The sequence below is a fragment of the Lagenorhynchus albirostris genome, chromosome 5 (genome assembly GCF_949774975.1).
Source record: "Lagenorhynchus albirostris chromosome 5, mLagAlb1.1, whole genome shotgun sequence".
NCBI classification, from domain to species: domain Eukaryota; kingdom Metazoa; phylum Chordata; class Mammalia; order Artiodactyla; family Delphinidae; genus Lagenorhynchus; species Lagenorhynchus albirostris.
In genome coordinates, this window is record NC_083099.1 from 110,300,662 (window position 1) to 110,444,840 (window position 144,179).

The window sequence follows — 144,179 nt, forward strand, 5'->3', positions numbered from 1 at the left end:
TCTGTATATCTTCTTTGGAGAAATGTCTACTTAAGTCTTCTGCCCATTTTTGGATTGGGTTGTTTGTTTTTTTGATATTGAGCTGCATGAGCTGCTTGTATATTTTGGACATTAATCCTTTGTCAGTTGCTTTGTTTGCAAATATTTTCTCACATTCTGAGGGTTGGCTTTTCATTCTGTTTATGGTTTCCTTTGTTGTGCAAAAGCTTTTAAGTCTCATTAGGTCCCATTTGTTTATTTATGTTTTTATTGCCATTTCTCTAGGAGGGGTCAAATAGGATCTTGTGATTTATGACATAGAGTGTTCTGCCTATGTTCTACTGCAAGACTTTTGTAGTGTCTGGCCTATATTTAGGTCTTTAATCCATTCTGAGTTTATTTTTGTGTATGGTGTGAGGAAGTGTTCTAATTTCATTCTCTTACATGTAGCTGTCGAGTTTTCCCAGCATCACTTACTGAAGAAACTGTCTTTTCTCCACTGTATACTCTTGCCCCCTTTATCAAAATAAGATTCCATATGTGCGTGGGTTTATCTCTGGGCTTTCTATCCTGTTCCATTGATATATATATATATATATATATATATATAAAATCTGTTTCTGTGCCAATACCAAACTGTCTTGATTATTGTAGCTTTGTAGTATAGTCTGAAGTCTGGGAGCCTGATTCCTCCAGCTCCATTTTTCTTTCTCAAGATTGCTTTGGGTATTCAGGGTCTTTTGTGTTTCTATACAAATTGTGCAATTTTTTGTTCTACGTCTGTGAAAAATTCCATCAGTAGTTTGATAGGGATTGCACTGAATCTATAGATTGCTTTGGGTAGTATAGTCATTTTCACAATGTTGATTCTTCCAATCCAAGAACATGGTATATCTCTCCATCTGTTTGTATCATCTTTAATTTCTTTCATCTCTGTCTTATAGTTTTCTGCATACAGGTCTTTTGTCTCCTTAGGTAGGTTTATTCCTAGGTATTTTATTATTTTTGTTGCAATGGTAAATGGGAGTGTTTCCTTAATTTCTCTTTCAGATTTTTCATCATTATTGTATAGGAATGCAAGGGATTTCTGTGCATTAATTTTGTATCATGCTACTCTACCAAATTTGTTGATTAGCTCTAGTAGTTTTCTGGTAGCATCTTTAGGATTCTCTATGTATAGTATCATGTCATCTGCAAACAGTGACAGCTTTACTTCGTCTTTTCTAATTTGGATTCCTTTTATTTATTTTTCATCTCTGATTGCTGTGGCTATAACTTCCAAAACTATGTTGAATAACAGTGGTGAGAGTGGACAATCTTTTCTTGTTCCTGATCTTAGAGGAAATGGTTTCAGTTTTTCACCATTGAGAATGATGTTGGCTGTGGGTTTGTCATATATGGCTTTATATTGAGGTAGGTTCCATCTATGACTACTTTCTGGAGAGATTTTATCATAAATCAGTGCTGAATTTTGTCAAAAGCTTTTTCTGCATCTATTGAGATGATCATATGCTTTTTCTCCTTCAATTTGTTAATATGGTGTATCACATTGATTGATTTGCATATATTGAAGAATCATTGCATTCCTGGGATAAACCCCACTTGATCATGGTGTATGATCCTTTTCATGTGCCGTTGTATTCTGTTTTCTAGTATTTCGTTGAGGATTTTTGCATCTATGTTCATCAGAGATATTGACCTGTAGTTTTCTTTTTTTGTAACATCTTTGTCTGGTTTTGGTATCATGGTGATGGTGGCCTTGCAGAATGAATTTGGGAGGGTTCCTCCCTCTGCTATATTTTGGAAGAATTTGAGAAGGATAGGGGTTAGCTCTTCTCTAAATGTTTGATAGAATTCACCTATGAAGCCACCTGGTCCTGGGCTTTTGTTTGTTGGATGATTTTTAATCACAATTTCAGTTTCAGTGCTTGTTATTAGTCTGTTTATATTTTCTACTTCTTCCTGGTTCAGTCTCAGAAGGTTGTGCTTTTCTAAGAATTTGTCCATTTCTTCCAGGTTGTCCATTTTATTGGCATAGAGTTGCTTGCAGTAATTTCTCATGATCCTTTGTATTTCTGCAGTGTCAGTTGTTACTTCTCCTTTTTCATTTCTAATTCTGTTGATTTGAGTCTTCTCCCCTTTTTTCTTGATGAGTCTGGCTAATGGTTTATCAATTTTGTTTATCTTCTTGAAGAACCAGCTTTTAGTTTTATTGATCTTTTCTATTGTTTCCTTCATTTCTTTTTCATTTATTTCTGATCTGCTCTTTATGATTTCTTTCCTTCTGCTCACTCTGGGGGGTTTTGTTCTTCTTTCTCGAATTGCTTTAGGTGTAAGATTAGGTTGCTTATTTGAGACTTTTCTTGTTTCTTGAGGTATGATTGTATTGTTATAAACTTCCCTCTTAGAACAGCTTTTGCTGCATCCTATTGGCTTTAGGTCATCGTGTTTTCATTGTCATTTGTTTCTAGGTATTTTTTTTATTTCTTCAGTGATCTCTTGGTTATTTAGTAGTGTATTGTTTAGTCTCCATGTGTTTGTAGTTTTTATAGTTTTTTCCTGTAACTGATATCTAGGCTCATAACGTTGAGGTCAGAAATGATACGTGATATGACTTCAATTTTCTTAAATTTACCAAGCCTTGATTTGTGACCCAAGATATGATGTATCCTGGAGAATGTTCCATGAGCACTTAAGAAGAAAGTGTATTCTGTTGTTTTTGGATGGAATGTCCTATAAATATCAATTAAGTCTATCTTGTTTAATGTGTCATTTAAAGCTTGTGTTTCCTTATTTATTTTCACTTTGGATGATCTGTCCATTGGTGAAAGTGGGGTGTTAAAGTCCCTGAATCAAGATGGCATTCTAGGAGGATGTGGAATTCTCATGTCCTCACAACTAGTGCACCTACCAGTCACCAGCGGGGGACCACGGACACCTATAGGGATGGGAAGAACCCCCAGTGACCGAGTAGGATGTGGGGTGTGGGGGGACTGAATGGGGAGGAGAAGTGAAAGCAGGATGGGACTGGCACCCCTGAATGGTGGCTGGGGGAAAGGAAGGATCCCAAGCCCAAGGGAGAAACTGAAGAACAACTGGGAGAACAGAGGATCAAAAGTGAGCACGGCCAGGTTTCTCTTGACCACTTGGGCCCCCAGAAGCCTGCTGAGATCCCGGGCTTGATCCTCTGCCCACCAAGATACCCTCAAGATGCACAGGTCCTGAGGGAGTGGGAGGGAGGGAAGGGGGAGCAAAAGTAAAGGCTGGACCTCTGGGACTGGCACCCGTGAGGGGTGGCTGGGGGAGGGGAAGAGTTCCTACACCCACCGGCACCCACCCATAGTTAGGGGTCCAGCGGGGACAGGGGAGACCCTGGGGGAGATGGTGGGGGAGGGGTGCAAAGGAACGGATGGGAATGGGGACACTGCTTTCCCTGTCCACTTAGGTACCGGGAAGCCTGTTGGGCTCCCAGGCCTAATCCTCTGCCCTTGGAGCCACCTTGCTGGGCGGAGCCCAAACACCACAGCTACACCCCCACACAGAGCCCTACCTGTACACTAGGAGACCCCTTCAACAATCTGGGCCTAAATCCCACCCACACACACTCACTCAGGGCCCTACCTCCAAACTCTGGAACGCCGCACTCCAGAGGCCCTCCTTTTGACATGTTGCTTCTCCCCTTCCACGCAGGTCCTAAGCAGAGGTCCTGCCCCAGGCTTGAATGTCACCCCACCTGGGCCTCGCCCCCAGGGCCTTTTCCGGCTACATGGGTCCTGAGCCTAGGCCCCACCCCAATGTCAAACGTCACACACCCCCCCACACACACTTGCCTAGGTCCTGCCCCACCCCAAACCCTGCCCCTGCCTAAGTTCCACCCCCGCCTAAACTCCAGCCCAAAACCAAGGCTTTTTTTTTTTCCTCTTTTAGATTGGGGTTCTGTTTTACCTTGTTGATTCATTGTTCTTGATTCTTTTATTTTTTAGTTTTCCTAGTAAATCTTTTAATTTTCTAAGTTTATTTTATTCTTTATAATTTGTTACTGTTCTCTCCTTTTAGCTTGTTTTCCCCCACCCACCCCCCCTTTTTTTTTCTTTTTTCTGTTTTGGTGTTATTTTACTTTGTTGCGGTTATTTCAACTATAGTTTTATTTTTCCTAATATATTTTTTGTTTTTCTAACTTTATTTTGTTTTTTATTCTTTGACATTATACTGCTCCTTTTTTCTTTCTTTCTTCTTTTTTTTTTTTTACTATGCCATGAAGCTTGCAGCATCTTAGTTCCCACGCCAGAGGTCAGGCCCAAGCTGCTGCGGTGGGAGCTCCAACCACAGTGATGAAAGGGAAAAACCTACAACCAAGACTACTCTACCTGGCAAGGATCTCATCCACATTCAATGGACAAATTAAATCCTTTACAGATAAGCAAAAGTTAAGAGAATTCAGCATCTCCAAACCAGCTTTACAACAAATGCTAAAGGAACTTCTCTAGGCAGGAAACACAAGACAAGGAAAAGACCTACAAAAACAAACCCAAAACAATTAAGAAAATGGTGATAGGAACTTACATATCGATAATTACCTTAAATGTAAGTGGATTAAATGCTCCAACCAAAAGACATAGACTAGCTGAATGGATATAAAAATAAGACCCATACATATGCTGTCTGCAAGAGACCCACTTCATACCTAGGGACACAAACAGACTGAAAGTGAGGGGATGGAAAAAGATATTCCATGCAAATGGAAATCAAAAGAAAGCTGGAGTAGCAATTCTCATATCAGACAAAATAGACTTTATAATAAAGACTATTACAAGAGAAAAAGAAGGACACTACATAATGATCATGGGATCAATCCAAGAAGAAGATATAACAATTATAAATATTTATGCATGCAACACAGGAGCACCTCAATACATAAGGCAAATGCTAACAGCCATAAAAGGGGATATCCAGGATATCTTAATATGACTAATTATAAGAAATAGTTTTTTGATACACAGTCTGAATAAGAGGCATGTTTTCCTTCACTGTATCTGAAATGAGATTTAAATGTATGAGCAGTCCAACAAGGCTAATTTTCAAGTTGTTACATGTTTGTACCCTAAATTTGAAACGGATTATCAAATAAGAGCAGTTTTATATTCCCCTTTAGATTTCAGCATTTTTTTCTCTTCCCTTAGCTTCTTCCCTGTTCTGCTTCTTCTCAGACCATTTTTGACATTAAAAAAAAATTATAACTTCAGGGAGTTTACAATCTAGTTGGAAACAACAATACAAGACAGGAATCTGAAAACATACTTTATGCTATAGGGATTAAGAAAAGATCAAAATGTAGCAAAATAATTAAGGATAATTTTAAGACTGAATTATCCTTATACAATTATATTGAACACTGAAGTGTTGCAAGGCAGACAAATATATAGAAGACTGAAAAATCCAGTTGGATGGAAAACAACAGTGCATACAGGAAAAATCATTTTGTTTTTCTGGAGCCAATACTTTGCACTGTGATGTAAGGACTCCTAGGATTATATTAGTAGTATAGAACCAGAATACTAAGGACTATGAAAAATACTTCAAAGAATTGGAGACCAGTTATCAAAACTTTTAAAATTGCTGACTGTCTCAATACAAAATGTTTACACATTCACTAAATACATAAATATTTTCATTTATATAAAATTATTATATTAATTGATATAAATATTTTTTCATAAGACACTGTATAATGTGCATTATATATATATACACATTTAGAAATTAAAATTATCACATACAGAGGAGCTAAGTAACATTTTAAAATGTAAAGCTATACACAATGCTACCATTAGCTAAAATTCCATTTACACTTAGGGAAACTTTTACACTTAGGGAAACACCCTCCTGAGAATTGCTATTTGGGGGCTGAATTCTTGTCAGATAGCACTGTCTTTTTAAAATGTATATTAACTTAACAACATACTTGCTGAATTCATAAATAGTGTTAAGTGTAACATTAGGTCTGCTCATTTCTTGTTTAACTCTGCTGATTCAATATGCTACCCAGAGGAATCATTTTAGACAACATCAGCACTTTATGGTGATAATTTCATTGGTAATATATATTTAAAACCCTGGACACAGTTAAATTATAATACATAGAAATGCACTTAAAGCAAACAGAAGAGTGGAAGTATCACTGTCAACCCTTCTGTGTGGTAAAACCTCAACCATTCCTCAGGATGCCTTTGATACCTTGTGTGACACATACAACAGCATTGATATTTATGTAACTTATTAATAAAGAATAATTATAGATTTTAAGTCAAAATGTTGACATAAAGATAAATTCTCATGTTTCCTTTACACATTAATGAAGGTAGACTGGGTAACCAGGATTTAATGCTTAGAAATTTAACATGAAACTTTAGAAGGAAACAATATAAGACCTGTAGGTGACTATGGCTTCAGACAACAGAGAGTAACTGTAAGAAATTTATAAGGAGATAGAGTGTCCCTGTTAAAAATTGTCTTGTATAATTTGATAGAAAAGTGCTCAGAAAAAAGAAAATCTGAGTGAGGAAGTGTGGTTGACTATTGATTCCTGCCTGACAATGCTTTGCTTTGCCCCATTTTCTCCTGATCATTTATTTTCACTAAGGTTGCTGATATTACCTTGGCTTCCTCCAGTTTTGAAAGGAATGTTGAATCTCATTTATAATTTTAGCCTGGAATCTCCAATTTAAAGTCATATTCATTCAAGACATAAATTATAGAAAAAATAAATAAAATTGTATCACCCACAAAGACAAAAAGATTGGAAGGTGATTCAGATGCAGAAAACAACGTTTGGGCTATGTCAAGCGACTTTGGATATGGGGTAAGTTGGCAAAACAGCTTGGATTCTTCTCCAGAGTTAAAAACAAAATTTTGATGAAATGTAGGGAAGGGGAAAGACATGATTCAGGTTTTAGCCTAATTAATTTAGACCAATTAAATTAGACAAAATTTAGAGAAGAAACAAAAAGAGGCTTCAGAGGAGACAGACATTGATGAGATACCTAAACATGTAGCAGAGGTAGACAAAGAAGAAAAGGGGAAAATGAATATGAAAAGGAGAAAGACAAACTCTAAATTTACAACCATATCTAGGACCAGGCTAAGAATGGGGTCTTGAACGTGTTTGATATGTGTGTTCAATTGAAATGGCAAACAATTCTTTGCTTTTACTCCCATCAGTAGACGAGATCTAATTCCTCTCTGCTTGATGACTCAGTTTACCAATAAAATTTGGCAGAAGTGATGTTCTGGGCTTGCTAATACTAAGTCAAAAGAAGATTTGCATGTTCTACCTGGCTCTCATAGCACACTCACTACTGGAATCCATCTGTAATGTTGAAATGACCATGAAGTCTCAAGGAGAGACTCACATAGAGAGAACGAAACCTCCAACCAAAAGCCCCAGCTGAGCTCAAAACAGACAGCCAACATCAACTTGGCAGTCATATCACTAAGCACACATGCGAATAGGTCCTCCAGCCCAACTGAGCCACTCTAACTTATGCTATAGAAGGCAGAGATCTTACAAGCCATATTTTTGTTCAGTTCTTAACCCCTAGCACACTGACACATATAGAAAATATTTAATGGATATTTGTTGAATGAATGAATGAACAAATGCACTGTTATGCTCAAAAGCATACTTCACTGACCAGTAGGTTTTTAAAAATTAGGTGTAGGTTATCACTCGCAAGTCTCAGAAGGAGTTTCTCACCTTCAAGCAGTCTCACATATTGGGTAAGTTTCACTTTATTTTGGCACATCCACCATGATATGGCCATTTTGATGGCGTGGCCATTGAGAAACAGAATGTAAAAACCTCCAGGCAAAACTGTTTTTATTTATATTTGGTGATAGTCTCCACTCGTCAATCAGAATTGGCACTCTGGTGGAAACTAATTAACCAACTTGACCTAGATTCCAGAATATACTCTTAGGAAAAACCATCTTTAATGTACTTTATGAATCTTGAGGATGTGAATCAAGTTGTGGCTCTAACACTCCTCACCCCATTTTTATTAGATGTTGAAAAAAGAAATTAAAATATATCACAAATTATATTTTTTTTTAAAAAAGTGGTTGAATAAATCTATTTTCTCCTGAAAATTAGATCTTTTTTAATATAAGTTTAGACTTCTACAACTGATATTTGATCCTAGGCATCAAATTTTTCAGTCTGATGTAAACATTTGTTTTTAAAGTGTACATTTAAAAAACTTTAAAATGTTAAAACCAGATTTTATTCTATCAAATATTATCTTTGTTCATACCTGTGGAGGCACTTCATGAAGTCAGATATAGCTAGGAAATGTGAAACAAAATACATAATTTTCCAATGTTTAATACCGCAGAGAATGAAATATTATTCAAACATACAAATGTCCTTCTGTGGATGATGACTACTGCAGTAAGGATAGGGTTTCACAACTTAAAATTTGGTTTTTATTTTAAAATGCTTTGTAAAACTAAAAAGTACAGAGTAATTTAACATAGACATGTAGTATCTCCAAAAAAGACAGAGTGTAGATAATACTCATGCCTATTTTAGCCTCCTTTTATGCCTTTTCTCCATTCTACATGCTGCTACAACCAATTAATTCAAAGTTCTCTGCAGATGGCAGTGTTTTTCAAAGTGTAGTTTATGAAGTTCTCTTGGCCTATGAAACAAATACAGTAGCAAATGTTACTTATACTACTACTAACAATGATAATATATTTTTAGCCTCATAATAATATTTTGAATATAGAATAAATAATAGAATCATATTACCTGCGAGTGTGCCTTCATGACACTTTTGTTTCACTGTATATGTTGGTATGTGCTGATCTCACGTGTACTATAAATAAATATACTTGAGTAAGTAATACCGAAGAAAATTTGAAAGCCATTGTATGAAGAGTGATAGCAAGTTGAATTGGATATTCTGCCTGTTGTTAGAATTAGAATTTGTGCCAAAGCCAAGAGTTCACTAAAGAGAAGCCAGCTGATATTCTCTCCCAAGTTTCTTGTTCTTAGAGAGGAAAGTTATTGCCACTTATTCTTAAGCATGATTTAGTCTATTTCTGTACTTCAGATATTTAAAGAGACTATTTTCAGTGTTGCTTTGAAATTAAGTGACTCACAACTTCAATCCCATAATCTTTAGACTAGTTATGAAGCTCTTGGAAGTATAATCATGCTTCAGATATTTTCACCTCCATTAAGATTGAAGTTACCCAGTAGAAAAATCCCCAGAGCCCACGAGGGAAGAAGAGGCAAGTAGGTCATCCCAGCTCCTAGTCAAGTCTTCCAGAATAGTTTAGCTGGTTCAACATGCCTTTTATGATAAAGGCACGGAATTAAAGAACAAAGTCAGTAATGAGAAATGTCACATGAATTGTATGGAAAGGAGTTTATAAGAAAACAGAAGATAATAAATTTCGATAAACTCAATTTAGGCTATTAAATAGACGTAGACACTGAAATGCATTTCAAAATGAAAAATAGAGGTAAGCTTTGATGAAAATATGATAAGCTCTGGCCTTGAAGAGGTTCCATGAGTCCACAATCACTCACTTATTTTTTTACTCAACAAATATTAAAGGAGAATATAATGATGAAAATTCTAACTTTAAGGAAGTTTTATAAAAAATTTGATAGAAATATGAGCCAAGTGCATGTAATCCCCATAAAGCCTTGCTACCTGCAGTCAAGTCTGAGTTTCACGTAAAATTCAAAGAAATGCCAACCAGTTCAAAATCTAATAAGGATTTGAAAGGCATTATATTTACTGTTCCTTAAAAAATGCAAATATAACTTATTATAAAATCCATTATGCAATTTATTATAGGTTATAAAAACTTATCTACCATATGTTCAAGTTTTTCTTTCTATAAAGTCTCTAAAACTTTTCCCCAAACTAAGCACATACTGATTCTCTCTTCTCTGTTCATCTCATCTTTAGGTCTATTAACTGATCTTCTGACTGAGATTGCCTGTACTTACCTATTTAAACCTATCAAACCTATAAATATTCATACATATTTTCTGTCCCATGTAAAAGTAAAGAAAATATTGATACAATATGGAAAATATAATGGGAAAATGATACTAATAGAAAAAAAGAGCACTGAAAAAAAATAATGTTGAGAGAGAGAAGATTCATTCAGTGCCAGAGGCATTAATGCAAGTTGTTGGTAAAATTCAAAATGGATTATTTCCAATGAATACTTTCAAATGTTGGGTATAAACTTTAGTGAGGTAAAATATTTGGATTTGTAAGAATAGGGAGGTATTGTTACATCGTAAATTGCATGAGACTGCAAAGAGTGAGAGTTTTGTTGATGAAGAGACAAGTTTTAAGGAAGATTCCTGGGAAACAACTCTATTAAGTGGATAAGACAAAAGAATGAGCCAGATAACAGATGGCAAGAGGAAAAGAAGACTGAATAATTCTGTGTCAGGTAATAAACAAGTTTAGAAAATAACAGATGCCACAAAGAGATCAAGAAGTTCAATTATATACAGAGCTATCTGATATATACTATGAGACTATTCTTGTGCTGTGGGTAAAATTTCCTTTGAAAAATATAAAAAATAATGTCAGAAAATTGTTCACTTTTTCAAACATATTAACAATTTTGCCTATTTTTGAGAAAAATGATTGTAGGATATAAACTGTCTGCTAAGACTAAAATAAAAATTACAATATAGCAATACCATACTCTATGAACGTACTTAGGGAATTTTTTGTTTGCTTATTTGATATTTTTTGTTTTTTAAAATTAAGATGAGCTATCAAAGAATGAAAGATGTAAAATTACTCCTAAATAAATGTGCTTAGAAAATAATATGAACAACAGTTTCTTTGACTCAAAATTATGTTAGTGAATATATCCTGGAAAAGAATTAATGGAGATATAGGAATTACTGTCTTGTTTTGCTTTAAGTAAGCATAATATAATTCAGTATCCCATTTTATATCAAATAATAATTGACAAAGATCATCAATTACCTGAGTCTGTCCCCTTTTTTCTACTTTTACTTCATATGGATTAATGAATACTAGAAATTGATAAAACACTGTATGTTATTTAAAATATAGCTTTTTACTTATTCTAATATGTAAATGTATTCTAATTTAAGCAACAAAGTAATTTTTATCTAAGAATATTACTTCTCTGACTTAAAATCAGTGACTCCTTCAGGTTATCAGATGGATTTATAGAAAATAAACATAGCTGAGCAACTCTCATGTGGTATCTAACAGTTAAGGAATGCAAATGACATTTGTTGGATTTCATTCACCACAGTGAGGCAAATTATAAAGCCAGGTAAGAGTGAGAAATAAGGAATACTTTCCCCTAATCTAAGTAAACATAAGAACATAAGCTAGGAACATAAGCTAGGAACCTACTGCCGAAAACTTAAATTTCTTATTTTTCTTGTCTGTCTTCAGGCTTGATTAGCTGAGCTGCTCTGAGTCAATTTTAAGATTAATCCAGGTAGTGTTGATCTGACCAGCTGACTGAAAAATATCTGCCCTTGGTAAACAAAGGGACCAGGAATTAGAAAGTGAAAATTTCACTACTATGGGTCAGGCAATTTAAACATGTTCTACAATAACTCCTAATATGTTAAAAAAATATTATATTACCTTATGTGCTGTGTGTTATTTGCACTTACAGAAAGTTAGCCTTTGTGATTAAATGAAGTTTTATTGGAAAAATGGTTACATGAATGCATTCTCACAGTTTATTCACCCTTCTTTTGAAGAATGTCATCTTTCAATTTTTTCTTTTTATGTTATTAGTTTTTGAGCTTCTTCTTTTTCACTTTAGCTCAATTTTATCTAACACTTTGGTTTTGCCTCAGTGAGATTCAAACTTTTCAAGTTTATACCTGTCTTAACATGTTAACCTTATAAAGCCTCTGTATCCATCTATTCCTCTAGAGATCAGATTGTCAATTATAGTTGCAATTTACAATGCATCTACTTTTTAAAAACTTCTACTAGCACCAGTAAGTTATACTCCAGTAATTACTCTACTTCACTTTTTTCCATGTTATTTTCCCTAATTACTTAACTGGAATCCAAATGATTAAGATAACTATGTTCAAAAATCAATAGTTTGAAATCATTTTTAACCCCACTGAAGTATAATGATTTTAGGAAGATTCTGTAGTTATTCTTAAAAAGTAGTATATAAACCTGTCTGGTGCATTCCATATATCTCGAGTGAGTCTAGATTTAAACCTGAGGTGGCATAACAGACAACTAATTTTATTGAAACTTGCTAACAAAGAATCCAATGTCTAGGTAACCAGAAAATGATTTGATTTTTGTTTTCAGTCTAATCCCCAATATTCTTATTTTACCAATCTTCCCTTCAGCATTCTACTACTTTCAAAGTTACTTGTTATAGGATGTCTTTTCTTTTGCTTCATAAGCAAAGTAATTTAAACAAAAAAAGAAGTATTCAACTGCTCTCAAACTAATGCATTATCTTTCTGCATAACAGGATTGAAACTGTGACTTTAGAAAAAGGACTTGAGAAATAATAGCTAAAAGACAATTGTCACATTCGACACTTACACCAAAAGGCCCAAAACTTTTACTCTCTTAGATGAGGGGAAATAATGTACAAAAATAGCATCGGTTCTTAAAAATTGATTCATTCACCCGTTCAATAAATTGTTGTTAAGCATTTCCAAATATTCTAACAAATAAATGGACAATCACATGCTGAGAAAAGTGTTCAAAAGGAAGTGATAATAGTTTCACAAAACATTACTTTAAAATCTTGATTCATTTTAGGAGGGGAGAATAGGAAAGCTGTCTCTAAAAAGCAATAATTGTGCTGGATTTGGGGAGTGAACTTATTATCTCAGCAAAGTTATCCCAATTACATTTCCTTACACAAAACTCTTTTTAAAGAATTTATAACACCATACCAGTAAGGAAGGTTTAAAAAATAGGGTAATATATTACCCAGGACTCTCTCAGCTGCAGGTATGAAAACACAGTTCTCATGATGCTAAAAGAAGCAACAGTATGTTCATAGTTGAGATCCAGCTATTGAATCCAATTGTCAAGATTAACGCCCTGGTTCCTCTTGTGAAATCCTGGACTAGTTACTGTGGTAGACACAGTGATATACACCCAGATCCCCCTTCAGTGAGGGACTTGATGCCATGTCTGTGGAAAGTGCCCTGGCAGAAGCCTTCAACTGTTAGTCCCTCCAATAATTACCTCAAGTGAAGAGATCCACCTTTTCTAAAGTCCCACCCTCTTCCCGAGATGAGGCAAATCTAAGAACTGATGAATTGGTCTATAAAGAACCAATCTCTTGCCCCAACGGCATATCATTGAAGTAGAGTTACAGACCCAGAGCTCCCAGAGACAATTCCAAGACTGTCTTTAGGTCTGCACTACAGCTCAACTTCTCTCTCTACCCACTTGTACTTGCTTCCCTTCCCTTTCACAGGTATTGGTCTCAAGAGCAGTCCTTAATAAACACCCTGAATGCTAAACTCCATACAAGGGTCTGTTTCCTGGGAAATGTCATCTGTGACACCTATACTCTCTGACCTCTGTTTTCCCATCTATAAAAAGAGAATAAGAGAACCTTTCTCCCTGGATTTTTATGAAACTTCATTGAGGACATTCATAGAAGGTACTTAGTCTGATTATTTATATATAGTAAATAGTCTATACATTTTATTTATGATGATGATGATTATGATGATTGGGGAAGAGAAACTGGGATGTACAGGTATGGTTGAATTCAGGATTCCAAATGATGTCATTATCTTCTATCACTTTCTTGCTCTCTCCAATTTATTTATTTATTTTTTAATGAGCAACCATATTTTCTCAGCTTCATGTGTTTTCCTCATTTGTTCTAACTACAAACCAGCACTATCTATGTGGTAGAAAGAGGCCAGACATGAACTGAATGACAGAATAAATATTTTCTTTTCCTCCTCTTCAGGAGGGATGTACTTTGATTTTATGCTTGGTCTGGGTCATGTAATGTTACTTATTACCCTGTAACTTTTACCAACACTCCAGATAAAATCTACCTGAAATACTGACAGTGGTCAAATTTTTTCTGAAAGTTAAAGCTTTTGTCCTTTTTGAAATGTTCATCTTCTAGGAAGAGCTAATTCTTTACATACTTTAATAGATGAATGAAACTTTTTTCTTTTTCTCAGATCCTTTCCTGAGAGTAGACACTGACAAAGAGAATAAAACAGAGAGAAATGAAGGGTACCATAGGGGAGGGCTGGAAAAAAGGGGAAGAAAAAAGAACTAAGAAGCTAACACTCCTAAAGATACATGTTCTCTACTTTATAATACAGAATTGGGCCAGTGTTACATCAGTGTCAAATATAAATATTTGTGAAAAAATGTGTTCTTCCTTGATGGTGACATCAAAATTGATATTACTATTATAAAGTACAGTAACACTTAACCTATTCAGAAGATGTTTATCTATCTGTTGGCTATTTGGAAAACAAACAGTGAAATAATAAAATGGAAAAAATATACATAAAAATATTAATACCTTTTTCCTCTTCACAGTCACAAAGTAAGGACACTGGAGGAGAAGGGAAATATTACAAGAGAACTCAAGAACCCTGAACTGACTTTCATCAATTCAAGGATCCAGAGGAGACTGCTCCCTTGCTGAAGGATATGCAATTCCTACAGATGCTGTCAGACCCAAGGAAGATGAAAACATAATCTCTGGACAGAGGAACTTGAATTTGTCTTTCAAAAATAAAAAATCCTAACTTACAAAATATTTTTATCTTGGACTATGGTAGTTTGGCTTTCTACCTGAGTAAATCATGTAATTTAGCTTGCCTGGCAGAATAGGGCAGCCTCAGGTTAAAAAGAAAAGTCTTTATTCCATTCACACTTTTGTCTGAGCACCTAAATCTCTTCAGTTAGTTTTTGTGTTTGCCTCTTGACCCAACTTTCTGTCTACCTAGACAGACAAGTCTGTATTTTTTTCCTTTTTTAATTTATTTTTTAATTTAATTATAAAAACTATTAAACATAATTAGGACTCCAGAAGAAAATGATTAAAATAATTATAATCCAACCATTCTACTGTAACTCTTCCTATCATTTTAATATATTTCCTAGTCATTTTTTTCTCCAATGCATATTCTTGTTGTCACTGAATGATATTTTGTATCCTGCGTTTTCTACTTAACATCTTATAATACGCATTTACTTGTGTATTTACCAAGGCTTCATAACTAATTTCTAATGGTTGCAATTATTCCAAACAAATTTTTTATTTTCCTAATTCCCCACTATTAGACAGTTTGATATTTTCCAATATTCACAATTGTAATTAATACTTACCTGGCAAATTTTTTTACACACACAAGTTTTTCTATGTTTTGTATTATTTCTTCTTTAGAATAAAGGTCTAATAAGATATTGTTGAATAAAGTTAAGAGCCTTTTCAAATTTGACAGTGAACTGGATGAGAAAAAACTGTGTATGTTTAAATGTTTCAAGCATCAGGGTAACATTTCTTTTTAAGGTGAAAGCGCAGTGGTCAGAGATACTGCCCCACATGCTCAGACATTGCTTGCCATCCGTCTGCCTGCAAACTATGCTCCTTTCTTTGGAAGTTTATCTCTTACAGTCTTAGGACATCCTCCCCTCAATCTGATACTGATCTTCTCTGGGGCACTTGGTTTCCTTGGGCAAAGAGCCAAGCCTCAGCTTCCTTCAATGCTACACACTTCACTGAAAGCTTAGAAAAAAACACAACTAAATTCCAATAAAGATATTTTTAAATGTCACACTAAATATGACTTCCTTTAGAGTCCAAAGGCCCAATTCCTCCTACAGAATTTTCCACAGATTTGCAGTTTCTTACTAAGCTTCTGTCTTGTTTCACTGCAGTAGAGGAAAGACAATCACATCTGGCCAGCATTCCCATTCACAGGGAGGAAGGCCCTGGGCATCAATTCCTCCTGTCTCTCCAAGGTTTAGAGAGAGACAACTCTTCACCCTTCACACCAATGTAGTCCTACCCTCCAAATACTAATCTTCTGCTAGAGAATTAGCTTTGGACACCAAGATGATAATCAGGAGACAGTAAACACCACCTCCAGCCTCAAGAGTATGGTTACAAAAGGACAAGGATTTAACTTCCAAAGTATACAAATAGCTCATACAACTCAGCAACAAAAAAACAGACAACCCAATTGAAAAATGGGCAGAAGACCTAAATAGACAGTTCTCCAAAGAAGACATACAGATGACACATGAAAAGATGTTCAACATTGTGAATGATTAGAGAAATGCAAACCAAAACACCACCTCAGCCAGTCAGAATGGCCATCAATAAAAAAATCTACAAATAACAAATGCTGGAGAGGGTGTGGAGAAAAGGGAGCCCTCCTACACTGTTAGTGGGAATGTAAACTCATGCAGCCACTATGGAAAACTGTATGGAGGTTCTTCAAAAAACTAAAAATAGAGTTGCTATATGATCCAGCAATCCCACTCCTAGGCATATACCCTGACAAAACTATAATTCAAAAAGATGCATGCACCCCTGTGTTCATAGCAGCACTATTCACAATAGCCAAGACATGGAAACAACTAAAATGTCTGTCAACAGATGATTGGATAAAGATGTGGCACATACATACAATGGAATACTACTCAGCCATAAAAAAAGAATGAAATAATGCCATTTGCAGCAACATGAATGGACTTAGAGATTATCATATTAAGTAAAATAAGTCAGAAAGACAAATACCATATGATATCACTTATATGTGGAATCTAAAATATGACACAAATGAACTTATCTATGAAATAGAAACTTTCTCACAGACATAGAGAACAGACTTGTGGTTGCCAAGTTGTAGGTGGGAAGGGATGGACTGGGAATTTGGGATTAGCAGATGCAAACTATTATATATAGAATAGATAAACAAAATGGTCTTACTGTATAGCACAGGGAAATATATTCAATATCCTGGAATAAGCCATAATGGAAAATAATATGAAAAAGAGTGTATATATATGCAAAATGGAATCAATTTGCTGTACAGCAGAAATTAATAAAACATTGTTAATCAACTATACTTCAAAAAATAAAATTTTTTAGAAAACAGAGTACAGTTAGAAAATGAAATAAAAAACCCAGTCTAATTTCAAGGTATTTGCAAAGGTCTAAGTTATTGGGTATGAAGTAACTCCACAGATAGGACTTAACAGTATAATCCATATTGCACAGCATAAAGGTTTTTTCTGCTTCTATTTGGTTTCTCCAGGCTTTAGGTGGAGGGACAGTATGGCTCTATATGTCTTCTGCCAGCCTCTCCTTGTGATGGCTCAAGTAAGAGCACACAGAACACTGAATAGACATGTGTTCGTATATAATCATGGCACTTGTGGAAAGGAGAGGTGTGACTCCATATTTTAAGACACAAATATATACCAGGAACATAATTTATGGAGGGAAGATTACTTAAAAAATACAACTAATTATATTACTAAACAGAATTTTTTAAGAAGATTCTTTGCTAAGTTTTAGATGCACTTAATTTAAATGATCACTCAAAGGCTTTTTCAAAGAAGAGAGAGACAATTAGCTCCAAAGTTAAATTTAAAAACCCACTCATAGAAAGCAGAAGCTGCTTGCAACTTTTTTTTTTTAATTTTTATTGGAGTATAGCTGATTTACAATGTTGTGTTAGTTTCAGGTGTACAGCAAAGTGGCAACTTTATTTTCTTTCATATATTTACTGCTATTCCTGAACATGTTTAAGATAATAATAATACCAACCACAACAACAACAACAATGAAGATATCCTGCTATATTGGGACGCTTCCATACCGATATCTAAGAAACTTGAAATTTCAAAATGAAAAGCTGTCTGGAAGTATTAAATAGAGGTGATGAAAGCTGCAAAAATTTGAATGAAGAGTGCTGAAGATTTCAATATATTAGAATGTTTTAAAAGGTGACTCACTTATTTGAGGATGAATTGGGTTAAATACAATTCTTAGGCTTTGGGGTAGGCTGTGGCTGTCAATGAAAAATTTAAGGCAAGTAAAAATGACTTACACCCACCAACTCTTTGCTGTCAAATTATAAATAGAACACACTTTAGACCAAACTTTGCCACAATTATTTTTACCATACAAACACTTGTTAAACAATATTAACAAGAAAGTACATAACATAATATATCTTATTCTTTAAAACAAATGAAGTCAGCTTTTGGTCATTTTAGTTGTTTTGGACACTACATTGCATAAAAGGTTTATTTAAATCTTACCAGCCAACGCTCTGGAAGTAGGACTCTGTTACATTTATAGTTGACATTAGGCAACCAGCATCTTCAATATTCTCAGCCAAACAAATTTATTTGGGAAAGTAGTTTAGAATATCATCCTTAAAGATATATGCTATTTACCTAGCAGAGTTGTCTCTTTCATGTAATAGTCAGAGGCTGTCTCTAAGATACTTCAGTCATCCAGATATGTAGGATACCATTCATTTAATAAGTGAAAGTCTATTTCTAACATTTGTTACATTAGTTAGCAAAGCCTTGGCTTTTGATTGAGATATGGATTACAAAAGCAATTTTTATAGCCACCTGTGGATTAAGTAGAATTCTGCATAACTTTGTCTTAAGTGTGATTGCCTTATGATGAATCTTGAAATCAGTTAATTAACTCCTCCAACTTTGTTATTTTTTCAAAGTTGTTTTAGCTGTTCTAGATCCTTGTATTTCTATATGAATATTAGAATCAGTTTGTCAGTTTCTACAAAAGTGCCTGATAGGATTTTGATTTAGATAGCTATGAGTCTAAACATTAGTTTGGAGAAAATTAACAGTTTAGCAACACTGAATCTTCTGACCCATGAATACATTATACATCTCCATTTATTTATTCTTTGATATATCATAGAAGTATTTTGCACATTTCAAAGTATAATTTTGCATGGCTTTAACTCATGTTTATCCTAAAGTATTTCATATTATTGATGTTGATATAAATTTTATTGAATTTTTATTTCAATTTCCCAGTGTACACTGTTAGAATATAAAAACAATTTATTGGGAGTATATGAATCTTTTACCCTATAAAATTATTCGTTTATACTACTGGTGATACTAAAATACCTATTATTTTAGCAGCTTTTTTGTTGATTCCATAGGATTTCCATATAGATGACTTTCTGAGAATAAAGATAACTTTACTCCTTTTACCCATCTAAGTGACTTTAATTTATTTCAGTTTTATTGAGGTAAAATTGACATATAAAATTGTAAGATTTAAAGTGTACATCATGGCGATTTAATATGAGTACATTGTGAAAGGATTTCCCCCCATCTAGTTAATAGTTAATTGACATATCCATCAGCTCACATAATTATCTTTTTATTTCCTTTTTCCTATTTTTTCTTTTTCTTTTTTTCTTTTGTTTTGGTGAAAACATTTAAGTTCTACTCTCTTAGCAAACTTCACTTATATGATACAGTGTTATCAACTATTGTAATCATGTTTACATTAGATCCTCAGACCTTCCTTACCTTAGGGTATTTTTTTTCTTAATCACAAGTGGAAAACATTCATTCTTTCACAATTAAATATGATATTAGGTATGGGTTTTTCATAGATACTCTATGAGACAGATTTATTCTTTTTCACAGATTGCTGAGATTTTTTTTTTAATGGATTTCTTTTTTGTCAATTGTTTTTTCTGTCTCTAGTGAAATGACTATGTGGGCTCCCATTTTCATTTTTTGAATGGCAAACCACACTTGCATTCCTGGAATAATCCTCATTTACTTGGGATATAGTATCAATTTGGTGTATTATTGAATTCAATTTGTTAAGGTTTTATTTAAAATTTTTGTATCTATGTTGTTGAGAGATATTTATCCTCTAGTTTTCTTATGATATCTTTGTTTTGTTTTGGTATCAGGTTAAATTCTGGCTTCATAGAATTGTGTTGGAAAGTATTCTATCTGTGATTTCTGCAAGAGTTTGTTAAGAATTGCTTTTTAAATTCTTTCTTAAATGTTTCTTTCATGGCATTTGCCAAAGGTAACTACTTGATATTAATTTCAATTTTCCAACAGAAATCATGCCTGTTTTTCTTGTCATTATATCTTTAGAGTCTAAAAGAATGCTGGCTTCATAGTAGCAGCCCAGGAAATATATATGGATTGTATAAAAGATTAAAAAAAAATAAAATAAAATGAATTCCAGTCTTATTATGTTCTTTGCTGTTGATTTAGGAAACACTGAGTTTTCATCTTAATATTAATTCAAAATTCTATTATCATTAATTAATTGTTAAAATGTACACCTGAGGTCTTATTTTATGCATTTATTTATTTTTTATATCAGGCATAGCTTTAATAATTTAGTGATGAAATTATTTATTGAAAGTAATTAGCAGCTTCCATATGTAGACATACAAGTAAAATACCTATCACCTTTTCTGCCTTTTTAAAAGAACAGTATTCATTTAATTATTGTCTTACTAAAAAGGACATAATATGTTTAAATGCTTAAATATTTTCTATTGCACATGCCAAAGAACAAGTGGCTTTAATAGTGTTTTCTCAGCTCTATGTTTGTAGTTCAACAACATCCAATGTTTCTGTTCAGTTTCACTACTCAGTATAAATTTGCAACTTCAACTTGGTATTTACTAATTATCCACCACCCTGACATCTAATTTTTTAAAATAATTTGAATTTCTAAATCACTTCAAAACCTAATGGAACTCAAATGCTATTACAGCTGAAACCACTTAATAGGGCCTTGTTAATAAAGACAATCTAGTTAAATTAGGCACTTTCAGTGAACATATTTTATCTTGACCACTTGACGTAATCCAAAATAATAATAATGGCTAATAAGTACAGCCTGATAACAGGACATTTTCTCCATTAACCATTTTCCTGGGCTGTTGGGATTTTTCTTCTTCAGGGTTAAGAAGAGTCACTGATTTGAGAGGTTCCATTATAAATTCTGATTTGTGGTTTACAGAGAAGAAAACAAGTACTCATAACACAGTGATATCAGTATAATTTAAGTACGTATACAAAAGCCTGTTCAATAACATATAATTGTTATATCCCTTCCCAGAAAACTAACCATATTTAGATCCTTCTTGAAATAGGTCATTGCTATTTTTATTTTAGTTCTATTAGCTATCAGAATTGAAATATCACAAACTCTTATTAACACTATCTTACATGGGTGAAACACTTTGCAAACTGCAATATTATAGTTATCAATTTTAAGATACTTAAAATACTGCAAGTTTATAGAACAGCTAACAATTTCAAAAATTTATCATAAACATTGAAATACAGTGTGTCATATTAGAGTTTATTTTTTCTATCTCTTCATTGTAATTTAGTCAAATGTTAAGCTGCTTCTCTAAACAGCATGACACTTCACTTAAGTGCATTTTATATGCTCTGTTTAAGAAGAATAAAGGAGATATTTCATTCAAACAAAAGTTTTGATGAATATTATAGTGACAATATAATAACTACTAAAAGTAGTTTTCTTTTTCCAAAAGTTTATGAATCTTTAAACAAATTTGTATAACCAATTCCTTACCAGAACTGATTCTTTCATTCAGTCTTCAATATTTATCAAGTACCAAATACATATTAAATATTATGCTATGCTTCATTAACATAAATAATGAATAGTGCCAAATTTTCCATTGTCAACTTGGCATTATCCTACCCATTCTATATTCTTTCCAGTAGGAGAGAAGCCCAGAACTACATTTGTTTGAATTCTTTTACACTGTTATTCTGGGTTAGATCTACCAATGAGGGCTCTCTAATGAGATCTTTAGGAGAAAACTAGGCCATTTTTCTATAGTTGTGCTGTGTTCAGGCAGTTAAGATCATCTATAATGTCTTCTCCTGGCTTTCAGGGGTCCTTCTGGAAGTCACTGTTATGAGCATCCAACTAACATCTCCAGTGCAGACTTCTCTTGGATTCCAAATTGGTAAGGTTGGTTACTCTGGAAAATCACTCACTATGGGGTTGTCGGTCATTGACATCACTAGAAGAAACTTGCCAGAAATTTTTGTACTTTAGGATATCTTGGAAAAGGTTTTTCTGATCTTAGGCTCCAAAACTCCCAAAGGTTGTATGATTTCTAATTCCTGACTTAAATTATTTTTCTACTTTAGCTTTTAGCTAAAACCGAGAAACATGAAATGAATTTGCCCTGTCATCTAAAACAAATTAAAAAATGAGATAAACTATAAAACAGGGGTCCCCAACCCCCGGGCCACAGACTGGTACTAGTCCGCAGCCTGTTAGGAACTGGACTGCACAGCAGGATGTGAGCAACAGCTTCATCTGCCGCTCCCCATCGCTCTCCATTGTTCACATTACCACCTGAACCATTCCCCACCCCCGTGCCATCCGTGGAAAAATTGTCTTCTACGAAACCAGTCTCTGGTGCCAAAAACGTCAGGGACTGGTGCTATAAAACATGTTTTTCAAGGATTGTGTACCAGGCAGTCCAAAACATTGATCCTTGTAAGACAGAAAACAAACAGAATTCAATGATTGGCTCACTTTACTGTCCAGAGAGAACATTTTAGCCACAGTCCAGGGAAGGGGAACACAGGTAGATCTTGGTGGTCTCCCTGAGTTGAGGATATGGAGAAAAATGTTCACAAACTTACCACAAACTTGGTGGCTTGAGGTTTACAAGACAGTATACCAAAGAAGAGAGACTTACACAGTCTCTCTGGAGGCTTCTCCAGAGATCTACAGAAGATTCCTTTTGAGTCTTTAGCTTACTGAGAAAATTACCCAAGAACTACCTAAAAGGAGCCTGTAGAGCTATCTTCAGAACTTACACAGGGCTGCTCTCAAATAACTTAGAACCTAGCAGAAGTCAGAAATGTTACATATACTAAATAGTGTGTAATACAATGTGTTACAACAGTAGTCTGAAGAATATGAACACATGCAACTAGGATCTAAAAGTAAATGGCTAATAGGCAGAAGATAAGTAGCTCAGGATAGCCGACATAGAGGAGAAGAGGAGAATATAGACAAAATACAAAGCTCAACAGATAAATATGAAACCAATCTTGAGCAGCTTTTTTTGTACAAAGAAGGGCTATAGGTGTTAAGAAGTCATAAAGGATATTTATAGGAGAGCAACATGAGGATATATATCAAGACACACATGGAAAAATTAACTGCAGTTTAGAAACTTTTGGTTGAAAGTGACAGAAAATTGAACTCAAATTGTCTTAGGCAAATAAGTTTAAAAAAATTATTGGCTCATATATTTTAAAATGAAATATTCGGCTAAACCACTGTTTGATTCAGAGACTAAAATGATGTTTCTGGATAGGGTTTCTCTCCATTATTTTGCTCTTTAATCTCCAAGCTGACTGCCTTCTCAATCTCCATTTAGTATTACGATAATCTACCAGTAGTTCTCATTCTATAAATTCCAAGGTATAAAACCAGTGAGAAAAGGTCTACACTTCCTTTCCAGTAGTCCTACCAAATATTTACTTGAATCTCAATAGTCTTGATTGGGTCAAAAGTCCTTAATTGATCCATGTCAAGATAGTGCTATGTTCTGATTGTCTAACTTGCAAACAAGTCATATTGTTACACCTGTTACTGTGAGGTTAGGGGATGGAGTGGTTGCACAAAGGGAAATTTGGATAATGTTAGCAGAAAAATTGAAATGACATGTAAATGACAAAAAGCTACAGGGATAAATAAAAGTTTCCTATGCGGAAGAAATGTGTAATGAGTGCATTTGTAAAGCTACCTGTAGTTCCAGAGGCTGTTAACTGAGGGATTTCCTTTATTTTTTGGTGTTCTCTGGGAAGTAAAAATGACATATATTATACCAAAAAATATTTACTGAGTGCCCACTGAGAGCTAATTATTTTGCTGTGTAATAAAGATACTAAATCAAACAAGATGTGGTTCCTGTCCACAGTACATTTATAGCTTAGTGTGGGAAATAAGCAAGTTTGTTAAATGCTACAGAAAAAATTTGCAAGGAGCCCAAGGAAGAACTTCAAGATCATAGTCGGAGTGAGCACTGTTGTTTCTTCAGCCAAATTTGAAAGGACAGGAGTTAGCTAAATGAAACAATATCACAGAGTGGGGATAATAATATTACAGCAGAGGTATCAATATAGAACCCGTTAAAGACTTTGTATATTAATGATACTAATGTAGAGAATAGTGGAGTGTGGGAATATGAGAGTAAATAAAGTTAGACACATAGACAGGGGGCATACCAACAGAGACTCTGTATACTAAGCTAAGAAGCTTGAAGCTTTTGTGGAAAATATTGTGGACCTACCAAGTTATTGCAGTGATGGAATAACTACCAAGTTATTATGTTACAGGAAGACCCTTTTGACAACTGAATGGAAAATATATATATTGGGGGAGGTCCAGAGGGTCAACAGGGAGATTCCCTAAAAGGTTCTGGCAATAATTAAGATGAGTGACAATAAGAGCCAGGAAAATAGAAACGAGGCAGTTGAGCAGATGTTATGATAAAAGACACTATGCTCCACAGAAGAATGGAGGCTTTGGTGATTTTTGTCTGGATGGGATTGTGAAGTGAATGAGAGAGTGCAAGGGAAGAACTTATGGTGATTCTAAGTTTTATGTCTTGTAAGAATGAGGAAATATGGTACTATTTAACAACAACAACAACAAAAATAACTGAATTACTTTTATTCTGCATTTATCACTTAGAATCTGGAAACCCAAAAATGGTGACCTTTTAATTATTTCCTTAAAAATAATGTATCTCCCTGCCTTTGTGTGTCCAGGTTCCTAGGATTGATCTTTTACTAAGGTTATATACTTGTTTTAGCCTAAAAAACCTCACTTATGTAAAGTTCCAGCCTAGGGGTTGAGTTCCTACTACTACATCTCCATGGACTGGGGTCCTATTCCCAAGGGATGGCAGATCAGGAAATGTGCTAGGAGAAATTGTTTTTCACTTTTGTAACTAGAAGTTTTTTGATTACCTTTATGTAAGTAGTCAAACAGAAAATATTAGGAGCAGAATCAAAAGTGCAAAGACCTGGGCTTCCCTGGTGGCACAGTGGTTGAGAGTCCGCCTGCCAATGCAGTGGACATGGGTTTGTGTCCCGGTCCGGGAAGATCCCACATGCTGCGGAGCAGCTGGGCCCGTGAGCCATGGCCGCTGAGCCTGCGCGTCCAGAGCCTGTGCTCCGCAATGGGAGAGGCCACAACAGTGAGAGGCCCGTGTACTGCAAAATAAATAAATAAATAAAGTGCAAAGGCTTAAAATGTTAATGGAGATCAATCTTTCAATAAATTTAAAGAAAGAGTTTCATGGGAGAGTTTGAGAACAACTCAAACCTAACCAGGTGTGGATAGGGGGTTACCTCTTTAAGAATATAGGAGATCTAGGCATCCATGTGAATAAAGTGATAGCAATTATGAGAAAGTTACTGAAAATGTAAGAGTTAAGATAATTGAAGGAACAAAATCCTTCCTCAGTCTATAGTAAAGGTAAAAAAAGAAATAGGTGATACTGAAGAGAAATTTTGAGATGGAGTGAAAGGAAGTTGCAGTGACATTTTGAGGGTCTTCAATTTTATTGGTTGAGTAGGAATCAAGGTCATCCAGCTGTACATTGTTCTACTGAAATGTGCTGAAAAGCTGAGAATACAAACTTAAACACATGATTACATAAACAGAGATAATGTTCTGCATTTCAGTTAACAAGATATCCTGTACCAATCTGCTTTAATAGAAACCTACCTAAAAAAAAAATCTTTGTGTTCTGATTGACTATAAGGTCAATATGAACCAAAAGATGGCATGGCACCTGATGCAATATTGAGCAAAATATCACAAGTCTAGAGTCAGGTAAAGAGGGTAATCATCCTACTGAAATCAGCAATATTTGGGCCACAACTGAGTGCATATGTTCTATGCTGGGCTCTACAGTTTATGCAAAGTTTATTTTTTTCTTAGTCACAGTAATATGCTCTTTGTAAAATGTTTGGAAAGTGTACAAAAATACAAAGAAGATAATAAACATTTTTCACAATCCCACCAACTTTAGATGATGACTAATAACAATGCAGAATATTTCTTCAAGTTTTTTTCTTAATGCACACAATCATGCAGAGGCATAGCAAATCTAAATTTTGATCTGAACTAAACACCCAATACTGAACTATATTAAGCATTAAATCATTCAGATGATTCTGAAATCATTATTTACTGAATTGGGGTCTTTTCTGGGAATATTGTGTGGATATTTGCTGTATAATAATCCAAAATTATGTACTCAAGGACATTTGTCCAAAAATAGACAGTACATATCAGAGGAAAATCCAGACCTATAGCTCTTAGTAGGCAAAAAGTTGCTACAGTTTTTAAGTGAGAGTATTTCCCTTTTCAATAGTCAAGATTTGAAAGAAAAATTTTAGAGTTCAATTTTATCCAGGATATCTACACGCATGTAAATATGTGTACCTATATTTACATAAAGATCTTACATGTTATACAGTTTTATAATTACAATTCTACAGTTTACTCATTTACTTCAGTTTTTTTTTATTTTATTGTTATTTTTGGTTGTGTTGGGTCTTCGTTGCTGCATGGGCTTTCTCTAGTTGTGGCAAGTGGGGGCTACTCTTCATTGTGGTGTGCAGGCTTCTCATTGAGGTGGCTTTTCTTGTTGTGGAGTATGGGCTCTAAGTACAGAGCCTTCAGTAGTTGCAGCACATGGGCTCAGTAGTTCTGGTGTGTGGGCTCTAGGGCATGTGGGCTTAAGTAGTTGTGGCATATAGGTTTAGTTGCTCCACGGCATGTGGGATCTTCTCTGACCAGGGATTGAACCCGTGTCCCCTGTATTGGCAGGTGTAATCTTAACCACTGCACCACCAGGGGAGACCTACTTCAGATTTTAAGTATAAAAATACCACACATACAAAATGTATAGAATGTGCATGTACAGTTTTACAGCAACAATATAAAAAATTAGTATGTGGTTACCACAAACTAGCTGAAAATAAAATATTGCCAAATCCTTTGAAGCCCCTCTGTGTCTTTCACTAACCATATTCTTCTTTGTCACCCAAAGATAACCACTGTCCTGAATTATTCCCTGTTTTTCTTTTTAGCTTTGCCATACACAAAAAAACTGTACCCCCAAACAATCTATTTGTGAAGTTTTACATTTTAAGTACATGACAATCCCTGGCTGGACTTGTATTTAAATGATATTAAATCTACACAGCAATTTTGGGAGAAATGACATCCTTTCATTATTAAATCCCTTCTCTGTGAACCTAGCTTAGGTTTTCTTTAATGTTTTTCTATAAAATTTTATATATCAATGTATCAAAATTTGTGTCGTATTCTTCTATATCTTTTGCAACAGATAGGATAAATTATTTTTAAGAAATATATACATTTTATTTATGATTTAAATTTTATTTGCATAAGATTTTTTATAACATATTACCACTTTAATGTTAGTATAATCTTTAATAATCCTTTACATTCCTTTTTTTATCTTTTTTACATCAGTTTTATATGATGTTCAATTTTATTGGTCTTTCAAAGAAACATTTCATTTTGATAATACTTTGTATTTTATGTCTGTATTCTATTTAATTAATTTCTTCTATTTACTTTGCATTTATTTTATTGTTCTTTTTGTTTTTTGTTGAGATGGAGGTTTATTAATTTTCCACCTTTCTTATTTTCTATCCCATATTTGTAAATTTGTCTACTTGCTAAAATTTATTTGTAATAAGCTATAGACTGAATGTTTGTGTTCCTCCAAAATCTGTATGTTGAAACTTAATCCCCAGTGAAATGGCATTTCAAATTGGGGCATTTTGGAGGTGATTAGGTAATGAGGGGGAAACCCTCATGAAGGGAATTAGTGTTCCTATGAAAGAGACTCCAGAGAGTTCCCTCAGCCCTTCTACCATGTGAGGAGGGTACAACAAGAAGACACCAGTCTATGAACTAGGAAGTCACTCTCACCAGACATTGAATATGTCAACACCCTGATCTTGATCTTGGACTTCCCAGTCTCCAGGACTGTCAAAAATAAATTTCTGTTGTTGATAAGTCACCCAGTGTATGGTAGTCTTTTATAGCAGCCAGAAAACACTAAGACATAACCTCAAAATCAATACTTATGGTGTTTTTACAGTCACCTGTGGACATGCACAAAGATGTGAAATATTTGAGTCTCTGATATGCGTATGTTTCCAGATGAGTCAAATGAAGTAACATTCTGCCCTCTTGTTTCAGTTCTCATGCTGTAAGTAAGTGCCCTTTTCATGGTCTATATAAGTGTTTCATTTTAGTGTCATATTTTACATGTTTTTGCTTTTTGTTGGTGATTTTGCTGTTTAAAATACCCCCCAAATAAATGGAAAAAGAAATTTCATGGAAACAGAAACGACAAGAAAGCAGGGGTCACAATACACATATCAGACGAAACAGACTTTAAAACAAAGGCCATAAAGAAAGATAAAGAAAGGCACTATATGATGATAAAAGGATCAACACAAGAGGAGGATATTCTATTCATCAACATATATAGGAACACTCAAATATATTAAACAAATACTAACAGACATAAAGGGAGAAATTAATGGGAATATAATAATAGTAGGAGACTTTAACACCTCACTCATATTAATGGTTAGATCTTCTAGACAGGAAATCAATACGGCAACAGAGATTCTAAGTGACACAATAGAACAGTTAGACTTAATTGATATTTTTAGGACATTACATCCAAAAAAACCAGAATACACATTCTTTTCAAGTGCACATGGAATATTTTGTAGGATTGACCACACACAAGGGCACAAAACAAGCCTTAAAATATTTAAGAGTATAGAAATTATTTCAAGCATCTTTTCTAAACACAAGGGCATGAAATTAGAGATCAACCACAGAGAAAGAAATGAGAAAAAAATGATTACATGGAGACTAAACAACATGCTACTAGTGGGTCTAATGGATCACCAATGAAATCAAAGAGGAAATTAAAATGCCCCCCAATATAGTGCTGAAGTGCTGCTTAGTATTCCTAAGCATAAGAAGGCTGTCATGTGCTTTACAGAGAAAATACATGTGTTAGATAAAATTCATTCAAGCATGAGCTTTAGTGCTGTTGACTACAAGTTCAATGTTAATATATTTTGAAGCATCTTTAAAGAGAAACACACATAAAACAAGGTTATGTATTGGTGAAAGTTGATGAAAATGTGACCAGAGGCTCGTGAGAACCTAATCCCATATTTCCCTTTGGAACAATGGTTTAGTATTCACTAATTTAGTGTTTACAGAAAACTTCTAGAACATAACTACTGTAAAAAATGAGAATCAATTGTTATAGTTTTAACAGTATCTTCTATGTCACTTTCTTTATTTTTCTTTCTTTTCTCTCTGTTTTATTCGGGATATTTTCTTCTGATTTATATTCCAGTTTTAATCTGTTAGCAAATTCATAATTCACTTATCTTATTTTCTGGTCCTGGAATATCTATACTTTTTCATGTTTACTTCTATCTTATTTCAATTTATCTGGAAATTCCTCAATCTTGTCTTTTGTTTTCTTGAATACATTAAACTTAACTTTTTTAAAATCTAATCTGATAATTCCAAATAATAGTAGCTGTTGTGGGTCTGTTTTTATTGGCTATTGTTTCACCTGGGTCTCACTCATTTGTCTTATCTCATTGGATGCCTGGTTATTTATTATTATTATTATTATTATTGTTTGCAGGACACTGTAGTTGAAAAATTACAAAAATGATGTTAAGACCCAGGATGATGTTATCTTATTTCAGATTTTTTTTTTTTTTTTTTTGCCTCTCACAGATTCCTGGGGATATAGCAATGTCCTATGACCTGAATTCAATTTCAAAGATTGAGATGATTCAGATTTGGGCTAAAGTCCCTGTGGAGAGTGAACTACTTTAGATTCACTGTTATTTCCGTTGTATACTTCTTTGGAGTCCTTGGTGGGTACCAGTATTCAGCTTGTATCCTGCTAGCTCAGAAGGTTGACAAAAGTGCTATGCAGCTTCTTAGTCTCTCAACCACCAATTGTGACATCGGCAGTCATCCCTAGGGGAAAAGTGGCTCCCAACATCATACTTATCGCCGAATTTCCATCTTACTTCAGATGTTGGCTTTACAAAAGCCTTTTTATAAATATATATATTTTGATCAGAGTGACAAACTTAGCACAAATTACCTAGTCAATTATTACTGGAAGCCTCCTTAAAATTTTAATATTCAATTATTCATTACTTCTAAATCCTCTACTTAGTTATTTATCAAATTTGTTTAGTTAAGTTTAATAATTTTATTACCTTTTACCTTCACTCTTTTATATTTTTATTCAGATTAAAATATTTATTTTATATTCTATGATTAATAATTCCCTGTGGTTCTCTTACTGTTGTTATTTCTGATGACTCCTGATCATATTGGTTTATTACTTTTGGGTTTAGTAATTTTTTAATTATAAACTTGTATTTATTTGAAAATTACTCAGGGGAATCCTATTATATTTGTGTTTAAACTGTATTACTAAACAGACATTTTGATTTGATCTAGCACTTTTCTTTTTTTAAATAACAATATAATGAAAAATACTTACATTTAAACATTTGTCTACAAGTTTAATTATTTTCTTAGGACAAAATCCTATATTTGGGATTACTGGGTCAAAGTAGTGCATATTACATTTTAATATGGATTACCAAATTTATGCTCTAAAGGTCACTGTAATTTATATTGCAGCAATATTTGGACTCCATATTTTAAGATGAATATTGACAAAAATACTTACCCTGAAAAGGGTAACTAGTATGATGATAAGACTGAAGCTCAGGCTCCATATAAAAAGATAAAAGAATATTAGTGTATATACTATTATGTGTTTTCACCTGCTAACTTTGTCAGACATAAGTCTAGGCAATAAGCATGCCAAGTTTATAGTAGGTTCCCTTTGAATGTATTGATTAATCCACTTGCTTACTCATTTAACAATATTTTCTGAGTGACTAATATATGTCAGGCAATAAACAAGACATGAGGGATTCAGCTAAGATAGTATGAAATTTACAGTCTGGTGGAGGAGACTCTTAGTAAGCAGGTTAAAAACAAAATGCATAAAGTGAAGAGAAAAAAGGTATGGAGCACTAGAGAAGAGACTTCTATTAGCTTGCTTATCTAGAGTGGTTTAGGGAAGTCTATTGTATTATATTATCATTTAGGTGTGTGTAGGTGATGTATTAAGGGTAGAAATAAACCCCAAGAAAAAGTACAAACATCCTGAAGAAAGATGCATGCATGGTGGCAAACTTAGTGATAGAGTAACATGAGGTAAATTTGCAAAAGAAAAGCAGTGACTAAGTCAAGCAAAGTTCTGTAGATCCAGGTAAGGAATTTGGATATAATTCTCAGGACACCAACACATTTTTGAAGGTTGTTTTTAGCAAATTTATCATAGAAACTGACATATTTTTAGACATTTACTCTACATTCTTTGAAATGAATGGTTTGTAGACCATCAACAGTGGAAGCAGGAAGACAAAGTAGGAAATTATTGCAGTAGTCTAATTGAGAGATGGTGATGGCTTGGAATGCAGAGCTTGTAGGGAGACTGAAAGATATGAATGCATTCAAGCTACATTTTAGAGGTATAAACAATAAAACTAAATGATAGACCGGCTAAGGGAGTGAGGAAAAATGTAGAATCAAGAATGATTTTTGGTTTTCTGGCTTGAAAAACTGAATACATAATGGTTTAAATGAATGAAACAGAAAGAGAGGCATCTAGAATCCTGTATGTCATCCTGTTACCTTGTTTATGTTTGTCCAAAACAATGCTCTAAACCTCCCCTGGATAGGACTTTCTTTATCTACTCTTGCATCCCTGTCGTCTAGCACAATGACTAGCATGGGTAATGCACCAAGTAAGTACTTGCCGAATGATGGATGAATACATGATTAAAAGAAAAAATGATTATCCTTTTTCTTTTCATACTGGACAACTAGAAATAATGGCTCATAATTACAGGCAGACCGATTTCATTTCCATGTAAATATTGCCAGATAATTAGAACTCCACAAATGAAAGAGTTTGATTTCAGAATAGCATGTTCTCTGATAACTAGAAATATTTAAACAGAATTTTGTTGAAAATAAGACAGGTGTCTAATTTTGAAATAGAATTGGAAATTAACTCAGGCAGAAAATATTAATTCTTCTAGCCTTCTACTTAATCCCTCTTTGAGTTCAGAATACTTTTCATTGTCTATACCTCTGAACAATGACTTTTATTTCCTGTTAATTGAGTTAGTGAACTTATGCTAAAAGAATGTCTTCAAATACTGGAAAGAAAACTAAAATAACTGCTTTTTCTTTTCAGATGCATAAAATCTAGGGTTTATACTTTCCAATGTTCAGCCAGGGTACCAAGATGTCTGGTCCAACTGATCTTGACTAAAGAGAGAGCACGAAGCATTTGCTTGCTCCCCCTGATGAGATTCTCTTTCCATGCCTTATCAAGTAATAAGGATGTAGGGAGTTAGGGTATTTTGTTTAGAAGAAGATTGCTAGAACTGTAGGATTGGACTTTACTAGTTGGTAGACTTTTTGAGTTTAGGAAATCTTTCTGTAAGCCTCTATTCTGCACTGGGCCTAAGACTCTACTTAGGCCCCATGGCATAGAGAAGGCAAAGGGCCTAAAAAAAATCTGATTCTTCCAGAAAAAGTATATCGTTCTCTTATATTCTTATTTAAAAATTTAGAGACCAGAACTACGAAAATAAATAGATCTTGGTAACCATAATGATTCTGGTTGAATATCAGTTAGAATGTTCTTTTCCTTGTAGGGGAGGGGACAGTAGAGTGAGTGGGGATCCCCAATCGCTACTGCCATTTTCACCTAAAGCAGTCAGCCTTTACAGGTTTTATTACATTCCCCACTCAGTTTATTTTGAAGAAAAAAACTATACCTAGAAAGAGTCTCGATATCAGTGGACAATTTCACTTTTATGACATTTTATATCTTAAATGTCCCATGGATATGTCTCACTATTCAATTTATCTAATTACTCAGGCAGGATACCCCTTCTATTGTATATTAAGAGTACATTGTTGCTTTGATTTGGATATACAGAACCTAGAAAATAACATGTACAAGATAAGTTAGAAGTGCATGCTGTTTTGCTCTTACCAAATTTTATCAGAAACTTTTAGAAACTCTGCATAAAAGGGGGATCCCAAAAAAATCAGTAATTAAAAGTCTGGCATACTGAGCTGAAATTCCTGTACATCAAGAGTATGAGGTAAATACTTATTAAAATAATGTTTTTGCAGCTGTGTTACTTTGGTTTTGTGAATTAGTATAGTTGATTTTTTTTAGATCATCTAAATTTTAAATGTTTTATCATGACATAAAAAATTTTGCAGATGTTCTTTTATATAATAGGATTTTGTCTAGTTTTTATCTTTATTTCAATCATATATGAAAAGCACAAACAGACACAAGGAAAATAATAAAAAGCTATCCATTAAAGTCTCTCCACAGCCAGTCAGCTACATATTGCAGCATGTTTATGGGCAAGTTCTTTATAATTACTTTTAGAGTGATTGAAAAAGGATTCCCTCTTTCTTTCCTTTGTTATTAGCTACTTGCAATACTTTTAAATTATCTTTTAGTCTCATTTTATTTCCGTGGTCTTGGCCCTACATTTAGCTTTTCTCCTTTTCTCTGTACTACATCTCCTCAACACATACTCCCATGGAACTGACAATACTCTATAGGCGTGTTTAATAAGATTTTTTTTTAACCCCTTGAAAGATATGTCCCATTCCCACACACATTTTCCTGTAGAAGATTTCTACCATCAATTATAAAAAATAACACAGTGAAGATTAGGTAGTTCTGAAAAAGACTGTCTTGAAATTAAATTGTCAAAATGCCTGGATCAAACACTAGTAGCTTGAAAATTAGAGCAACAATGATAATCAAAATATCACTAAACACTAAATATAGTGTGTACCAATAAATTAATTAATTGATTAATTTATTCAGCAAGCACATATTAAAAATCCTTTTATATTAGGTACAACTTTAGAAGCTAGGGATAGAGCAGTGATCACTCCCCACTTACACAACCTTTATAATCTAATGAGACAATACAGGAAAAGAAGGAAAATAAGATGATTTCAGTTAAAGATGACTGCTATAAAGAAAATAAAGCAGGGTCTTGGTAAGGAGAATCACAAGGAATTTGATAATTATGCTTGGTAGAATGGTTAAGGAAGTCTTATCATCTGGATAAGTCTTATCTTAGATAGCCTTTGGCTGACTCCATTGGCTTTATTCCCACCATAAGTAGATCAAGAGTGTTGTATAATAGTCACTGTAAAAGGATATGAGTTGGAAAGAGGAGATATAGCCATAATCTATGGCAATAATTTTTGAAAAGCTGGCAGAGCAGATACACTGACTAATCTTGACTATAGGATGCACTTACCTTTTATATCACACAAATATTTTCTCAACACAGCATTTTAATCTTCTACATCTATATTGTAGGGAAATGTTGGGAAAAAAATTTCATCAGGAGAAGGATCATGCTGATTGATGCTTGGTTCTTTAGTTTCAGATGGGCCAGACTCCAAGGTGCCCAAGCCCAACACAGGAAAACATACACCCTACAGTTTATGGATCTGATAAGAGAAAGTGGTCATTTTTAAATTTTCTCCAGTATTTGAAGGCATTCTTTCAGTATAACTTTGCCAACTTTAAATCGGGAAATAGTCTCAGGGGTTGGTGACAACCCCTCTTTTAAAATTTAAAGTAAACTACCAAGAATCAATCCAATCTTTTTTTTTTTTTTTCAAATAGAAACATCTCTACAAATGACTCATTTTGGCATCACTTTGCCATAGTTAGCCTAAATATGTCTATCCTTGGTTCATTTGACAGCATTTTTTGCATTTTATTTTTACTTAGCAACTTGCTTGCTAGTTTTTCAAATTCCTATGAAATTCAATTGCACAACTCAACTTTCAAAGTCAATAAAGTATAAGGAGATAATAATTCAAAAGAAGTCTGTAGGTTATGTTATTAGGAAAAAGGAGGCACTTGCTAACGTGAATCTTGGTAATTTAAATTGGTTTATACATTTAGAAATTTCTAGCATTTTTCCCTTTTTAAAAAAACAATATTACTATTTTGTCTTTCAAGATGGTAGTTTCTGGCTTTTTAAAATAAATTTTTCTCAAATACTTTTACATGTGATGTCATCTACCACATTGCTGCCAAAAATAACAAAATGAACTTCACAAGTACATGTTTAAAATCCTCATAAATGACAACTCTGTTAAGAATGATTCATTCAACACAACAAGAATCAAACCTCAGGAACTGTAGGAATGTAGATGTATTCTTACACTAGGAAGTTAGAGATAATGGCCATTACACCCAATCTAGGCTCAGACCTTGGTTGTACTAATCCATTCAATTGTTTTTCTGAGACTATTTCCTGGCTCTAACAAAGCTTACCCAACTAGAAGAACTGGATTAGAGAAAATATCAGCCATGAATTCTGACACCCCAGTTATTGTGCCTCCTTATTCCTTAAGTACAGCTCTAAATTCAATATCTGTGGGAAGCATATCAGGCTTGCATTAGTCATGTGATAAAGTGAAAAGAAAAAAATAAACCTGTCAGGAACTTAGGCTATCTATGATTTATTCTAGACTCTACTAGGAATTTGATGACCTTGCACAAGACATTTCAGTTCTTCAGGGAAGGCTCTAATTTCTCACCTGTAAAATAAGAATATTGAACTAGGTATCTTACAGATAGACTTCTGAGTGTGTTGTAGACTGAACTGTGTCCCCCCAAAATTAATACACTGAAGTCCTAAACCCGGTACCTCAGAATGTAACTATACTCAGAGAAGGGACATTTAAAGAGGTGACTAAGTTCAAATAAGGTCGTTAGGGTTAGCTCTAATCCAATCTGACTCGTATTCTTATAAAAAGAGAAAATTTGGGCACACAAAGAACATCCAAGGATGCATGTGCACAGAGGAAAGACCATGTGATGACAGAGTGAGAAGGTGGCTATCTGCGAGCCAAAGAGAGAATCCTCAGAAGATACCAACTCTGTCAACACTTTGACCTTGTACTTGTACCCTACAGAACTGTGAGAATAAGTTTCTATTGTTTAAGCCATCCAGTCTCTGGTATTTTGTTATGGCAGCCCTAGCAAATTAGTACAAAGTAGAATTACAGAATAGTGTTCACAAAGCTCTCTCAACCAAAAATAGCACTCACTGAAAAGCACTCACTGGTTGGACAATTCTTTCAGCCAACACTACCCATACTGCTTTGAAATAGTATTGCATTGTTATTTTATTCATATTCATATTATTTTTAATTCTCCCTAATAACCATCACAGTGTCTTGCACAGTCTTCAACAATTGTATTATTTTTAATTGATTGATCTTGTCCTACCCCACCACTACTTTTTCTCACCTGCGAAATGAGTTCCTTAAAACAAACCAAAAAAAAGCCTGTTGTAGTACTTGATAAACCACCAATATTCTCTCATCCCTATAGCAAGTGTAGCTCAAGAATAGACAAATGAATATAAAGATATGTAAGAAAGATTTTGTTATTAGAAATATCTAAAGCAGGGAGTCAAACATAGAGCAAAAGAATATGTATGTGCCAGATCATTTATTAAAAACTTGTTTTAGGTTTAAGACATTTGGGATATTTGACATCCAGAGTTTGGGCATCTATTAACTTTTAATATTTTTAGAGATATTCCAGTGCCACATAAATTCTCTTTTATTTTCTCAGTACAGTGTTTATGAGAGCTGTTATAGATCTATAGCTAATCATCTTCCCAGAATCGCTCATTGAAGTATAGTCTACTTAGCTTTCAAAACAGATCTGGTCTAAACCATAGTATCTGTAGTGAGTGTTGTTTATCACCAGGCAAAATACAGATTTTCATACTAATTTACAATTTACAATGGGATATACCCATCCTTTCCTTCACAGTTGGTTTTTCATTCACAGTTCATGAGTTGTGGCTTTAAGATGCAAATAAGCTTTTTACTTCAATTCATTGGCATTCCAAAAGACTTTATAACAGTTTAAAAACACTTCAACTCTTTCTTAATACACTTTATCTTAAAAGCTTTCTGAAATATTTGACTATGAAAGGCCAACAATTTGCCATAATTCAACAGGTTAGAACCAACCAATACAAATCAATATTGGACAAATGACCCACAGGACAGCTGCAAAAATTCAGTATTAATATGGCAGTGGAACAGAATGTTCTACATAGATAAGATTCAATAAATTGGGTTTTCTTATGTACCTGATTATTAATTTTCCTATTAACTATTATTCTCTCTGGAGATAAAATTTATATAAAATTATTATTTTTGTTACTATTATTATTATTAAACCATTGTTTTGAAATAAAGACTATCTACTCAGTTTTTTTTCATGGACCATAAACATCAATTATCACCTGGGAGCTGGTTAGAAACACAGAATCTCAGGCTCCACCTCAGACTGTCTGAATGAGAATCTTCATTTTTAACAAGGTTTCCAAGTGCTTAGTCTGCACCTTCATATCTGAGAAGCGCTCAATGAAAGGATTTAGTCTTGGTATTTAATAAATACTCCTGAAATTTCCATTACAGATATCTTATCATTCAAATATAGAAAATAATAGAAAGACCTTAAAAAATAATTTAAAATTTGATGCTAAAACAAAAAGAAGAGAGATGTTCATTTGGGTTAAATTCATTGTGAGCAGCTAATATTAAAAACAACTTTGTAATATATTTTAAATGTATAATCTCACATGCTATTACTGTAAGATATAAAACAAAGTTTCTTCCATAAAATGAAGGAAAGCAGAAATTCTATTTCTCTCTTATGTCTTTGTCTCTGTCTGTCTCACACACCACAATCACACACCCATACACACACACACACACAGGGAAATTTCTGATAGAGCAAACCTATGTGACAGTCCTATCCTTCTCATACCATTTAACATCTATCTCTCTATGACATTAAAGCTTGATCTCTTTAAAAATGTTATGTATCCTCTGTAGCTATATTTATCATAGCACTTTTTCTTTTCTCCTTTCAGAACTGACATATTATAAGTTAATATACTGAACATTTTTCAGCTTTACAAAAATGAGAAAGGAGGTGACAAAGGGTTAGAGTTACTATTTATACTAAGAATGAATGAACACTTTCTGTCTGCTTTATTCCTGGAAAGTCAAATGCCTAGTCATAAAAATGGTTGCTTTTTGCTTTGGTGTTCTTTTCTTTTTGTAATGAAAAGCAAAAAAATACATGTACCAGAAATTTACAGCCTTATAAACTCTCTTTCTCTCTCTCTACACACACACACACACACACACACACACACACACACACACACACACACACAAACTCTATATATGTATATCACACACACAATAAATATCTCTACTTATATATACATACTAAATATATAGTATAAATAGCATAGATGTTAGTATGTATATATCTATACATATATACACATTATATAGATCTATACAGATGTTATATAGATATGCATACACACATACATTGTATATATGTATGTATATACCTACATACTAAATACATACTCTCTTTATATATATACTCAAGAAAACGATCAGAAAACCAACTGTATTTAAAATTGAAATTTACATCAAAAATGAAGCACTGTGGGCTTCCCTGGTGGCGCAGTGGTTGAGAGTCCGCCTGCTGATGCAGGGGACATGGGTTCGTGCCCCGGTTCGGGAAGATCCCACATGCCGCGGAGCGGCTGGGCCCGTGAGCCATGGCCGCTGAGCCTGCACGTCCGGAGCCTGTGCTCCTCAACGGGAGAGGCCACAGCAGTGAGAGCCCCGCGTACCACAAAAAAAAAAAAAAAAAAAAAAAATGAAGCACTGTGAGATGTCTGTAATTAATTTTAATACAAATAAAAATAGGGCAAAATTAAATGTACTGACAATTTAAGACTTCAGCGATCTGCTTTATACTTATGTGAGTAGTTTCTGATGCACTCACAACATTGCGAAGATATGGCATTTTCAAGTTGTCATCATGAATACTTGGGGGAGGAGAGAACCAAGGTCAATCAAGCAAGAAAAAAAGTTAAACAGGCAAATTGGGCACAACTGTGATTTGGCAGCCAATCTAAGTGGCTGATTATAGTTTGCTTGACTACTTAAACTTGCAGCTGTGCTTAGGAGGAAAAAGAAGTAGGGAGGGAGCAGAACCACTATGAAAAGGTCGTAAATAGACTGGTTTTGAAAGTGAGCTTTATTCTCCACCTATGTCAGCCTCTTCAAGTGCTTCCAGAAGGAAATGTCTGAATCAAGGAATATTAAAGTGACGTTAGCAATGTAATAAGACCTGACACAACAGAGTTTTAACATAACATCATGGACTGGATTTCTATCATAGCAATCACAAAAGCCATTCTCATTTGAAACCCATCACTTCTTTAACATACTGTAAGTCTAATGAAATCCTTTTCTGGTGTTTTGTTTTTTAAATTTTGCTTTTAATTTAAATTCTTTCACACTATAGATTATTTTGAATATGTTTAGAACTGCATGCATATGTGTGGCTGCATGGGCATAGTTGTGTGTTGTGGCTAGGGAGAGAACAGAGTTGAACAGAAATGGGTAAGCCAATTTCACAATATCAACATTGAATGTTAACATTGGATAGAGGCTTAAAGACTACTTTGTTCCACCAGTCAAGGGAATAGGCTGAAATAGGTAAATAACCCTCATATGCACATATGCCATAATTATTTAATGGTCAAACCAGAACTAAATTCCAGCCTCTTAATTCCTAATCCTGAGGTTCTTTACACTTTTTTAATCTTTCTAGGCCTTGATGAATTTTTATCTTTAAGAAAGGAAGGTAAGAAAGACGGATAGGTCTTAACTGCTGTCAAGGCCCTTTCCATTCTCATTTTATGACACTTCAAAGTTAATCAAATTGTGACTCCCAACTAAAGTGAATGAAAGCTAATTTTTCCTAAGCATCAACTCTCATCCTGTCATTTATTTAAAAGATTAATAATATCTTACTTAATGAATTCAACTTACCAATAATATGTCACTATCATCAATTCCTTTTGATAAATGTAAAATTTACAACTGAAAGCAGTTAAATAACTTGTCTAAGATATACCAATTATAAGTAGCAGATCAATTATTTAAACCCAGGTCATTCTATCAGACACTAAAGCCCATGCTTTTCCCATTAGGTCAAACTGCTTTGTCTGAATGTCAGCCCTGCTTACAAGAAAAAGTGTGGTAGTGTGGAACCATGGTAGATATCACTGGACTTTTCACTGATCAATCCATTCATTCTTTCATTAATATTCTATCAAGTGTTTCCTATGTGATCACAGATATTAAGTGTCATAAGTGATATGAAAATACGAGACCAATATCCTACCTTCAAGCAAGTTATGATCTAGTAAATTTCACTGAACAGACTCCAGAGCAGTAGTTGTCAATGCTCAGAAATACTTTAGACTAGGGATTGTCAAACCATAGCCCATAGTTCAAATCTAGCCTGCTGCCTGTTATTATTAAAAATAATTTTTAGAGAGCATTTACTGTCTATGGTTGCTTTGTGCTGCAACAGCAGAGTTGAATGTTACCAGAGATATTATTATACACACAGTTTAAAATATTTACTATCTGGCCTCTTACAGAAAAACTTTGCTAACCCCTTTCCAAGACCATTTTATGATTTAATTTAGACATGCATCATCTAATTTCCCTTATCACCCCAGGTGATATATCATTCTATGACAACACTTTTGTATCTTATACTTGAATACATGTCTTGTTAGGTAAATCTGCCCTCAGGTTCAACAGTTGCATGAATCTGGTTCTCTGATAAAAAAATATGTACTATTATTATAAAATAGTTGGGAAATTTTAAATATGTATAAACAAATAGTTTTGTTATAATAAAATATAGTTATGTTTATATATAGTTTATATATATACCTCAAAGTCCAAATCATATACTTTTGTCTCTTTTTCTGTTACCATTACAATATCATGAGAATTTCCCCATAGAACTAAACTTTCATAATTACCATGCTGTTCTGCCCTGACATTTATATATATATATATATATATATATATATATATATATATATATATGAAAGAGAAAGAGAGACAGAGAGACAGAGGTAATCATACTGACTCTGACTTTGAACATTACTCATGCTTTGTAAATTCAAGTTCACATTACTTATATAAGGTCCAAAAGTAAAGAGAAGCAAACTCAATTTCCTATATGACTCAGACAAAAAAAATAAAATAAAAAAATTGAATCAGGTTAGGTACACAACACTACACAGAGGAATCAAGTTTATGATGACATGGAAGTACTAAAGTGTTGTCATAGCCAAACAAGATGAATTCTTAAGTTCAATAAATTATAGTTGACTCTTAACTGAGGTTTGAACTGCATAGTTTCACTATTTGTAGATATTTTTCAATAGTAAATACTACAGTACTACAATGATCCACAGTTGTTTGAATAGTGGATTTGGAACCACAGATATGAAAGTCTGCTATAAGCTATGTGCAATTTTTTTTACTAACTCTAACCCCCATGTTGTTCAAGTGTCACTGTACAAGTTTGAAATTCCTTGAGGAAAATATTGCTTACTATTCCTTTTCCAAATTCTTTGTCAATATGAACTACCATTCTTCTCATCTATTCTCATCTACCATTTATTCCTCCCTTTAACTAGTATAACTGAGAGTATTAATAATTTTTTCTCTTCCCAACATGGACAATTTAAAGCCTTCTTGATTAGGTTGACCTGCATACAATGTCAAGTTGGATGGTATCCAAGTTAAATATAAGCACGCGTAGCTGGTTAGTAGATCATATAACTTCTTATATCACTTGAACTAGTATTTGAAATGTCAAAAGACAATGATATATGGATTTTTAAAACATTATGAAACTGCTAATATCTCTGTTTTTGTCAATAGCACCATTAATCACTAAGGAAATCATGTTTAAATTTTTGTATTATCACTTATTCAATACATTCCTTTCTCTCAATAGTGATGCAAGTAACACAGTACTGTTTTCTAGGTCTTCAAAGTACCTTTTCTTTACTAATCCTTTATGTTAGATTATATGTAACAATATTCTCTGAATTATAATAATTACAATGAAATTTTTTGCATTTGACAATCTGCTCACTCACATAGAATAAAATATACCAATGAGGTGCTCTAACTCATTTTGGCTTTTGGTAAGTTTGTCTAAACATGTGCTATACTACTCTGAAATAAAGTTTGAGTGTTGCTTCATGAATTTTGGTAAAGGACTTTTTTTTCTGAAATAACAAGATAGACTTCATATATCTCTATTTTAAATTTTGATTTTTCCTACTAATTTTATTTATTTGACTCCCATTTTGAGACACAGTACCCTATTTATTGGTATTTCACATAACTTAAAGATGTTGAAATGTATTCACAAATCTTTACATTCAGAAAGAAAACTTGTGTATTTATTTGCTTGGTTAATAAATATGTGTCATTAGCTATTAATGATTTTAATAAGTAATTCTCAAATATTTTTTACCTCTGACATCTCTCTTACGGATCACTTTAGTAACTGACTAAACCCCTCACACATCTATAAACTGTTCTTTTCTATATCCAACAATCAGAACTTTAACCCTTCAGTTCACATTACTCAGAATCATTTAGTGAGTGCAATAATAAGCTGATAAAACAATTATGTGAGCACTGAGTGCAGGAAAACTTGCAGTAGAAGTGTACTCTATTTGAAGAATTTTGCTATACAATAATGCATGATTACATGGTATCTTGTTTGAACAAAGCACCAGTTAAAAGACCTTCAGTCTGCAGATTCATAATAAGAATTCTTTTATAAAATATAGAAGTATAAGATACAGAAAATTGTCTATTATATTAAATTTTAGTGTTACTTGATTATCAAAGTTGATGGGAGACAAATGTGCATATGGCATGTTTAGGAAGCTTCAGTGTGTCATAGAAAGCAGTGCATTCTCTTTTGAAGTACTTGGTATGAGAAGCAAAGAAAGTATCTCAGAGGCAGCCTCTGTGACTTCATGTAGGGATTATATGCCATCCCTCCAAAGCAAAGCAAAGAATTCTTGCAAAATCTATTTTGCAATTTCTTCTGAAGTACTGCCGTGGAAAAAAAAAAAGTGGCTTTCAAAGTCCCAGATTCAATTAAAAATAAAACAGAGGAATTCCCTATAGCTAAGGAGTGTCCATTATTGAACTTGAACATCAACAAAGAAAGAAACTGCCCAAAGAATAAAATCAGGGGCTTCCCTGGTGGCGCAGTTGTTGGGAGTCTGCCTGCCGATGCAGGGGATGTGGGTTCGTGCCCCAGTCCGGGAGGATCCCACATGCCACGGAGCGGCTGGGCCCGTGGGCCATGGCCGCTGAGTCTGTGCATCCAGAGCCTGTGCTCCGCAACGGGAGAGGCCACAGCAGTGAGTGGCCCGCGTACCGCAAAAAAAAAAAAAGAATAAAATCAGGATATGGAAACACAGCAAAAAAAAAAAAAAAAAGTTTAAAATTTTTACTACAAATAGGCTATTTGTGGAAACTAGTTTTGTCTTATAGTCATTTACTTAAGTTACTTACCATTTCTAGAAGGAATGCAGAAAAGATATTGGAGAACAATTAACATGGCTTTTCTTTTTAGAAAAGCCTTTCATTTAACTTCTTGCCATAATTTTGTGTGTAAAATGGGGTTTACAATTAAACTTTTCACAATGGCAAAATCCTTGAACTTATTTTTCTTCCTTATTCACATGATTTTCTCAGCTTACATCTGACTTTATACATTCCCTTTATGCTGATTGTCACCAAAAATGTATCAGATAAAACCTCCTCTCTCAACTCCATATTTGACTCTCAAATTGAGTATCCAATGGATGTCTCAAATTAACTTATACAAAAATAAACTTTTGCCTGAAACCTTAGTGTTCCTCACCTGCCCAGTACATTGACAGCACAGTAGGTAAACTCAAAATTTTGACACCATACTTGTCTGCTATTTTTCCTCATATCTCATATGGTAGAGATGACTAACTTTCCACTAATGATTCATTTCTCACTTTGCATAGCAGTTATTATAGGAAAGTAGCTGCCTAAGAAGCAACTGTAATTCCCAGCCCATGTGCATATAATTTAGGGCACAGTGGCTCATCACTGGAAATGATATTTGCTCAAGATGAGGGCAATATGATTAAGAAGTGAATGTGCTATCTCCATTTTTTTCTTTCTCCATCAGCCAGTTGGATGTCAACACCTGGGCAACCATGGAAGCTACACGTTGAGGTTAGCAGAGTCCATCACCCTGCCTCCCGGAATGAGTGTGTGAAAAGTACTCCTACCACTACCACCACCACCACCACCACTCACACACTGACCAGAAACACCACAGTGGACTGTTTAGAGAGCAAAATGAAATTTTAGTTATTCTAAGCCACTGTTAAAATGGAGTGTGTTTGTTACAATAGCTAGTGTTACAATAACCAACATTCTTCATATCTAACCCAACAGCAAGTCCTTCAAAATATATCCCAAATCCAGCCATCTCTCTCCACTTCTTGTGCCACAATAATGACACAATAGTCTAAGCCACCATCAATTTTCACTTGAATTATTGCAATAGTCTACTAATTGGTCTCCTTGCTTTGACTTTTAGCTGTTTTTATCTTTTATCCATTCAGTAGCTAAAGTAATTCTTTTAAAACAGAAGTATGCTTATGGAACTTTTCTGCTTGAAATATTTCAGTGGATTTCTAGTACATTTAGAATGGAATCCCAAATCCCAACATGATTTCAAGGTGCTATGTGATCTGAGTCTAGCTACATCTATAATATCCACCCTTTTATGTCTCCTGTCTTATAGCTAATCCTCAAACAGTTCACTCAGCTCTCACTCCAGATCTTTGCATTCACTAAGCCCTCTTCCCAGGACAGTCTTCCTTCAGATGTCTGCATGGCTTGTTACCTTACTTTGTTCATGTCTCCATTCCAATCTCCCTTCATTAGAAAATAATTTGCTGATGAAAATGGCACCCATCTTGTCTGATGCAACATTGCAGCACATTATCACCTTATTCTGTTTTATTTTCCTTAGCGATACTTTTTACCACCTAATATATATTTACTTGTGCTTATTTTTTTTCCTATTTCCCTCAGTAGAACATGAGAAGTCTATATCCCCTGCTTTTGAAAAGAGCTCCTAAAATCATGTCATGCCATGGAGAATAAATATTGTGATAGAAACTACCGATCTCTGTATAATTTGTTGAATGAATGAACATGTCAAAGAAGGAACTAATAAAATGCTGAAAATGTTGCAGGTTACATTGAATTGAAATTAAGTTAATATTGAAATTAACTAAATATTAATATTCTTATTTTAATAATTAATAATAATAATAATTAATATTCTTATTTCTGCCGAACACTTAACAATATTTCTCTTCAGAGATTCTCTTTCCTAACCTCCATTATCTAATGTTTGTATCATCATTTTTCTTTTTTTTTTTTTTTTTTTTTTTTTGCGGTACACGGGCCTCTCACTGTTGTGCCCTCTCCCGCTGTGGAGCACAGGCTCCGGACGCACGGGCCCAGCGGCCATGGCTCACGGGCTTAGTTGCTCTGCGGCATGTGGGATCTTCCCGGACCAGGGCACGAACCCGTGTCCCCTGCCTCGGCAGGCGGACTCTCAACCACTGCGCCACCAGGGAAGCCCTGTATCATCTTGATAGAAGTGCTCAGGTAAAAAGTTAGATCAACTGTCAATAATTTAATTCATAGTCTTCTTTAATATATCAGCTTTTTAAATGAATAAAATAGGAGATAAGGAAATTTTTATAACTTTGAACATGCTTCTAAATTTATATTTATTGTTTTATATTATTTTTCTACATGATTTCAAAATACAGTATAAAAATCATAAAATCATATCAATAGATGCAGTAAAAGCATTTAACAAAATCCAACACCCATTCATGATAAAAAACTCTCAGAAAACTAGTAATAGGGGAGAACTCCCTCAGCTTGATAAAGCACATCTACAAAAGCCTACAATTAATATCATAGTTTAATGTGAGAAACTAGATGTTTTCTCACCAAGATGAAGAACAAGACAAGAATGTCTGCTCTCGCCACTCGTATTCAACAATTAAGTCCTAGCTAATGCAAAAATAATACAAGAAAAGAAAATAAAGTGTATACACATTTGGAAGGAAGAAATAAAACTGTCTTATCTTGCAGACATAACTACTGTCTTTGTAGGAAATCCAAAATAATTGCCACACACACACACACAAAAGCAAACTCCTGGAACTAGCAAACAATTATAGCAATGTTACAGGATAAATCATTAATATACAAATGTCAATTGCTTTCTTGTATACCAGTAAGGAAAATTAAAATTTTCAATAAAAATCACAATACCATTACATTAGCACCAAAAAAGAGAGAAATATTTAGGTATAAATCTAACAAAATATCTACACAATCTCAATGAGGAAAACTACAAAACTGATGGAAAAAAAAAGTAGATCTAAATAAATGAAGATATATTCCACGTTCATGGATAGGAAGAGTCAACATGGCTAAAACTGAGGTACAATTCATGAAGGAAAAATGATGTTAGACTTCATTAAAATTAAAAACTTCTATTTTGTGAAAGACAGTTAAGATAATGAAAAGATAAGACACAGATTGAGAGGAAATCTTTGCAAAACATTTATTTGATAAAGTAATGGTATCCAAAATATACAAAGAACTCTTAAAACTCAAAAAGAGGAAAACAAACAACCCAATTAAGAAATGGGAAAAAGATCTAAACAGACACCTCACCAAAGAAGTTATATAGGTGTCAAATAAATATAGTAAAAGATATTCAACATTATATGTCATTAGGGTATCACAAATTAAGACAACAATGAGATTCCACTACACTCATTAAAATGGCTAAAATCCAGAGCACTGACACCAAATGCTGGCAAGGATGAACATGACTTTTCACTGCTGGTGGGGATGCAAACAATAACAGCCATTTAGGAAGACAGTTTGGCAGTTTCATACAAAACTAAATATATTCCAAATATATGATCTGGCAAATGCATTCCTTGTTATTTACCCAAATAAGTTGAAAACTTATATCCAAACAAAAAACCTGCACGTAGATATTTATAGCAACTTTATGCATATAGCCCAAACTTGGAAGCAATATGGAGGTCCTCCAATAGGAGATGGATAAACTCTAATATATAGATACAATAGAATATAATTCATCAATAATTTTAAATGAGCTATCAAGCCACCAAAAGGCATGGAGGGAACATAAATATATGTGGGTAAGTGGAAGAAGTCAATCTGAAAAGGCTACAAATTTCAACTATATGACAGTCTGCCCTACCACATTTTTTTGATTACTGTAATTTTGTAGTAGAGTTTGAAATCAGCGAGTGTGATACCTCCAACTTTGTTCTTCTTAATACTGCTTTGGCTATTCAGGGTCTTTTGTGTTTCCATACAAACTTTGGAATTATTTCTTCTATTTCTGTGAAAAATGCCATTTGATGGGGCTTGCATTAAATCTATAGATTGCCTTGGATAGGATGGACATTTTAACAATATTAATTCTTCCAATCCATGAGCACAGTATATCTTTTCATTTGTTGTGTTATCTTTAATTTCTTTCATCAATGTGTTATAGATTTCTGAGTACAGATCTTTTACCTGCTTGGTTAGATTTATTCCTAGTTATTTTATTCTCTTTGATGTGATTGTAAATGGGATGGTTTATTTAATTTCTCTTTCTGATAGTTTATTGTTATTATATAGAATCACCACAGATTTCTGTATATTAATTTTGTCTACAACTTTGCTGAATTAATTGATGAGTTCCAATAGTTATTTGGTATTGTCTTTAGGATTTTCTATATGACATAATGACATCTCAAAAGTGACAGTTTTACTTCTTCCTTTCCAATTTAGATTCCTTTTATTGATTTTTCTTGTCAGATTTCTATGGCTAGGACTTCCTAGCCATGGAATAAATTCCAATAATATGTTGAATAAAAATGATGAGAGTGGACATCCTTGTTTTGTTCCTGATCTTAGAGGAAATACTTTCAGCTTTTCACCATTGAGTATGCTGTTAGCTCTGGGGTTGTCAATATATGGCCTTTATTATGTTGAGGCATGTTCCCTCTATGCCCACTTTTGGAAGAGCTTTTATGATAAATGGATGTTGAATTTTGTCACAGTTGTTTTTGCATGTATTGAGACAATCATATGGCTTTTATTCTTCAGTTTGTTAATGTGATGTACAACATTGATTGATTTGTGGATATTGAACCATACTTGTATCTCTGGGATAAATCCCACTTGATAATGGTGTATGATCTTTTAAAAATATTGTGGACTTTGTTTCCTAATATTTTGTTGAGGATTTTTGCATCTCTGTTCATCAGTGATATTACCCTGTAATTTTCTTTTTGTGTGATATCTTTATCTGGTTTTGGTATCAGAGAGATGCTGGCCTTGTAGAATGAGTTCTGAAGTGTTCCTTCTTCTGCAATTTTTTTAAGTAGTTTGAGAAGGATACATGTTAGCTTTTCTGTAAATGTTTGATAGAATTCAACTGTGAAGCCCTCTGGTCTTACACTTCTGCTGGGAGGTTTTGTGGATTTTTCTTTTACTGGTTGGTCTGTTCATATTTTCTTTTTCTTCCTAATTCAATGTTGAGAGATTATACATTTCTTAGAATTTGTGCATTACTTCTAGGTTGTCCATTTTATTGGCATATAATAGATCTCAGCAATCTCTTATGATTTTTTGTATTTCTGTGATGTCAGTTTTAATTCTCCTTTTTTATTTCTGATTTTATTGATTTGGGCCCTCTTTCTTTTTTTTCTTGATGAGTTTGGCTAAAGTTTTATCAACTTTGTTTATCTTTTCAAAGAACAAGTTCTTAGTTTCATTGATCTTTTCTATTGCTTTTTTTAGTCTCTATTTATTTACTTCTGCTCTGATCTTTATGATTTATTTCCTTCTACTAACTTTTGGTTCTGTTTGTTCTTCTATTTCTAGTTCCTCCAGGTTGCTTTTTGATTTTTTTTTTCTTGTTTCCTGTGTTAAGCTTGTATAAGCAATAAACTTCCCTCTTAGGACTTCTTTTGCTGGGTCTCAAAGATTTTGGATTACTGTGTTTTCATTTTCATTTGACTCCAAGTATTTGTTGATTTCCTCTTCGATTTCTTCAGTGACCCATTGGTTGTTTAGCAGCATAATATTTAGCCTCCACAAACACTATTTGTGTTTTTTTTCAGTTTTTTCTTATAGTTGATTTCTAGTCTTAACAATATGACATTCTGGAAAAGGCAAAACTATGGAGATAGTAATAAGATCAATAACGTTGACAGAGGTTTAGGGGAAGGGAGGGAGGGATAAATAGGAGGAGCACAGGTAATTTTTAGGGCAGTGAAAGTATTCAGTATGATACAAAAATGGTAGATATGTGTCATTATATATTTTTCAAAGTCTATGTAATTACATAAGGACTGAACCCTAATGTAAACTATGGACTTTAGTTAATAATAATGGATCAGTATTGTTTCATCAATTGCAAAAATATACCACATATTTTCCTCTCTATCACAAAGCAGTAAGTAGGACAAAATTTCTTTTACCAACTGGGTTTTACTGTTTATCCCCATTAACCATTAATAACTAAAAACCAGTTTTTTCATTTGCCCTCTTCTTTTTGTCTTACATTGTTCTACCAGAAAAAAAAGCTAACCTGTCTAGATTATTAATCAAATAATAATTCATACAAAATAACCAGATGTATTATCTGCAGTTTATTTTTTAAATGTATGCTTCACTAAAATTATGTTATATTTGATAGTAGGTAAAGGATCCTTAATTTAAAACATGAAATGTAGGCTATTTGTATGCAAAGTATTTTTTAATTTTAGAGTTTTAATTTAAGGTCTTATGAAAGAAATGTGCCATAAAGCTAAATAATTCATTTTTAATAAGTTACTTTAAAGAAAAGGAATTGTCCATTGCAAACAGTCTCATTTTCTCTAGCGTCTATGATAGAAAGGGTTGATATTTAATTATTTTCTTAAGAGTAGGCTGACTCATTCAATCTAAACTTTTATCCCTACTACCTTTACAACAATTAATCTAAGTGGATGATTATTTCACAGGTTTGTCATGTTTCTTCAAATATATTTGTATTGTGTTTCTTAAACCATTATTTCTATAGGACAATATGTTGCAATGTCAAACTCCTTGAAGTAAATATCAAAGCATATAAGAAATACCAATAAAAGTATGCACACAGTGATACTCTGAAATGGCCTCATATCCTTAAATGCATACATAGCAGGTATGCATGTGGGAAAAAGTATATATATTAATGTGTCTGTTATTTTTCATGTAAGTAGAATGATTGACACTGCCTTAATCATCTAATTTGAAACACGTTTATTTAATTTACATCATTTATTTTAATCAGCTTTTAGTTCCTAGTGAAAACCTCACAATTTACTAAGCATCACTAATATTTCTTGTTTTCTTCGCAAATTGAAGTGAAATAATTATACCAGTTCCTTAAAAAGAAAAACACAAAATAAGACAAAAAAATATTTTGTCATTTAATGGGCACCTACTATTGTGTCCAACTTAAAACTATCAGTAGTCATGATTTCTAAGAGGTGTCTTGTATTTTTCCTTGATTTTCAATTTCATTGTGTTACAATGTCATTAATTGATTTATATGTACAGTATACAACCTACTTTCACTTAATTCAGAAAAATTTATTACATTAAGATAGTATAGATAAGCCCACTCTTGTGATTTAAATGAATTGTGTTCAGCCTCAAAATGAGGTCAAATTTTGAAAACATATTTGGGCTAGTTTTTTAGAAGACATAAAATAAATGCAGTAGAACAAACATGTCTTAAATTAACTCAGTTTTAAAGTAACAGTATCCAGTAACACCAATATATGAAAATTCCTCTTTATTCCCACCTCTGTAGTTTGATTATAAATTAGGCCCCTACTTCATGTGATACCACATAAATGAGTCAGTTGATAGATGTAAGCTACCTTTTTTCTTTATATTTATTTTGTATATTATATTTATTTAATATTTCTATTATATTTATAATTTAAGAGTAAAGAATCAAAGTGTGGTCATCTATTTGTTCCATCTAAATGAGTTAAGTTCAGTTATTTTAAACCAGAATAGTGTTTTGTATTGTTTTGCTTTAAGATATTACTGATCTCAATCCATTAATAAGACATAGTATAAAACAGATAACCATAGTAACATTAAAAATTAATTGAGTTTGCAACTATATACAAAAATATATTAAGGGTCCATGAATTTCCTTCTAGACATTTTGAGACTTCACTCTCAATACCTGAAAAACCAAGCAAGAAACAAAAAGTCAAGATGCAAAATATCAGATTTCATTTTATTCTTCCATGTTGAGAGGTTTTTCTCAGAGTTTCTGTTGATTCTTGAAAAGCCTTTCACCTTTCGGAAGGTGACTCTAAAAAGCTGATGGTTGCTCCATGTGCATGAGTGGGACTGAGTACCTAGGAAATCAGGCCAGGCTGTCAGTGATCTTGGAGCCCAAAGGAGAGAAAAGGAGTAGAGATCTCACTTTTCATCATACAGACTTCCACTTATCCCCTCAGTCTCAAAGAGACACCCCACAATCTGCACCTGCTGTTCCTTAGTCCCTAGGCCCTCTGGTTGAACCTCTCCAGAGGGTAAAAGTCCTGGATCCTTTTGGAGTAAGAAGTGGAGAATAATGTTCTGGCTATGAAGAGTGGTGATGAAAGTTCAAGGCCCTATGAATTTATACAGATTTTTAATCAATCCTTCAATTTCAGCAACACTCCCCATCCTCACCCCAAACATCCACCAACTACAGAGGTAGGTGATGCTTTAGATTTGAGCCTTTTCTCAATACTGCAGCATAAATGGGTTGTGTATTGACTTTTCCAAACTTCCACTCCTATTTGCTTTATCCATTCATCTGTTGATGGACGCTTAGGTTGCTTCCATGTCTTAGCTATTGTAGATAGTGCTGCTAAGAACATAGGGGTGCATGTACCTTTTCGAATTATAGTTTTGTCTGGATATATGCCCAGGAGTGGTATTGCTGGGTCATATGGTAACTCTACTTTTAGTTTTAGTTTTAGTTTTAAAGAAGCCTCCATACCCCATAGTGGCTGCACCAATTTATATTCCCACCAACAGTGTAGGAGGGCTCCCTTTTCTCCATACCCTCTCCATCATTTGTTATTTATAGACTTTTTTTTTTACATCGTTATTGGAGTATAATTGCTTTACAATGGTGTGTTAGTTTCTGCTTTATAACAAAGTGAATCAGCTATACATATACATATGTTCCCATCTCTCTTCCCTCTTGCATCTCCCTTCCTCCCACCCCTCTAGGTGGTCACAAAGCACTGAGCTGATCTCCCTGTGCTATGCGGCTGCTTCCCACTAGCTATCTATTTTACATTTGGTAGTGTATATATGTCCATGCCACTCTCTCGCTTTGTCACATCTTACCCTTCCCCCTCCCCATATCCTCAAGTCCATTCTCTAGTAGGTCTGTGTCTTTATTCCTGTCTTACCCCTAGGTTCTTCATGACATTTTTTTTTCTTAAATTCCATATATATGTGTTAGCATATGGTATTTGTCTTTCTCTTTCTGACTTACTTCACTCTGTATGACAGACTCTAGGTCCATCCACCTCATTACAAATAGCTCAATTTCGTTTCTTTTTATGGCTGAGTAATATTCCATTGTATATATATGCCACATCTTCTTTATCCATTCATCCGATGATGGACACTTAGGTTGTTTCCATCTCTGGGCTATTGTAAATAGAGCTGCAATGAATATTTTGGTACATGACTCTTTTTGCATTATGGTTTCCTCAGGGTATATGCCCAGTAGTGGGATTGCTGGGTCATATGGTAGTTCTATTTGTAGTTTCTTAAGGAACCTCCATACTGTTCTCCATAGTGGCTGTACCAATTCACATTCCCACCAGCAGTGGGAATTCCTCCACACCCTCTCCAGAATTTATTGTTTCTAGATTATTTGATGATGGCCATTCTGACTGGTGTGAGATGCTATCTCATTGTAGTTATAGACTTTTTGATGATGGCCATTCTGACTGGTGTGAGGTGATAACCTCATCGTAGTCTTGATTTGCATTTACCTAATAATTAGCATTGCTGAGCATCTTTTCATGTGTCTGTTGGTCATCTGTATGACTTCTTTAGAGAAATATCTATTTAGGTGTTCTGCCCATTTTTTGACTGGGTTGTTTTTTGATTTGTTTTTTTTTTTTTAATATTTAGTTGTATGAGCTGTTTGTATATTTTGGAAATTAAATCCTTGTTGGTCGCATCATTTGTGAATATTTTCTCCCAGCCCATAGGTTGTCTTTCCATTTTGTTTATGAAATGAGCTGTGCAAAATCTTGTAAGTTTGATTAGGTCCCATCAGTTTATTTTTGCTTTAATTTCTTTTGCCTTGGGAGATCGACCTAAGAAAAATTTCTATAATTTATGTCAGAGAATGTTTTGCCCATGTTCTCTCCAGGAGTTTTACGGTATCATGTCTTATATTTGTCTTTAATCCATTTTGAGTTTATTTTTCTGTATGGTATAAGGGGGTGTTCTAACTTCATTGATTTACATATGACTGTCCAGCTTTCCCAACACCACTTGCTGAAGAGACTGTCTTTTCTCCATTGTATATTCTTGCCTCCTTTGTCAAAGATTAATTGGCCTTACATGTGTGGGTTTATTTCTGGGCTCAATGATAAACTAATTTTATAATTGATATTTCTGACCCTCAATTTTCATCTGAGGTCCAGAATCCCATTTCTAAAGGTCTTCTCAATACTGCTCCCTGGATACACGGTAACATCTGTAATTCTATAGGTTCACAGATAAACTCATTGCCTTCTCTTCAAAAACATGTATTCTTATTATATTTATTGTGATGTTAATGTCCTGAGCACCCATTTAGTTTCTCATGCTGAAAGCCTCCAAATTATCTTCAACTTCTTCTCTTCTTTATCTCATAAGACCAAATTATTAACCACATGTGCCTTATTCAACAGTAAAATCTCCCTTAAATCAGAGTTATTACCACTTTTCACATAATTATTGCAAAACAAAACTGCCTCTAGTTTTTTATTTCCCTTCTCTCAAAGGCTCACCTGTGCTAACTGAATAAAACAGAGCTGGTTTTGTCACCTCCACTTAAAAAGAAAGAAAAACACACTTTGCTGGAAAAAACATACATACACATAAGCACACATACACACATACAAACAATATTTCATGAGTTTCTAGTATTCATTTCTAATTGTATAGAATAGTATTTGTAACTCTGATTTCTAACTTAAAGTCAGATGATTCTTTGATTCTACTTCCTTACAGATTATAGCTCTTTGATATGCACACTCAGTTCTAGTAAAACAACACTGCTGACTATTCTCTAATTCTCTTGCCAGTATAATGGAAAATCTTTTTCTTACCCTTTCTTCTTCTGGTCATATTGAATTCATTCTTGTAGGCCTAGCTCAGTTTTATGTCCTCAAGAAATCTTGTCCATTCTTTAACCAACCTTAATCTTTCATTTGTTTGCAACCATATTGTGAGGTGTATGCGTACATATATCTATCTACAATATATACATTTCCCTATGAAGAAACTGAGTGTTTATTTCTCTACTTTATATTTCCACAGAGGTCCTGGCATAAGTATTTGGACCATCATGATTAATACTCATAATGTGCTTGTTCTAGCTAGATGCAAACAGTTAGGGACATAAACTTATTAGTCCTAAAATATAAAACAATTGCAGCTGATAATGATCCCAGACTATTTTCAAGAATTGTGAAAGTCTGAGATTTTAAATCTATTTTCAACCTAACCTCTGTTTCATGGATGGTGGAAGGAATATGACACTGTTGAATTAGAGACAAAGTATTTTATTACTTACATCAATAGCAGTAATCAGATCATCAGTATTTGTGCCAGTCTTTCAAACCCTAATACCCACAGTGTAACACAAAGAGGAACAAGTGATGCTGCAGTTGGTTATGTTAAAGAACAGGGATTCTGAGTTTAGAGAGCCCCAATCTTTTATAAAGGACAGAAATCTTTCCCAAATTTTGTCCTGAAGATACTATCTTTACTACTCTGTCAAGAAATAAATCTACCCTCTGCCCCAGAGGGACACATGGTTTCTGTCTTATAAGGCTGTCTATAAACATCCTTGAAAAATTAATGCAGAACAAAAGAAGTCAGTGACTCTGCTCACAAGATAGGCGGAAAAGCAAGAAACCAACTGAGAATTGTCTCCTAATGCCTATTTTTACCCATAACATTCTGATGCATATATAAAGAAAAATTACAATAGGGGGAAACTGAAGCATTTGGAGTACAAGACTAGAAGTATCATTCAGTCACTCATCAGTTCAATTAATATTTATCAAGTGTCTCCTACAGACCAGACACTTATCAAATTCTGGTGATAGAGCAGTGAACAAAACAGTGTTTCTGCCTTCTTGAATTTTACATTCTACAAAGACGGGAGTCAGCTCGATTCCAAAATTTCTAGTCTAATCAATTATAAGCAGGAAAAAACCATCAGGAAGATACTACATAAGCACCCTTTTTAATCATACTCTTATATTTTCCCACTATATATTTCTGAAGGCATATTTTTTCAATATTATCTTAGCATGTTCCATATTTTTCATTAAATTACTTGCAATCATCAAAGTACTTAGAAAGCTCAGAGCAAACTCTATTAAAAGTAGGATGTTCCAGATTCTAATTTTCATGCTGAAATGTATAAATATTTCAGCACAAGTATTTTCATAGGTACGATTTTTACTTGCATAAAAAGTGAGGCTCATTGACAAAATATTTTGCAAGACAAAAATTTTCAAATAAATTATCATTATAAATAATTTTTTGCATATTTTACCAATTTCAGTCTAAAGATTCATAGAAATTCTCAATTTAATTCCATTTTTATACAGAACATATCTTTATACTAAATAGAAATTTTTATCAAATATTTTTCTACAAATGAAGATATTTTAAAACAAAATCACAGAATTTCAAGGGCTCAAATAATCCTAAAGTTATAATGAACACCACAGAGAGAAAGCACATACTGCCACAATGAAAGAGGCTTTCATTAAAAACATCAGCTTTCCGGGACTTCCCTGTTGGTCCAGTGGTAAAGAATCTGCCTTACAATGCAGGGGATGTGGGTTCGATTCCTGGTCAGGGAACTAAGTTTCCACATTCTGCGGGGCAACTAAGCTCACACGCACAACTACTGAGCTTGTATTCTTCAAACTACAGAGCCCATGCACTCTGGAACCCACGCACCACAACTACAGAGCCCATGTGCCCTGGAGCCTGTGTGCCATAACTAGAGAGAGAAAAACCCCCATGCCACAGCTAGAGAGAAACTTGTGTGCCACAATGAAGATCATGTGTGCCTCAACTAAGACCCAATTCAGTCAAAAATTAAATAAATAAATAGAAACCAAAACACCAGCTTTCCACAAACATATTGTGGCTCAGTTATTCTGTGTATGTATAAAAATATTTATTTGGTAACCATAGTTTCTTTTTCAACTAGTAGAACATCATTTCTGTGTCAATTCTGGTCATCTGAAAAGGAGAAGCCAAGATAGGATAGATTGCAAGAGAATTATTGGGAATCATCAGTGAAGGCTAAAGGGCAGAGAACAAAGGAAGGCAGGGAGAGCTTTAGACAGCAATGCATATCTGACACCTGAAAAAAAAGTGTAGAGGAAGAAGGATTGGGTAGAAAGAGCTTCAGTCTACACTTCTAGTGCAGTTTTGAGAGAGTCTCATTCAGGACAATGGGGAGTCCCTGAGCAAAGACTGCTCAATAGAGTTGTCCTGTATTGGGCAGGAATTGTCTGGCTCTAGTACCACTGCCATGCTCAGACACTTGCTGGAAGAAGTTGGGGGGTGGGGGTGGGGAGCAGGGCTTTGACAGGAATATCACAATGAATCTGAGGAAGCATAGATTCAACTATACTCCCCTTGGCACATTCTCTTGAAGGGAGAGTTGAGCAGTGCACCTCACAGCTGCCATGGTCTCTGATTGGAATTAATTGATATTCTTTATGAAATGTAAGGTAACAAACATTAAGATAAACCCTTCATTACTTAACTCTTTTCAAGTATTTTATTCTGCTAATGGAGTCAACTAAGTAACTGCTATAACTTCACTTTGCATACGTACGAATAAAAATTGGCATCAACAATGAACAAAATTAATTTAGAAGAACATTTTTTGGACTAAATGAAATGTGTTTTACAGAGTGATAAGTAAACACAACTTCTTCAGCTGCATGTGTTAAACTGTCATCTCTAGGCACATTCTACTAAAATAACTGATATTTCTTTAACAGATTTGTGTCTTCTGGTTCTCTTGTGGCCACTATGATCCTTATGTTGGATCATAAATGTTGAGATGCATTTTGTGCAAGTTAATTTTTCATCATCAAAACGTCCTTACTCTTGCATTGTAAAAATTCATTTTCATTTTTCTTTTTACTTATGGCAAATGGGTTCATTACAAAATAAAAAGCATTACAATGGGTTCATTACAAAATAAAAAGCAATTAATAGTTGTAGATTTATACCTCTGTAGTGAGAGTAATCAGATTACTTTCTATAAAACCACATCACAATCGTTCAGACTTTATTCTTCATACATATTTCATGTACACCTAACCTCTCATTTACCAAATTTTCCATGATGACTGCTGGCTGTGTATGGTCACTGCTGACCCCTATATGGATCACAGCAACTAGCTGTTACACACACAGACAGCAAGACTACAGTAGCAACCATTTCTTTCATCACAGCCACACACAAGACAAAGTTAGCTGTCCTGATTTCTCTTATGGAAGCATCTTTTCTTTAATTAGTGTGTATCCTGCATGTTCTCTTGAAGGAAGGGTTTAACTAAGTAGAGTTTGAAAATGGTCAGAAAAAGAGAGTTATTCTTTCAGATTAAACCATGTGTTAAAAGTGAGAATTCTGTTCACCACATATGAATAACACAAATTACTAAATGATATTATGACAAAAACTAGAATTACATGGTGAAGGTCTTGCTAACCTATCTCAGTTCATTTTCATGCAACTGTTAATCAAAACAACACATTGTTTACAAATGAACAATTCAGGAAAAATCCTAACGAAGATAGTACACTGAGACAACAGGCATAAACCAAGACTGTCTCTGGCAAACTGAGACACAGTCACTCTAGGAGAACCTATGTTTTCTGGACAGGAAATATATATATTCTATAGTAAGTGAGGATGAGTTTGAACACTGATCATAGAAAAGGTGTTAAAAATGAAAAATAATACCAGTAAGCTTCAAACTGAGACTTTTACTCTGAAAAGAAAAGGAAAAGTCAATCAGAAAATCCTATCAAGGGGCTTCCCTGGTGGCGCGGTGGTTGAGAGTCCGCCTGCCGGTGCAGGGGACGCGGGTTCATGCCCCGGTCCGGGAGGATTCCACATGCTGCAGAGTGGCTGGGCCCGTGGGCCATGGCTGTTGGGCCTGCGCGTCCGGAGCCTGTGCTCCACAGTGGGAGAGGCCACAGCAGTGGGGGACCCGCATACCACAAAAAACAAAAAAAGAAAATCCTATCAAGTTTGAATGAGATTTAAAAGTTAATGATGTGGAGGAGGAGATAAAGATGGCAGAGTAGGAGGATGTGGAACACACCTTCCCCCAGGAACACATCAAAAATACGTCTACATGTGGAATAATTTTCACTGAAAACTGACTGCAAACTGGCAGAAAGACTCCTATATAAACAACACTGTAAGAAAGATCCACACAAAATCAGACATGAGGGGAAGAGAATTGATCAGATGGGGACCTGTGCCCCAAGAAGGGTACTCAGAGGATAAAAGAGATTACATGGGTGGAGATCCTCCCTGGGGACTGAGCTGTTTGAATCACATATTGGGTGCCCCAGCCCTGAGGTCTGAAACAGAGAAGACGAGCATCCTTGGCTGGTTGGAGGGCTGGTGGGACTAACACGAGGGCTATGGGAAGCCTAGACTTTGCTCATGAGGAGTGCATGCACACTTGCTTGCTCCCAAAGCAGGGGCAGAGAGGGCAGATGGAAAACTGCTCCAGCAGCTGGCCAGTTTCCTGAAACCTTCCCCTTGTGTCAAGTGAACATTCCAGCCCCACTTGCTTCATCACTCAGCTCCACCTTAAGGTGAGGACTCAGCTGTGAGACTCCGAGGAGGCTCAGACCTGAAGTAGCATCTGAACAGGGTGGGGGAGCCATTATTGGCACTTACATAGCCAGCACGTCAGAAACAGTTTGGGTCTTTGTTTGGAGCTGGACTGCTACAGCCTGCATCCCGACCCACAGCATGTGCCCACACTGTTCTCACTTACTCCAGCACTGTTCCCTCCTAGGGCAAGGGTGTCAGTGCAGGAAGCAGGGAGAGTACACAATTAAAGAGAATAAAGCCAGCTCAGGCCCGACCCTCAGGGTTTCTGCTCCAGCAACCTGAACCCTGATCCCACCCCTGGTAAGGTTGTTATGGCCACTGAGCAGAGGGGAAGCTCCTGCTCACATCTGGCTCTGGCCTTGGCCCCTCCACCTCCAGCCCCGTTTCCTACCAAGGTGATAGTGTGCAAGCACACACTGAGGAAAGACGTGACTTGTATACACATCAAATCCAGCTCTCCCATCAAAGCCATTGCACATACACAGACTGTATAGGGACACTCCTACCTAAGGACATGTCTTCAGTACTGCAATAGGTAACTGTTTCACCTAACTTCATTGAGACAGAGTTAAGCAAAATGAGAAGACAAAAGCATTTGTCTCAACTGAAAGAGCAAGAGAAAAATCACTGAAAAGACAAAAGCGAAGCAGAAATTAAAATTTACCATATAAAAAAGGCAAAATATTAATAAGAATCCTAACTGAATTAGGGAAAAGAATAGATAAATGCAGTGAGAATTTTAACAAGAAACTAGAAAATATAAAAAAGAACCAGTCAGAACTGAAAAATAAAATAACTGAAATTAAAAATATACTAGAAGGAATTAATAGCAAACTAGGTGATACAGAAGAACACATATGTGTTCTGGAAGACAGAATAATGGAAATTTCCCATTCAGAAGAGCAAAAAGAAAAAAATGTGATCTAGAACATAGAATAATGAAAATTTCCCAATCATAACAGCATAAAGAAAAAGAAAAAAAAAAAGAATAGTTTAAGGGGTCTCTGTGACAACATCAGGTGTACCAACATTTGCATTATAGGGGTCCTAGAAGGAGAGGATAGAGGGAAGGGGATCAAAAAAGTAATTTGAGAAAATTATGGCTGAAAATTTCCCCAACCAGAAGGAAATGGATGTCCAGGTACAGAAAGCCCAGAGAGTCCCAAACAAGATGAACCTAAAGAGACCCATGCCAAGATATATTATAAGTAAAATGGAAAAAAGTTAAAGAGAGAATTCTAAAGGCAGCAAGAGAAAAACAAAGAGTCATATATAAGGGAACATCCATGAGACAGTCAGCTGATTTTTCTGCAGAAACTTTGTGGCCAACAAGGAAGTGGCATGATGTATGCAAAGTGCTGAAAGGGAAAAACTTGTAACCTAGGATACTCTACCCAGCAAGATTGTCATTTAGAATTAAAGGAGAGATAAGGAACTTTTCAGACAAGCAAAAAATAAGAGTTCATCAATACTAAACCTACCCTAAAAGACATATCAAAGGGTCTTCTCTAAGGAAAATAAAAGGCTATAACAAGAAGAAGGAATATATAAGAAAAGGGAAAATCCCAATAACAAACACAAATATAACAGCTGAGTATCAACCACTTAAATAAGCTAGTAAAAAGACTATTAGTTTAAAACAAGTAGACACAGTTATAGGTTGTATTTTGTATATATTTATATGTGTATATGTATGTTTTATATATATATATATATAGTATCTATATATATATGCTGTTTACAAAAGACTCACTTCAGAGGTAAATATACACACAGACTGAAAGTGAGGGGATGGAAAAAGATATTTCATGCAAATGGAAACAAGAAAATGGGAGTAAGTAATACATCAAACAAAATAGATTTTAATACACAGTCTGTAACTAAAGACAAAGGAAAGCATTATATAATGATAAAAGGATCAATACAAGAAGAGGATATTACACTCATTAACATATATGCACACAATATAGAAGTGCCTAAATATATAAAGCAAATATTAACAGACATAAAAGGAGAAATGGACAACACCATAATAGTGGGGAAATTTAACATCCCACTTACATCAATGGACAGATCATCCAGACAGAAAATCAATAAGGAAATTTGTCTCCAATAGACCAACTGGAGTTAATAGATATCTACAGGACATTTCCCCCCAGAATAGAATAATTTTTTTTTTCAAGTACACATGAATGCTTTCCTGGATAGATCACATGCTAGGCCACAAAACAAGTCTCAACAAATTTAAGAGGATAGAAATTATATCAAGCATTTTTTCCTACCACAGTGGTGTGAAACTAGAAATCAACTACAGAAAAAAATAATGGAAAAAGAACAAACGTGGAGACGAAGCAACATGCTTCTAAAAAACCAATGCATCAATGATGAATTAATGGGGAAATCAGAAAATACTTTGAGAAAAACAAAAATAGAAACACAGCTTTTCAAAATCTAAGGGTTAAAGCAAAAGCAGTTTCAAGAGGGAAGTTCATAGCAATACAAGCTTTCCTCAAGAAACAACAAAAATCTCAAATAAACAATCTAACCTACCACCTAAAAGAATTAGAAGAAGAACAAACAAAGCCCAAAGTCAGCTGAAGGAAGGAAATAATAAAGATCAGAGAGGAAATAAATAAAATAGAGATTAAAAAAATATAAAAGATCAATGAAACAAAAAACTGTTGTTTTTTTATTTAAATGATAAACAAAATTGATAAATCTTTAGCCAGGCTTACCAAGAAGAAAAGAGATATGACCCAAATAAACAAAATAAGAAAATTAAATAGGAGAAATAACAACTGATACCTCAGAGATACAAAAATTCATAAGTGAATAATATGAAGAGTCATATGTCAACAAATTGGACAGCCTAGAAAAGATAAACATAGTTCTAGAAATATATAACCTCCCAAGACTAAATCAGGAAGAAACAGACAATCCAAACAGACTGATCACTAGTAGTAAAATTAAATTTGCAATTAAAAAAACTCCCAGCAAACAAAAGTCCAGGACCAGACAGAGTGACAGGGGAATTCCCCCCAAAATATAAAAGAGCTAATAACTATCCTCCTCAAACTATTCCAAAAAACTGAAGAGGATGAAGATTCCCAGATTCATTCTATGAGGCCACCATTATCCTAATAGCAAAACCAAAGACAATACAAAAAAATGAAAATTACAGGCAGATAGCTTTGATGAATACATACTCAAAAATCCACAACAAAATATTAGCAAACCAACTTCAACAATATACTAAAAGGATAATACACCATAATCAAGTGGAGTTTACTCCAGGGATGCAAGGATGTTTCGACATTCACAAATCAATCAATGTGATAAACCATATTAACAAAAGGAAGGATAAAAATCACATGTTTATCTCAATATATGCCAAAAAATTTTTGATAAAATTCAACATTCATTCATGATAAAAACTTTCATTAAAGTCTGTGTAGAGGGAACATATTTTAACATAATAAAGGCCATTTATGACAAACCTACAGCTAACATCATACTCAAAGGTGAAAAGCTGAAAGTCTTTCCTCTAAAATCAGGAATAAGACAAGGATGCCCACTCTTGACACTTCTATATAACACAGTATTGGAAGTCCTAGCCACAGCACTCAGACAAGAAAAATAAATAAAAGGCATCCAAATTGGAAGGGAAGAAGTAAAACTCTTACTATTTGCAGATGAGATGATACTATATTTAGAAAACCCTAAAGACTCCACCCAAAAGCTATTAGAAATAATAAATTACTTCTGTCAAGTTGTAGGATACATGACCAATATACAGAAATCTGTTCCTTTCTGTACACTAATAACGAACTATCACAAAGAGAAAGCAAGAAAATGATCCATTTAAAATTTCATGAAAAAGAATAAAATACCTAGGAATAAACTTACCCAAGGAGTTGGAAGACCTATACACTGAAAACAATAAAACACTGATGAAAGAATCTGAAAATTATACAAAGAAATGGAAAGATAACCAAAGCAATCTACAGATTTAATGCAATCTCTATCAAAATACCAATGACATTTTTCACAGGACTAGAACAAATAATCATAAAATTTATATGAAACCAGGAAAGACTGCAAATTGCCAAAGCAATCTTGAGAAAAAAGAATAAAGCTGGAGGTATCATGTCCCAGACTTTAAACAATACCACATATCTACAGTAATCAAAGCAGCACAGTACTGACACAAAAAACAGACACAAAGATCAATGGAACAGAATAGAGAGCCCAGAAATAAACCCACACACTTACAGTCAATTAATCTACAACAAAGAATATACAATGGAGGAAAGACCTGATTAAACTTAAAACTTTTGCACAGCAAAGAAAACCATCAACAAAATAAAAAGACAACGTACTGAATGGGTGAAAATATTTGCAAATGACATGACCAATAAGGGGTTAATATCCAAAATATATAAACAGCTCATAAAACTCTATATCAAAATTTCTTCAATAAATGATGTTGGGAAAACTGGACAGCTACGTGTAAAAGAATGTGATTAGAACATTTCCTCACACCACATACAAAATAAAATGAATTATAGACCTAAATGTAAGACCTGAAACTATAAAACTCCTAGAAGAGAACATGGGCAGAATCCTCATTGACATAACTGTTGCAATATTCTTTGATCCGTAATCTAAGGCAAAGAAATAAAAGCAAAAGTAAACAAATGGGACCTAAGTAAACTTAAAACTTTTACACAGCAAAGAAAACCATCAACAAAATAAAAAGACAACTTACTGAATGGGTGAAAATATATTTGCAAATGACATGACCAATAAGGGGTTAATATTCAAAATATATAAACAGCTCATAAAACTCTATATCAAAAATCAAGCATACCAATTCAAAAATGAGCAGAAGACCTGAACAGACATTTTTCCATAGAAGACATACTGATAGCCAATAGGCACATGAAAAGATGCTCAACATCTCTAATCTTCAGAGAAATGCAAATCAAAAGAAATAAGATGTTACCTCACACCTGTCAGAATGGCTATCATCAAAATAATCACAAATAACAAATGTTGGTGAGGATGTGGAAAAAAGGGAACACTTGTACACTACTGGTGGGACAGCCACTATGGAAAACAGTGTGGAGGTTCCTCAAAAAAAACTAAAACTTGAACTACCCTTGGATCCAGGAATCCCTCTCCTGTGTAGACTTCCAAAGAATGTAAAAACACTGATTCAAAAAGATACATACACCCCAATGTTCCTAGCAGCAGTATTTATAATAGCCAAGATAGAGAAGCAACCTAAGTGTCCAAGTGTCCATCAATAGATGAAAGGATACAAGACAGGCGGGTATATATATATACATATATATGCACATATGTATATGCAACTATATATTATTACATATTATTCCATTATAAAAAAAATAAAATTCTGCTGTTTGCAACATCAGTGGACCTAGAGAGTATTACTACTTTCTAGCAGTGAAATAGTTCAGACAGAGAAAGACAAACACTGCGTTATCACTTCTGTATAGAATCCAAAAGACAAAACAAATGTATATGGCAAAACAGAAACAGATTGACAAATATAGAGAATAAACTAGTAGTGGTGGTGAGGGAAGGGGGCCAAGATAGGGGTATAGAATTAAGATATATAATTGTATAATTTGTATAAAAAAGAAGCAACATGGATATATTATATAATACAGGGCAATATAGCCATTATTTTGTAATAATCTTTTTGGAGTATAATCTATAAAAATATTGAATCACTAGTTATATACCTAAAACTAATATAATATTATAAATCAACTGTATTTCAATTAAAGAAAAAATGAATGGTGTGTTGAGGCATGGCAGAAGTGTGGGATTTATGCTAAACATTCCTGGGCTTGGATTTTTCCTCCTCTTCATACGACACTGGGATAAATGAATTTATCTCCTCAGTTTCGGTGTCTTTAAATGTAAAATGAGACAATAATGACAACAGTAAGTCTGTTGTGAGTATTAAATAATATAAGTAGATAATTCTCTTGACACTAATGTGTTGCTCTAGAGAATATTAGAGTGTATTAGTGCAAACATATACATCTGTAGTACCAACAGTTCTGAAAAGAACTTGAAAGGCGGGCATTTAAGGAATTTTAGACATGTTGAGATTTAAATACTATTTCCCTTTCTCTTATAAAAGTGCTAATGCAAGCAAAGGAAGCTATCAGCATCATTAAGGAGTTTGGTAAAATCAAATACAGTGTAACTGCCCCTGAGAAATCTAAAGTAAAACTAATAGACAAATGTCTTTCAATCAGTAAATGCTTTTCAGGGAAAGTTTGAGATCACCTGATCACTGTGAAGGAATTCTAACAATTCTATCCTTGTTAAGATTCCACATCTTCTAGTGTGTAGTAATAATTTTTCAGTCTTGTAACAAAATCTCCTTTAGTAAGACTTTTTCAGGACAATACAATACAGTATCATACGGATCATTCAGTTTGAATAATAATTTTTCAACTGATACCCTCTTCAGCCAGCCTTTCACTTAACAATGCATCTTCTGTCCAGCCTCATGCTCTACTGGCTTTCAAATGTCTTGCACTACTGGCTTTCTAAATTTAACTGATGTATCTCTAGTGTTAAGGAAATTCACAGAGGATGTGACTTTTTGCATAATATTACTTCTTTAAACCAAGTCACATAAAACTTTACTCCCTAGGTAGGTTCTGATCTAGCAAACATGTTTTGCTGCCATTAGAGGACATTGATGTTAAAACTCTACCAGACTAAAAACAAGAGTAATAGCTACCTTTATTTAGAGCTTACTGTTTGCCATTGTCTTAAATGATGACCTTCCACATCTCGCTATTTTGTACACATTTTACATAAGTGAACTGAAGTTTAAAGAGGAGAAGTAATTTGGAAGAGATCATGGATGAGTAAGCTATGAAACCTGGATCAGAGGAATCCAGTTCTGACTTCAGAGTCTGTACTCTCAACATCAGACCACCTGCCTCCCTTGTTTTTTTGCTCATCTGTCTGACAGCCAGTGAAAATATTCCCTTAAACTACTAAAGAAGGAAAAACATATAATTTAATTTAATTTAAAAATAATGATTCATAATATTATGAGAAGCAGATTATATAACTGTAAAAAACTGGATTGAGATTTTAGATGTCTGAGAGATACCTAGAACTCTGCCACTGACCAGCAAGGCTGAATTACCTACCCTATCTAAAAACAAGTTTCCACCACTGTAAAGTGAATGAGTTATATTAAATTACAAAAACTTAGAAGTGTCCAAAATCCTTTCTAACATTTAAATGTTATTAATGGACTATATGTTACTAATATATTACTATTATGTTTAGTAATATATAGCACACAGCAAATGTTTTAGCTATGTATCTACTCACCTTCATGTCATTCTACAGTGGGTGTTTCACTTGTGACAACTCATTTAAACTTCACAACAAAAGCAATCATATAATTCATATTTTGTGATTAGGAATATTACATAACTAGCCCAATGTCAGACAACTAGCTCAGAGTATAGATGTGGACTTGAAATTAAGTCCCCAAAGGTTAAAATATTTCCACTATAGTACAGAAATATTAGAAATATTGAACTTCATGTTACATAAGCATGGTGCCTCAGTTCTGCATCAATTTTGGATGGGACATTTGTAGAAAATTGCATGAGATTTGGAAGGCAGAAGTGAAGCAATCTCCCTGTTTAAGGGTTAGTGTAGGGAGACTTCCCTGGTAGTGCAGTGGTTGAGAATCTGCCTGACAATGCAGGGGACACAGGTTCCATCCCTGGTGCAAGAAGATCCCACATGCCACGGAACCACTAAGTCCATGTGCCACAAGTACTGAGCCTGTGTGCCTAAAGCCTGTGCTCCACAGAAAGAGAGGCCACCACAATGTGAAGTCCCTGCACCGTAACAAAGAGTAGCCCCTGCTCAACACAAGTAGAGAAAGCCCGCACGCAGCAAAGAAGACCCAACACAGCCAAAAATAAATAAATAAATAAATTTTTTTAAAGGTGCTGTTTCTCGACACTTTTTTTCATTGTTGCTTTCCACAGGAATCTTTATTTAACTTCTTTTTCTCCGAATTGACCTTCCCGCCCTCCTGAAATTAAATACTAAAGAACAAGAGTTTGCCTATTTGGACTAAGCTTTGGAGGACCAAAGTTGATGTAACTGAGCAAGGGGGCTGGTTGTGTGCCACACAACAGAAAGACCAAATACTGAGGCAATGGTCTTCTGCAGAGATAAAAAGGCTTTATTGCGGGATCGCCAAGCAAGGAGACAGGAGACAAAGCTCCAATGTCTCTCTCATTGGCTGTTGATTGGGATATTTATCATGGAAGCAGAAATTAACAGGGGGAGCGTCTCAGAAATGATTGGTGGAAAGCAATTTGGAGGTTTCAAGAGTTCTGTATTCAGGTGCAGCTGCCTTTTCATGGGTTACATGTGAAAATTTGGGGTGTTCCCTATGTAACATGCAGTGGATTTTCGGCCTGATGTCTAAAGTTCACTGTCAGTCATGATAGTCCGTGGTCCCTACTGCACCTGCATAATGCTCAGTCAAAAGGGCTATCGGTAAGTTGTTTCCTTATCTGTGGTTTCCTGGTACTCTGCAAAATAAGTGTGGTGTTTTCTTGGTGTATCATTTTGTTTCTACCTTATGAGCCTTGTAAGTTACAGGGTACAGTTTCAACTATTGTAATAAGATTGCTTTTACTCCACCCCCAAACCATTGTTTTTCTCCTTGGGAAGGAGAGGATATCATCCTTATTGATATGGGGTCAAATAGTGCTGCTACTTATGAAGGTTGCCATTAATGTTGTCTCATCCTATGGCCCTAGGGCAGCAGCTGGGCCTGAACCTTTGCCAGCTCCTGCTGCATTTCCTCTTCCTTTTCTCCTCTCTTCCTTCTAACAGTCTTGGGTCAGATACATGTACACCTCTGTTCATGAAGGACAACAGCATACTCTGCACATCACCCATATCATCAAGTTTGCAGGAGGTAAGAAAGAGGCACACAGGTTCTAGTTCATCCTTTTGGATTTCAGTGATTCTCCCAAATTCCAGTTTGTCATCACTCTCCTCCACTTCATGGCCATCTTTTCTTTCCTGCTGCTGACCATGTTGACTTCAAGCCCAACACAAGACAAGGAGCCTGAGCCCGAATGGGATGGCTTAACCACCTCCCACAAGTGGGTAAGGACAAATGCTTGTAATAAACAGCTTACTACATATTACTCACAGATGTTTTTTTGTCTGATAGAACCCTACTTAAAAATAGGTGATTTTATAATTTATCAACCTAACTGCATTAACACATATAAATAATATTCTCAGTTCTCCTTTATTTCATTGTCTCTCCTAAGTTCTTATAAAATTAAGTCACCAAAACAAATTAAAAAAGAGGAAAAAAAGAAAGAAAATCCCTGTATACACACAGCCTCACTTTGTTCATCATGTCATATTTCCAGTTGTTTTCAGTATTTAATGCCTGGTTCAAATATCATTAGCACATTCAAAATGACTGACAGAGGAAACATTTTCTGATACACATGTACTTTCTAATTACAACATTTGGCATCACTGTTTGTAAAAATTACTCTTTCATCTCTGTTTATCTTTCACATAAAACTTTTAAATTAAATGGATCTCAATTAGCATTATTTCTCATTGAATAGTAATGTAAATTCTTTTTTTAAACATCTTTATTGGAGTATGATTGCTTTACAATGTTGTGTTAGTTTCTGCTGTATAACAAAGTGAATCAGCTATATGTATGCATATACCCCCATATCCCCTCCCTCTTGCATTTCCCTCCCTCCCATTCTCCGTATCCCATCCCTCTAGGTGGACACAAAGCACTGAGCCAATCGCCCTGTGCTATGCAGCTGCTTCCAACTAGCTATCTATTTTACATTTGGTAGCGTATATATGTCAATGATACTCTCTCATTTCGTCCCAGCTTACCCTTCCCCCCACCGTGTCCTCAAGAGCAATCTATATGTCTGTCTTTATTCTTGACCTGCCCCTAGGTTCATCAGAACAATTTTTTTTTTTTAGATTCCATATATATGTGTTAGCATATGGTACTTGTTTTCACTTTATGACTTACTTCACTCTGTAGGACAGACTCTAGGTCCATCCACCTCACTACAGATAACTCAATTTCGTTTCTTTTTATGGCTGAGTAATATTCCATTGTATAAATGTGCCACATCTTCTTTATCCATTAATCTGTCCATGGACACTTAGGCTGCTTCCATGTCCTGGCTACTGTAAATAGTGCTGCAATGAACATTGTAGTACATGACTCTTTTTGAATTATGGTTTCCTCAGGGTATATGCCCAGTAGTGGGATTGCTGGGTCATATGGTAGTTCTATATTTAGTATTTTAAGGAACCTCCATACTGTTCTCCATAGTGGCTGTATCAATTTCCATTCCACCAACAGTGTAAGAGGGTTCCCTTTCCTCCACACCCTCTCCAGCATTTATTGTTTGTAGATTTTTTGATGCTGGCCATACTGACCGCTATGAGGTGATACCTCATTGTAGTTTTGATTTTCATTTCTCTAATGATTAGTGATGTTGAGTATCTTTTCATGTGTTTATTGACAATCTGTCTATGTTCTTTGGAGAAATATCTATTTAGGTCTTCTGCCCATTTTTGGATTGGGTTTTTTTTTGAAATTGAGGTGCATGAGCTGCTTGTATATGTGGGAAATTAAGCCTTTGTCAGTTGCTTCATTTGAAAACATTTTCTCCCATTCTGAGGGCTGTCTCTTCATCTTGTATATGGTTTCCTTTGCTGTGAAAAAACGTTTAAGTTTCATTAGGTCCCATTTGCTTATTTTTGTTTTTATTTCCATTTCTCTAGGAGGTGGGTCAAAAAGGATCTTGCTGTGATTTATGTCATAGAGTGTCTGCCTGTGTTTTCCTCTGAGAGTTTTATAGTGTCTGACCTTACATTTAGGTCTTTAATCCATTTTGAGTTTATTTTTGTGTATAGTGTTAGGGAGTGTTCTAATTTCATTCTTTTACATGTAGCTGTCCAGTTTTCTCAGCACCACTTATTGAAGATGATGTCTTTTCTCCATTGTATATTCTTGCCTCCTTTATCAAAAATAAGGTGACCATATATGCATGGGTTTATCTCTGGGCTTTCTATCCTGTTCCATTAAAGTATATTTCTGTTTTTGTGCCAGTACCATACTGTTCTGATTACTGTAGCTTTGTAGTATAGTATGAAGTCAGGGAGCCTGATTCCTCCAGCTCCGTTTTTCTTCCTCAAGATTGCTTTGGCTATTTGGGGTCTTTTGTGTTTCCATAAAAATTGTGAAATTTTTTGTTCTAGTTTTGTGAATAATGCCATTGGTAGTCTGACAGGTATTGCACTGAATCTGTAGACTCCTTTGGGTAGTATAGTCATTTTCACCATGTTGATTCTTCCAATCCAAGAACATGGTATATCTCTCCATCTGTTTGTATCATCTTTAATTTCTTTCATCTGTCTCTTATAGTTTTCTGCATACAGATCTTTTGTCCCATTAGGTAGTTTTATACCTAGGTATTTTATTGTTTTTGTTGCAATGGTAAATGGGAGTGTTTCCTTAATTTCTCTTTCAGACTTTTCATCATTAGTGTATAGGAATGCAAAAGATTTCTGTGCATTAATTTTGTATCATGCTACTTTACCAAATTCACTGATTAGCTCTAGTAGATTTCTGGTAGCATCTATAGGATTCTCTATGTATAGTATCATGTCACCTGCAAATAGTGACAGGTTTACTTATTCTTTTCCTATTTGGATTCCTTTTATTTCTTTTTCTTCTTTGACTGCTGTGGCTAAAATTTCCAAAACTATGCTGAATAACAGTGGCAAGAGTGGGTAACCTTATCTTGTACCTGATTTTAGAGGAAATGATTTCAGTTTTCCACCATTGAGAATGATGTTGGCTGTGGGTCTGTCATATATGGCCTTTATTATGCTCAGGTAAGTTCCATCTATGCCTACTTTGTGGAGCGTTTTTATCATAAATGGGGGTTGAATTTTGTCAAAAGCTTCTTCTGCATCTATTGAGATGATAATATCGTTTTTATCCTTCAGTTTGTTAATATGGTGTATCACATTGATTGATTTGCATATATTGAAGATTCCTTGCATTCTTGGGATAAACCCCACTTGCTCATGGTGTATGATCCCTTTAATGAGCTGTTGGATTCTGTTTGCTAGTATTTTGTTGAGGATTTTTGCATCTATGTTCATCAGTGATATTGGTCTGTAGTTTTCTTTTTTTGTGACATCTTTGTCTGGTTTTGGTATCAGGGTGATGGTGGCCTCGTAGAATGAGTTTGGGAGTATTCCTCCCTCTGCTATATTTTGGAAGAGTTTGAGAAGGATAGGTGTTAGCTCTTCTCTAAATATTTGATAGAATTCACCTGTGAAGCCATCTGGTCCTGAACTTTCGTTTGTTGGAAGATTTTTAATCACAGTTTCAATTTCAGTGCTTGTGATTGGTCTGTTCATATTTTCTATTTCTTCCTGGTTCAGTCTCAGAAGGTTTTGCATTTCTAAGAATTCATCCATTTCTTCCAGGTTGTCCATTTTATTGGCATAGAGTTGCTTGTAGCAATCTCTCATGATCCTTTGTATTTCTGCAGTGTCAGTTGTTACTTCTCCTTTTTCATTTCTAATTCTGTTGATTTGAGTCTTCTCCCTTTTTTTTCTTGATGAGTCTGGCTAGTGGTTTATCCATTTTGTTTATCTTCTGAAAGAATTAGCTTTTAGTTTTATTGATCTTTGCTATAATTTCCTTCATTTATTTTTCATTTATTTCTGATCTGCTCTTTATGATTTCTTTCCTTCTGCTAACTTTGGATTTTTCTTTTTGTTCTTCTTTCTCTAATTGCTTTAGGTGTAAGGTTAAGGTGTTTGAGATTTTTCTTGTTTCTTGAGGTAGCATTGTATTGCTATAAACTTCCCCCCCTTAGAACTGCTTTTGCTGCATCCCATAGGTTTTTGGTCATTGTGTTTTCATTGTCATTTGTTTCTAGGTATTTTTTACTTAGCTCTTTGATTTTTTCAGTGATCTCTCGGTTATTTAGTAGTGTATTATTTAGCCTCCATGTGTTTGTATTTTTTACAGTTTTTTTCCTGTAATTGATATCTAGTCTCATAGCATCATGGTCAGTAAAGATACTTGATACAATTTGAGTTTTCTTCAATTTACCATGGCTTGATTTGTGAACCAAGACATCATCTACCCTGGAGGATGTTTCATGAGCACTTGAGAAGAAAGTGTATTTTGTTGTTTTGGGCTGGAATGTCCTATGAATATCAATTAAGTCCATCTTGTTTAATGTGCCATTTAAAGCTTGTATTTCCTTATTATTTTTCTCTTTGGTTGACCTGTCCATTGGTGAAAGTGGGTTGTTAAAGTCCCTACTATGATTGTGTTACTGTCAATTTCCCCTTTTATGGCTATTAGCAGTTGCCTTATGTATTGAGGTGCTTCTATGTTCAGTGCAAAAATATTTAGAATTGTTATATCTTCTTCTTGGATTGATCTCTTGATCATTATGTAGTGTCCTTCTTTTTCTCTTGTAATGGTCTTTATTTTAAAGTCTATTTTGTCTGATGTGAGAATTGCTACTCCAGCTTTCTTTTGATTTCCATTTGCATGTAATATCTTTTCCATCCCCTTACTTTCAGTCTGTATCTACCCATAGTTCTGAAGTGGGTCTCTTTTACACAGTATGTATTCATGTGTTGCTTTTGTATCCATTCAGTTAGTCTATGCCTTTTGGTTGGAGCATTTATTCCATTTACATTTAAGGTAATTATCAATGTATATTCCTATCACCATATTCTTAATTGTTTTGGGTTTGTTTTTGTAGGTCTTTTCCTTCTCTTGTGTTTCCTGCCTAGAGAAGTTCCTTTAATATTTGTTGTAAAGCTGGTTTGGTGATGCTGAATTCTCTTAACTTTTGCTTGTCTGTAAAGCTTTTAATTTCTTCATCATACCTGAATGTGAACTTTTCTGGGTAGAGTAATCTTGATTGTAGGTTTTTTTCCTTTCAGCACTTTAAATATGTCCTGCCACTCCCTTCTGGCTTGCAGAGTTTCTGCTGAAGGATCAGATGTTAAACTTATGGGGATTCCCTTGTATGTTAATTGTTGCTTTCCCCTTGCTGCTTTTAATATTTTTTCTTTGTATTTAATTTTTGATATTTTGATTAATATGTGTCTTGGCATGTTTCTCCTTGGATTTATCCTGTATGAGACTCTCTCCAGTTCCTGGACTTGGGTGTTTTTTTCCTTTCCCATGTTAGGGAAGCTTTCAACTATAATCTCTGCAAATATTTTCTCAGACCCTTTCTTTTTTTATTCTTCTTCTGAAACCCCTCTAATTCGAATGTTGGTACATTTAATGTTGTCCCAGAGGTCTTTGAAACTGTCCTCAATTCTTTTCATCTTTTTTCTTTATTCTGCTCTGTGGTAGTTATTTCCACTATTTTATCTTCCAGGTCACTTATGCATTCTTCTGCCTCAGTTATTCTGCAATTGATTCCTTCTAGAGAATTTTTAATTTCATTTACTGTGTTGTTCATCATTGTTTGTTTGCTCTTTAGTTCTTCTAGGTCCTTGTTAAACTCTTCTTGTGTTTTCTCCATTCTATTTCGAAGATTTGGATTATCTTAACTATCATTACTCTGAATTCTTTTTCAAGTAGACTGCCTATTTCCTCTTCATTTCTTTGGTCAGGTGGGTTTTTACCTTGTCTCATCATCTGCTGCATATTTCTCTGTCTTCTCATTTTGCTTAATTTACTGTGTTTGCGGTCTCTGTTTTGCAGGCTGCATGTTCGTAGCTCCCATTGTTTTTCTTGTCTGGCCCCAGTGGGTAAGGTTAGTTCAGTGGCTTGTGTAGGCTTCCTGGTGGAGGGGATTTGTGACTGTGCTCTGATGGGTAGGGCTGGATCTTGTCTTTCTGGTGGACACAGTTGCGTCTGGTGGTGTGTTTTGGGATGTCTGTGAACTTAGCATGATTTTAGGCAGTGTCTCTACTAATAGGTGGGTTTGTGTTCCTTTCTTGCTAGTTGTTTGGCATGGGGCATCCAATACTGGAGCTTTCTGGCCATTGCTTGGAGCTGGGTCTTAGCGTTGAGATGGAGATCTCTGGGAGAGCTCTCGCCAATTGACATTTCATGGGGCCGGGAGGTCTCTGGTTGTACAATGTCCTAAACTTGGCTCTCCCACCTCAGAGGCTCAGGCCTGACACCAGGCTGGAGAACCAAGATCTTGTCAGCCATATGGCTCAGAAGAAAAGGGAGAAAAAAAAATATATATATATATATATATAATAAAATAAAATAATTAAAATTATAAAATAAAAAATATTAAAATAAAAAGCAATTAAAAAAAAAGGAGAGAGCAAGGAAACCAATAAATGAATCCACCAATGATAACAAGCCCTAAAAACTAAACTAAGATAAATATAAAAATCAGAAAGAAATCAGTCACAGACAGCAAACCCCAAGTCTACAGTTGCTCCCAAAATCCACTGCCTCAATTTTGGGTTGATTCTTTGTCTATTCAGGTATTCCACAGATGCAGGGTACCTCAAGTTTATTGTGTGGATTTAACCCACTCCTCCTGAGACTGCATGGCAAAATTTTCCTTTCCTCTCTTTGTTCGCAAAGCTCCTGGGGTTCAGCTTTGGTTTTGGCCCCACCCCTAAGAGTAGGTTGCCCTCAGGCTTCTGTTCCCACCCAGACAGGATGGAGTTAAAGCAGTGGCTGGTTAAGGGGCTCTGGCTCACTCATGCCGGGGGTAGGGAGGGGTTCAGTAGTTATAAATGGAATGCAGGGAGAGCCTGCGGTGGCAGAGGCCAGCATCATGCTGCAACAGCCTGAGGTGAGCCATCTGTTCTCCTGGGGAAGTTGTCCCTGGATCACAGGACCCTGGCAGTGGTGGGCTGCACAGGCTCCTGGGTGGTGGTCGGGGGTGTAGTTGGGGGCGTGTGGATAGTGACCTGTGCTTGCACACAGGATTCTTGGTGACTGTAGCAGCAGTGTTAGCATTTCATGCACATCTCTGATGTCCGAGCTGATAGCCATGGCCCACACCCATCTCTGGATCTGGTTTAGGCAGTGCTCTGCCTTCTGTAGGCAGACAGGGAAGGAATCCCCTCCCCTCGCGCACCTCAAAACAATGGTCTCTTGCCTCTTAGGCATGTCCAGAGTTTTTCGCAAACTCCCTCCTGGCTAGCTGTGGTGCACTAGCCCCCTTCAGTCTGTGTTCACAGAGCCAACCCCAGTCCTCTCTCTGGGATCTGACCTCTGAAGCCCAAGCCTCTGCTCTCAACCCCCACCCACCCTGGTGGGTGAGCAGACAAGCCTCTCAGGCTAGCGAGTGCTGGTTGGCTCTGATCCTCTGTGTGGGATCTCCCCACTTTGCCCTCTGCACCCCTGTGCTCTCCTCTGTTTCTCAGAAGTTTCACCCCCGCCCACCCCCTATCTCTGCCAGTGAAGGGGCTTCCTAGTGTGTGGAAACCTTTCCTCCTTCACAGCTCCCTCCCACTGGTGAAGAGATATCCTTTTGTCTCTGTTTTTTCTTTTTTCTTTTGCCCTACCCAGGTACGTGGGGATTTTCTTGCCTTTTGGGAAGTCTGAGGTCTTCTTCCAGCATTCAGTAGGTGTTCTGTAGGAGCTGTTCCACATGTAGATGTATTTTTGATGTATTTGTGGGGAGGAAGGTGATCTCCACATTTTAGTCCTCCGCTATCTTGAAGGTCCCCTCTCTGTAAATTCTTTTCTGATTTGTTTTCCTTCCTTAGACTCTTGGGACATAAGGGTTCGATAAAACACTTATTTATCCAGTATTTCACTGTTTCTTCAAATCATTCATGATCTTCAAGATGATCCAATTGTTACAATAAAACAATAATAAAAAATAATAAGAAATAAAAAATAACAGACATTTCCTGGGAAGCTTTTTAAAGTAAGGTATAATATCAAATGGGTTGGACAATGAAAAGAAAATGCTTTCTCATTTCTATGGGAATTAGTCTCACATGGAGAAAAACTGTGTAAATCACTCTAAATGACAACTGACAGTCTCAGGGTGAGAATCTCTGTTCCAATAGTATTTGTTGAATGAAAAATGTATAAGATGGGATATGCTTTTTATATGGTTTGTGTTTTCATACAGTTTGAATGTGTAATCAGTAATTAAAATAACTGCAGTTATTTAAATATCTAATCCTCAAAATAAATACATCTATGTTTATTGCAAATCCTAGAAATAAACTTTTAAGAAGCTATTATGAGTTCTACTCTTTGGCACATTGTTTAAAATTGGTCAAAACATTGAAGATACCCTTCAAAATATTATTTGTGTGTATGTATACATATATACACATACATATATAAATTTGTGTTATAATAGACACTTAAAGTTTTCATTATGACTTAATTTTACCTTAGTCAAAGTTTTGAAAATTAACTAAAGTGTTCTATTATTTTTCTGAGCAAAGGAAATTTAAAACAGATCATGTCCAGAGAATTGTGTTCTTAGTAAAGTTGTCATCAAGATTAATTTCTGCTCTTTCCTAATTATGACATCATTCTTCCAATAAGTTATCTTTAGAGCATATACATTCAGACCCAGTTTTCAATCATATGTAAAATATGTCTTGAAACTTAGTATTAAAATTTGAGCTACTTGTCCCTTCAGTGATATCATATTTCAGGAATTATGTGAGAAAAATATTAACATATTTCAGTGGAAATGTTAGCACACAGGTTCTTATTCCTCAAGAAAAAAGAAAAAAAAAAAAAGAGCATTTGTTGTTATTGCTACCTGACTCATTAAAAGACAGATTCCAATTAACATAGTCCTAGAGGGAAATCTAGTTGTGCAAAAGAAAAAAAAAATCTCCCTACAAAACTATTTTGGATTATGCTATAAGCAACTAAAGGAGTTCACATTTCAAATTGACTTCAATTTGTTTAAAGTACACATCAACAATTACAGTATTTTTTCTACAACTCTATTCTAAAACTACATTCTACTATGAGTCAAATTTTTGTATATCTCCTCCTTAATTATCCTAATAGTATTTATTCTATTCTTTCCCAAAATTCAATTTGAGTACATCAAACATTTCAAATACTTTTCCCCCATAATTTCTTATAGACAGAAATTACATCATATAGCTCATTAACAATTGAAAATGTAGTCCTTGCTATATATTCTTCACCACTGCCACAGAGATAATACAAAGTATCCCTTAGCTTCAGAGTTTTATAACAGGTGTTCCCTGGGAATAGCTTCTCAGAGAGTACCCACATTCTGTGAGCAAGTGTAGGAAGTGGCCCAGTGTTTTTTGCACATGACCAAGAGTGATGTATTGTGACAAGAGCAAGAGCATACGAAGGGACCCAGTGGTCTAGACAAAGATTTGACACAGTGTGGGTCAAGGAACCTACACCGTCATGTGGTTCCTTATGGATAGCAATGTGACCACACACTCACAAACTTACAATCATAGAAATGTAAATACAAATAGTAGAGTTTTCATCGATTTTTGTTTTGTTTCAGTTTAAAAGCTTATTAATAATACATGTATGTATCATCAACTAAAACATCTGGCACATGATTCTAAATGTACATTTAGTCAATTTAAATGAAAAATCAATCAATGACTTGACTCTCATCACTGCTCCTAATGCTTTATTCATTTAAGAGGAGGCAGGTGTTCCAATCACTATGGCTGTATAACAAATTACCTTAATATTTAATGGCATAGAAGCACAATTTATTGTGCTCATGAATTCTTAGGGCCAGGAAATCAAACAGAACATAGGATGGCTGTCTTGTCTTTGTTCTGTATTTCCTGAGGCCTTGACTAGAAGACTTAAGAGCTGGGACCTGGCTCATCTTAAGATGTGTTCAATCATACATTTGACAGGTGATGGTGGCTATTGGCCTGGGTCCTCAGTTCCTCTCTGTGACCTTTCCTTAGGTCTAGCTTGGTCTTCCTCACAGTGTAGTGGCTTGGTCCCCAAGGCAAATTTCCTAAAGGAGAAACATGTGGATCTTTTATTTTATTACCTATCTTTATAAGTCATATAGCATGATTCCTGCTGTACCCTACTAGTCAGACCAATCATAATCCTCTGTAAAGATGCAAGGTAAAAAAAAAAGACCATGATTCTAAGTGAGGGGAGGAGCAGATCACCTTGTAAGAACACGTTGGGTGGGAGATGGTATTACAGTTATTTTTTAAAAATATAATCTGCCACAACAGTTAAGAGGCACAATATAAAGTGGAACTTATCCTTCTTTCAGTTAGTATCCTCAAACTAATTCTTACATCATTTTCCTTCTGTTCAGTATAATTCCTCAAACAGCAAAATGATTAATTCACATGTTTTTAATTATGACATTCCTTGGTTGACTTATTTCTGATTGAGGAAGTTTAATTCTAACCCACAAAAAGAAGGATGAGTTCTAATTTTAGAATTTATCTTATGCAATATTTATGAACATATGAGTCAGATGTGTTGTATGACAGTGGTAGGGGTATGGTAAAATCATATACTTTCTAAAAATATTTTTGAGATTTTAGTTATTTAGAGTGAAATACTTTAGAACACCAATTTGTTAGGATCAACACCATTTGTGAGAGAGAACACAAAATGCGAGTAGCCTTGGTTCTGAGGGACAGCTTTGATTTTTTGCAAAATTATGAAGCCATGTTTTTCTGATCTGCCCTGGGATAATCTGAAAGTTCTTATTCCCTTTTCTTTGTAGAAGTTCTCACCTTCTTGACGTTTATGCTTGCACAGCCCCTTCTTTTGGACATAAGCATCATGGAGATGTTTTAGATTTTCACATATATTTATCATACAAAAGATAGGTAGATAGTGGAATGTTTTGCAGCATTGGCAATGACAAATTTCTGGTGAGTTCCAGACAAAGGAACTCTGTTTAGGATCAGAGGTCCTGTCATACATAGTAATATTCTGCTCAGCTGTTTCAGAGACACTGCTTGCTTTCCTCCTAGGCAACCAGTGAAGGAAATCAGAAGGTCCTAGGAATTATGACAGTTGTTTTTATTGTTGAATATACGAGAGTGGACTGGATTACAAAAAGATAGAGCATAGAGAGAAAAGACAAAGACTTAAGGGCAGACACTTAGGCAATTCATACATTTAGAGAGGTGGAAAAAGAGAAACTACATTCATAAATTGTATATATTTAAACAGACTATCTCATGGCCTAAGGTAACACTTAGCTTGCAATAGAACTATTTGACTCTGAAGTGACTATGGTCTATGTCAAAAACATAAACTATGGCCTATGTTTTAAAACAAACACAAATGCAAAGTGTAAATTTGTGTGATTACTTCTCATCTTCATATTTATGCCAGGGAAGGAGAACAAAAATGAATGAGTAAAATAACTTTATACTCATTTCTATTCCTGACTTGCTTATGATGATCAAGATAACTTGGCAATCCTATTACTTTTTTTAAAAGTTTGTAAACCAATAAACTGATGGGATATATTCATGACTAAATTCTCATGTGATCTAAGGTATAAAATAAATACCATCTAAATAAACTATAAATAATTTCATTTTAAAAGAAAACTTAACAAAGAGAGTTTTTTATTTTATTTAAATTCTAATCTTCCTCCACTAAACACCCTTTGTTGAGAAGAAGCCAACAGTCAGAAAAAATAATCAAAACTCTCCTATGTCTCAGGCTTTTTTTTTTTTTTTTTTTTTGCTGCTGTTTAGAGAGCCTCACCTAGGCAACAGCAAAAAGGGAATTCTGAACATTACTTGTCAAAAAATTTTAAAAAATAAATGAAAGAGCATGAAAGAGCCAGAGTCCAACAATGTCAGCTCTCTCTTGTGGTGGCAGGATACTTAAATCACCAAAAGACAGTAGCAATAGGAAAAGGATCCCTGGTGTTCAGGTTTCTTTCTGAAAGAAAAAATACGGTTTGCTTGACTCTTAATAGCTGTCAAGCATTTTATCACCAATACTTGAAGCATTCTGTGTAGTTAAAAATACTGCCCTTAATGGGTAAGGAAAACTTTAAAACAACAATATAGAGTAACACCCCTCATGCATGTTTTTGAACGTGTCACCATCAGGAAAAAATCAGACAGGTGTGTCAATATTCAAGTAGATAATTGTATTTTATTAATATATAAAAGATAGATGGATAGATAGATACTGTGATGTTATACCTGAACCATAACATTATTTTGTGAAATTATAAAGTGTGCTTTTAAGTTAGGACACTACGTGTTGAATTCATGCTACTTATTCAATCTGAAGGGGTGTATCACAAGCATATTTTTGGACTTTCCAAGGTCAAATTCATGCACTCTGAACACAGAAATTTAAAATTCCTGAGTCTGCTATTTGTGATTTTATGGAGAAGGGTGTGCTGTCAATGTTAGTAATATTAATAAGTATATTGGTTTATTAAATAATGAGTTCCCTTGGCCAAAATCTATTAAAGTAAAACATAAAGTGTAAAAGATTTTTCTAAATGTGAGGTCTTATTATTAATTTGCAGGGTTCTTCCTCTTTTCCCCTCTGTCACTAGAACAGTGATAATCCTGGTGAGGTGGATAGAGCTTGCATATAAAGTCGTTAGTGCCATGTGCCATGACTTTCTAGGTACATATAAACGTCTTTTTATTTTTTTTTTTAATGAGCAACATGATTTAAATAATATGTGCCTGGTTAAATGAACGAGGAGAAATTCAGGGCAGAAGTCATGCATGAATATATCCTCAAAGGTAAATATGCTATTGTGAAGCCAGCTACTTCAAGAGAAGCTGGCAGTGATCACAAAGAAAAGGAACTCTAATAGTGTGATAATCTCCCTTTTCACTGTTTTTTCTATCTACATTGTCCATGTTATCATCTTCCCCAGCCTTTTATAGTCGTCATCTCATCTTTCTTCCTTATGATTTTCCAATAAATCTTTGTGTGCCTTTATTATGTTGCAGTTTCTCCTACACTATAATTTAATGAGGCACAAACAAAAAGAAACGAAAAGGAAACCATTCAGCTTTTGAACATTATTTAGCATGCCCTAAATTGGTAGGTATTGGACAATTAACAATAAAACTTGAGAAAAATATAAATTTTCAGAGGTTTATCTACTGAGTTAAATTATATTGTTCGAAGTATTTCTAGGGTAGGAAAGGGTAACTAGCTTAGAATGCACACAAAACTGACGGAGCAATCTTTGGGGAATTATATGGCAGTAGTCAATGCGAAAATGGCCAAGCACCCGTAAGCTCTGTGCCTATTTGTTCTGCTATTTTAGAGGATGATTTAGTCTCTGCCTGAACCTGAGTTGCTCTACTGTAGCTGTTCATGATTTTAAAAGACACCCACATTTACTTTCTTAGTGTGTGCACAGAACAAACATTTAGGTATTTACTCTGCACAGCTCAAATCCATGGCTCTACTACTGTCAATATTCCAAATCCATTAGGCAAATGCCTGGAAAAGTACAGAAAGCAAGCAACTAGAAGCATCAACAAACAAGTACAAAACTCCATGAAAAGATGCTTATTTTGACCTTCCAATTTACTGCATAACATCAGGCTGGTGTACAGAGCAATGGACAAACTACTGTTGTCTGAGGATGAGCAAGAATTCCTTTGATTAATCTTTTGGAGCCTGATTAGCTGCTGTTACTTGGTTCTATAAACAATGTCTTTTGTGCCAATGTCTTTCCACATGCCCAACACACTAGCCAAGAATAGGGGGGAAAATCAAAATTTCTGTTTAATCTCTGCCTATCTATCCTTTGGTTTCTGAATATTTTCTACTGCCAAGCTCCTGAGGTTTCTCATGCTCCTGGCCTCCCAAGGAGCTTCCCATTGCTTCAGCCTTGTTCACCATTTCAAAATTTACATGGCTTTTGAAGTATTTTCTCAGGACTTGTAAGACAATGTGAACATACAGATAAAAATTGGTTGAGCATCTATTAGGGTCTAGTATGTATGTGGAAATATATGTGCATTGTCTCATTTATATCTTACACAAATCTTTTCAGAGAGATATTATCCTCAGTTCATAGATAAGGAATTAAGAGATTCATGAGATTAAGGAACAGGGCAGGTACAATAGCAAAGCTGACTGACATATGAAACACAATATCTCTGGAGAGTATGTCTCTAAAACTTCTACTGTTTCTGCAATCCCAGTCTGCAAAACCAATGAGTACCTTGTAATGTGAAGGACAGTGTTCTTCCTGATTAAATTGGTATGCTTTGCATCAGACAAGAAGAAAAGGAAGATAGCAGAGGTGGCCTCTAACTCCAGCAAAGTCAGTCCTCATTGTTGATGAGGGCTTCTGTTTTGCCTTCCTTTCCTCGTCTCTATATATAGCCAGCCTGGACGAGCCTTCCATTTCATTCCTGTGTGCTCAGCCACACCAGTGGCCGGCTTTCCTCCATGTTTTCTGTCATTGGGTTCTATTGCTGTGTTTTCTAGAGCCAATATGGCTGCTAAGGTACTGAATTATGTTCTCTCAAAATTCATATGTTGAAGTCCTAACCCCCAGTACCTCAGTGTGAGAGACTGTGTTTGGAGATAGGTAAAGAGGTAATTAAGTTAAAATGAGGACTAATCCAATCTGACTGCTGTCCTTATAAGAGGAGGAAATTAGGACAAACTGGGATATACAGACAGAGGAACCACCATGTAGGACACAGCAAGAAAGCAGCCATCTGCCAGGCAAGAAGAGAGGCACCGGGAGAAACCAACACTGCTGACACCTTGATTTTGGACTTCTAGCCTCTAAAATTGTGACAAAATAAATTTTGTTGTTTAAGCCACCAAGCCTGTGGTATTTTGTTATGGCAGTCCTAGCAGATGAATATAGTGGTTTTAAACAGAGGGCTTACACAGGTTGAAAAGCAGAAGGGAGAAGTAGTGGGAGACTCCCCTATGGATGAGTTATTGGTTAGGTCCTTCTTTCAAGACCTTTAAATGAGGTTGAAGACATCTGTGTGTGGCTGAGAGGTAATGGCTGATAATTTATTAAGGTGTCATCCCTAGCGTTGTTGTACAGGCTACTGGCAAAACATCTTCACATTGAGGAAAGTCGCTAATAATTTATTTTCAGATATTTTCCCTGGAAGAAGAGTGAGAAAAAAATCGAAAGGAGGAAGTGTGCCCCAAATTTATGCATTCTGTCTATGGCATCGGATTGTACCTTCCTAAAAAATGCTGAAAGGAGGTAGAATGGAAGAATCCTGTCTTAAGATTTCTGGTGAAACTATGTCCCTGAACTTCAGAGGATAATGGAAAAGGAAAGACAAATTCATAATTTAAAAATTCCCAAATGATAAGCGGACGCCATAATAAAAGGAGGGTATCCTTGTGCCTCCCCCAAAGCAGGTGCTGTGGCAAGAGCTTTGGTGTATGCAGTCTGTTTAGGAAGTGATTCAGGAATATACACAGGAGAAAGGGGCATGGTAGGTAGAAAAACCAGTAAAGTGTGCATCAGTTGGAACTCCGTCTCACAAGGCAACAGTCAGCGTAGCTGTGGAGACTGCAGAATTTATCTACAGAGTCCCATCCCCCAGGCATTGAGGATTGCCCCCAGGTATGTTAACTCCTTCAAAATTCCTACAATGCCACACAAATCCTTTATCAGAGAAGAGTGACAGACATGCCCGTGATGTGAGAAGCTGTCAGTTCACAGTGAACTATCCACAACTATAGGTAAACTCAGGTGGGTCAAGGCCCTGGGGGCCACGGCATCAGAGGCATCTGATAAATTGGATGTACTCCAATTTTATAAATTAGCTAAAACACGGACAACCACATAGCTTGTTATTATTACTGAGATGTTACCCACAGTGAGTATGGTCTATTTAAAAGAACCCACAGTTGAATATCTCTACTTTATATGGAAATGACAAGGTCAGTAGAGTAAGACATCTAGAGTTGGGTAGAGTTGCTTGAGCAACATGAGATCCATGGAAACATTCACATCTAACTTGATATTGATTGGGTCTAGTCATCTTACAATGTTTTAATTTATATGGCCTGGTACAAACTACACGGTAAAGAGAAAATAAATTAGCTGGATGATACAATAATGGCAATAAGGATAAAAGGGTGTGTATGGGTGTAAGTGTGAATTACAACTCATTATTTTACTGGTCAGTTCTACTGCCTGGGTTCTTAACTTTGAGTAGTTTGGGGTATGTGGGAGGCAGGGGCAAATGTGTATTTCTACTTAAGTAAAGGTATGTACAAGAAAGTTAAAAAACTGTAATTGCATACTGCAATAAATTTATTCAAGATGAATACCTGCCTACAAAACCCTGACCCATAACAAGAAGCTTAACAGACAGGATCAGCACAACAGAAACCCCTCATCCCTTTCAGTCACCATTCCCCAAAGGGTAACGGCCATTCAGACTTTCAACAGCCCTGATTAGTTTTATCTATTTTTGAACATGATGTAACTGGAAAATGTAAGTATGTACATTTTAGTTCCTTGTTTTCACTCAGGATGATTTTTGTGAGATTTATCCATATTGTTGCATGTGGGTAGAGTTCATTTATCCTCATTGTAGCTTAGAATTCCATTGTGTGAGTACAGTAAGTTACCAATTTTTTCTGGACAGATGTAAACTGTTATCACACAGAACTGCAGTGTTTCATGGGAAATTTGAATACTATATTTTAGAACGAAATTAGTCTACTATTGTTTTTCTAGCTACATGCAATCAAAAGAAGCCTCTATTTCTTGTGAAACTGAAACAATTACGGCTTTTCTGTATCTATAATTAATACTCCCAAAATAAAAAAGCTTTTTATTTTTAGATGTATAAAATCACACATTTTGTTTGTTAACTTTATCAAGTCATTCACTCAATATATAAATAAGTTTGAGCACCTACTGTATGCAAGTGATTTTGCTGTGTATTAGAGCCATGGAAAAAGCTTCCTGGAGGAAGGGTTAAGTCTACAGTTATTTAAGCAAGTTGGGATGTGTCCAGGAAAGGGCAACACCATGTGTTCAGGTCCTGAGGGAAGACAGAGATTGAAATGTTGAAGAAAATCAGAGCACTACAGTTTGTTTGGGACTTAGAGTCATTTAGTTTTCTCATTCATAAAATAAAGGGAGTAGACTAAATGAGCAGTAAGCACTCCTCTAGTGTTAACATTTCTAGAAAACATTGGTCCCCTGTTGGTCTGGCCTTTAGAATTACATGGAACACTTACAAAAAGAAATCTTGAATTTGATTGTATTAACCTGCTACAAGTGCTGATGGACTGATGTGAAATCCACAGAGGTACAGCCAGTGTTGTTAAATGATTTATGGAAAAAAATAAATTTCCACAAGCACAGTTTATTAGATGACCTTCTTTTACCTCAGTTTTGAAGATCATACACTTAGGATTATAAGGTCCTCAAACATTTTTGGCATAGAGGAACAAAACGTGTTCATTTCAGTAGAACAATAAAATCCAATTATTTGTCTTGCTCTCCAGTGGTCATGGGGAAAAGGTGAAGAAGCAAGAGAGATGGGAATAAAAATAAAGAGATCCTCACCAGAGTGGTGGGGATGACTAACAGAGGTTCTCATTAAAACAACCAATTCATGACAAAAACAAAAGCACGTTTCATTTTATAAATATTAACACTTCAAGAGACTAATCATGAGCCAAATAGAGAAAACCGCTCAAAGAAACACTAGTAACTCTTTGGACAATTTTGTGAATCACTTCTGTGAAGGGCTGATCAGAATAATAACCCTCTTTCCACTCACTTTGCTACCACACTCACACACACTTAGGAGCATTTATTAATTGTCCTTGAGAATTACTAAACAGATTGCGCTATGAGCCTCTCTAACAAATTCAAGACATTCATAAACAACCTATGAAAGAAACAGAAATTTGATAGCTTCTCTGCTTAAATTAGTTGAATTGTCTTTATTTATACACTGTTAGACTTGTTTGGGCAGATTCTCAATCTGTCCAAAAAGCAAAAAGCATATTAGTATCCTAGCAGACTTTTCTTCTGTTTATATCATGCTCTCTAATGCCTTTTTCATGCATATCTGGTCGGTGTCACAAAAATATGTAGGCATATTAACTTTGTAACCCTATAAATCTACTCCTTAAATAAATATATATTTGCTTTTATTATAAATACATAAATTTCTGATTATAAAATAGATAGTATCATTGTACATGCTTAAAATGTGTCACACAGATACAATTTTTCAAATTGTCTATAATCACAACATGCAGAAATTACTAAAATTAATAGTTGGTGTGTTTTCTCTCAATTAATTAATTAAATAATTGGGATCTGTATCTGTAAGGATTGTGTTCAGCGGCATGCAGTGGAAACTGATTACAGTGGATTAAAGGGGGAAGATGCTTTTCCTAATTTTTCCAAGTTTTTCGTTATTGTTCTGTTTTGTTTTGGCATAACAAGCAGTACACATACAGGTAGTCCAGAGCTGTCACAGTGCCTCCAGGGACCATGACCCTTCTCTGTTTCTACTTCTCCATCCTTAGCTTGCAGCTCTATCTCCATGGTAATCTCATCACAGCAAGATGACTGTTCCCTGCATTCCACGCGGGAAGTAGGAGAAGCATCAAAGACGACAGGACAATGCTTATGGAAGTAAAGCAAGTTTCCCATAATTCCAAGTAAAATATCATTTGGCCACCTCTACCTTAAAGAGATTTGGGGCAGGATAATATTTAGCTGGGCATCTTCCCTCTAACAAATCGGTGTAAAGAAAACGGAATAAACTAGATATTAGGCAAGCAACTAATAATGTCTGCCACAAGATTATACATACTACAACTGTGATTTTTTTACTGCTTTTATTACACTTAACTTATTCTATATGAAATTTTCTCCAATTCAAAAGGTTTCATAGGGCTTCCCTGGTGGCGCAGTGGTTAAGAATCTGCCTGCTGGTGCAGGGGACACGAGTTCGAGCCCTGGTCTGGGAAGATCCCACATGCCGCGGAGCAACTAGGCACGTTAGCCATGGCCGCTGAGCCTGCGCGTCTGGAGCCTGTGCTCCGCAACAAGAGAGGCCGCGATAGTGAGAGGCCGGCATACCGCGATGAAGAGTGGCCCCTGCTCGCCGCAACTAGAGAAAGCCCTCGCACAGAAACGAAGACCCAACACAGCAAATCAATCAATCAATCAATAGAAATGCTGTAGAATTATTAAAAAACAAAACAAAAAAACCTCGGGGGTTAGTTCTGTGAAACACTGCATAAAATTATGTCACACATGACCTGTATGATCAATTATGTATGTGTAATATATAATTGTATTTAAATATAAAAAAAAATTCATAAACATTATTGTAATGGCTACATGCCTGCTTAATCATTCATTTATTCATTCCATTATTTTTGAACAGTTAGGGTTTTCTGTCTATTAATATTAATTCACGATATTTGTGGTCCATGATGTTTTATACAAAAGGAGTATGTCAATTAACAAGTTGGTATTTTAGACTTTTAGGCTTTATTTTACATTCTGTTCTCTTTCCAGTAACATATAAAAAAATATGTTATTTTAATTAAAAAATCATTTTCTAGTAACTTTTCTATAAGCATATTTCCTTGCCTAGCTTTATCTTTAGCTCTTACATTATTTAAAATCATGGTCTTAATGAATACCCTTTAAAATCAACTTGGGATGTGCAAACTTCTAAAAGGTTGGTGTTTTGTTTTAGCACGATTAAATACAGAATTCATGTATTAAAAATTTACACTGTGGGCTTCCCTGGTGGCGCAGTGGTTGGGAGTCCGCCTGGCGATGCAGCGGACGCGGGTTCGTGCCCCGGTCCGGGAGGATCCCACATGCCGCGGAGCGGCTGGGCCCGTGGGCCATGGCCGCTGAGCCTGCGTGTCCGGAGCCCGTGCTCCGCAGCGGGAGAGGCCATAGCAGTAAGAGGCCCACATACCGCAAAAAAAAAAAAAAAAAAATTTTACACTGTGATTTAAGATCTTATATTAGCTAGAAGCCTAGTAGAATCACTAATATTGGATAAAGAAAATATGAAGAGCTAATCTGTTTTTTTATTATAAAGGGAAAATGAGAAATCTTTAAATTGAGTTTTCAACTGTTTTTAATAAATGATAATTAAGAAATTTAGCCCTCTATTTTATTACTACAATTTGAGAGATTAAATTCAAAATTAAGCAATTAAAAGCAACATAATTCCTTGTGCTATATTAATGCTGAGGCCAGGTATACTTTCCTGTCCCTGTGTTAAACAATGCTGGGACCAAGTAAAATAACTTAGCTTCTTGCTCCATAAAATATCTGCTACTACAAGATAAGACTATATTAACTAAAAAGTTTACTTAACAGCTTGTTCATCAATTCTCTCTTGAAGAACCTCACCTCACATTATACACCAATCCAAAGCAATTATATCCTAAACTTTGACCAATCCCTATAAATTCCCAGTCTTCCAAGACCTGCCTCAATATCACCCAGCCCAGGCCCTCAAACTCTGTAAATATCTTCCTCTTATATCCTATTTTGAGATACTACTAAGTCTCTGTCAAGATGCTGTTCTCGCTGACTGCTATATAACTACTAAATTTAGCTCTGCCTGATTAACAGATTTTTAAGATGACCCCTGGAGTGACAATAGTAAACACTGCATAATTCTATGACTAGGGATCAAAAATATCAAAAGCATCTAATGTCATATGTATTAAACACAGATTTCATTTACCTTAAATCCAAATTACTTCATTTAGTAATTACCTGGTACTGATTACGAATAAAAACCTTAGGGTGACTATTAAGAAAACTGAGAAAGGTAACCTTGCATTTATTTTCCAAAAACAAACAAAAACTCTTATTACTTTTTAAGCATATTTTGATCATTCAGAATATAATCTTGATCAGTAACAATAATGAATCCCTCATTCTATTTTAAATTAAAAATGGCAAGTCAAAAACCAAAATTGGTGAAGATCTTACAACACAGTATTTTCCAGAATTAATAGAGCACTACAAATAGTCTAGATCAGAGAGATGGTGTTTATACTGTTTGGATACTATAAGCTGGAGTGAAAAGTTTGACAAGCCATTCGGGGACTTTCTTGCTTTTCAAGTCAACTTTCTCTACACTGGTAAAGCAAGCCACCCCTATACAAGGAAAGAGAATGCATAGCTCCCTTCCCCAGCGGGTCTCTTGTGTTCAATAATCATCACTATCAGAAATGTCTGCTTTACACCAAATTAAAATCCTGCTTGGTATCTTCTGACAAGCTAATTTTCTCACTCTAATATCAGAAGGCAGTGGTACCAATCCCTGAAGATCTCTTTGCGGTAGTACACGTGGGGCAGTTTTGGCAGGACAATGTTTCATTCTGGATTGAAATGGTGAAAGGATAGATAGAAAGGAAAGAACAGGGGAAAAGAGTTAGATTGAGGAATCCTGAGCACCCTATCAGGAGGTGAGATAAAGGAAATTCTGGGAAAGCTGCCCAAGCTCACAGACATTCTATCATCCCCTGCTCTGCTACCCTTCCCCCTTTTTCTCTTATTTAAAGGCACTGGAACAGAAATCAAAATTGCCTTTGAGAAAGGTTAATTCATTTTGACTGAATTACAAAACTTCTATATAACTTGAATGTCATTAATAAAGACAGTCTTTAACCTTCCAACCTTCTCCTTAGACTAAAGAATTCAAATTCCTTTCTTTGGTGTTTTGTTCTATCCCTCAGCCTTATCAATATTCTCTATCTGCATCCAATTCTCTAGCAAAAACTCAGGGAATCTTCTTAAGGCCTAGACTGGATTTATAGGCATGTGCTTGTTTTTCTATATTGCTATCCCCTTTTGTTTGGCTCTTGCAGAATATTCACAAATATGTGTTTCCAGGGAAAGCATCACAGCACGTGGCTGTGGCGATTTTCTCCTGACACCAGCAGTCCAAGTTCACGGAGCATGTGTCTGGAGCAGATGCAGTTGACGTGATGGAATAGGAGCAGGTTGCCTTTCTGAGAGAACTGTGTCCAGCATTTCTTGGAAGCATTCAAAAATGCATCCTTAGAGAAGGCTCTAGGTTAATAGGCCACATGCTAAGAAAGCTACATGATTAAAAGCAGCGCTTGAAAATATACTCCTTTGTTTTTGAAGTAAACGTTAGCATAATTCATGAAAATAAAAACAAAAAAAATTACCCACCCTTTTTTTTGCAGATGATTTAAACTATTTTGGAATCAATACAACACAGAAAAACAGGTGATAAGAATAGTGTGTTAACATAATGAGTTCTTAAATCACAGATCTAATACTGTTCCTGAGAAGTTTGGCAAGAGGGAAAAAAATAACAAGAAATTTAGATAATAGCTTTCTTGCTAGTGGACTGCAGCAAAAATTGATTGCCATAGGATTGGTGAAAACATATATCTTTGATTAAAAATTAATAAAAAGTTTGAATCTAGTCCAAAATGTAAGGTGGATATAAACAAAATGACCGAATGCATTGTCACCCTGTTATCTGCTCTCTTCAACTTTAACTGATATATTAAAACCAAAAGTGTATCAGAGTTTGAGGTGATATTTCCATTAAAAATTTACAAAAAAAGGAAGACTAGATCCTGCCATAGTCAATAATACTGGAATTAGATATAAGTGTCTCAGGTGTGGAAAACCCAATCTGATGAGCTGAATATTAACCAACAGTGAGATATTTACCAATAAAGACTAGGGCAGAGCTCCATGTTCCAAAACTTCCCTCATAAGATCCCTCATCAAAATTCTTACAGACAGAAGGAATTGGGCAATTTATGAACTACAAATATATACAACTAGAGGCAAACACAATGAAAAAAATACTCAACCTTACTACAACCAAAGAAATAGAAATTAATAAAACAAGGAGGAGTTGTTTCCTTCTATTGCATTGGAAAATTTATAAGACAAGATTCAATGCTGATTTGGGAAAGAAAGTTGGTAATATGTATCAAGAATTGTAAACATGTTCACATTCTCTAACTTTAAAAATCATAGTAAAAGGGATTCCCTGGTGGAGCAGTGGTTGAGAGTCCGCCTGCCGATGCAGTGGACACGGGTTCGTGCCCCGGTCCGGGAAGATCCCACATGCCGCGGAGCTGCTGGGCCCATGAGCCATGGCCGCTGAGCCTGCGTGTCCGGAGCCTGTGCTCCGCAACGGGAGAGGCTGCAACAGTGAGAGGCCCGCATATCGCAAAAAACATAAGTTAAATTATGATATAAGTTATAATATAAATTTAAGTGAAAAAGTAAGGGTAAGTAGAAGTACACAATTTTATGCACTTGAGAGGGAGAGGGAAAAAGAAGAGAGAGAGACAATATATGTCTATGTGTACCTACAAGAAGAAATACTTAAAAATGTAAACATTCTTATTAAAAGACATTTGCTTGCTGTTTTATATATTTTCAAATACTGTTTCCACACTACTACCATAACATAAAATTCTGTTCTCTTTTTAACAGAACTAAATATTGTCAAATTTTGTTAAATATTTTTACCTTACTTTTATAATGAAGTGAACTTAATTTAAACTTTTACCTGGCCAAGGCCATGGTCCTTAGGCAGACAAAATTTTACAATTTACATTTTATTCATGAGGCATTTGAGACCTGGATCGTCCCAGCGACTTCCCAAGGCCAGAAACCTTGTTGCTCAAGGTAGGCAGATATTAGAGCTCCAGCACCCTGGCATATTTCAGTTCTTATTGTAGTGCTTTTTCTACAGCAATTGCGCTCCCTCTCTCTTATTAAGCCTGTCTTCTAGGCCTGCTCCGAGATAACCTCTGCATCAGACTTACGTATGATGTAGGCATATTTGTAATGCTTCTTTTCACAAAATTTAAATTGATTTGAAGCTCAGTTGAACAACACTGTCAACTACATGTTAGAGAAGGCCTTGACATTTCATTTCCTCCTGTTCGGAGGAGAACTGTATCTCTCCTTGGAGATGAGAGTAGGCACAGGCCAAGGAGGTAGGTGGCCATTAAACTGGGAGGTGTGAGTGGACAGATGGGGTGTGTTAGAGAATCTCTGAAGCTCCTAACAGAGACAGGAGGCCAGTGAAAAGGAGGAGGGAAGGTGTGAGGTCTGGCGTCAGGCTGACAGCAGAAATGTGAAGGGAATCTGTTAAAGTAGTGCTCAGGCTGAAGGCAGCTGGACGATGACAGGGAAGCCACAAGGGTCACTGCTCACACAGCACTTGTGCCGTGACTGAGGGGGCCATGGGGCCTGGGACAGAGAAAGCAGCTGCGCTCTGAGGTGGATCCAAGTGCTGAGCCAGGAAGCAGGTGGTCACGGGAGGAGGGAGAGATGAGGCTGGTGCCGTGGAGCATCTGCCCCTCAGGTTGGCTCCTGTGGAAAGCTCTGTAAAGATGAACATGTAGGAGAAAAGGCATTTATTTTGACTAATCATCCTCACAAGCGGTTTTGACACCTGCGATGCAGAAAGGAAGGGAGACTATGGACGACAAAGCAAGAAAGGTAGATTTCTCGAGAGCTGAGTTGTCTCAGAAAGAGCAATGGCTACAAACACATTTCCACGAGAGACCAGGCGGTCAGTGAGGAATCACTTCCTTACTTCTGACTTTTCTATCAACTGATGTGCACCTCCAAGCAAGTTGCTAAATCTCTTTGAACCTATCTTCCTACTGGAAAAAAAAAAAAGGATATCTTGCTGTTAAACATATACCACCTTCCAGAGAGTAAAAGTTCCCAAACAGAAAAGCTGCATATGCAAAATAGTCTAATTTTCAAAAGAAAATGTATTTGTGTAGTTGTTACATGTACAATTAAAATGAAATCCTCTTAATATATATACTTTTTATCTCTAAGAACACATTCTGAAATTATTGGATGGAACTGGCCGAGTTGTTTTTTGTTTTTGCTTTAAACAATTTCTATTATATTTAGTAACAGAGAAAATCAGACATGTGAAACTCCCTTCATGTTGCCTATTTTAATGGAGATAAGTAAAAAGCACATTTTAAATTATCCCTTCCCACGTACCGGAGGAAGATAAAATTTTAGAACTTGCTTAGTCTATAGAGACTAACACATTCTGTTTTGCTAATGAGAAGCCACTAGTCTCACTCCAACATGGATGCACTTCTGACAAAAAAAATAAAATAAAAATGAAAAACCGGAGCCATTGTTATACTTACCAGGAAAATAACTGAAAGAAACTGAACATGAACTAGATTGCTCTTGCAGTTTTGTGCCTTTTTAGGGAAATGTTTAAAATAAACAAATGTTACTTTCTATAAAGTAGTACTACATACACATACACACACACACATGACTAGTGTTATGCTGGTTCTTGTATTAACTTCCTCTAAAGCAGTGTTTGCCAAATTTAACTAATAATGAATACAGATTTCCAAATTCCCACACCATAAATTCTGAATCAGTAGATCTCAGGTAGGGCAAAGTAATCTGTATTTTTAACAAGTACCCTAGGGAACAAGGAAGTTTAAGAAACATTACTCTAAAAGACCACTTGGTACTGCAGTAGGTAAATAACTCAGTTCACCTAGATTCTGTCTTAGGACAGACCATCCATGACAGTACTAATAAAATGAGCATGAAATTGATTTCACCATCTATATTGGAGACATAATTTGTCCTGCAGAACATCCTGTATACACTTTTTTTTTTTTGTGTGTGGTATGCGGGCCTCTCACTGCTGTGGCCTCTCCCGCTGCGGAGCACAGGCTCCGGACACGCAGGCTCAGCGGCCATGGCTCACAGACCCAGCCGCTCCAAGGCATGTGGGATCTTCCCGGACCGGGGCACGAACCCACGTCCTCTGCATCAGCAGGCAGACTCAACCACTGCGCCACCAGGGAAGCCCCATCCTGTATATTTTTGATTCACACTTTCATTTCAGTTATTGTTCATTTGTGCTCTGATCTTGTGTAAAACCTCATTCATTTACAGGGAGGATTTTAATTTTTCTCAATTACAAAGTTTGCTTTTCTCCCTCCCTTCTGTTTACTGATTTTTCAATGAGGAGATCTTCAGTCCTAGAATCCAATTTCTTCTGATTTCAATCCAAAGTAAAAGCTTAAACCCAAACAGAGCTTACTGCAAAGCACATGGTCAGAGCAGAAGAATGGAAGTTGCGCTTTTTATAATTCTATCTTTTGTTTGATGCTTTGTAAATACGTTTTCATTTAATGTAAATTGGAATTAATGTCTTAGTGAATTTCAGACACAAATAGGGCGGTCACACTCTTATTATCTTTGCCACCATGCTCATTGGTGCTGTATTATAATGGGATTAGACTAAAACAAGAAATAACCATTTGAGTTTGTTTCCTTGTTTTACAACCTTTTCACATTCCAGCTTCTCAGCATAAAAAGGATTAACAGAACAGAGGGCACTGTACCAGAATACTAAATGCCCTCACATTCCATGTCCTTGAGCAAATTTGAACTGGGGGAAAAAGAAAAAAGAAACCTTTGCCAAAAGAAATACAGTGAAGTAACAGGCATATTCACAAAGCTAAATTCTGCCACTGTCTCAGCTACGTATCATGAATAAATAATGCACTTAAAGAAACTACACAAACTCCTTTGATCACTAAATTTCTATGCTGTAAATTGCTGCTGCAGATTTACATGTTACCTAACTTACAACCAGTGAATATATAAAGCTATGAGAGAATGGAGTCATGTGATTGCCATATTATGGCTGCTCGTCCAAACTCTACATTATGCCTGAAACTATTTTCCTTACAAAGAAAAGGGTGGGATGATCGTACCATTCTGGTATTATTGAGAGGACTGTGAATGTTAAACCAATTGAGATTTGTCCAAATAACAAAGTTTTAAGATTTGTGAAAGATTCATTTATTTTCAATAATAATAAATAAACTATCTTTTAACAAAAACTATAGCTTTTGCTACTTGAAGATCTATAAAATAAAAAGGCATGAAGAAACAGTCCATAAAATAGTCCATTACAGTTATAAAAGTGAAGCTGAAATAACATCATTCTAAATCCTCACAATATGCAAACCACAAGGATAGGAGAAAAATACGAACTTTAAATTACAATTTCTTCCCTTTAATGCCTTAAGCAAACATAAATCTTCAAAACCGAAAGTAAATACTATTTAAGTATATATTTTCTAAATGCAATATGTGTAAATATTAACTGATTCCAATAGAATAGTTTTAGAAGCCAGAGTAATACTTCTGTTTTCTTTTCTTTGTGACCCTGGTAAGTCCACAGGATGAATAGTTTTGTTTTTTTTTTTTTTTTGCGGTACGCGGGCCTCTCACTGTTGTGGCCTCTCCCGCTGCGGAGCACAGGCTCCGGACGCGCAGGCTCAGCGGCCACGGCTCATGAGCCCAGCCACTCCGTGGCATATGGGATCTTCCCGGACCGGGGCACGAACCCGTGTCCCCTGCATCGGCAGGCGGACTCCCAACCACTGTGCCACCATGGAAGCCCAGATAGATTTTTTTTTGACAATACCAACAAGGTTTTATGGAACTTGACAGGAGGCTGATTTTAAAATATATATGAAAGATTAAAGTGTCAAGAGTAGCCAAGAATTTTTTGCAGAAAAAGAATAGAGAGGGGTCTTGCTCTACTAGATATCATGACTTATTATGAAGCTATAATAAATGTGATAGTGTAGTCTTGTGTTGGGGATTTACAAAGTAACAGATTAAATAAAATAGTGTAGAGAGACCCATTCATATATGGAAACTTGATATATGACAACGGTGGCATGCAAGATCTGTTGAAAATGAACAAAATTCAATTAGTGGAACTGAAGAAAAATGATCATCTATATGTAAAATATTGTAGGAAATTAGATCCCTACCTCATACTTTACACATAAGCAAATCCAAACAGATAAAGAACATAGATATTAAAAACAAAGCTTTAGGGAGGGAGATGCAAGAGGGAAGAGATATGGGGACATATGTATATGTATAACTGATTCACTTTGTTATAAAGCAGAAACTGACACACCATTGTAAAGCAATTATACTCTAATAAAGATGTTAAAAAAAAAAAGCTTTAAACTCTTTGTATAAGATACAGATTAATATCTTCCTGACCTTGGGATAAAGAAGGTTTTCTCAAACAAGACAGAAAAAGTGTGCTAGCTATATAAGATATAATTGATAAAACTAACTCTATTTAAATTAACAATTTCAGTTTATTCAAAAAGTACCTTAAAATAGGAGAAAATACTAAGTAAAAACTGGTAGAAGATATTTGCCATAATGTAACGGACAAGGTAATAAGATCAAGGATATATTGAAAGGAAAGGAACCTTTCTAAAATTCAATCAGTAAAAGACAAAGTACATAATAGAAAAATAGGCAAAAGACATAAACAGGCATTTCAGAGAAGATGAAACACAGATGACCTGTAAGGATATGAAGAGATGCTAATCTCTTTGTAGTTAAAGAAAAGCAAATTGAGATGTCATTTCTATTCATTTGATTGACAAAAATTAAGAACTCTGGTAATACTATATGCCAGAGTGGTTAGCTTCAATATTACTGATCAGAATATAAACAGCTAAAATGACTAGATTGGCAATATTATTTAAAGTTATCATTTTCATATCTTACTATTCAACATTTTCATTTCTAGGCTTATATTCAAGAATATCCCCCACATATGTATCTTGGATGCATATACATGGGTATTACTAGCAAGGATATTTATAAGATGAAAATACTAGAAATGAACTTAACTGAAGAAGAGAATGAATAGTTAAATTATGGTATATTTATTCAATACAATTCTATAACAGTGAAAATGAACAAATGTACCTATAATAGTTAAAATGAACAAATAATGACATTATTAGCAACAATTTAGAATAATGAAATTCATTACAAGGTTGGTATTGGGGAGGAAGAACTGGGCAAATCATAGAAGGCTGATACTCTTTTAAAGGAAGTTCTAAACAGTTAAAATTATATATATACACACACACACATATGCTTATATGTTTTTATGTATGCATATATGTTTGTATATGTATGTGTTTATAAATATGTGCATATATATGTATGTACACATATTTATACAGACATATATACACATACATATGTATACTTATAAATTGCATTTTTTTTTTAACAAGTGAATGATTGAATAATTCAGACAATGGTTGCCACAGAGGGATGGGGGATGGGATGGGAGAGATCATCTAAGTAGACTTAAGTTACTATCAGTGTGTTTGTTCTTGGTTTGGTTGGTGAGTTCAAGAACATTCAGAATATTTTAGATGATAGATATAGACAGAGGATGATGATGATAGATAGACAGATAGATAGATAGAGGAGCCCACAGCAATAATAAACAGATGTGATGACTGATTATCGTTATTCTAATTCTGTGAATCTGAAAGCCTTTATCTTCATCAGTTTGTGCGGCTATAATAGAATACCATAGACTGGGAGGCTTAAAAATAACACAAGTAGAACTTATCACAGTAGACAAGGATCCATTAATCAGCAATCACCTGTTCTTCAATCCACGGTCCTTTACTAGCATCCAATGTGTTTCTGCATCTTATCCACAAAGCTATCATGACAGGCTGGACAGTCTGAGATCAAGGCACATATTTGGTGTGTAGTGAGAGCCTGCATCCTGATTCATAGGCAGCAGTCTTCTTGCTGTGTCCTCTCATGGTAGAAAGGGCAAGAGACCTTTCTGGAGTCTCTGTGATAGGGGTATTAACCCTATTCATGAGCCCTCATGACCTAATCATCTCCCAAAAGCCCTACCTCCTAAAACTAACACATTGGGGATTAGGTTTCAACACAAATTTTTTAGAGGGACACAAACTTTCAGTCTATAGCAGCCGTTAAATTTAAAAAATAAAAAAGGAAAAATACTACTTGATTCCAGAGCAGTTATCAAATCAGTAATGTGCTGGCATCACCTGGAATGCTTTACAGAAATGCAGATACAGTAATTCAGCCCCCACCTCCAGAGAATCTGCTTCCATGGATCAGGGCTAGAGCCAACAAATAGCATCCCTAGTGATTTGGATGTAGCTGATACATGGATCACAACATTAGAAACAATGCTTTATAGGAAATGTTATTATTGGATCTACTACAATAAAAAGTTAATGTTCTTTACCATGTTCTTGTCACAGCAGCCTAAACTCCTTCCAGCCTTAAATGATATAAGCCTAGGTCCTCAAGACCCTCCATTGTTCCAACTACCTAGTCCATATTAAAGCATACCATATATTAAATATTAAAACCTGTAATAATAATAATTAAAAATACATCTACCTAAAGCAGTATATTTAATCTATTTTGATTACTTCATGTTATGGGATGATTGTGGTTCCCCCTCTCCCACCCGCCAAATTCATATGTTGAAGTCCTAACCCCCAGAACATGACAATATTTCAAAATAGGGAGTTTACAGAAATAATTAAGTTAAAACAAAGTCATTACAGCGGGCCCTAACCAAATATGACTGATATCCTTCCTTATAAGAAGAGGAAATTTGAACACAGACATGTACAGAGGAAAGACCATGTGAAGACACTGGGAAAAGACGACCATCTATGAACAAAAGAGAAAGGCTTCAGAAGACAGCAACCCTGCCAACACCTTGACCCTGGACTTCCAGCCTCCAAGACTGTGAGGAAATAAATTTTTGTTGTTTAAGCCACTCAGTCTGTGGTACTTTGTTTACAGCAGCCCTAGCAAACTAACATACCTCACGAAACTTGATATTAGGTAGAAAGCAAGATGTTTAGGGAGAATTGGTGATTCCATACCACAGAAAACCATTACAACTAAATTCCAGGACAAAATATGGAGGGACAAACTGGTGGATGGAAAACTGGGTTGTCAATATCTTTCCAAATCCAGCTCAGACATACCTATCAGATACATCTATCTGTACCACCTTCTCACCAGGAACATAGGCCTGACGTTGAAAGGAATTGGCAGTTTTCATCCAAGAATTCCTAAAACTTGTATAAATGCAGATCTATTTTCAGGATTCATAATGCCTAATCACCATATGAAACAGACATTTGTTGTATTTTTTGCTAATTTATTTGTTTGATTTTTGCCATCTGGCATCTACCTTATTTTTTAAACTGTGCCTCAATTTCAAAATCTGGTGGCACTTAGCCAAATAGATGAGGATGTGACATAAACTAGGCCATGAGATGCTTCTTACCAGGAAATAAACCTCTTCCAGTGACAATAGATTCAAACATATTATGACTTTCTTTGGCCCTAGGAATTTTGATTTTGCGGTCCTCTTCTTTAATTAAAAAAATTAATAATTATATTTTACAACTATGTTAGCATAATGATAAATATTGCACAGACTGGATTATATTCATTTTATTTTCTGATTTAAATAAAAAACAGGGTTTTTTTGGCACCTAATAGCTTTGTGCCTCTTAGGTAAGTTAGCTTTAACCAGAAGTCTAGAAGTCTAGAGATGGAAGGACTTCACTCATGCTACAGTGATCTAGGAAGTCTCCTTGCCTTGACCTTTACCAGAGTTCCTCCTTTTTAGCCTTACAGAGTATTATAAATTGCCTTTTCAAGTCAAAATGATGTGGTCTTAGTTTCCTATCTTGTCTTTTAAAAGTAGAATTAAGCCTTCCCTGTCTATGCATCCTAAAACAAGTTTGCCGGTACAGAACTCTCCTGTATGACACACATCAGTATATTAAGCACCAGAGCTGTTTCTGACTTTAGGAGAGACTGTATCATTTTCAAACCGCACATCAAGTAAGTGAACCCTCAGCTTACTTTAAAAATATATTTTTATCAAGTTTTCTCTTAGGTATCAGTAAAAACAAAGTCAAAGAAAAAGCAGATTTTCAAATACTCATTTTCTGAAAAATCTACACTGGACTAATTGCATCCTATTTCAAGACAATAATAGCATCCAAATATCCCAACTCATGAGAAACACAAATAGTATTAGTGAAAGATGAACAACATGACAGCAATTGACTCCTATGAGAAAGGTGTGCTAAAACTACACATTAAGGTACTGGCTTCATTTCAAAAGCAAGTATACTTCTACATTACCTGGTATTCTAACAATAATACAGATATAAGTCAAAGGGCTGAGACTAGGACGAGGAGAATAAGGAGCCCAGGATGAAAATTGTCAGGGGACACTCACCCTTAGGGCCATATAAGTGCTGGGTCAGGGTTTGTATGACCCTGAAATTAAGTACATCCTTAAAGTTTGTACCTTAGACTCCTCACTTGCCTTATCCTTGTCCCAGTCCTCATAAGCCAACATATTAATATACTCACAAAGGAAAAGTCAGAATGTATTCACAATACTTGATTTGGTTATTTTCAAAGCCTTTCAAAGATTTTCGTTGAAAATCAATTCCCTATTCTCTAGAACTTGGAGATGAAGCAAAAGATAATGACTAGTCACTCTACTGCAAAATTTCTTCAAATATAGTAAGATACGGAGGTATTTACTGTACAACCTGATTTATCCTTTTCCTTCAAGTCTTCACATATTTTAAATTAGTCGTTTTATTTTGGGGTAGTCTCCTCAGAAGTTACATTGGCTTAGCTAGGTAATGAATATTGTTGAATTGCAGATGAAGAAAATCACTAAACTATAAAATGTCTACATCAATCTATAACATTTGCTGTGAGTATGCAGCTCAGCCCATAAAATCAGGCCTTAAAAAAATAACATTTTCTGTATATTTCTATTATGGAAATTAATTTCTGACTCTGTGCATCTATTTTTTGTACCTGACTGAAAAAGTTTAGTCTTACTCATGCTTGAAAACCTCCCTTCACCCACCCCAGGATTGCTCAATAGCTCTGGGATCTTAAATAGTGCCAAAGTTTTCAGGTAGGGATGGAGTCAACCATCAGAGTTCACAAAGTTTTTTTTGTTGTTGTTTGTTTGGTTTTTGTTTCTTTTTTTTTATATACAGCAGGTTCTTATTAGTTATCTATTTTATACCTATTAGTGTATACATGTCAATCCCAACCTCCCAATTCATCCCACCACCCCCACCCCAGAGTTTATCCAGCCCCATTTAAAAACAATTTGACCCTTTCTTCAGTTTCAATATAAATAGGACACAATCAAATAATGTCTCTTAAGAGGTATTGTTACAAGGTCAACACTCGGGGAAAACTCTTTTATAAAGAGATATATCGTTAAAGAGAATTCATTATTAACCAGTGAGTAAAGTGAAGAGATAATTGAGGACTTATCAATAAGGAAGAATAGGCAACAACTAATTGAAACCCTAAGGAAAGGCCAATCATGGAAAATGATTGCAATTTTCCCAAATACTGCTAAAACAAAATCTCTGTTTCTGCTTCACCAGGGCACTGCTAATGAATTTTCACGCCAGAAGGAGAACTTAGGTGAATATGTATTTTTAATTCATAGTTTTGTTTCACTGAATCAGGGTGTACCTCAGAGGTGGTCTCTAAGGGAAGTTCAAAATGGTGGGAGAAACAGGCGAATGAAATTTCTCCATTAATGTAAGAAACAGCCTGAGAGTTTAATTCAGTTTCTTGCTTTTCAAAGGCAAGGACACTTGGGAAAGGATTAAACAGAAAGTAAGTAAAGTAGGATCCATCTCTTGCCACCAGTCTTGCAATCTCATTTGACATTTCCTCTTTTCACCTAAAGTCCCATCTGATTTCTAAGTTTAAGGAACTTTGCCTGTTGATTTACAAATAGGTATCCTAAATTTGCCTGTTCCTGCATTGACTCTAGCATTCTGAATGGATAACAGTGAATACTCTTGATTGCTCATAGTTCTTTTGAAGAAGAGCTACTTTAGAAATAATTTCCTAATCTGTAGGAAAAAAAAAGTGAAGAAAACATTAGGCACAGTTGAGGTGAATTAAATATAATCTAAGTCAAAGACATCAGTATCCTCTGAGAGAAACTACTTTTAAGAGAACATCTTGATCTCTGCTCACTTCCTATCATAAATAATTAAATCAAAGATTCAGTAAAATGGCAGTTTCCACTTAGTTCATATTAATCACTACTACAGAGTAGTGAAAAAGTGACATGTGGTTTTAAAACCAAGATGTGATTTTGCTTTATAAATATTTATAACTACCATGGTTTGGTTATAATAGTCTTTGTGTTAAGTATATGGAAGTAGAGAAACACCACACTTCAAAAGTAACATTTTATTGTAGGCTATAAATAAAATTTTTAAAAAATCATTAGGAATATCAGAAACTCAGAAACACTTTTTCATTATAACCAGTAATTTAAATTGAATTTTATACATATATATAGACATACTCAATGCATACGCACATGAATATTAATATAATGGGTGGAGTTTTTTCTTAGTTTATCATCACAAACAATGCATTCTGTGGCCATTGTTTTTTTGTTTATTTTAAATTAATTAATTTATTTTTGGCTGCATTTGGTCTTCATTGCTGTGTGCTGGCTTTCTCTAGTTGCATCGAGTGGGGGCTGCTCAGTAGTTGCGGCGCATGGGCTTATTTGCTCCGCAACATGTGGGATCTTCTCAGACCAGGGCTCAAACCCATGTACCCTGAGTTGGCAGGTGGATTATTAACCACTGTGCTACCAGGAAGTCCCTCTGTGGTCATTGTTATTCTGAATGTAATCTCCTGAATATAACTTTAGAGCAAAGGTACTTGAAGAAGTTTAAAAAATTAAAGTACTAATTAAGAAGAAAAAATACTTGCTATATTAACACTTGTCACTAGTGTAAATAAGAGAAGCATTAGAAGGAATAGAAAGAATGGTATAGATGAGGCTCATTAAAGCATCATCTGCTCATTTGTTGCTTACATTTCAGCAAGAAAAGTATCTAATTGTAAGGTGAAAAATAAGTAATATCTCTTCTTCCATAGACCTGCCAAAATCTAATATAAGTATACTGAAGTGGGGGGTAGTTGGTGGGCGTTACCTTAAGTTTTTAGTGTTTGTTGGAACCACTTACATCACTTGTATTATTAAAAATGTATACCCTCATCTCCACTGCAGAGTTACAAAATCATCTCTTAGAGTTGAGCTTAGAAATTGGCATTTTTGACAAGCAATTTGAATGTTTCTCATGTATACCAAAGATGGAGAATGATTCATGTCTGTTTTATTCTCTCTTTTCATGAAAGCTTTGCATAGCTTGATTCAAATATAACTAGATTCAGAAGACTACAATTAAAGCAATTAGGTATCTCACTGGTGGGCCAATTTGGGAAGAGCAGAAAGAATTTCAAAATAAACATATTTAGAAGTCACACCTTATCAAAACTACGACTACCAATTAAAAAATGTCTAAAGTCAATTATGGCATGTTTCAAGCAATTTGTATATTGTTCTGTGACAACAAACTTCAGTGAATATATTCCTCTGGAGACTATGGTCAACTTATGGAATAGCCAAACTAAGATATCTAAAGTAACTACTGGCAGCATTTGATCCAGATGTGCTTGTTAACTGGCTTTGTGTGGACACCATCCATTTCCACAATTGGTATTGTCCCTTTGACACTGGGATTGTCACTGGCCCTCTGGGACATCCCTTAACCTGGTGTTAGTTCTTAAGACTAAGGTATATAGATCCAGATAAGAAAAGATAAACATCAGAGAGATAAAATAATTTTACACAGAAGTTGATCAAGTCAGGAAAAATTCTAGTGCATTCTATGTCATTACCTCATGGCTGAAGGAAAACAATACAATATTTGGAAATATTCAGAATTTGTGAAAAACATGATTTTTTTCAATCTATGATCTCCCAACTCTTGAGACCTTTTGTGTTTCCCACAGGGTATTCTACCACTAAGAATCATTGCCATAATGAATAGACATTATGGCCTTTTTTTTCTTTGTAGTAAAATATGTACAACACAGACTTTACCATTTTAACCATTTTTAAATGTACAGTTCAGTGGCATTAAGCACATTTCATTGCAGTGTACAAACATTATGAACTATTAAAAATAAAGATGTTTTGGCCTTGAGTCCAGAGTTTCTAATAGTAGGTCATTATTTAAAAGTAGGCGTCTGACTTCTTAAAAACTGTTCTACAGGTGACTCTGACAACCACAGTTTACAGCCACTAATTTGATTTAATTCCTTCACTTAACTCAATCACTCATTCAGTTAATCTCTTGATTATTTATTGGAACACCTCCAATTTGTCAGTCTGAGCTAAATACTGAGTACACTAAAATTGCAATTAGCATTATCCTTGTCATTTTATCATTTATTAAGTGTATATGATATGCCAGTTGTTATTCTGAGAGAAATATACATTTTTTTTCTATTTATTTGATTTAGTAATGTAACCAGTAGAAAGAAGTTTTTAAAAATACATTAATTAGATTTAGTTCTAGAAATTATAGAAAGTAAAAACTGGTACAATTATGTCATGTAACATTAGAAAGGTATATTTATCCTTTCACAACAGAGAAAAGTTTTATGAAATCCCAGTAATGGAAATACCTAAGCCATTGGTAACAAGGGGTAACACTGCTGATAGAAGGAGCCCTTGTAAATTTTAAAAGTTTTTCTTCTCTGCCATTAATTATTTTGGGGTAAATACCAGTCCAGTGGAAATATTTCAGAACATAAAATGCACATAGAGTAAAACTTAGACCTTAACTAATAAAAAGAGCACATTTTGGGGGCTTCCCTGGTGGCGCAGTGGTTGAGAGTCCACCTGCCGAGGCAGGGGACACGGGTTCGTGCCCCGGTCCGGGAAGATCCCACATGCCGCAGAGCGGCTAGGCTCGTGAACCATGGCCTCTGAGCCTGCGCGTCCGGAGCCTGTGCTCTGCAACAGGAGAGGCCACAACAGCGAAAGGCCCGTGTACCGCAAATAAATAAATAAATAAATAAACTTAAAAAAAAAAAAGAGCACATTTTTGAATCAAAAAAAAAAGAAAAAGCCCTATCAATGCAAATCTCCTGCAAGGTCATGATATAAATGAAAAACTATTGAAACTATAAAGTCTATAAATGCCTACCTGAACCTGTCACATGCCTAGGTAATGACATACATATATGTTTTTGACCCTTATATATTCATTTCAACTAAGGAATTATCCCATTTTTAAGATGGCTAAGAAACTTGCACAAGATCAACAAAGTAGCACTGAGGAATACAAGCCTTTGCATCTCCATAGTCAATGGTCTTCTGTTGTTACAAAGATTGTACAATAAGACATGTGTCACTCACAGTCTGTTAGATTATAAGATATGTGACCAAATAACCATTATGAAAAATAAAAGGAGCACAAAGAAGGAAAAGAAGAATTTGTGTAATTCAGGGAATGTTTCTTAAGGAATTCTTAATCTGGGAGCTATGGGACACATTAAAAATTTCTGAGGACTGGAGACATAAAAGATTACTTAAAGCAGATGGACTAGTCTATGTAACATTCTGGAGTCCTGAAATGACAAGATTCAGAAAACAGCAAGTAGTTGAGTGTAACTACAACATGAAGTATAGATAGGGAAGCAGGAGGTGGCAAGAGAAGCAGGTAGAGTTGGAGGTGTAGATGATACTGCTGGCAATGAATCACTTGTGATACTTTTACTCATAGGGCAAATATGAACAAATGCATTTTTAGAAAGATCATTTTGGTGCCTGTGTGAACAACAGAATGTAGGAAGACAGCCTGGGGTTTGGAAGGTCACATAGGAGACTACTTAAGTAGTATATGACATAGGGAATAAAGGAAGATTTAAGGTGTGTAAAGATGATAGCATTGGTAGAAATCAGAAAATGATTGGATGTGAAAGTACTGGAGTAATAAGAATACATGGTAATTGCCAGAATTAGGTTGGACAATTGGGTTATTGGTGATGACATCAGAATTGAATATAGAGGTGAAAAAAATGGTTTTGGGAAAAAATAATTCAGTGATATATTTATTGAGTATAAAGTGCTCATACTAAAGCAAGGTACAAAATATCTCATAAAAGTTGACTACATATATCCAGAGCTCAGGAGATGAGCTGAGTCATAGATGTAAATTTGAGAGTTATTGACACGTAGGTGATAGTGGAAACCATGAAGGAGAATGAAATCAACAAGGAAAATGTCTGGAAGAGATGAGGACAAACGTCAAGTATCTGAGAAAAAGATATAATGATTAACTTATGACTCAAGTCACGTGTGCAAACTAAATTTTCAGAGTAGTCCCTAGCACATGCAAATGATCAATGTTTAGTAAATGACCAAATAAATGAGTAGAACTTGTAAATCATAAATATCTATGTGTTTATTTATTTGTTAATTTCACCTTATTCATCTCCTTTAAGTAATCAGGAAAAGAATCCCATGCTGAAAAATATAATGATTTTTCTTATGAAAGAGATTTGAGTATTGAAACTGAGCAGAACCCTGTGAAGCTCCTGGGCACAGAAGCCTTTCAAACAGTTGCTAATCAGGGAAGAAAGAGGATGCAGAGACAAGGGAGGAGCAGTGAAGGCTTGGGGCAGGGTCCTGGTTCTACCTAAAGGTATACACATAGCAATATCTTTGAGCTCTTTACAGAACTAAAATCCCCAACAAATGGAAGATGTAAGCATTCTTCATTACAGAGAAGACCACCTGAGGCCAGATTAAAGGAGTGCAGGCCCTGCACACACCCTAATCTTTATCAGCAACCCTGCCCTTGAACCACTGCTATAAAACTCCTCACCAAATCCTCTCAGGTTGGGGCACACAGTTTTTGAGGGCACGGAGCCCTCTGTGTCCCCCTTTGCCTGGCAAAGCAATAAAGCTATTCTTCTCTGCTTCACCCAACATTCTCTCTGAGATTCAATTCGGCACTGGTGCGCAGAGGCTGTGTTTTCAGCATCAGTATACATACGTGTTTAGTAGAAGAAGTCAATGTTGTGGGAAAATTTATAGCACAAGAGACATGAATGAGGAAAATAAAGCACATGATGATTAAATGTTTTGAATAAAGTCACATTCCTAGTTAGTGTCAGACATCAGGGTTTACTCCAAGTTCCAAAATAATATCATTACTAACATATTTATTCCTTAGAATCCAGGATATAGCTTAATTAAAACAACAGGAAAAAAGTATCAAATGTGACTACAGCTTTGCAATTTTTCTCCACAAAACTAATCTTTTTTTCTGACCTAATGTAGAGAATAATAGAGTTCCACCAGTAGATTAATCCTCTTAACTCAGTATAATAAGCCTAAGAATAAAGACACAAAGAATACATTTGTTACACCAGGAGGGAATTGCATAATTGCTGAATGGGCAGTGGGTTTTGCCAGCTACCTAAAGAACTACATCATGCAGACAGTGAAAAGTAAGATCTTTTTATGCCATAAAAAGAAGGTGGATATGTGGTTTTCAGTACTCCATTTAGCAAAAGTGAGACTGCAACATTTATAGGAGTTCCCCCTCAGTGAATAAAGAATAAAAGATATAAAAAAAAAAGCCCTAGTGTATTTTTGGTAGTCTATATATCACAACGTTTTCTTAAATATAGTAATGTTTCTCAGGCCTTTAAAATACTTGGTGTTCAAATTGTACATAAGATAGTGTAAAGTGCTTAATTATGTGAAGACAGGTTTAATGGCCCAAGGTCATAAATTTAATCCACTTGATTACTGAGGGTTTTCTTCATAGTATAGCCTTAATAAGTTTTGGTTGTTTTGTTTTGTTTTTGTACCTGAATTTCACCAAATAAAAAGGTAAGGATTAATAAAAGCCACTTAAGGAAGGAATGCTTATGTTTATAACCACAGTCATGGATTTGAACTTAGAAATTTGGACACTGTGGAAAGTAAATCACTATGCAAATAATCATTTTGATTGTATCCTCACAGTAAAGAAAGGAGTAAGGACCATATCCTGATTACCTTAAAATAAGACCAGAAAATGACAGGAGCTAAGCAGGCAACCTCCATGTAAAATGTGTCCAAGTTAAAGCCTGGAGAACTGGAGAGGATAAACCTCACCCACCTACACAACCCCAATTGGCACTGAGAAGATGTTGAATGTATTCTCTAAACGATATGACCAAAGGCACATAATTATGATATGGATGAGATTCCAGACCAACTGGATCTAGTCTAGTTAGATCAGTCTAAATGAATTTTGAAATAGTTGTCTAAAACTATAAGATATAAATTACATAAGAAAAGGTATTTTCTAAGCAATATAATATTTGGACTGAAGAACAATATGGTATAGGAAATATGCCAAGCCATATTAAGCACAGAATATGTAAAATAAATAAAAATTAAAAATAAACAAAAAAATTTAAAGCTTGCCATTAATTTTTTCCCATTATTGCCAAATTCCCCATTACACAATTGGTTGTAATTATGTTTTATTTCTTCCTAATTTTACATATTTGTTATTTGTAAAGAGAAATATGTATAAGTATATTGAATTATGATAATATTTTATGGAAATGTGTGAAAAATTAAAAGTTACATTATAACATTTTTATACTTCTCAGCACACTACTACAACCAACTTACAGAGCTGATTAAAATAAATTTATATTCTTGATACGTTTCCTCTTATTCCAGTGGACAAAATGTGAAAAGCTTTAACTAAAGTGTTGAAAGGTCTTAAAATGGCCGTCTCAAGTACAGGAACTTGAAGGAAGCACTCATGTCCCCCAATAATCTTACTTATATATTAATTTATCCAATAAATTTTATAAATTCAAATAATAAAAAGGTATACATAAGCATTTGTCTAAATGAGACAATTCAGGTTCTGAGGGAAACAGATTCAGAGATAATTATGGTATTGGGCTGGCCAAAAAGTTCATTCGGGTTTTTCCCGTAAGATGGTATGGAAAAACCCGAACGAACTTGGGCCAACCCAATAGTTTTGAGGTTGGGGGGAAAATAAATGTTTGTGGCTGAGGCTGGGGGGAAAGAGAATGTTTGTGGGAGAAAAAGAGGAGGAATAGGATTTGGGCAGATCTGACAAAATCTCAACCAAGCCATTGGACACCTCTGAGTTTGCCTTGGGCCGCCGGTGCTCAGCCATTGGCTGGGTGAGGGGGGCCTCTGGAGAAAACCTTGGCCTTGGCACAAATGCTGAAAGGGACCCCAAAGATGCTGTGGCTGGAAAGTGTCAGCTAATTGCTCTCCTCAGGTAAAAGGTAAGTGCTTTCTTGTTACACCAAATAATAAAATATTTCTGTATTAGTTGTTTGTTTCAGAGAATTTATGAACCCTACCTAGTACAAATTTTCAGAAAGGAAGTTTGCATTACAATTAGGAGATCTGGAATACGAACGCATTCCCCAAAACATCTACATCATTCGTCAAGTAATTAGTCATAGAAACCATTTATACAAACAAAACCTTAGAAGAAACTCTTATACTATTAAAAAAAGATTTTTTAAAGAATGACTTTATTAGTATAAATCTATCTCATAAATTCAAATTTACATATATTTAGTGTAAATTTAATTAATGAGAACCACGAAGCTATGTTAGGGAACAAAAACATTTGGAATTGGAGGTTACTGATGACAGTTACAGTAATATAACCACTTCAAGTCCAATGTAATCTTAGATTTTGTTTCCATTGCACAGAATCTAGGAAATTTGATAATCAGTTGGAACTGGTCATTGTTTTTACTACTTTCTTAATAATTGCAGAACACTGTTCAATAAAGTAAGGTTAGCAAGAGAATTTTCAATGCAGATAAAACAATATATCAGTAGTTTCTAAATTGTAAACATTTGAGAGTTCACATCAATTATGTTATAAATTTTAATAACTGAAGTATTATATATATAAATGAAAACCACATTAAAAATATGCAGAATCTCTGAAGCACACAGCTCCAGAGAAAATAGTTTGAAAATTATTATTCTCAATTATAATGAGTTCCACAGCAATAGTTTTTCTAACACACAGGAGTTAAAAAGGCTTGAATACTCCTGAATAGCAATTTACATTCTGAAGGAAATTGATAAAATGAGTGGTCAATAAATTCCTCAGCTTCTCTTAGGCTGCACCAGATCTTTTAAGTATTGTTTTCAATTTAGCAACCAAATAAACAAAGACAGAGAGAGTGAGAGAGGGGGGTAGGCATCATGTTTACACTTAAAGAATCTAAAATTAAAAGCTGATATTCTCAGACATCTATAGTTATTCTTTTCATTTTATACAATAAATAGCAAAAAGACAAGATATACATTTGCTCTGATGTTTCTATAGATTTAAAGAACACTGCCGTACTGCCTTTTTTCTCCTTATATTGTTTCAAGTAAGATTGGTTATTTTTCTTTTTAATTATCATTTTCTACATTTGGAGAATTCCTAGCACACATTTTCTTCCAATAAATCTCTGTTCATTAATAAACAAAGGGTCATAAACTCACCTATGACTATACAAGACATGAATCTCAACAGCAATTTCTTAACTGCAGACAACTTTATAAAGGAATGAATAAAAAAATAAAAAAGAGATTATAAGCTTGTAAATGTGTTACCTAAGTAACTAGGAGCTGCCTGTTTCTTTGCTTTCACCTTCATAGGCAGATCAGTGGACTTTTAGAGATTTGCCCAGGGGTCTGTATTGGGAGGAGGGGAGATTCTTAGGACAATTATCTACTGAAACCAAATTCAGACAGTAATGGGAGGTCACAGCAGAAAGGTGAATTTCTATGACCCCCCCCATTCATCCAAACAACTGCAAAGGTGCTCTCTCTCTCTCTCTCTCTCTCTGTCTCACACACACACTCCATACACACACACGCACATTCTCCCACCAAATTCACCTTCATGATTTTATTCTACTTACTTCTTGACATGTTTCAAAGCAGAGCTTATCAATAGGTTTCAAGTGTGCAGAACTATTTCGCTTTTTAGCACTTACGACAGAGGGGGGGCCTGGGACAACCATGGCAAATGAAATCTCCATGTACCACAGTGAAACATACAAACATTTCCATTTTGGTGTTGACTTGAGAACACTTGGAAATCATTGGAGAACATCAGCTTAACTGTGAGACCTATTTATTTGTTTCAGTATTTAGTTCTTTCTTTTACCTTAAACTGTGCACATTACATTAGAAACAATAAAGTTAATACAAGTTAGAAATAATTATAAACATATTTCCTTACTATTGATTATTGCATAAGTTACAAAAATCAGATTCTAGAAGATTCATTTTTCAAATGCTTTCTGGAGATTTACCTGAATACTAGTTTTCCGGCATGGAAAAATTAAATATTAACTGTTTGACCATTTTTATGATTTTCTTACTAAGAAGAGTATAACATTACAGAAGTTTTAAAAATAAAAAAGTGGAGTAAAATCTCCATTAATTCATTACTTTAGCATATTTTTATTTCACCTTTTGGTAACACAATTTTTCTTTGAATATACATATTTTTCCTAAAATTTCAACCATTGTATACATACAAATCTATATATTGCTTGTGCCAAAGCAGAATTACTCCCTAAACATCTTCTGTTTCTAGATGTTTATTTTGCTTAACTGGTCCTATTAATGACTGCCTAATAATCCATCAAGTTGATATACCATGGTTTTATTAATCACGGAACAAACATTTCTAAGACAATGTATGTTTACTTAGTTTCAGTTTTTGCAATATATAACACCATCACGAGTATTTGGATCTGTGTAGATAGCATCGCATACATACCAAAATGAATGAACATACAGGTGGTTCTTGATAGCTTTTGTCAAAACATTTGCAAAAAAGAGTTATGCTGAATTTCACTGCTACCAGTGATGTATGGGCGTTAACATTTTAATGGCACTCACATCATCAGTGAGTCTTTGCTGTTAACTCTTGGATTATATTTAGTTTTAAGAAAACTGGTGGTAAACAGAAATCTAATTCTTCCTCCTTTTCTCATACCCCATTTTGCATCAGCCTTGCTCTCTGACCCTTCATCATAACAAGAGCAGAAAGAATGGCTGGTCTTCTCTACCAACCCTTTTATTTCCTTATGATCAAATGATTTTTCCCTTTTTGACTTGTCTGAGAAACCAGACTAATGTCAGCTGGACCTTGGGAGCTGCTAAGCAGCAGCAGAAGGAGACCATAAAGGCCCAGGTAGCAAGCACAGAGATGCCTCACTTCACAATGGTAAGTTTCTTCTACTCCAGGATTGTCAATTTTGATTTTGCAGCTGTCAGCAATGCCATGTGCTGTTTGCCTCCTGTCTGAGTTACAAAATAAAGAGTCATTTTCTCTTCCAAGGTGACAAGTTTGAAAAAAGTAAAAATGAAAGCCTTCATCTTTCCATATCTATTATATTTCCTACCTGGATGACATACACTTTTGAAACATGTGAACCATAGAAACTGTGAAGAAAAGGAGCATGTTTCAGCATCTTCTCCTGAATCAACAGAACTTGGCTCAAATATTATTAGTCATCATTATAATTATTATATGATGATGGTGGGTAATAAGGAGATAAAATGTAGAGAATAAGAAAAAATTTTCTTATGATTCATTATTAATATCAAAATCTGAAATTCTACAATATAATGTAACTAGTCTAAATAGGAAAATATGTTATCAGTGATCACTAATAGAATGATAGAAGTTTTAATACAGATCTCTCAACATTTTCTTCTGGTCTTACTTGCTCATATGTTGTTTATGTTCTAATTTTTAAGATTCTGTTCCTCTTTGTTTTTATTATTATTATTTTCAACATAGTTATTACTTGTTAGTACCACAAATCATATACATACATTGTCAAAACTTCACAAATGCAGAAAAGCCTTAACAAAATAAGAAAAAAAGTCATCTATAATTCCACTGTTCAGAAGTAAACACGATTAGGCATGTTGTTATAATCCTTTTATTTTTTTCAACACATAGAAAATACATATGGACAAACTTGGATTAAACTGAACTGAAAAAACTTCCTTTTTCCTTAAAAATATATACTGGATATTTTCCCTTGTCAACATATGTTTCCTAATATATATCTAATCATCAGTTGCTAATTCCATTATGTTATCTTAAGAGAGAAAGATGAAAATAAAGAGAGTAGAGTGATTGAGCAGTTACTTTAGAATCAGACAGATACGGATGAGAATCTGGTGTCTGCTATTTTAGCTCTGTGTGATTTTCACATCTCTGAGTCACAGCTTCAAATCAGGGTTTTGGGCATATCCTCAAGCTCACTAGTACTTTTCTCAGCCATGTACAGTCTACTAATGAGCCCACCAAAAGAATATTTCATTTCTGTTACAATGTTTTGGATTTCTAGTGTTTCTTTTTGATTCTTAATATTTCCATCCCTCCGCTTATGTAAACCATCTGTTCTTGAATGCTATCTACTCTTTCCGTTAGAAACCTTATTGATCATAGTTATTTTAAATTCCCATTCTAATATTTCCAACATGTGTGCCATATCTGAGTATGGTTCTGATGCTTGCTTTTCTCTTCAGACTGTGTTTCTGGCCTTTTAGTATGCTTTGTAAATTTTGTTGAAAGTTGGATATGATGTACTGGGTAAAAGTACTGGGGTAAATAGAGCTTTAGTGATGTGGTGGTGAGGATACTGGGGGTGTGGGAGAAGGAAGCATCCTATAGCCCTAGGATTAGGTCTCAGTCTTTTAGTGAGCCTGTGCCCCTCCCTGGGCTGTGAATTTCCCAAATGTTTCTCAGTTTTTTTCTTCTTAGGTAGGACAGAATGGCTAGAGAGGACCAGACTTCGTTATTTCTGCTCTTCCAGGGTAGTTAGGCTCTGATAACATCCCGGTACGATAGGCTCTAGTAATGTGGTTCTCTTGAGGACGGGTCTTGTTAAGAAAAACAGAATGTTTTGCATGTATTTCAAAAAGACAATTTTTCCTATCCTCCTATTGGAAGCACGAGGAGATTCTTCTGCAATCTTCACTGTGAGAAACCAGAAGGGCTCCTGGAGATAAAATTCACAAAAGCATGAGGGTTCCCCTTAAGATTGGGTACCCATGTAGTTCTCAAATCTCAGATTTGTTCACACTGAGTCTCAAGAAATTGGTCAATCACAGTTTAGTTTTTCCTACCCTGGCACTGCTTCTCATGGAGTTTTCTTCTCTGGTAAGTTATAATTCTCTGTACCTGCCTGTCTGTCACTCTAATTTTGGGGGCCTTGTGACCTCAATTCTGTAATGGGTGTAAGAAGACATTAATGTTCTGTTTGTTCAGCTTTGTATTTGTTGTCAGGGTTAAGTGACAACTTCCCAGTTCCTTATATGCTAAATCCAGAAACCAGAAGAGACCAGGGTGGGGTTATAAAAGTTGAAGGAAATGATTCAGGAAGAGTGTCTAGTCAATGTCTGGCAATATGTTCATTTTAGGAAATATGAGAGATTATTATTAAACAGTTGCTGCATTTCTTATCTATATATTAAATATTCCTAATTACCTTGTGATAAAATCTCAGAGGTTAAATTGCTGTATATACATCATAAGGCTATTTATTACTAAAATACCTTCTTGAAAGATTCCAAAAATTTAGACTTTTAATTAACTTACTTTTTATCATTATTTTTTATAATTGCTTATTTATCAACAAATGAGTAGAAATTTATTATTAATAAATGAGTCTCATTATTAATAAAGCTGAACAGGTTTGCATATGTTTATAGGATATCTGTGTTCCTTTTTTATGAATTTTCTTTTTTTATATACCATGTTTTCTTTATTCATTCACCTGTCAATGGACACCAGTTGCAGTCTCCTTAAGTGTCCACCATCCATCTGCTTCTCCTGCTCAAACTTTGTTTGCCATGTCCTCTGCCCGTGAAATAGTTTCTGCCACTGAAAGGATACCAGTGTCCACACCAAAGCCGATATCTCCTCGTGTCAGCAAAGCACCAGTCCCCTGGGTGCCAGGAGATGACTGGACTCTGTGCAACAGTTGGGAAAATAAATCTCTCTTCTCTTCACTCTGTGCAACACTTTTCATCTAAACCCCAGAGCAACTGAGTTTATGCCCACATTACCACAAATCTCATAAAATTACCATAATCAGCCTCACTTGGTAGTGGGCTGAAGAGTGTTCAACAAAAGATATGTTCAAATCATAACACCTGGATCCTATGAAGGTGATCTTATTTGGAAAAAAGAATTTTGCAGGTGTGATTAATTTAAAGATTCCAAGATGAGATCATCCTCGATTTAGGATGGACCCTAAATCCAATGACAGATGTTTTTATATGAGAGAGGAAGAGGGAGATATGAGACACAACGATACATGAAAAAAAGCCATGTGAAGAGAGAAGTTGAGATTAGAGTTATGCTACATAAACCAAGAAATGCCAGGAGCCACCAGAAGCTGGAAGAGACAGAAGAGATTTTCCCCTAGAGGCTTCAGAGGGAGCACTGCCCTGCCAAGACTTGATTTTAGACTTCTGGCCTCCAAAACTGTGATAGAATAAATCTGTATGGTTTGGTTTTGTTGTTGTCGTTGTTGTTTTTGCGGTACGCGGGCCTCTCACTGTTGTGGCCTCTCCCGTTGCGGAGCACAGGCTCCGGACGCGCAGGCTCAGCGGCCATGGCTCACGGGCCCAGCCGCTCCGCGGCATGTGGGATCTTCCTGGACCGGGACACGAACCCGCGTCCCCTGCAACGGCAGGCGGACTCTCAACCACTGCACCACCAGGGAAGCCCCAAAATCTGTATTGTTTTAAGCTACCAAGTTTATGGTCACTTTTTGTGGCAGCCCTAGGAAGTTAATACCCACCCCTCCTAATGGAGCACAAACCTAGGCAAAGGAGCAGGGTAGGGAGAAGATGACATGCTTCCATTCAGTTGTTTATTTATTAAATAAAATTTTTTATTCGGCAGCTAATAAGTACTAAAGCTAAGGCATGAATAAGATAACCATAGTTCTTTCCTTCAGGAAACGTTCAGTCTTGCAAGGGAGGGAAACACAAATTTAGTGAACACTAAATTAGTGAAGTGAACACTAAATTAGTGAAGTGAACACTAAATTAGAACACTACTCCTTTTATGACAGAGGAGTAGAGTATTACAGGAGATTAGAAGAGCAAGAACGGCTTCTGAAAGAACTAATATTGACATTCAGACCTAAAAGCTGATTAGGGATAGTCAAATGAAGTATTCGGGGTGGAGATGTGTCAGGAAGGAGAATGGAGAAGGCTCGGGTGAAAGAAAAGAGAAACTGTGACATTTTGAGGAACTGATAGGTACCCACTACTGCTTCATAATAGAGCAAGAAGGAAAGCATTAGTTAATGTAGAAGCTGGAAAGGTACACAGGGCCCAGACCCTAAAAGGCTTTGTAATCCACCTAAAGAGTATAAAATTAATCTTAGAACAATGAAAATCTGTATTAGATTTCTAGTTTCCTAGCACTGTTGTAACAAAGTACCACAAACTGACTTAAAACACAAGAATTTTATTGTCTTCCAGTTCTGCAAGTCTGAAGTCTGAGATTAAGGTGTCAGCAAGGCCATGCTCCCTCTGAAGGTGCCTGAAAAGGCACTGTTTTCCATGCCTCTCTCTTAGCTTCTGGTAGCCACTTGGCTTGCAGATGCATCACCCCAGTACTCTGTCTTCACGTGGCCTTCTCCCTGTGTGTCTTCATAGGGTCTTCCTTCTGTGTGTGTGTCTGTCTCTGGATTCGAATTTCCCCTTTTTGTAAGAATACTAGTCATGTTGGATTAGTATCCACCCTAATGACCTCAATTTTACTTCACTATCTCGGCAAAGACCCTATTTCCAAATAAAGACATAGTCTGTGGTACTTGGGTTTAGCACCTCAACATATCTTTTTTGGGAGGGGTACACAATTTGAAAAATAATAACAGTAACAATTAGAGATCTTTAAGTAAGGAGGAAAGAAATGATCAGATTATTAAAAGTTGACTGTGACTACAGGGCATTCTAATGTTAGAAAAGTAAGAGTGAGTAAAAGGGGATCATTAGAGTTTCCAAAATTAGTTCCTCTGCAATAGGATGGTGTCCTCAAGGTAATACCTAAACTTCCCTTCTTACTCAAGGCCCTGGTCCCAAGGAAAATGCAGTTCCTCCCCTAATTACAAAACTAAGCTTCATGAATACCAGTAACTGCTAAGAAATCAGCCTATATTGAGGGGAGGGAGAGAAGAGAGAATGTTATCTATGCTATTAGTATTACTACAGTCCTTAGATTCATTTTCAAACAGTATGAGAATTCTGTTCCCTTGTAGCTTATCAATGAAAGTTCTTTGCTTCAGTATTCTAAATATATTCTAAGCTCATAGCCATTTTAACCAATATTAACATATTAAACCAAGTCTAAAACGTGATAATCACTCAGGAAAACTAATTTCTCCCACATGATTTTCTTACTTAAAGGATTATGTAATTTCAGGATTATCTTCTTGAAGGTGGAATGCATTTTGGATTCATGTCAAGTCACTTGCCATTCAATCCACACAATAAAATGGTCATTTTCTGTTTGTATGTGTGTGTATTTGAACTAGAGGATATTACAATATCCAGGGAGTAGGCACAAGTGTACAGCCATGTTAGGGAAGTGTCCAATTTATAGGGAGATAATGAAATGTATGTTTTATGAAGGGCAAGTGAATTTTCTCAAGGCTTATTCTTAAGGGAATCGTGTCTGCCTGAAAGAGTACACTCAGAAAGCAAAAGCTATACTGTTCTACAGCAGACACTATAAAAATGCAAATTAAGGTTGAAACATGCCTTATTCATGAATTTCTCAAAGTACTGAATTTGAATCTCTTAAAAATACAAAGCTAAAGATGGTTTTCATTTAAAAAGCAAAAAATAAAATATGTATTTAAAGGGATAAATTATACATAAGCATGATTTATAATTTATTGCCCATAAAACTTTTATCAAAGAAACAAGGAGAGTGGTATGTATGCAAATACAGGGATGCAAAATAAACATATTTCTATAAGCTGTGCACCAGAGAAGAAAGGGCACTTGACTTATATTGGTTTTCTCTTTCAAATGTGGCTACAATCCAAATATTTTTTTTTAAATTATAAAGCTTAAGGTATTGCTAAAACCATAGATGTGCATTTTTGTGCTTGTGCTTTTGTATTAAATCAAAATATTTTGCTTGAGTAGGGGTACCTTCTGTTCTGTTTCACATAATCCAGTTAGTGGCTGCAATATTTGCATTTATTAAGTCTTCAAAAGCCATTTATTTTCTGTTGTTTGTACCACTGTTGAGTTCTGGTTTCTTCCTGACTTATTTCCATAAGTTTCTCATACTTGACAGTCCCACATATTTAGCAGTCAAGGAGGATATCAGAACCATAAAGCAGGTTTAGATTTTCTAATCCACTACTTCTGGCCTTTTTACAAGAGCCTTTGTGAGAACTTTGTAAACATCTGTATCTTTCCACTTTCTGTCTCCTCTTCAGGTTTATGATAATGAAAAAATATAGTCTGTATCTGGGTCTATTACAGAAAATTATAACCATAGTTGGAAACTTAATGGACTATAGCATCGGCTCAGATTCACTCAGGATTAGTTATTAGCTTCAAGAAATTGATTATATTTATTACACTACCAGACAACCATTTTGACAACATCAAGTAAATAGAGAGAACATAAATAAAACCACTGTTTTTAAATTTCTATTTCCTCCTATCACAACAAGAGTACATTTTCAGGATCACAACAAGAGTACATTTTCAGGATCTCAAACAGATTATAAAGAGAATACAACATGCATCAAAAAATCTTTCTTGAAGTATGCTTATCAAACTCTCTGTCTTCAAAGGGTATATTGCCCATGAAAAGTATATATTCCATTCCAAATAAAAAATGCATCAACTGCTGCTAACTTTGTACATGAAAACAGATGACACTTAGAAACTGTCAGAATTACATAAATTCCAGAGCAGTAGCAGCAAAAATTTATCTCCCATGTAGTAAGTGTTAAAAAGAAAAAGAAGAAACCAACTGACAGAGCCTTTTCTAATTACAGTGCTTAATCCTTAATCTATTCTTTTTTAAGGGTGGATCTGATTGCTCATAATTTTTTCTAGCTTTACTTTAGTCAAATATCCAGATAATTTTCCAAATTAGGCTAATTGTATAATTTGACTGAAAGACTAACCTGCTCTTAGATATCATATACTCACTGTTCTTAAAAATTCATTTTACTTTATCATACTCTCTGAAGTTTTACCATAAACTCGTCCATAAATGGCCTATTTTACAATGCCATAACCCCTAGTTATCAGTTACATATTAGCAGGTCACATGAGCAGTCCCCTGAGATAAATAATACTGAGGGAGTGAGGCATTTGATGAGGGAGGATAAAGCAATTTAATAGCTTGGGAGTGTACGGGGTGGGAGTAGGGATGAATGCTGAGAAAAACCTGAATATGGTGTGTAAATATGTGCCGGGATAGAAGAATTAGGGACACGGCACCTGAAGATTATGAGATGACAATTCTGGAAAGCTAGACAGCACATGAAATGGAGTGCACAGGACAAATACTACATTACGTTTAGCATCAACTTTCCACAGGCATGTCTTTGAATTACTTTCAGTATCCATTGATTAATACCAGACTGCATCTGTATATAGCCTACTTCCCATTTTCCCAAAATTTTTGCAATTTCATTTTTTGCCTTCTAGATTGTCATCAGATTTTTGTGTTATTGGTCAATTCACTGCTGTTGTTCAATTTTTATTCACATATTATTAATGAGAATGATGACCCTGAGTATATATGAATGAGTAGCAAACATGCATTGTCTTTTGTCATCAATATACTCTACAATGAATTAGAAGAGATATTTTTAAAAGATCTTCATTGCCTAGTTTTAATTACTAAATAATTGCTGTTTCTCTCAAGAAAATCTTGCAGATGAGAAGAAAATGCTGCTACCTAAGTATCATAGTTTGACAGATCCTGATAAGGATTGCCTCTCTGCTGATAACAAAAAACAAAAACTCTACTTTTATTTCCACAGTAATAATTTCATTCTATTTAACATTGTTATTGGGGTGTAATCTCTTTTAAAGTATAATTATATACAGAGGGATGATGATGGCAATGATAAAGAAAGGATGATAGTAGTAACTGTCTATATTTGATTTTCCCTAAATTATTTACAATTGCTTTTACCTACATTATTTTGTTTCATTATATAAGATCAGTATGAAGTAGGCAGGAGAAATAGTATTATACCTAGTTAATAAATAAGCAAAGCTCAGATGAAAATGATCTGGTCTAGGAAATAATATACATATAAAATAAAGCAGGTCCAAGCTTAGGTCAATTATTTGATACTCTACTAGAAGGTCCTCATTACCTTGATGGTGTGTCCAAATATCTTAATTAAGGCTGAGAAAAAAGCAGTGGAAAAGCCATAGTGTTTAGTCTTGCTAGTAACTGAAACAGGAAAAGGACACCGAGAGGGGAGCTGCATCAAAGATGAATTTCATTATCTTTTCAATTTACTTAGACAAGTCTTTTGGGCTCTTACAGAAGCATAAGAATTCAAAAAGATACACGCACCCCTATGTTCATAGCAGCACTGTTCACAGCAGTCAAGACATGGAAACAACCTAAATGTCCATCAACAGATGAATGAATAAAGATGTGGTACATATATACAGTGGAATACTACTCAGCCATAAAGAAGAACAAAATAATGCCATTTGCAGCAACGTGGATGCAGCTAATGGTTATTATACTAAATGAAGTAAGTCAGACAGAGAAAGACAAATACCATATGATATCACTTATATGTGGAATCTAAAATATGACACAAATGAACCTATCTATGAAACAGAAACAGAATCACAGACATAGAGAACATATTTGTGCCTGCCAAGGAGGAGGAGTAGGGAAGGGATGGATTGGGAGTTTGGGGTTAGCAGACGCAAACTATTACACATAGAATGGATAAACAACAAGGTCCTATACTGTATAGCAGAGGGAGCTATATTCAATATCCTGAGATAAACCGTTATGGAAAAGAATATTTAAATATATATATATCTATATATATATATAATCACTTTGCTCAGCAGAAATTAACACAACATTGTAAATCAACTGTACTTCAATTAAAAAAACTTTAACAAATTATAAAAAAAAAAGAAGCACAAGAGGAAATGTTGGTTATTGTATTATAGTATCGTTTTATTGAATCATTCAGACTGATGCTTTCCTGATTCTTCCTCCCAAAATCCCAGAAAAGTGATTACTTCATTTCTGCATGACTTCAATATTGGGAAGTATCAGAAGCCCATGCTTCTTTGAAACATTTCTAATTATTAGATATTTTCTTATTAAAATGAGAGCAAGTCTGCTGTCTTTGTTCTAACTCTACTTTCTGGAAACAACTAAATACTTTTAAACCCTCAATGACTGGTGTAGGCCATTATCCTGTCTCTAGGCCTTCACGTGACAAGCTTCACTTGACAAAAGTTGCAAGCTTCTTATTTAAGGTTAACCAGCCAAGGAGCATCATAGAAGCTTGATGTGGCCTAAAAGCCTTACTTCAGTACCTAGCACAGATACTTTCCCTGGGTTCTGTGGTGTTTTAATCAGTCAGACTTTGCCAGGGAAGTTTTCAGTAACAATCTCCAAATTTTAGCGTCCTAACACAATGAAGGCTTATTTATTCCTCACGTTGTGCTTCAGCTGGGCATCTGTAGCCGGTTTTTAGGTATGTTCCCTACGGTCTACCTCCTGGAATTCAGGCTGATGTGCAGATCCTATCTTGTTCTTGTGGCAGAAGAAAAAATGAGGTGGCTGAACGTCCTAATAGCCTTGAAAATTTCTTTCCAGTGTCTTATATCTCATTTCCCTTGCATTCTATTGGCTAAAGTAAGTCCCATGGCCAAGCCTAAAGAAAATAACACTGCTCACTGGGAGGCATTGCAAATCATGTGGCTCTCCCTGGGAGAGAATTATCTGTCTCTACTGGTTGCTGTGTGACTGCTGTACCTACCTGTGAGAGATGTACCTTAAATGTCAGAGATGATTTTTCTGATAATTGGGAACAATATGTAATCTACCACAGTTAGAAATTGTCATAAAAATCATTTCTAACACTTAAGGTATGTTATTGATAGTTCCTGGCTTCCCTGCCGCAACTCACCTATTGTCATTTTAATTACATTGTTCCCTCTGGGCAGCCTGGTCTCAACTGACAACATCTATGACTAAAAGGCATTTCTTGAGCAAGGTTGTCATTTGATGGGCATGATTTCAAATACACAAGAGTTTCCTCCCAGCATCATCTTATACTTAGATCCCAGTGAGTCACTGACGGTGTCTTACTCACCAATCTCTCAAGCCTTGATATTTGCCACTTCTCTCATACACAGCAATTAACATGTGCTTCAAAACCTATTTCACTGGAATGTTTTCATATAGTACCTTTCTTTCATCATGCTAAGTAATCTTTATTATGTCTGCCATTCCCTTAAAATGTGATTCATACAAGCTGGACACACAGTAGAAGAAAGGAACACTATACACTATACACTGTATTTCCAGGAATGCATCCCAAAGTCATTAGTGGTGATCACAGTATAGTCTAGTCTTGTTCTATACTCTGTCTCCATCAATGCATCCTAAATTAATTTGTGGTATTCATAGGTCATATTAATTTATGTAGATCTTAGAATTTTCCAGGTCCTCAAAATAAATTTTACATAAAATGGCATTAAGTCACTGATTTTAATTTCATTGTAACTGAGGTTTCTTTTGTTTTTTCTTTTGAATTTTTTAGATTAAGTGTGAAGCTTTGCATTATCCATTCAATTTCTTCTTGTTTGATTCAGGCCATTCTTCAAACTTGGCAAGATCTTTAGAATCCAGATCTTGCATGCAATGCATTAACTAGATTAACAATCTAGATTTGTGTCACCCACAAATAAGATGACCATGACTTCTGTGTGTTCAGAAAAGCTGTTGATAAAACGGCTGAATGTGCGGTTTTTAAAGGAGCAGAATTCCAAAACATGTTGATCGAGAACTAATCACAGTAGATAATGATCCATTAATCAGCAATCAGCTGTACACAGTCAATCCACAGTCCTTTACTAGGGATTGGTGTGTTTTTGCATCTTATGCACAAAGATATCGTGACAGGGCTGTGAGGCTGTCGAGCTGTAACAATCCTATCTATTGTCAGAATCAGTTCTGTTGTTTTAATAGACACTAGAGATATTTGCTCTCCATGTGTTCTTTACAAAGTTGTGTATATATACTTAGTGGAAGAGGACAATCTTTCAAATTCTCACGAATTAACATGTTAAATGCATTGCTCACATTCATGTTTATTATGTATAACTTCCCTTAAACTACCAATCAGAAATGAAAATAAGATTAATCTATAATGAACTCACAAACTATTTCTTTAATAATGATTGAATGGTCCTTTGATTTTCACCCTCTTACTGATTACAAATTTGGATATTACTGTCTATTAACATTTCCCAATCCTTGTCAAGTTCATGGTGTTTTTTGTTTTAATTTCATAGTTTCATTTATTAACTGAAAATTTTTTAACTGCCTGATTGGAATCCAAACTACTGCATCACATTTCCTTCACCAAACTGGTAATTATTTTTTTCACTTTACTAGGATTATTTGTGATGAAATGCAATTTGTTTCATCTAGGTTTTCCCCAAAGTATTAGCTACTTCTGTCCTAGTTTTATAAATGTTATATTGTCCTGTCAAAATACATGCTATATACCCAGAATTCAAGAAAATAGACCCAGAATAAAGGCAGGGCATTGGTATCTAGACCCAGGCTTGCTGGGACTCAGGCTAAGCAAGATCAGTCACTCAGGACTGGACAACTGGATGTAAGACAAGTAGCAGGGGCAGTTAAGTGGCCTGGTCAGACTGATAGATAAAAGACTGAGTACCCAGCTAAAAGGAAAACAACCAAACAAACATACCAAAAGGGCTAAAACAAAAGAGTAAGTGCAAGCAAGTTTTAAGCCCACATAGCCAGACCTACATGACTGAGCTATCCAGTCAGAAACCTATAGAGATTTTTTTGTGGCTCTACTTCATGTTGAAGTGAGGTATTCTCCTTCATTTAGGAAATGTTCATATCTTTATAGGAAAATGATGCCTATTTCCATGGATTAAATGCAAAGGTATCCAATTACTTCTGGTTTTTGAGGACATGACCTACTTAGGGTTGGAATAATTATCTTTATTTTCCCCTCTCTCTCTTAAAATTCCCTCTCTTAGTATTCTTGTACTAACTGTGGCCTGCCTAGAACTCAGACTCTTATAAATCAAGGGTTACATCTTTGCATGATAAATAACTTACTACTTTTTTCTTTTCCATCCCTTACAAACAATCTTTCTCAAATATAGGGCTTGTATTTTGACTTGTTTTAGTATGTAACTTTTAACTGTTTTCCAAATATATATTTAGATATATGTTTATATATATATTTGAATATATATATATATATATATATATATATATGAGGGATTACACTCTTTGGATATATTATTGAATTTCTGTTAAGTGAATATGTTCATTAGTGTAATTTAATTAATTTACTGTGAAGACGGGAAATGGATGCCCAGAGCATTTTCAGTGTACTCAGTGTCTTATACTTAGTACCTATGAAATGCCTATTATACCACAGTCCAGGGCTTTTTTCACAAAAGCAAAAGCTTTTACAAGTATTAGACTTTAAGATATTGCTCACTTTTACATTCCACTGATAGAAATATGCAACATTTCTTGAGAGCCATTAGGCAATATATAGCAAAAAATATCAAAAATTTGGTGCTATGACAAACTGTCAAATTATATGGCAAGTATCTGACAAAAAATCACTGAGAAATGTAAGGAAAAAGCAGCTGACCTAAGTAACCAGTAAAGTCTCTGCTTTCAAATGTCTTATAGAAAAAGACAAAGGAGTTCAAATGAAATAACCAAGATTTTCAATGGCATTTTTCACAGAAATAGAACAAACAATATTAAAATTTGTATGGTGTCATAAAGACATTGAAAGCAATCTTGAGAAAGAAGAACAAAGCTAGAGGCATAGATTTCCAACTATATTATAAAGGTATAGTAATCAAAAGAGTATGGTATTGGTATAAAAACAGACACATTTCAATGGAACAGAATAGAGAGCCCAGAAAGAAACCAACACAACTATGGTCAATTAATTTATGACAAAGGAACCAATGTGTTACAAGATGTCCTTGTAAAGGACAGTATCTTCAATAAATGTTGCTGGAAAAACTGGACAGCCACATATAAATCAATGAAATTGGACCACACTATCTTATACCATACACAAAGATTACCTCAAAATGGATTAGAGAATTGAATGTAAGACCTGTAACCATAAAACTGGAAGTAAATATAGTCAGTAAGCACCTTGATATAATTTTTTTGGTTCTGGGTCCAAGAACAAAATCAACAAATGCAAAAATAAATGTGTGGGACTGATTCAAACTAAAAAGCTTCTGCACGGCAAAGGAAACCATCAACAAATGAAAGGGAAACCTATGAATAGGAGAAAATATTTTCAAATTATATATCTGATAAGGGGCTGATATCTAAAATATATAAAGAACACATATAACTTAATTGCAAAAAAAAAAAAAAAGAAAACCACAAACAACCTGATTGAAAAATGGGAAGGCCTCAATAGACATTTTTTTTCAAAGAAGACATACAGATAGCCAAGAGGTACATGAAAAGATGCTCCACATCATTAATCAGGGAAATGAAAATCCAAGCCACAATGAGATATCACCTCACACCTGTTAGAATGGCTATTAATAAAAAGACAAATGCTGATGAGGATGTGGAGAAAAGAGAACACCTGTGCACTGTTGGTGGGAAGGTAAATTCATACAGTCACTATGGAAAATAGTATGGAGGTTTCTCAGAAAATTAAAAATGGAACTACCATATGATCCAGCAATTCCACTTCTGAGTATCTACCTGAAGAAAACAAAAACATTAACTCGAAAAGATATATGCACCCCAATATTCATTGTAACATTATTTACATAGCCAAGATATGGAAACAATTTAAGTATCTATCAATGGATGAATAGATAAAGAAGATGTGGTGTTTATACACAATGGAACATTATTCAGCCATAAAATAGAATGAAATTCTGCCATTTGCAACAACATGGATGGACCTCAAAGGTATTATACTACGTGAAATAAGTCAGACAGAGAAAGACAAATACTGTGTTAAATGAACAATAAACAAACAAATCAAGCTGATAGATACAGAGAATAGATTGGCAGCTGCCAGAGATGGGGCATGGAGGGTGGAAGAAATGTGTGAATTGTTTTTGTGTTTTTAGTTAAAATAAATTGAATAAACAAACAAACAAAATGAAATAACTAGTTTTGTAACACAGCTACTGCAAGAATAATTCTGAAAGGCAAATAAGAGCAACTTCACAAGGAAGGAAGGAATTTTTTAGGGAGCTAGAATTTATAGTCTATGGAGGCTAGTAACCAACTGAGTTACTTAGCAGCATATGTGGGATTGTTACCCCTTTTCTATGACCCAGGCTTTCAACTATACCAACAGTTAACTTACACAGCTGACACAAGTGTGCTATTGAGGGGGTTGGGAGGTGGGGCGTGGGATGAACTGGGAGATTGGGATTGACATATATACACTAATATGTATAAAATAGATAACTAATAAGAACTTGATGTATAGCACAGGGAACTCCACTTGGCTGTACAGTAGAAACTAACACAACATTGGAAAACAACTATACTCCAATTAAAAAAAAATAGTTAAAATGAAAAAATAAAGTGTGCTATTAAGAAGCAAAGAGCGAATGCAAACAAAGAACTATCATTCACTGAGCTCTTACTCTGGGTCATGCACAGAGTTAAACACATTAAATTAGAAAATTGAGATTTGAATCCAGGTCTATCTCACTCAAAAGCTCAAATTCTTAGTCACTAGGCTATGAATAATTTCCTATTAATCATGATTTATCTCATTAATCATAAATGAGTCATTACATATTTTAGCTCTATGACATTTTAATCTTAAAAACCATTCCTTAAAACAAAATACTTTTAAAAGAGAAAAAATAAACGACTACTTTTCTAGACTCCAAGGATAATTTTCCTCACTAAAACCCATTCTTTATAAATACATGTTATTATAAGGCAAAGTAAAATTTGACGGAAATGTTTTATTTTAAATAATGTGATTGATAACTCTATAACTCATAAAATACCAAAAGTATTCAATCATAATTATATCGAAATCCATTTACTCTGCCACAAAAATCAGTAATATAGTCATGTTAAAGTTACCAGATTTTTTTTTTTTTTTTTTAGTTTCTTTCTCTAAGTTAAGGCTAAGTGTTTGTCACTTTACTGGCTGGTGTCCAGAACTGATTGATGGGTATGGTAACAAAGTGTAAATGATATGCAGATTGGCACATTGAATTAACAACTATGTAAATATGGTGCTTTTACTCAATTCAGTTCCTAAGTAAGTATAGTCTTACACATTTATGAGACATAAGCTCTACACATCCCCCAAAATACAGAAATACATGTTTTCTTTTAGTATTATTGCTCATACCAATGTTCAGGTAAAGAACACTGCCTGCCTTCCTTTCCAATATCTTTCCTTTTTTTTTTTCTTTTTTTTTGCGGTACAAGGGCCTCTCACTGTTGTGGCCTCTCCCGTTGCGAAGCACAGGCTCTGGACGCGCAGGCTCAGCGGCCATGGCTCACAGACCCAGCCGCTCCAAGGCATGTGGGATCTTGCCGGACCGGGGCACGAACCCGTGTCCCCTGCATCGGCAGGCGGACTCTCAACCACTGCGCCACCAGGGAAGCCCCATTTCTTTCCTTTCTTATGGGTCAAATTCTTACCTCATTCACAAAGCTTTTCTAGACCCCTTCTAGTCTACTTAATTGGCACTTAGCATTGATTATCTTATATTCTTCCTTAAGTGTTAATAATGATAATGATGATGCTACTAACAATGTATTAGCTTTTGTGAATAATTATGGATTATATATAAGGGCAATCACTCAAATCCCCTTGAAAGACTTGAGAACATTTGTTATTGCTACTCTCCATTCTTCTTCTTCCAATATTCTACATATACCAATTTTTCCTTTAATTCCCATTACACAACGTAAGTTGGAAATATCAGTGGCCTTTAATACGTGGTGAATGAAACATAGTTACTGGATATTCAATTAGATGAAAATTTCTATCCCCCAGAAAAACTGATTGAGGTTTCACTGCATTAAAATATATATATTAATACATATTTATTTATTCCCTAAGACTCCAATTACTTAATTCCTTGCCTGAATTTGCTTCAAATTTTAATTCAACAAGCTAAACAGATAAAAGAAGAGAAATGGTGTTAATTCATCTATTCCTAAATTTATTTTAATGTTAATTAACATTAAAATAAATTTAGGAATAGATGAGCATTCCTTTCAGCCATGCTAATTTCATCTTCATAATTAGCCAATATTTTATAACAAAATCGAATATAGAGAATTCTAAGAATCTTATTTTAATTCTACCTAGTCCTCAGGTTAATAACTGTAACTTTAGTACTATTCCTCATTTTTCAATATATTTTTAAATTTTTGTTTATTATTTATATATTTGGACTAACCGAAAGTTTAACTATTAATCCAAAATTCTAAATTACTCATTTGTTTGTTTTGGGTTAGTGAAAAAATGTAGTAAAGATTTTTTTTTCTCAGCTGAAAAGCATGTAATACATGCCAGAAAGAATTCCAACAAATATGGTTAACATTTTGAAATGTTGGTGTTTAAAGTGGTAAGATTTAGGATTTAGACAATTACCAGTGTTTAATACCTTAGTCCCTGATGGCATCAGGTCAGTGAGACAGCAATTATATATTAGTATATGTGACTTACTGTTCTTTACAAATACTGAACAATCTAATGACTTAGTGGCAACAGAACTCCCTATACCTTTACAAATCCATTCTAGTTATTTTTTATTCCTACAAAAGTGCATTGTTTATAATTAAAGAATGATATTTAGTACAAAGTAAATTAGATTTATTTTATCCATATGCCACAAAAGTCAAATTCCATCTGTTCATGTTCTCTTCTTTCTGAAATGAAAAGTATTTAGGTTTCCAAAAGATATACAGATGTTGACAGCCTTTGGGAAACGTAAGCTTTTGTTTTCTCAACAATTCTTAGACACCTATTAATTGGATTTTGAAACAGACATGGGAGAGCATGAGTTTACTTTATGGTCAGTATTGGCACCTTAGTAGTGGATGTAATAAATGGCATACAAATGTTTTATTCATTATGATGTGCTCATTGTTTTAATGAACAGAAATAAGAGAGCAAGTAAAAACCATGTTCCATAATAAAATGCTACTTCAAATAATCAAGTTCATAATAGTTCATTATGAGCTTGCTAGCCATAGTAGGTTACAAATTTGCATACGGAATTCATAATTTTTTTCAACTTCGAACAACAGTATTTTAATAAAGGCCATGGGTATAATGGGCGGGAAATTAAGTGGCAGTATGAGGCTTTTATCTAGGTAAATAGACAACAATTAGTTTGTTTTTAAGATTGATGTCCCTGAATTTCATTTCACTTTACTAGTAAACTTGGTACATATTGATAAGTCAAGAAAATTATCAAAAGTTAATATTATATTCTGTGTCACTTCATCATGAATTTCCATCAGAGTGGATAATATGTGCACAAAAGTAGATGAGGAATACCATCAGAAATTCAATACATTAATGAGAATAAGCCTGTTAATAAGTCCCAAATAGTTCTCCCTTCATTTGTATACTGTCATACTTATCACCATGCTACCTGCTCCAAATATGTTTATACAGTGATATCCAGTGATCTTATATACTATATGAGACAAGTTATCCAATAATAACATTTATTTGCAAAGAGGTATCTCTAAAGATTCATTCTGATCATTAAACTTTAAAAAAAATATTGCATTTTAAGGATTAGTTATTTCACAAGTAATGACAATAGAAGACATGGTCCTGCCTTGGATACATTTTTATATTGGTGGAGAAAACAGATAAATGCAAATTAATTCATTTTAGTATTTTTATATGAGACACAATCAAATGTTATTTATTTATATCACTGTTAAATTTTTAGAGTGATTCAGATAATTGGACCCAAATGAAGTAAGCAGGGAAGTTTCAGGTAATGGTTATTCTTAACTAAATTTGGTTATAGAGGAGCAACACACTATGTTCACTGCTTCCAAATCCCTAGGTAACAAACTTAACTCATTTTTTAATAAGACTGTATTTATTAAGCATCCTCTATGAAACATATCTTTTTCTATACACTAGTTAATCAAAATCAGTAAGGAGGACTTCTGGTTTCTGGTCCAGCATGTAAGAAGCTTGGAAGCTGCCACTCAATCCTAAAAATACTAAAATGCCAAACAAATTGACAAAGCAACATCTCTTCTTAGATTCCTAAGAGGAGTGAGGTCACATGGTGAAACACTGCCCCCAAAATTGGAGAGACCAATAGGTGAATACAGAAAATGGCAACTTATAAGAGCAGAAACCTATGAGAAAAAATTTCTGCAGGAACCATTGCCAGGTACATCAGGTCTGGTGATCAAGACAAAATTCAAGATATATTAAAAGGCAAAAACACAGTTTGAAGAGACAGAGAAAGCATCAGAACAAGACTCAGATATGAAAGGGATATTGGGATTATCAGACTAGAAATTTAAACCAGCTATGATTTACTTAGGGTCCTTATGGATAAAGTAGACAGCATGCAATAATTGATGATCAATGTAAGCAGAGAAATAGGAATTCTAAGAAAGAACTGAAAAGAAATGCTAGGATCAAAAACACTGTAACAGAATTTTTAAAATGCTTTTTATGGGCTTATTAGTAGACTGGACATAGCTGAAAAAATAAGCTCTAAGCTTAAATATATCTCAATAAAAAATGCAAAAATGAAAAAGGACTAAAAACTAGAACAGAATATCTAAGAATTGTGGGACAACTACTAGAGGTGTAATATATGCATAATGGGAATATCAGGAGAAGAAAGATAGGAACAGAAAATAATTTGAAATAATAATCACTGAGAATTTCCCCAAAATTAATGTCAGACACCACACCAGAGATCCAGGAAGCTCAGAAAACAGAAAGCAGGATAAATGAAGAAAATAAAGAAAAAAAGAAAAGAAAAGAAAAAAAAGAAAGAAAAAGAAGAAAGAAAGAAAAAGAAAGAAAGAGAGAAAAAGAGAAAGAAAGAGAGGAAGGAAGGAAGGAAGGAAGGAAGGAAGGAAAGAAGGAAGAAAGAGAGAAAGAAAGAAAGAGAGAGGAAGAAAAAAGAAAGGAAGGAAGGAAGGAAGAAAGGAAGGAAGGAAGGAAGAAACCCTACATATAGGCATATCATTGTTTTTAAATCTCACAGTTTTGTCAGTTATATCTCAATACAGTTGGATTTTTTTTTTTAAGTCAGGCTCCAGGGTCAACAGGAAATGTTCATTTGTCATATACCCACACACATATACCTATATACACATGTGCACATATACACACATATATATATATACATATGCACTTGTATACACAAGGAGGGCAGAGTGGTGCAGTGAGAAAATCAGTTCTTTTTTAATTGAGGAATAAGTGGCATAAAACATTATGTTCTTTTCAGTTGCACAACATAATGATTTGATATTTGCATATACTGAGAAATGATCACCACAATAAGTCTAGTTAACATCAGTCATCATACATAGCTACAGAATTGTTCTTTTTCTTGTGATGAGAACCCTCAAGATCCATTGTCTTAGCAACTTTCAAATATACCATACAGTATTATGAAGTATAGTCACCATGCTGTACATTACATCCCCATGACTTATTTATTTTATAATTGTAAAGTTGTACCTTTGATTTCCTTCAACCACGATAACCATATCATTTTGAAACTACAGAAAATCAAAGCTAAATTAAAAATTCTGAAAAAAATCCAGTGGTTAAAAAATAACTTACCTAGAGAAAAGAATATATAGGAATTTTATCTGAACCTCAGAAACAATGCAAGTAAGAAGAGAGTGGAGTGAAATATTTAAAGTCTTGAGAGAAAAAAATATCAACCTAGAATTCTGTATCCTGTAAAATTATCCTTTAAAAATGAAGGAAAAATAAAGATTTTCTCAGACAGACTAAAATTGAGAGCATTTGTTGTCACTAGACTTGCTTAGAAAGAAATGTTAATAGAAGATTTTAGAGAGAAGGAAAATCACATAGATCAGAATCTCAGATCTACATAAAGAAAGAAAGTGCATTGGAGATGAAAAGAGTGAAATAAGAATTTTATTTTTCTTATTCTTAACCTACCAGATAATTTGCTCAAAATAATAATAGCAATAATCTATTCAGTTATGTATTCTTATGTATATAAATATGTTTGTGTACACACATGTATAAGGAAAATGAGTGACAAATGATACAAGGGAAAGGAGGGAAGATTTAGAGGGTTTCTTTTTATTATGAGGTACTCACACTGCCTATTAAGTGATACTGGGTTATTTTGAAGGTGGACTTGGATTATTTGTAAATGTATATAGAAAATGCTAGGGTAATGACTAAAAACAATAATATATATATATAATTGATATTCTAAGAGAGGAGACAAGATGAAATCATATAAAATCCTCAGTTAAAACAATAAAAGGCCAAAAAAAAAGTGAAAGAAAAAGATAGGAACAAAGAATAAGGGCAACAAATGGAAAAAAGTAACAAATATGATAGATATTAATCTACCTACATCAATTGATCATCAGTGGTCTAAATGCACCAATTAAAAGACATAAATTGTCCCAGTAGATCAAAAAACAGACCTAGATGTATGTTTTATACAGGAACCTACTTTAAATATATAGACACATATAAATAAAAAGTAAATGGATGGAAAAAAATAAACTATGCTAACATTAATCAAAAGAAAGTGAAAGTAGCTATATTCATTACAGGCAGAGTAGACTTCAAAACAAGGACAGTTATGAGAGATACAGAAGGCATTACATAATTATAGAGGGATTAATTCTCCAAAAAGATATAAAAATCCTTGTGTATGTGTCCAACAATAAAGACTCAAACTATATGGGGCAAAAACTAGTAGAATTGCAAAAAGAAATAGGTGAACCCACTATCATGGCTGGAGTTTTCAATGCCTCCCTCTCAGAAATGGACAGATCTAGCAGGCAAAAATTCAGTCAGGACAGAGTTGAACTCAAAACACCATCAATCTACTGGATATAATGGACATCTATAGATTATTTTGTCCAAGAAGAGCAGAATACAAACTCTTCTCAAGCTCACATGGAACACTAACCAAGATAGACCATATTCTTATCCATAAAGCACACCTTAACAGATTTAAAAGAATAGAAGTCATACAATATCTGTTCTAGGACCAAAATGGAATTAAACTAGAAATCAATAACAGAAAGATAATGGGAAAATCTCCAAATATGTAAAGATTAAACAACATAATTAAAGTAACACATGGGTCAAAGAAGAAATAAAGAGAAATTTTAAAATATTTTAAGCTAAAGGAAAATGAAAACACAACTTATACTTTGTGGGATGCAATGAAAGCAATGCATAGAGAGACATTCACAGCATTGAATGCATACATCAGAAAAGAAGAAAGATCTAAAATCAATAATCTAAGCATCTACCCTAAAAACTAAAAAAAGAAGAGCAAATTAAATCCAAAGAGAGCATAAGAAAAGAAATAATTTTAAAAATTGATTTATGCTCTAATGAAACTAAAAACAGAAAATCAGTTGAGAAAAATCAATGAAAGCAAGAGCTGGTTCTATGAAAAGATCAATAAAATCAATGAACCCCTACCTAGGCTAAATAATAAAAGAAAAAGGACATGAGTTACTAATATCAGACATGAAAGAAGGTAATATCACTATGGATCCCATAAACAGGGAAAAAATAATAAATATATACTATGAACAACTCTATGTCCACAGATTTCATAACCTAGACGAAATGGACCAATTCCTTGAAAGATACAATCTGCAAAACTTACACAAGAATAAATAGACAATCTGAATAGGTCTATATCTATTGATCAAATTAATTCAACATTAAGAACCTTCCAAAACAAAAACACCAGATTCAAATGGGTTCACTGGTGAATTCTATGAAATATTTAAAGAAAAAAATTATATCAATTCTCTCAATCTCTTTCAGACCACAGAATCAGATATTACTTCCTCATTCATTCTATGAGGCCAGAATTACCCTAATACCCAAACCAAACAGATTATTAAAAAAAAAAAAAAAACTATAGACCAGTATCTCTCATGAACACAGATGTAGAAATCTTCAGTAAAATGTTAGAAAATTGAATCCAACAATGTATAAATGCACCATCATCAAGTGAGATTTACCCCTGGTATGCAAGGCAAATTCAACATTTAAAAAACCAATTAATGTAATGCATTACAACAGACTAAAGAAGAAAAATTACATGATTGTATCAGTAGACACAGAAAAAACATTTGGCAAAATCCGATCCCTATTCATGATAACAACTCTTGGTAAACTAGGAATAGAGGGAAACTTCTTCCACATGAAGAAGAATATATAGAAAAACCTACAGCTGACATCACACTTAACTGTTTAGAAACTAAAAACTTTCCCACTAAGATCAGGAACAAGGCAAGGATGTCCCATTTTACTGCCACTTTTCAACATCATATTGGAAGTACTGGTAAATTCAGTAAGACAAGGAAATGAAAAGTAAACAGATTGGGAAGGAAGAAATAAAATTGTCTTTGCTTGCAGATGACGTTATCATCTATGTAGAGAGTCCAAAACTATTTTTAAAACTCTGGAACTAGTAAGTGATTCCAGAAATGTTGCAGGATGCAAGGCTAATATAGAAACATCAGTTACTTTCCTATATATCAGCAATGAAAGGTTAATTTGAAATTAAAAACACAATACTGTTTACATTAGCACCCTCAGAAAGGTATAAATCTAACAAAATATATATGTGGTTAATATAAAACTGCAAAACTCTGATGAAGGAACTCAAATAAGAACAATAAACAGAGAGATATTTTATGTTCATGAATAGGAAGACTCAAAATTGTCAAGGCATAAGTTCTTAAGTTGATCTATAAATTCAATGTAATTCCATTCAAAATCCCAGCAAGTTACTTTGTGGATATCAACAAACTAACTGTAAAGCTTATAGGGAGAGATAAAATATTTAGAATAGCCAATGCAATTGAAGGAGAAGAACAATGTTGAATAACTGACACTCCCCAAATTTCAGACTTACTGTAAAGCAACAGTAATGAAAGCAGTGTAGTATTGATGGAAGAATAAACAAATAGATCCATGGAACAGGATAGAGAGCCCAGAAAAAGACCCACATATAGTCAATTGATATTTGACAAAGGAGCAAAGACAATACAATGGAACAAAGATAGTCTTTTCAACAAATAGTACTGGAACAACTGGACATCCACGTGCAAAAAAAAAAAAGAAGAATCTAGCCACAGACCTTACATCCTTCATAAAAGTTAATTCAAAATGAATCGCAGAACTAAAATGTAAAAAACAAAACTATAAAACTCCTAAAAGATAAACTCCTAAAATCTAAATGACTTTGGGTATGTTAATGGCTTTTTAGATACCAACATCAAAGTCAAAATATATGAAAGAAATAATTGATAAGCTGGATTTCTTTAAAATTAGAAATGTCTTCTCTGTGAGAGACATTGTCAAGAGAATGAAAAGATAACCCACAGTTTCAGAGAAAATATTTGCAAAAGACACATCTGATAAAACATTGTTATCCAAAATATATAAAGAACTCCTTAAACTCAACAATAACAAACAATCTGATTGAAAAATGGGCCAAGACCTTAACAGACACCTCACAAAAGAAGATATACAGTTGGCAAATAATCATATGAAAAGACACTTAATATCACATGTCGCCAGGGAAATGCACATTGAAACAACAAAATTCTACTACAGACCCATTAGAATGGCCCAACAACACTGACAGCACCAAATGCTGTGGAGGATGTGGAACAGCAGAAACTCTCATTCATTCCTGGTGGGAACATCAAATGGTACAGCCACTTTGAAAGGCAGTTTGGCAGTTTTTTTATAAAACTAAATATACTCTTACTATATGATCCAGCAATCACACTATATGATATTTACCCAACACAGGTGAAATCTTACGACCAACCTGCACATGGATGTTTACAGCAGCTTTATTCATAATTGCCAAAACTTGGAAGCAATCAAGACGTCCTTCAGTAAATGAGTGAATCAACAAACTGTGGTACGTACTTCTAAACAATGTAATATTATTCAGTGTTGAAAAGAAATGATCCATCAAGCCACAGAAAGACATGGAGGAAACTTAAATGCATATTACTCAGTAAGAGAAGCCAATCTGAAAACTCTGCATACTGTATAAGTACAATTATATGGCATTCCGTAAAAGGCAAACATATGAAGCCAGTAAAAGATCAGTGGTCACCAGAGATTAGGGAGGAGGAAGGAATAAATAGGTGGAGCACGAGGATTTTTAAGGCAGTGAAACTTTTCTGTATGACATTATAATAGTGGATACATGTTATTATAAATTCATGCAGACCCATAGAATGTAACACACCAAGAGTGAACCCCAGTGTAAACTCTGGAATTTGAATAATAATGACGTGTCAATGTAGGCTTATTGATTATAGCAAAGGCACCACTCTGGTGAGGGATGCTAATAGTGGAGGACACTATGCATGTGTAAGAGGCAGACTTACGGGAAATCTCTGCACCTTCTGTTCAATTTTGCTCTGATCCCAAAACTGCTCTAAAAAATAAAGTCTACCAAAAAATTTTAGTAAGAGATGATACCTGTATTTAAAAAAAGAAATAGTTTTATATAATAGAATGAAACATTTACATATTAGGGGACTGAGTTAAAAGTAATACTACTGTTTTGAGGATACAGTTCAAGTCAATTCAGATTAATAATAATATTTGTATTTATATAATTCTTTATATTTATTTTTTCATGATCATACTTAGTTTTTTGAGTTAAATTATTATTATCTCCATTTTATAGGTAATGAATAGTGAAGCTCAGAGTATTCAAAGGAAACTAGAAATTGGAAGAGTCTGAATTTCAGTTTTCTGATTCCTGACTTTGCTGTATTTTTGCATATATGCCCTGGCCATGAGAAGAGAGAAGAGTCTGGAAATACCCCTCTAATTTGACCGAGCAATTACATGAACTCTTAAAAACCAGAGGGCCCAATGGCAATCTATTAGGGCACATAATTAGTCAAGCAGCCAAATAGCTTTCTTCTCCCATAAGGGGGTCCCTTATTCCATCTGATTGTTTCAAATTCTGCTGATATGTTATTGTATGCCATTTTATATGGTCCCTTTGTTTCTTTCTCAATTTTTTTGTTAGATGATTGAAACTAGCTGACAAAATTAGGCCTAACCAAGAGGGTTGTGCTGTGAATTTTTACCTTAAAAAAGTATCCCTTTCCTGTTATTGAAAAAAAACACAGTTTTTGAAATATATTCTTGCTGAAATGCAGAGTTGATTTAGTATGCATGTGAGTTTCAATGTGACATCCTGATACTTGGGTGAGAAAAAAATATTCTAAGCCTGTTGCTCATAAATGTAAATACCTCACTGCTACTGCAGTGGTGTGTAATACTTTTCCTACCACCACTCATATTCAGAAGGAGTTAGTTGACCTAAGCCCACAACGTCAAAATGCATTTTGTTTTATCATCAGCATGAACTTGGCATTTCATCCTTGAAAGACGTAATGTGTTGTTTGCGAGGAGTCAGGAAAGAATAATCAGTTATTGCTGATCATGTTTCCTATTTAATCACATGTTGAAGAGAACCTTGACTGCTGCTTTTGAGCTTCACACACTAGGGAACAAGACCTTGGCAGAAGCTGGAAGCATAACATGAAAGTCTACCAAGCCTATTCTGGCTTATTTTAATGCATTTATTTGTAATTCATATATCATTACAAAATAAACAAATCAGGAAAAGTTCTAGAAAAAAACAAAACAGCAAGTGTTCACTGGATTGTCCCAGGCAAACCAGGATGTGTGGTTCTGACCATAAAACACTTTATGACAGTACTTTTGGCAAGAGCAAGACTCAGAAAGAAAGTTACATGGTATACCTAGGGTAGGCTGACTACTATAAATAGTTACATGGTATACCTAGGGTAGGCTGGCTACTATAAATAGTTACATGGTATACCTAGGGTAGGCTGACTGCTAGAAACAGTTACATGGTATACCTAGGGTAGGCTGGCTACTATAGATAGTTACATGGTATACCTAGGGTAAGCTGGCTACTATAAATAGTTACATGGTATACCTAGGGTAGGCTGACTGCTAGAAACAGTTACATGGTATACCTAGGGTAAGCTGGCTACTATAAATAGTTACATGGTATACCTAGGGTAGGCTGGCTACTATAGATAGTTACATGGTATACCTAGGGTAGGCTGACTGCTAGAAACAGTTACATGGTATACCTAGGGTAAGCTGGCTACTATAAATAGTTACATGGTGTATCTAGGGTAGGCTGACTGCTAGAAACAGTTACATGGTATACCTAGGGTAGGCTGACTACTAGAGACAGTTACATGGTATACCTATTGTAGGCTGACTGCTAGAAACAGTTACATGGTATACCTAGGGTAGGCTGGCTACTATAAATAGTTACATGGTATATCTAGGGTAGGCTGACTGCTAGAAACAGTTACATGGTATACCTAGTGTAGGCTGACTACTAGAAACAGTTACATGGTATACCTAGGGTAGGCTGGCTACTATAAATAGTTACATGGTGTATCTAGGGTAGACTGACTGCTAGAAACAGTTACATGGTATACCTAAGGTAGGCTGACTACTATACATAGTTATATGTTATACCTAGGCTAGGCTGACTACTAGAAACAGTTACATGGTGTTCCTAGGGTAGGCTGGCTACTCCTACCACTATACCTAGGGCTCCAGGCTTGTCATAAAATCCTGGAGACCATCCTCTGCATGGAGGCAGGGAGTCTATTTATTTGACTGCTATCTCACTCTAAAAATGACTTGTGACAGCTTAAAGAAAAACACATTTTATGTATAATTAGAAAAGTGTACAATATAAAAAATCAATTTTTCCAACAAAATACAAAGTGCTCTGGATGAGATAAGAAAACTGGATGCTCTTTTCTTTCTCTGAAAGTCTTTATAAAGTTTGATTGGTGACTATTTAGAATATTTCTGCACAGGCAACTTTTTTTTTTCACATCTTTATTGGAGTAAAATTGCTTTACAATGTTGTGTTAGTTTCTGCTGTATAACAAAGTGAATCAGCTATACGTATACATATATCCCCATATCCCCTCCTCTTGCGCCTCCCTCCCACCCTCCCTATCCCACCCCTCTAGGTAGTCACAAAGAGCACAGGCAACTTCTTAATTCAGCTGTATTACTGCATGTATACGTTTCTAAAAAATATAATCTGTAGTCAATTTTAAGTGTCACATCTTGGCCTAGTTTTCTCTAATAGAATTCCATCATACCTCATGCATTGTTTAAATTAAGAAAGATGACTTTTCAACGTGTACATGCCTTTTATCTCTTTATTCACTCACATCTTGCCTTGTTCCATAATGTATCTGAGGCAACCATATGCACGTTCATAATTTTTATAGTACTAGTATATTATCAGGTTGGTGGAGCAGATTGGACAGCACTAAAATCATGCCTATTTCTTTAATTTCTTATGCAAGTAGAATAACAGAGATAATACTTATTCAGAATTGGAATTGAGATTGGAAGACAAATTATGGAATTTGGCCCATTTAACAGCACCTTCATTTCTTTATTGTATATATACTATATCTTAATAACATAGACTTTAAAATATATTCAATCTTATCAGTTCTTTAAAATCATACCCAAACTGTTTTTTTTTTAATGTAATAATCAGAAAACTGAATTGGTGAACCAGGGTAAACATAGATTTAGTAATTTAGACTAATTCTTGACCCATTAAAAACTGAGGTAGAACCCACATCAGCTTTAGGTTAATCATCTCTTTAAGTCTCATAAGAGAACCAGTCTTTTTACATAACTGGATTGTTATAGGCTGAACTGTGTCCCTCCAAAAAGGGATGTTCAAATCCTAACTTCCAGTACCTTAGAAGGTGACCTTATTTGGAAATAGGATCATTGCAAATGTAATTAGTTAAGATGAAGTCACACAGGAGTAAGGTAGGCCCTTAATCCAATATGACTAGTGTCCTTGAAAGAAGAGACAGACGCATAGAAAGAAGATGGCCATGTAAAGACAAATGCAGAGATTAGAATTATCTAAGGCCAAGGAATGTCTGGACTACTAGGGGCTAGAAGAGGCAAGGTAGGCCCCTTCCCTAGAGGCTTCCAAGGGAGCATGGCCCTGCTAATACCTTGATTCCTGTACTATGAGAGAACACACTTCTGTTGTTTTAAACCACCCACTGTGTGGTACTTTGTTATAGCTATATAGGGTTAAAGAATTTTGAAAATGAAAATAAGCTATTTATAAATGACAAATATATTTTATATTTTAAATGACAATTTTTATATGTCTTTCACTTTTATTTTCATTAAGAATTTGTAATCTCAAAACCTTTTCATTCTTGACATTTCAAGATGGTGATAGAATTACATCTTCAAAGAGGGAAGTTATTTACTATGTTTAACTGAATTTATCTCATGCTTTCATAGACTGTTTTTCCTTCATGAATTTATCTATTTTTCAACAATTTCATGCAATCACAGATGTCCCACCTGTATTAGAGATTATCTCCTGTGTTCAGTTGTATTGCGTAACCTCTATTTCTAAATATTCTTTGCTTTCTAATAATTACATAGAACAGAACACAAACAATTTTAAGACATTTCACTACTGAGAAAGCTTCTAAAATTTATGTTCCTCATTTTGTGGAGGTTTTGTATTTATGTATGCACAAGTATTAACAGAAATATGTATTCATGTATAAATGGTCAATCATATAATCATTTAACTTTAGATTGATCAAAGTTCTATTATTAAAAACTTAAAATTGTGCTATATATTTGAATTTACCTTTGAAGTAATCTTTGGATTAAAATTTACACATTTGGCCAAGATCTAAGGGAACGCCATTCAATGATTATTTCTTTAATTTAACTGTATGGGCATGAAGCCTTTGGGGGTGGCGGTGGGGCATGTGTGAGTGTCCGGAATCCTGGCTGTAATTAAAGAAACTAACAGCAGAGCTGCTGAAATGCACCTGAGCCACATGTGTGGGCTTGGACGGAAACTTTTTTTAAACAATTACAGAATTTCTAACCAAACAATAGACATCTGGCCACTGTGAATGGAAGTTTCAAGGAGTTACGGAAATGAAGAAATTATCAGTATTGGATCTTGTATCTGGTTATAGACTCTTCTCAATGTTATGTGGACAAGTAGTACCTGAAGCATGTGGAAAAAACATAAACACCTTCATTTATGATTGTCCTAAAAATTATTCCAAATTTAGGTCATTTTTTCTATCCCTTCAAAGCAATGACAGAAGAATGATCTCTAGAGCTTTCCTGATAAACACAGCATATTCTTTGCTAAGAACTGTCACCTTCTGTGGTAGGCAGAATAATGCATCCCACCCCTGGGTCTCACGCACAAGATATCTCCAGGAGCCTGTGCATATGTTACCTTACATGGCAAAAGAACTTTGCAGATGTGATTCAGTTAGAGACTTGAGACAGGGTGATTATCCTGAATTATCCAGACATATCTTTAAAATGAGTCCTTAAAATCAGTAAACTTTTCAATGGCATGGCCATAGAGAGAGAGAGGTGACAACAGAAAGATGACCAGAGAGATGCAACATTACTGGCTTTGAAGCTGGAGGAAGGGGACCACAGGCCAAGGAATGCAGGTAGCCCCCAGAAGCTGGAAAAGGTAAGGTAACAATTTCTCCCAGAAGCCTGTAGGAAGCCCTGCTGACACCTTGACTTTAGCCCATTGAGACTCATGTCAGACCTTCCAATCTATAGAATTGTGAGATAAGTCTATGTTGTTTTAAGCTACCACATTTATAATAATTTATTACGGCAGTCATAAAAAACTAATACACCTTGATTGACACTTTATTTTTAAATACCTGATTATTCTTTAGATATGCTACATAAACTTCAATTAATTATTATCTATTTTGCTGGAGCTAGGGTCACAGTGAGTAGTGTGTGCTTTATGAAAATATTATTTTGAGCCCATTCTCCAAAAGCTAGGATATAAAAATATTTGGCTATAGAACATTTATAAGTTATGCACATGACATTTAATTATGGTTGCAAAAAATGCTGGCACCTAATCACCTGAAAGTTGAATTTTAGCACTTTGAAAAATTCACTTTCAATGAAACTGCAAAACATTTTCTCGACTGGGATAATTTCTAAGAAATAAGACACTGCACTCTGCTTTACTTCTTGCCTAAACTGGTATTGGGCAACACAGGACAGTAATACACTAAACGTCCAGCAGAGGCAGAAGTTTGAAATTCTCTTCCCACCACCATGGACACCCAGCTGAAGTTAGCTGAACCTAAACATACTCATGTGTATGTTTCATTTTATCATCAGCAAGCACTTGGCTGCTCTCCTTGAAAGAGAAGTATAAATTATGTTGTGTGTGGGAGGGGTCTGGAAAAGAGCATTGGGTCTTGCAGGTGATCTTTTTCATTTAACCATATAGCCAGAGAGTATTCTGATCACAGCATTAGTATTTTACATGCTACTAGGCAAGATCAAGGTAGAAGCTGGAAGTAGAAAGTGAAATTTTACCAAACCCATCTTGACTGATTTTAATGTAACCATTAATTGTATTTATTTGAAATTCATACTTTGTGAATATTTCAGGTTGAAATGCTAAGCAGGACAGGACTCTGGCCCAGCAGGTGATTCTCTAGCCAAACCAGGATATGTGGTTCACCCTGACCATGAACTACTCTACTGCAGCATCATTTTCAAGTGTAGACTTCTCAGAAAGGAATAGCTGCTTACTGAGTGTAGGAAGGAATCATACCAGGGTTCCTGGCAGTAGTCTGCTGGGAAACATTAAACAACCAGCTCTGATGGTAGGGTGGGTGGGTGGGGAAATCTAACTTGTAGCATTTGCCAATTTCTATGGTGGACATGTTTCTATCATGGACAATTTCAAACTACCTACTTAAAATAATTGAATATGGAGTTGGGAAGGGATACACACAATCTGTTCTAGCAAGTGGGTAGGAGCTGATTCCAGCACACCACTAGGTGCCATA